The 144,179-nt window shown below is 42.6% G+C and overlaps 1 protein-coding gene and 1 long non-coding RNA gene across 3 annotated transcripts; one reads left to right on the top strand and one right to left on the bottom strand.

Moving 5' to 3' along the window:
* Nucleotides 1-25,022: 25,022 nt before the first annotated feature.
* On the bottom strand, nucleotides 25,023-29,436 carry LOC141157549 (uncharacterized). 2 transcript variants are annotated; one of them, XR_012247815.1, is made up of 3 exons: nucleotides 29,209-29,425; nucleotides 25,987-26,142; nucleotides 25,023-25,477 (listed from the first exon to the last, which is right to left on the bottom strand). It is a non-coding gene; the product is annotated as an uncharacterized lncRNA (long non-coding RNA). The 2 variants fall into 2 exon arrangements; XR_012247814.1 differs by lacking the exon at nucleotides 25,023-25,477 and having other exon boundaries at nucleotides 25,747-26,142; nucleotides 29,209-29,436.
* On the top strand, nucleotides 29,424-142,889 carry GUCY1B1 (guanylate cyclase 1 soluble subunit beta 1). Its single transcript, XM_073644957.1, has 14 exons — nucleotides 29,424-29,581; nucleotides 47,123-47,196; nucleotides 64,678-64,778; nucleotides 67,898-68,016; nucleotides 73,184-73,381; nucleotides 79,015-79,245; nucleotides 81,364-81,480; nucleotides 87,449-87,582; nucleotides 88,605-88,802; nucleotides 113,620-113,857; nucleotides 117,247-117,387; nucleotides 118,558-118,712; nucleotides 123,328-123,454; nucleotides 141,750-142,889. The coding sequence occupies exons 1-14, from the start codon at nucleotides 29,579-29,581 to the stop codon at nucleotides 141,753-141,755; spliced, it is 1,842 nt and encodes a 613-aa protein (XP_073501058.1). The 5' UTR covers nucleotides 29,424-29,578; the 3' UTR covers nucleotides 141,756-142,889.
* The last annotated feature ends 1,290 nt before the right edge of the window (nucleotides 142,890-144,179 follow it).

Genomic DNA, 144,179 nt, shown 5'->3' with positions numbered 1-144,179 from the left:
TAACCTCATACAAATCCACCCAGCCCCTGCTTCCCCAGTCCCACTAACAGGAGCTCTATGGAACGCGCGCTCCATCTGCAACAAACTTTCCTACATCCACGATCTTTTCATCACTAACAAACTTTCCTTCCTCGGCATCACTGAAACCTGGCTCACCCCCTCTGACAGGGCCTCTCCAGCTGCACTTTCGCACGGTGGATTCCACCTTTCCCACACACCCCACCCCATTGGCAAGCATGGTGGAGGAGTAAGTTTTCCCCTGCCAGATAACTGCTCCTTCACCCAAATCCCACTGCAACCCTCCGTTACTGTACCCTCTTTTGAGATGCACTGTGTGCGCATCTACTCCCCCTCCAACCTCCAACTGGCCATCATTTACCATCCCCCAGGACCAGCCACCACCTTCTTAGACCACTTCACCACCTGGCTACATTATTTCCTTTCCACTGACATCCCCACTATCATCATGGGTGAGTTCAACATGACCATCGACACTTCCCTCTCAGCTGCCTCTAAGCTTCTATCCCTCACTTCCTCCTTTGGCCTTACACAATGGTCTTCCGCAGCCACTCACAAAGATAGCCACACTCTGGATCTCATCTGCACCCGCCTCTGTTCCCTGTCTAACCTCTCTAACTCACCACTCTCTTTTTCTGACCACAACCTGCTTACATTCTCTACCCTCTCCTCTCTAGCTCCTCAATCCTCACTCCACAAACTTGCACACCCCCCGCAGAAATCTCAAACACCTTGACCTACACTCACTCTCTGAATCCCTTCTCCCTCTTATAGACATTAGTTACTTACATGATGCAAATGTTGCTGTCGCTTTATAAAACACAACAGCTGCAGCTCTCAATTCGGTAGCCCCCCTCTCTCCTTTGCCCCCAGCGCCTCCTCCCTCTCCTCTCATCTCAGCCGAAGACTTTGCCTCATTCTTCAAGCAGAAGATTGACATCATCAGAAAAAGCTTTTGCCTAAAGTCCCCTCAGCCCCTCCTCATATCTACTCAATCCTCCTCCTCCAAAACCAGCTTCTCCACCATTATAGAAGATCAACTTTCCTCTTTACTCTCCAAATCACACCTCACCACTTGTGAACTTGAACCAATCCCGTCCCACCTCATCCCCAGCCTTACCACTATCTTCATCCCAACCCTAACCCACCTCTTCAACCTGCCACTAACAACTGGTGTCTTCCCCTCATGCTTCAAACATGCCTCAATTAGACCCATCCTCAAAAAGACCTCCCTTGACCCATCTTCTCTGACAAGCTACTGCCCCATATCACTTCTCCCCTATGCCTCAAAACTACTGGAACAACATGTCCACTTTGAACTGTCCTCCCACCTCTCCTCCTGCTCTCTCTTTGACCGCCTCCAATCTGGCTTCCGACTGCACCATTCTACTGAAACTGCTCTGACTAAAGTCACCAACGGCCTACTAACAGCCAAATCCAAGCAACACTACTCTGTCCTCCTCCTAGACCTATCATCAGCCTTTGACACAGTGGACCATTCCCTCTTACTACAGGCTCTCTCATTTCTCGGCATCACAGACTTGGCCCTATCTTGGATCTCTTCATACCTAACAGACAAGATATTCAGTGTCTCCCACTCACACACCACCTCCTCATCTCGCCCCCTATCTGTTGGTGTCCCTCAAGGTTCAGTTCTAGGACCCCAGCTCTTCTCCATCTGCACCTTTGGCCTGGGACAGCTCATAGAGTCTCACGGCTTTCAGTATCACCTCTATGCTGATGACACACAGATCTACCTCTCTGGACCCGATATCTCCTCCCTACTAGCCAAAATCACACAATGTCTGTCCGCTATATCATCCTTCTTCTCTGCCAGATTTCTAAAACTTAACATGGAAAAAACAAAATTCATGTTCTTTCCACCTTCCCATTCATCCCCCCCACCTGACCTATCTATCAACGTCAATGGCTGTTCACTCTCCCCAGTCCCGCAAACTCGCTGCCTTAGGGTAAACCTGGACTCTGATCTCTCCTGCAAACCACATATTCAAGCCCTTTCCACTTCCTGCCGACTCCAACTCAAAAATATCTCCCGGATAAGCACATTCCTCAATCACGAATCTGCAAAAACACTAGTGCATGCCCTCAACATCTCCCAACTCAACTACTGCTCTGTGGCCTCCTTCCAACAATCTTGCACCCCTCCAATCTATACTAAACTCTGCTGCCCGACTAATCCACCTGTCCCCCCACTATTCCTCGGCCACTCCTCTCTGTCAATCCCTTAACTGGCTCCCCATTGCCCAGAGACTCCAGTTCAAAACCCTAACCACGGTATACAAAGCCATCCACAACCTGTCTCCTCCATATATCTGTGATCTAGTCTCCCGGTACATACAGTACAGACCAAAAGTTTGGACACACCTTCTCATTTAAAGATTTTTCTGTATTTTCATGACTATGAAAATTGTACATTCACACTGAAGGCATCAAAACTATGAATTAGCACATGTGGAATTATATACTTAACAATAAAGTGTGAAACAACTGAAAATATGTCTTATATTCTAGGTTCTTCAAAGTAGCCACCTTTTGCTTTGATGACTGCTTTGCACACTCTTGGCAATCTCTTGATGAGCTTCAAGAGGTAGTCACTGGAAATGGTTTTCAATTCACAGGTGTGCCCTGTCAGGTTTAATTAGTGCGATTTCTTGCCTTATAAATGTGGTTGGGACCATCAGTTGTGTTGTGCAGAAGTCTGGTGGATACACAGCTGATAGTCCTACTGAATAGACTGTTAGAATTTGTATTATGGCAAGAAAAAAGCAGCTAAGTAAAGAAAAACGAGTGGCCATCATTACTTTAAGAAATGAAGGTCAGTCAGTCCGAAAAATTGGGCAAACTTTGAAAGTGTCCCCAAGTGCAGTTGCAAAAACCATCAAGCGCTACAAAGAAACTGGCTCACATGAGGACCGCCCCAGGAAAGGAAGACCAAGAGTCACCTCTGCTTCTGAGGATAAGTTTATCCGAGTCACCAGCCTCAAAAATCGCAGGTTAACAGCAGCTCAGATTAGAGACCAGGTCAATGCCACACAGAGTTCTAGCAGCAGACACATCTCTTCAACAACTGTTAAGAGGAGACTTTGTGCAGCAGGCCTTCATGGTAAAATAACTGCTAGGAAACCACTGCTAAGGACAGGCAACAAGCAGAAGAGACTTGTTTGGGCTAAAGAACACAAGGAATGGACATTAGACCAGTGGAAATCTGTGCTTTGGTCTGATGAGCCCAAATTTGAGATCTTTGGTTCCAACCACCGTGTCTTTGTGCGACGCAGAAAAGGTGAACGGATGGACTCTACATGCCTGGTTTCCACCGTGAAGCATGGAGGAGGAGGTGTGATGGTGTGGGGGTGCTTTGCTGGTGACACTGTTGGGGATTTATTCAAAATTGAAGGCATACTGAACCAGCATGGCTACCACAGCATCTTGCAGCGGCATGCTATTCCACCCGGTTTGCGTTTAGTTGGACCATCATTTATTTTTCAACAGGACAATGACCCCAAACACACCTCCAGGCTGTGTAAGGGCTATTTGACCAAGAAGGAGAGTGATGGGGTGCTATGCCAGATGACCTGGCCTCCACAGTCACCAGACCTGAACCCAATCGAGATGGTTTGGGGTGAGCTGGACCGCAGAGTGAAGGCAATAGGGCCAACAAGTGCTAAGCGTCTCTGGGAACTCCTTCAAGATTGTTGGAAGACAATTTCTGGTGACTACCTCTTGAAGCTCATCAAGAGAATGCCAAGAGTGTGCAAAGCAGTCATCAAAGCAAAAGGTGGCTACTTTGAAGAACCTAGAATATAAGACATATTTTCAGTTGTTTCACACTTTTTTGTTAAGTATATAATTCCAAATGTGTCAATTCATAGTTTTGATGCCTTCAGTGTGAATGTACAATTTTCATAGTCATGAAAATACAGAAAAATCTTTAAATGAGAAGGTGTGTCCAAACTTTTGGTCTGTACTGTACCTGCATGCAACCTCCGATCCTCACAAGATCTCTTGTTCTACTCCCCTCTTATCTCCTCTTCCCACAATTGCATACAAGATTTCTCCCGTGCATCTCCCCTACTCTGGAAATCTTTACCCAAACATATCAGACTCTCGCCTACCGTGGAAACCTTCAAAAGGAACCTGAAGACCCACCTCTTCCGACAAGCCTACAACCTGCAGTAACCATCGCTCCACCGTACCGCCGCATGACCAGCTCTACCCTCACCTACTGTATCCTCACCTATCCCTTGTAGATTGTGAGCCCTCGCGGGCAGAGTCCTCGCTCCTCCTGTACCAGTCGCCGTCATGTTTTGTTAAAGATCATTGTAATTGTTTTGTATTGTTATGTATACCCCTTTTTCACATATAAAACGCCACGGAATAAATGGCGCTGTAATAATAAATAATAATAATAATCTTGGTCTCATTAGACCACAGGACTTGATTTCAGTAATCCATGTCCTTAGTCTGCTTGTCTTCAGCAAACTGTTTTCCGGCTTTTTTGTGCATCATCTTTACAAGAGGCTTCCTTCTGGGATGACGGCCATGCAGGCCAATTTGATGCAGTGTGTGGTGTATGGTCTGAGCATTGACTGGCTGACCCCAACCCCTTTATCCTCTGCAGCAATGCTGGCAGCACTTTTGAAGAGACAAGCTCTTGATATGACGCTGAGCACATGGACTCAACTTCTTTGATCGACCATGGCGAGGTCTGTTCTAAGTGGAACCTCTCTTGTTATACCGCTGTATGGTCTTGCCCACCGTGCTGCAGCTCAGTGTCAGGGTGTTGGCAATCTTCTTATAGCCTAGGCCATCTTTATGTAGAGCAACAATTATTTTTTTCAGATCCTCAGAGAGTTCTTTGCCATGAGGTGCCATGTTGAACTTCCAGTAAACAGTATGAGAGTGATAAAACCTAATTTTACACACCTGATCCCCATTCACACCTGAGATCTTGTAACACTAATGAGTCACATGACTCCGGCGAGGCAAATTGGCTAATTGGGCACAATTTGGCCATTTTCACTTAGGGGTATACTCACTTTTGTTGCCACTGGTTTAGACATTAATGACTGTGGGTTGAGTTATTTAGAGGGCACACCAAATTTATACTGTTATACAAGCTGTACACTGACTACTTTACATTGTACATTTGATACTTTGATATCATATCTTTAGTGTTGTCCTATGAAAAGATATAATAAAATATTTACAAAAATGTGATGGGTGTACTCACTTTTGTGATATACTGTACATGTGGTGGGAGAGGGCCTTAAAGACGTACCCTCTTCTTTCTTATTTGCTAGTAATTAAATGAACCAAGATTCTTCGGAGTCTAGACACTGATTCTTTGTCTTGTGGCCTTTTCACAACTTATCATTCTGCAGACAGGTTAGTTCTCTGCTTTGTTCTTTAGGCAAATATCCATAGCAGCACATGATATGCAAATGATGTAGATAACAAATGAATTGTGTCATCAGTAATAAAGGGAAAAATAAACAACAAAAAATGACTTGTTTAAATGTCAAATTCATTTTTGAAAACTGGCATTTTTTCATATTATGATCAGTATTGTTTTAAAAAACAATCTTGCAATTTTTGTACTGGCCATTGTGGCTATTCTATAGACTCGTACTTCCTGTTATCTGAGAAAATCTGCAGTATTGGTGTCACGAGGACCAGGGCTGTGAAGTCGGAGTCGGTATAAAATGGATTGACTCCGACTCCTAAAATATATATAATAAATTGGGTACAGTAGTTCAATGCAGTTTGTGGGGAATAATTTTTCATAAGAATTTGGGAAAGTTATGAAATGTCCTATAAATGGCTGTCCTATTCCTGATCTAAGGGTCTAGACTTTTAGCTGAGATTAATCTGTGCTACAGTAAATTTATCACTTAAACATGAGCCATGTATGAGGGAGTCGGTTTCATGAAAATTTTGGAGTCGGAGGTTTGGCTTACCCACTCCACAGCCTTGACCAGTACCCTATCTTTTATTGATGCCTGTAATGAAAGTATACAAAGGTCATTGTAAAAGAAGGGGAGAAGGTGGAGCTATGACATCATCTATTGTGAATAGTGGATCCTGTATTATCAGCTGCTTATAGAGGTTTATGCTTTCATTGTAATCCTGCCTGTGATGATAATGAGGCTGCTGAAAGTTTTCTTTTCCAAAAAAGGAAGAATAAGTCTAAAATAGCCCGCCATATAGTATTACTTTATCCATATAGTATTACTGTACTATTACTGAGGCCATATAGTATTACTGTACCCGTATGGTATTACTGTACCCATATAGTATTACTGTACCCATATGGCATTACTGTACCTATATGGCATTACTGTAGTATTACTGTACCCATATGGTATTACTGCAGTATTACTGTACCCATATGGTATTACTGGACCCAGCTGGTATTACTATAGTATTACTGTACCCGTATGGTATTACTGTAGTATTACTGTACCCATATGGTATTACTGTACCCATATGGTATTACTGTAGTATCATAGTACCCATATAGTATTACTATAGTATTACTGTACCCATATCATATTACTATAGTATTACTGAATCCATATCATATTACTGTACCCATATTCAACTCATACAATGAACAAGGCCAAACCAGGTACTGGTGATAGCTCCTTTTTTGTTACTAACTTACAAATACAAGTCTGCCTGTATGATATATAAGAATAGATCGATTGGGAGGGGATGGAGTGAACCTATTCACCACTGTTTGCCACAACATGTAATTCTAATGTCCACAGTTGGCTTTAGATTTCTCCAATTATAAGTGGAAAGTGAGGGAAACATTTGCCATGTGACGTTACAAGTGGTTGCAAAACAGGTGTTTCAGAGGCAATTGCAATTTATAAAATTCTGAGTTCATTTCTATGCTGGTTATATTATTCATAGATATTGTAAATGAAGCTGCAACATGTTTAAATATCCCCTTTTTAATAAAATATGTGATAAATTTCTCTGGCCATATCTATACAAAAATGTCTTCATTCATTGTGCATTGGGTATGGTAAGGCATCGTAACTTATTGTTTATACATTAGAGTACAGAAATAATTACATATGAAGCGGAGATGGATTCCTAAAGGGTAACTCGGATAAGAGCTGGACTGGCTTCAGAATAAACCATGTCATTTCTAACAGTTGTATGGCGACAGGATTGCTGACCGCACTGCATCTTCAGTATATGCTTCTCTACAAACCATCTTGGTCACCATCTCTACTGCCGTCAGCAATATATACCACTAGCGCATCCACCCCCTATGTGTTACTCATTGAGGTTTCATTTAGAGGCATTCTTGGTGTTCTATAATATAGATTATCTGTGTCATAAAATATAAATTGAAGCATGAAAGCCATCGGTATATATCACTAGGAGATGAAGCAGGATGTAAAATCCCCACTGCCCTGGCTTTATGGAGAGTCATGCCGCGGACTGATAAAGCTTTTGTCATGTTATGCATCCCAGCTGCCTGCTCAGCTGACAATTGGCTGATGTTCAAAAGTCAAGATAGGAAAAAATGTTTCACACTTTGGCTGGCAAAAAGGTTCGACGGGGACTTTGAAATATAAAGGCAGCCTGCAGAGAGAGATAATAAATTGCATTAACCAGACAGAAGCCATATACCCTGAGCCTATGAGGCTAGAAACTTAATATAAATTGCCAAGTAGTGAAGCTCTCTGAGCATTAGATAAGGAGTTATTAACTTACTAAAAATATGACCAACTGCATCTAATACAGCATTTTCGGATAGTTTTTTTTATTTCTAATAAAAAAAAACATAAAATGAGCTCTCACCGAATATTCCTTATAACTTTTCTGACTGATTTCTAAAGTTGCAGAACACAATAGTTTTCATCTGGTGAAAGGCAAAACTGCACAGACAATTAAAAATGTGGTATCATACTGCACATATCTGACAGGAAAAAAATCACAATGTGTCTGGGCACAATATTTGGTGAATTAGCTAGATATAGACTGACAGTATGTCAATCATCTAAGGGATACAATGAATTTCTAAGGAGGTGAATAAATCCCTATTATTACATTTTTTTACCTTTATTAATACTATTAAAAGAAAAAGGAAATAAATTTGGTAATTCCTATCCAACAAATACTTATACATGTATCTATATGATGACCAAATAATATCCAATTAATATGTCACATAGAAAACAGGACCAAGTGATACATTGCTGTAATCAGGATCTCTGCCCCTACATCTCCCTCAGATGGGGTCACAAAAACCTGGTGACAGGTTCCTTTTAAAAGGTATACGTATAAAGATAGTGGTCATCGAGGCAGGATGCAATGTGGTTACTAGGAAACCTGAATTTGCCCTTCATGGAGTAAAGCAAGAGAAGAAAATGAAGTGGAAGAAATCTAGATTCTGCAGGTATAATACTGATCAGGCAGGGCATATGTAGTTATGGCACTGCAGTCATTAACGCCTATGCAGCCAGCTTCATATGTTCTCCTGTGACGTACAGAGAACTGAATTGCTCTCATTTCACAGCAGAACCACAGACACTTGCAAAAATCTCTCTCTCCAATAGCAGACGGGTTGTTGTATTTGCATTGATTAACAGCTCATGGACTGATCAGCGGAAAAAAAACATTTTTTCAGAAAATTATTGATTCTGATTAGTGATGAGCGAGTATGTTCTGTTAACCCTTTCGGCGAGTATGCTCAGGCCGAGCACCGAGTAGTTACAGCTGCTCGGTGTTATGTTTGAATCACTCCCGTGTGCATGATTTGCGACTGTTTGACAACTTTAGTACATGTAAGGAATATATATTTCTTACACATTCCTCACATGTATTAAAGTTGTCAAACAGTCGCAAATCATCTACACGGGAGCGATTCAAACATATCACAGAGCAGCTATAACTACTCGGTGCTCAGCCCGAGCATACTCGCTGAAAGGGTTAACAGAACATACTCGCTCATCACTAATTCTGATATTTTTCTCATAATAATTGGTAAATTGGCTTCTGTAGCTTGTATAGGCAATTTGGCAATTTTGAGGGGGTGTTAGATCCTTTTTGACACTGATATTTTGTATAGGTCATGTAGTTTAAATGTCCTGCATGGCATTGTTTTTTAAAGCATATTTCCCAATCATCTCATATCGTCTCAGAGCATGTAAAAAAGAATTACCAATAACGGTATGTTCCCACGGTCAGGAGCCACTGCGGGTTTGACGCTGCGTGTTCTGCAGCGTCAAACCCGCAGCGGCCAGATGTTACAGCATAGTGGATGTCATTTCTAGAAATCCCATGTCCACTATGCGCTCATTTGTGCCTGCAGATCACCCACGGACACGGACATGCGGTGCCTCATTCCAGACCGCAGCATGTCAATTTCTCTTGTGAAGTCGCTAGTCTCCGCAAGAGAAATTAAATTACTACAATGTATTGAATGCGGTGAATTCGCACAGTTCAATGAACACATGTGGATTCACCTGTGTTCATATAATGCAGCGCTTTGGATACAGCATAGAGTATACTGCGTTCAAAGTGCAGTCTGTACGGATCGCGTGCACATACCCTAAGGAGTCTGTTTCTACTCACCAGACGCCTGACTTCCATGCTGGGCTTACTATCCTTTTGAGATGCCATCATTATCAGCCTCCAGAGAAACCTGGTTATGGGGAAACGCGTTGAGGCGGTTTAGAAGCAATGGAAACAGAGTCACATAGATAAATACCTTTCCATTTTTTATCATTAGTTATGACTGCCAACAATTTATCCCTGACTGCTTTACTACTGTATAATCATTAGGGTGACTTAGGGTTACCCAGGGGCAGTCTTTGAGAAGCAGGGGCGGCATTGTCACAATCATTTTAGGGTTTGAACCTCCGCGGTTAGGCAGGCATAAATATAGGTCTACCTAGGGACATATACCCCCTTGGGGAGGCAACTTTGGGGAATGACCTTTTGACATAGGGCACGCCCTCATCAGCACTGGTCCAATTTATCTTATTTAGGGGGATTGACCCCAATTTGTTTTTGCTTTTTTGGTTCATGTTTTTGAACATTTTAATGCATATCTAATAAATATATATGTTTTAAAGGGATTTTTTATGTCAAACATGATGGTTCCCTGAGCTTTAGGTGGTTTTTGCTATATCTGACTGACATCTCACAGGCTGGGTACATTATGGCAACCAGCACATGAGCAGTGGGAAGATGGCATCAAGGCCATTGCGTCTCACATTACTGCCTATGTGTTGGATGCCGATGGAGCTGGATTACTCTGATGCACGGCGACAGTAATTGCAGAAGGCACATGTTTAGAGACCTGCCAGCAACGGCTCTTCAGGCCAGCGGCAAAGCCTTCATGACTAGTGTTGAGCGAGCATGCTCGACACTGCTGGGTACTCGCCCGAGCATCTCACTACTCGGGATGTTCAGCGAGCACCGAGCATTTCCAGGTTACTCAGGCGGGAGCTCGGGTCTCCGCCCTGCATGTTTGGCGCTCTTTACAGAGCCAATGAACATGCAGGGATTGCCAGCTTGTCACTGTAATGCCGCAGCCATGTTGGTTGTGGGCATTACAGTGATTGGCTGGCTGCACAGCATCACCTCGAGTATTTAAAACCGGGTGCAGCCATCTTGGACACAGTCGCTCCGGATCAGAAGGTGTAGAGTGCTGCTGAGCTAGGGAGAGTTTTATACTGTGAAACAGGTAGTGTAGGGTCTCTAAAGCATGCAAAATCAAACAGACAGTCCTTCCAAGGACTAATATCCATCCCAGATATCAGGCAGGCAGGCTGTATAGGAGATGCAGTGGTTATACCAACAAACAGTGCATTACAGTCCTGTGTGCTGCTTTTTAAATTGCTAGACTTAGCCCCAGGTCTCAGGGGCCAGGAAAAATCCTTTCTTTTTCATCTAAATCCTCTTTTTTTTTTTTCCCCTCAGTCAGACTGTACAAATACCCGTCTTATTAACCTTTTGGTCTCCCCCCCCCCAAAAAAAAAAATTGAGTGTGTCTGTGAGTGTTTAGACACAAATATATCTGTTTAAAAGAGTCTGGTGTAGGCCAGATAACTAGAACTGTGGTTTTCCTCTTCCACGGTTCAAATCTCTGTATTATCCACTTTTTTCCATAAAAAAAACAGTTTGAGTGTCTCGCTGACTGTTCAGACACAAATATATCTGTTTAAAAGATTCTGGTGTTGGCCAGATAACTAGAACTGTGGTTTTCCTCTTCCACGGTTCAAATCTGGGTGTAATCCACCTTTTTGCATAAAAAAAAACAGTTTCAGTGTCTCGCTGACTGTTCAGACACAAATATATCTGTTTAAAAGAGTCTGGTGTAGGCCAGATAACTAGAACTGTGGTTTTGCAGTTCCACGGTTCAAATCTCTGTATTATCCACTTTTTTCCATAAATAAAACAGTTTGAGTGTCTCGCTGAGTGTTCAGACACAAATATATCTGTTTAAAAGATTCTGGTGTAGGCCAGATAACTAGAACTGTAGTTTTCCTCTTCCACGGTTCAAATCTGGGTGCAATCCACCTTTTTGCATAAAAAAAAACTGTTTCAGTGTCTCGCTGACTGTTCAGACACAAATATATCTGTTTAAAAGAGTCTGGTGTAGGCCAGATAACTAGAACTGTGGTTTTGCAGTTCCACGGTTCAAATCTCTGTATTATCCACTTTTTTGCCTTTTTTCCATTAAAAAAAACATTTTGAGTGTCTCGCTGACTGTTCAGACACAAATATATCTGTTTAAAAGAGTCTGGTGTAGGCCAGATAACTAGAACTGTCGTTTTGCAGTTCCACGGTTCAAATCTCTGTATTATCCACTTTTTTCCATAAATAAAACAGTTTGAGTGTCTCGCTGACTGTTCAGACACAAATATATCTGTTTAAAAGATTCTGGTGTAGGCCAGATAACTAGAACTGTGGTTTTCCTCTTCCACGGTTCAAATCTGGGTGTAATCCACCTTTTTGCATAAAAAAAAACTGTTTCAGTGTCTCGCTGACTGTTCAGACACAAATATATCTGTTTAAAAGAGTCTGGTGTAGGCCAGATAACTAGAACTGTGGTTTTGCAGTTCCATTGTTCAAATCTCTGTATTATCCACTTTTTTGCCTTTTTCCCACAAAAAAAACATTTTGAGTGTCTCGCTGACTGTTCAGACACAAATATATCTGTTTAAAAGATTCTGGTGTAGGCCAGATAACTAGAACGTGGTTTTCCTTTTCCATGGTTCAAATCTGGGTGTAATCCACCTTTTTGCATAAAAAAAACAGTTTCAGTGTCTCGCTGACTGTTCAGACACAAATATATCTGTTTAAAAGAGTCTGGTGTAGGCCAGATAACTAGAACTGTGGTTTTGCAGTTCCACGGTTCAAATCTCTGTATTATCCACTTTTTTGCCTTTTTTCCATAAAAAAAAACAGTTTGACTGTCTCGCTGACTGCTCAGACACAAACCTATATGTGTTTAAAAGATTCTGGTGTAGGCCAGATAACTAGAACTGTGGTTTTCCTCTTCCACGGTTCAAATCTGGGTGTAATCCACCTTTTTGCATTAAAAAAAAAGTTTCAGTGTCTCGCTGACTGTTCAGGCACAAATATATCTGTTTAAAAGAATCTGGTGTAGGCCAGAGAACTAGAACTGTGGTTTTCCTCTTCCACAGTTCAAATCTCCTTTTTATTACCGTTTTGCCATTGATAGTGCGAGTGTAAGCTATTTTACTTCATTTACAATGGGCAAGGCGCGCGGCAAGGGACGTGGAGCTGGAAGTTCTGGTGATGGTGAGTGCCGAGGACAGGGCCGTGGCCAAGGTGAAAATGTGCCACAACCAACAGCCACATCTTCTCGCTCCCAGTTCTTGACCGAATTACTAGGGAAGCACACAATGTTAGAACCCTCCTGTTTGTTTTTCTATCTTGTGGTCTGCGGTCATGTGACCATCTGCCTTTATATTCCAGCTCCGCCCTCCTGGCTTTGCTGGACTTCAGTGTTCTACTGTCTCTCTAGCCTGGTGCTTCTGTGCCTTTCGCTGTCAAGTTCACTTGGTCCTCTGGGACCTCTAGTACTTTTAGTCAGTTTGTCTTTTGTGCTCTGCAACAACTTCTGTTTAGGAGGTGTCCCATTTTTGTCCCAGTCCTTAGTTCATTTAGGGCCCCTCCCTTAATTCTATAGGTCTTCGTTCAGACTAGCCGAGGACTAAGGCGGGTCTGTTCACACGGAACAGGCAGCCCGCAACATCGTAAGGATTCAGCTTAGTCTTACTGTAGGGACAGCTTTCCCCTATCTTTCCTCAGTACATGTTGCAGATCATAACACACAACAGCACCACTATTGCGTACTGATCAGTGTGAACAGGTTATTAATTGGATAGCAGATAATACTTACAGTCACCTGGGCACCACCACCTCCGGTCTGTCTTCCACACGGTCAAGTGTTAGTAGCCGTGAGTCTCGACTGCATACTCCTCCTCACCCTGATGCTCCTTCCTCCCACCATGCCGAGTGTCGTCAGACAGCAACTGATCCCACAGTTGGACACTCTGAGTAGCTGTTCACTGGTCCATTTCCATATTTGGGCCCCTCGCCTGCTCCGCTTGAAGTGGTGGAAGAGGAGATCCCATGTAGCGATGGCCAAATATTTGAATAGCCACGGCCACAGGAAGGCGACGCTGGCAATTTGTCACAAGAGGTGGACGATGACGAGAAACAATTGCCACGAAGTGAGGAGGAGGACCGTGGTGTGGAAGTGGAAAAGGAGGAGGTGGTGGATGATCTAGTAACTAACCCAACGTGGCAGGACACGCAGAGCGAGGCCAGCAGCACACAGGGGGAGGGAGGCAGAGTACCCCAACAGGCAGGAAGAAGCAGTGTGGTGGCCGCAGACAGAAGGTGGGCAACCGCTCCCCGTAACACCAACACAAGGGACGTTGCCAGTACAACAGGTAGGTCTTCCAGAGTCTGGAATTTTTTTAAAGACTCTGCTGATAACCCCAAAAAGGCCATTTGTACTACCTGCCAGGCCAGCATCAGCAGAAGTGACAAAACTACCAGCCTGACCACCACCAGCATGATCAGGCATATGTCAGCAAAGCACCTGACTTTGTGGGGCGAACCCCAGGGTCCACGACCAGTGTCAGCGGGTGTCACCACTGCTTCTTCCGCTGTTGTGCGTGTAAGAGAACCCCCTGTTGAGCGTGCAAGGCAATCCCCTGTCCATACTGCATGCAAAGATGACCCCTCCTCTCAGTCTTCACTTGTTATGGCAGTTTCTCAAGAAAAGGCATCAACGTCCATGTCCACGTCCAACCGCAGCATTTAATTGTCCATATCCCGGACCTTTGAACGAAAACGCAAATTCGCAGCCAACGCCCCACAGGCCACAGTCCTAAATTCGCACATTTCCTTCCGCAACCTTATGGCGGTGGCCGTCCCTCTGTACTCGGTCCCCAGCCGACACTATTTTGCCCGGTGTGCCATCCCCGCACTACACAAGCACGTGTCCCAAAACATCTGCCGTGCCCTCAACAATGCAGTTACTGGGAGAGTCCACCTGACAACGGACACGTGGACAAGTGCTTGTGGCCAGGGACGGTACATCTCCCTGACAGCACACTGGGTAAACATAGTGGAAGCCGGGACCCAGTCAGACCTTGGGACGGAACACATCCTCCCCACACCGAGGATTGCGGGCCCTATGTCAGTCAGAGTTGCCCCCACAGTGTACAGCTCCTGCGCATCATCCTCCTCCTCCTGTTCAGCCTCCATCTCAGATATCACCACATCAGTTACAAGCTGGAAGCACTGCAGTACTGCCTCAGCCAAGCAGCAACAGGCTGTGCTGAAACTCATAAGCTTAGGTGATAAACCTCACACTGCTTGTGAGTTGTGGACAGATGTGAAAGAGCAGGCAGATCTGTGGCTGAGACCGCTGAACCTACATCCAGGCATGGTCGTGTGTGACAATGGCCGTAACCTGGTGGCGGCTCTGAGGCGAGGCGAGATCACACACGTACCATGCCTGGCTCATGTGCTTAACCTCGTGGTTCAGCGGTTTCTTAAATCGTACCCCGAGTTGCCAGATCAGCTCGTCAAAGTACGCCGCCTGTCAGCTCATTTTCGGAAGTCGGCTACAGCTTCCGCCGCCCTTGCTGTGTTGCAGCAGCGTTTGCAGCTTCCGGCACACCGACTGGTGTGTGATGTCCCCAATGAGGGAGAGGAGGAGGAGGAGGAAGAAGAACAGGAGCTGGTATCATGCGCTGTAGATGGTAGTACCTGTACAACTGGCGGTTCAGCGTGGGTGGCCTAAAGACAGGGGGGAGGAGGAGGAGAGAATGGTCAGTCGTCATCTTGGTGAGGACACGGAAGTCTTGCCCATTACCAGTCTGGCACGCATGGCTGACTTTATGTTACGCTGCCTTAACCGTGACCCTCGCATTGTCAAAATGTTGAGTGAGTCATTACTGGTTGGTGACACTTTTAGACCCCCGCTACAAGGAGAACTTTCACTCTCTTATTCCTGAGGTGGAGAGGTCTACAAAAATGGGGCAGTACCAGAAGGCCCTTGCTGCAGAACTGTTAAAAAAATTCCCATCTGAACACGCTAGCGGCAGAGGTAACAGTTCATTGCCCAACCAAGGCGTACAGGCGAGAGAGACGGAACTCCAATCCAGCAGAGGCAGTGGAACACTGTCAGCGTTCTGGGACAGTTTTCTGAGACCCGCCCAGTTTACAGGCCCTGAGGCGTGGGGTACTCTCACAAGGGGTGGAAAATTTCAAAAGATGGTGAGGGACTACCTTGCCGACCGTACCAGCGTCCTCCGTGATTCCTCTGTGCCTTTTAATTATTGGGTATCCAAGCTGGACACTTGGAATGAACTCGCTCTGTACGCCTTGGAGGTCCTGGCCTGCCCTGCCACTAGCGTGTTATCGGAGCGTGTTTTTAGTTCCGCTGGGGGAATTATAACTGATAAGCGCACTCGCCTGTCAACTGACAATGCTTACAAGCTGACCCTTATCAAAATGAACAAGGGCTGGATTGGGCCAGACATCTAATCACCACCAAATGACAGCAGAGTAACATAAAGTCAAATCCACTGTGTTCTTTCGGGAGGTGTATTCCCATGCACCGCTTCACACCCACACATGGGTATACGCTTCCTCATTTCGGCTGTTCTTTGCTCTTCTCCTTATCCTCAGCCTCCACCACCACTATACCACCAGGGTGACCGTGGTCCGTGTTGCCAGCATTGCAAGTTCCTCCGTCCTAATTTTTGGCAGCTTTTGATTGCAAGGCATAGGTAAAGACTATGTGAGACCCACTCCTCAATAATGGGAATAATGTTTTTAATATGCTGCACTGCATGGCTCTCGTAAGCGGCATTGCAAGTTCCTCCATCCTAATTTTTGGTAGCTTTTGCTTGGAAGGCATAGGCCAAGACTATGGGAGCCCCACTCCCCAATAATGGGAATAATGTTTTTAATATGCTGTACTGCATGGCTCTTGTAAGGGGCATTGCAAGTTAGTCCGTTCTAATTTTTGGCTGCTTTTGTTTGGAAGGCATAGGCAAAGACTATGGGGGACCCACTCCCCAATAATGGGAATAATGTTTTAATATGCTGTACTGCATGGCTCTTGTAAGGGGCATTGCAAGTTCTTCCTCCTAATTTTTGGCAGCTTTTGCTTGGAAGGCATAGGCAAAGTCTACGGAAACCCACTCCCCAATAATGGGAATAATGTTTTTAATATGCTGTACTGCATGGCTCTTGTAAGGGGCATTAAAATCGTCTTGTTAAGCTACTGTGACCTCCACGTCTCTTCCAAGGGGCATTAAAACAGTCTTGTTAAACCACTCTGAACTCCACGTCTCTTCCAAGGGGCATTAAAACCGTCTTTACAACCCAAGGTGGTTTGCACGTTAATGACCAGGCCAATTTTTACAATTCTGACCACTGTCACTTTATGAGGTAATTACTCTGGAACGCTTCAACGGATCCCCCTGATTGTTTTTTCGTGACATATTGTACTTCATGATAGTGGTAAAATTTCTTCGATATCACTTGCGTTTATTTGTGAAAAAAACGGAAATTTGGTGAAAATTTTGAAAATTTTGCAATTTTCAAAATTTTAATTTTTATGCCCCTAAATCAGAGAGATCTGTCACACAAAATAGTTAATAAATAACATTTCCCATATGTCTACTTTACATCAGCACAATTTTGGAACCAAAATTGTTTTTTATTAGTGCGCTATAAGAGTTAAAAGTTGACCAGCGATTTCTCATTTTTCCAACAAAATTTACAAAACCATTTTTTTAGGGACCACATCATATTTAAAGTCACTTTGAGGGGTCTTTATGACAGAAAATACCCAAAAGTGACACCAGTCTAAAAACTGCACCCCTCAAGGTGCTCAAAACCACATTCAAGAACTTTATTAATCCTTCAGGTGCTTCTCAGGAATTTTTGGAATGTGGAAAAAAAAAATGAACATTTAACTTTTTTCACAAAAATGTTACTTTAGACCCAATTTATTTTATTTTCGCAGGGGTAACAGGAAAAAATGGACCCCAAAATTTGTTGTGCAATTTCTCCTGAGTAAGCAGATACCCCATATGTGGGGGAAAACCACTGTTGGGCGCACGGCAGGGTTCGGAAGGGAAGGAGCGCCATTTGACTTTTTGAATGTAAAATTTGCTTGAATAATTAGCGGACGCCATGTTGCATTTGGGGAGCCCCTGATGTGCCTAAACAGTGGAAACCCCCCACAAGTGACACCATTTTGGAAACTAGACCCCTCAGGGAACTTATCTAAATGTGTGGTGAGCACCTTGAACCCCCAGGTGCTTCACAGAAGTTTATAACATTGAGCCATAAAAATAAAATTTTCACATTTTTCCCACAAAAATGTTTTTCAGCCCCCACTTTTGCATTTTCATAAGGGTAACAGGAGAAATTGCACCATGCAGCTTGTTGTGCAATTTCTCCTGAGCAAGTAGATACCCCATATGTGGGGGAAAACCACTGTTTGGGCGCACGGCAGGGTTCGGAAGTGAAGGAGCGCCATTTGACTTTTTGATTGTAAAATTTGCTTGAATAATTAGCGGATGTGCCCCTGATGTGCCTAAACAGTGGAAACCCCCCCACAAGTGACACCATTTTGGAAACTAGACCCCTCAGGGAACTTATCTAGATGTGTGGAGAGCACCTTGAACCCCCAAGTCCTTTACAGAAGTTTATAACATGGAGCCGTGAAAATAAAAAAATCAACCTTTTTCCACAAAAATGATGTTTTAGCCCCAATTTTTTATTTTCACAAGGGTAAGAGGAGAAAATGGACCCCAAAAACTTTTGTGCAATTTCTCCTGAGTATGCCAATACCCCATATGTGGGGAAAATATAGTGTTTGGGCGCACGGCAGAGTTCAGAAGGGAAGGAGCACTGTGTGACTTTTTGAATGCAAAATCGGCTGGAATCGAGAGTGGACGGCATGTCGCGTTTGGAGAGCCCTGATGTGCCTAAATAGTTGAAACCCCACACAAGTGACCCCATTTTGGAAACTACACCCCTCAAGGATTTTATCAAGGGGTATAGAGAGGTACGACACAGAATTTGATGACATTAGGTCATCATATTGAATAAGTTGTCATTAGTCTTGAGAGCAAGTGCTCGCTACTTGAGTTTGCATCGAGTACTCAGGTATACACCAAGTATCACGGGTGCTCAAGTGAAATGCTCGAGTCCCCGCCCGCATGTTTCACGGTTATTAGACACCCCAAAAAAAACATGCGGGGATCGCTCGTGCATGGCAGGCAATCCTCGCAAGGTTTTTTTGGCCGCGAAGCATATGGGGCGGAGACTCGAGCACCCGCGATACTCAATGCATACCCGAGCACCCGATGCAAACTCAAGTAGCGAGCACTTGCGTTCAATACTAGTTGCCATATCGTCTTTTTTTTTTTTTTACTTTTGAAAAAAAAACAACCCTAACCCCAACCCTACCCTAGCCCAACCCTGACCCCAACCCTAACATTAGCACAACCCTAACCCCAACCCCAGCGTTTATTTTTTACGCCGTTCCTAGTGTGGTATAAGTGATAAGACGACCTTATTCTTCCGGTCGGTGCGACTACAGAGATATCAGTATCATATCGGGTTTTTATGATTGACAGCTGTCACACACATATTTTGTAAAATCTAGTTTTTGCATTGCCATATTTTAAGAGCTATAATTTTTCCTTATTTTGGCTAACAGAGTCATGTGATGGCTTGTTTTTTGCGGGATGAGTTGACGTTTTTATTGGTGTCATTTTCAGGCACGTGACATTTTTTGATCGCTTTCTATTTCAGCTTTTGGGAAGCAGAATAAACAAAAACCAACAATTCAGGAATTGTTTTTTTTCTTAATTTTTTTATTCTACTCCGCGTGTGGTAAAATTGATAAGGTAGCTTTATTCTTCGGGTCAGTACGTTTACAGCGGTACCACATTTATATCGTTTTTCTATGTTTTGGCGCTTTTACACAAAAAAAGCTATTTTATAGAAAAAAATATTTTTTTGCATCGCTTTATTCTGAGAGCTATAACTTTTTGATTTTTCGGATGATGGAGCTGTATGGTGGCTTGTTTTTTGTGGGACAAGATGATGTTTTCAGCGGTACCATTTTTATTTATAATCGTCTTTTTGATCGTGTGTTATTCCATTTTTGTTTGGCGGTATGGTGATAAAGCATTGTTTTTTTTTTTCATAATAATATTTATTGATGGGTACATTATATTTTTATTTTTGGTGGATTATTTTTTTTTAAATATTTTTGCAATTTTTTTTTATTTTTTCACTTTCTGAGAGTTTTTTTTACTTTGTCCCACTCTGGGACTTTCACTTTTTTAATTCTGCATAGCATAGGCTCCATCCCTGTGTCATGCAGGCAGTCAGCGCTGCACATTGAGAAGATTGTTTGGTCATGCACTGCGCATGACGAAACAATCTTCCTGCTGTCTGGTGACCCGGATGTTGTCATGAAGACATCGGGTTGTCATGGCAACATCCGGGAAGCCGCGGCAGACAGCACTGGAGGCCGGAAGAGGAGGTGAGTATTGCGATCACCTCCCCCTTTGCCACCGCAATGCTGTAATCGACTTCGATCGCAGCATTGCGGGGGTTAATGTGCCGGGAGCGGTGCGGGACCGCTCCCTGCACATAGTACCGGGTGTCAGCTGTGACAATCAACTAACATCCGGCGGCGATCGCGCCCGCACAGCCTGTGTGCGCGCGCGATCGCGATGACGTACTAATACGGGTCACGCTCTTAAGTCCCAGGGCACAGACGCGTATTAGTACGTCATGGGCTTTAAAGGGGTTAAACCACTCTGAACTCCACGTCTCTTCCAAGGAGCATTAAAATCGTCTTGTTAAGCTACTGTGACCTCCACGTCTCTTCCAAGGGGCATTAAAAACGTCTTGTTTAACCACTCTGAACTCCACGTCTCTTCCAAGGGACATTAAAACCGTCTTGTTAAGCTACTGTGACCTCCACGTCTCTTCCAAGGAGCATTAAAACCGTCTTGTTAAACCACTCTGAACTCCACGTCTCTTCCAAGGGGCATTAAAACCGTCTTGTTAAGCTACTGTGACCTCCACGTCTCCTCCAAGGGGCATTAAAACCATCTTGTTAAGCTACTGTGACCTCTACGTCTCTTCCAAGGGGCATTGTTATTGTCTTTTTATTCCACTGTAACCTCCACCACTCTTCGAAGGGGCATTGATATTGTCTTTTTATTCCACTGCGACCTCCACCACTCTTCCAAGGGGCATTGATATTGTCTTTTTATTCCACTGGGACCTCCACGTCTCTTCCAAGGGGCATTAAAACCGTCTTGTTAAATCACTCTGAACTCCACGTCTCTTCCAAGGGGAATTAAAACCGTCTTGTTAAACCACTCTGAACTCCACGTCTCTTCCAAGGGGCATTAAAACCGTCTTGTTAAATCACTCTGAACGAACTCCACGTCTCTTCCAATGGGCATTAAAACCATCTTGTTAAGCTACTGTGACCTCCACGTCTCTTCCAAGGCGCATTAAAATCGTCTTGCTAAACTACTGTGACCTCCACGTCTCTTCCAAGGGGCATTAAAACCGTCTTGTTAAACCACTCTGAACTCCACGTCTCTTCCAAGGGGCATTAAAATCGTTTTGTTAAGCTACTGTTACCTCTACGTCTCTTCCAAGGGTCATTGATATTGTCTTTTTATTCCACTGCGACCTCCACCACTCTTCCAAGGGGCATTGATATTGTCTTTTTATTCCACTGGGACCTCCACCACTCTTCCAAGGGGCATTGATATTGTCTTTTTATTCCACTGGGACCTCTACGTCTCTTCCAAGGGGCATTATAACTATCTTGTTAAACCACTCTGAACTCAACATCTCTTCCAAGGGGCATTAAAATCGTCTTGTTAAGCTACTGTGACCTCCACGTCTCTTCCAAGGAGCATTAAAACCGTCTTGTTAAACCACTCTGAACTCCACGTCTCTTCCAAGGGGCATTAAAACAGTCTTGTTAAGCTACTGTGACCTCCACGTCTATTCCAAGGGGCATTAAAACCGTCTTGTTAAGCTACTGTGACCTCCACGTCTCTTCCAAGGGTCACTGATATTGTCTTTTTTTTCCACTGCAACCTCCACCACTCTTCCAAGGGGCATTGAAATTGTCTTTTTATTCCACTGGGACCTCCACCACTCTTCCAAGGGTCATTGATATTGTCTTTTTATTCCACTGCGACCTCCACCACTCTTCCAAGGGGCATTGATATTGTCTTTTTATTCCACTGGGACCTCCACGTCTTTTCCAAGGGGCATTAAACCCATCTTGTTAAACCACTCTGAACTCCACGTCTCTTCCATGGGGCATTAAAACCCTCTTGTTAAGCTACTGTGACCTCCACGTCTCTTCCAAGGGGCATTAAAACCGTCTTGTTAAACCACTCTGAACTCCACGTCTCTTCCAAGGGGCATTAAAATTGTCTTGTTAAGCTACTGTGACCTCCACGTCTCTTCCAAGGGGCATTAAAACTGTCTTGTTAAATCACTCTGTACTCCACGTCTCTTCCAAGGGGCATTAAAACCGTCTTGTTAAACCACTCTGAACTCCACGTCTCTTTCAAGGGGCATTAAAACCGTCTGGTTAAGCTACTGTGACCTCCACGTCTCTTCCAAGTGGCATTAAAACCGTCTTGTTAAGCTACTGTGACCTCCACGTCTCTTCCAAGGGTCATTGATATTGTCTTTTTATTCCACTGCGACCACCACCACTCTTCCAAGGGGCATTGATATTATCTTTTTATTCCACTGTAACCTCCACCACTCTTCCAAGGGGCATTGATATTGTCTTTTTATTCCACTGGGACCTCCACCACTCTTCCAAGGGGCATTGATATTGTCTTTTTATTCCACTGGGACCTCCACGTCTCTTCTAAGGGGCATTAAAACCGTCTTGTTAAACCACTCTGAACTCCACGTCTCTTCCAAGGGGCATTAAAACCGTCTTGTTAAGCTACTGTGACCTCCATGTCTCTTCCAAGGGGCATTACAACCGTCTTGTTAAACCACTCTGAACTCCACAGCTCTTCCAAGGGGCATTGAAATGTTGTTTTTAATTACCTCTGACCTCCATGACTCTTCCAACGGGCATTGCATTTCCTCTTAATTTTAGTCAGCTTTTGCTTTTCAATGCATAGGCGAACACTAAGGGAGACCCACTCCCCAATAATGGGTAGAAGGTTTTTAGTATGATGTAATCCACGGCTGTTTCATTGCAGTTCCTCATAATTTTCGGAAAGCCTTCCATTCACTGCTTAGGCCAACAGTGTACAGGAGACCCAGTTGCTATAAATGGAAGAAAAGGTTTAGTTAAGTCCCTCTGACCTCCATGTCACTTCCAAGTGGCATTGGAGTGCCTTGAAATTTTTGGTATGCATTGCACTCACTATAAGCCCTATAACTGTGTAGCCGAACCGCTCCTTTTGGTACAGAAACATATCCTACAAGACATGTGTGGTTGACTGGCCTGATACTGATGTGAATGGTCCCTGTTCCTCCTGCTCTTTCTCCTTTGCCACCACCTCATCCATCATTCATCACCTGAAGCTTTGTTTTAACAGGAGTCATAGAACTGGGATAGTAGCAGGAAAACATCCAGCAATCCTCGGAGGTACGATATGCGCCAAAACGCTGACCACCTCAGGCCTAGCCGCTACTACATACATGCGCTTGCATTCCAAGAAACAGAAAGCTAAGGAGATGGATGGCCTCATGATCATGAATAATTTACTTGTTGTGTGGGAGGCCGACCACTGCTGCTGTCTACCTTCTGAACTTTGTGTTGAAGCCTGATTGACCCAGGACCCGCAATCCTCTATGTCTGGAGGACGTGTTGCATCCCAGTGTCCAACTGTGTCCCGGCTTACACAATATTAACCCAGTGTGAAGGCGTCAGTGAGATGGACCATCCCAGGCCACGTTCATTTGTCCACGTGTTTGTGGTTAGGCTGTCCTTCCCACTAAATGCACTGGGGAGGGCACAGGTAATGTTTTGGTATGCGCGCTTGTGTATAAGGCGCACTGGGACAAATCGGGACGGCTGGGGACCGATTATGGACACCTGGCCGCCCCCTGGCGGCTGGGGACCAAGCGTGGACACCTGGCCGCCGGGCGGCTGGGGACTGAGTATGGATACCAGGCCGCTGACGCAGCCATGATGTGGTGGCCAGATTCCGCCTCCACATGCCTAAAAGGCCCAATTTCAAGTGCAAGCAAGCAGTATGGTATTGCAGCCTGGGGGTGGGCGGGTGGCAGGCTGCATACTTGCGCTTGCATTGCAAGGAATGGCGGAGGTACAATTGAACACTGTCCTGGGACAAGGACTTGCACGGGGATAGTTGCAAGTCTGCATCTTCTGATGCGGCAAGGATCACTTCTGATGGGCACATTTTTAGGCAGTGACCTGGGTGTCAGAGATGCTTCCAGGGGTCTTCCCCATTTTGTTCCCATGTCTTTTCAGCACTGTATGCATGTGTCACACAGCACATGGCCAGATAAGGTTGTAAAATGTTAAAATTACATTTCCCGGTGAATGCATTTGTCACGGTTGAAAGCAATACAAAAGTGCAAAAACGCATAAAAAATGCTACTTGTGAACATAGCCCAAGGTGTGCAGCAGTATTTTTGTTTCTGGTTATTTATTTTACCTTATACACAAGTCTTTACCCTGGAAAGGATGTTCCTTAACATATTTCACAGGAAAGCAGTTTCAGTTTCGTTTTTGAACGTTTTATTGTGAGCCAGTAAAAGTGGCTTAATACCTCTGACCACGCTGTTGACAGCAGTGACCTGGGGGTCAGAAATGCTTCCTGGGGCGATCCCCATGTTATTTGAGCACTGTCACTATCGTTTTGGGCACTTTTTAGGCTTTCTACTGACTGCCGGGGGTGCCGCCGCCACAAAAATGCTCGGGTCTCCCATAGACTAACATTGGGCTCGTTGCTCGGGTCGAGTACCCGAGTATCACGGTGAGCTCGGCCCGAGCTTCGAGCACCCGAGCATTTTAGTGCTCGCTCAACACTATTCATGACTCCTTACTGATAATCTGCATGCAGTGCGTGCGGAGTTAAAATTTATATTTTACATAATGCAGCAACTGATAATAGATAGAGGGACTTGTTTATAAAACTAATCCCTATTGTTCTAGTTAAAAGTGTGAGATCTCGCGTTTTGCCCGGAAGAACTGCTGTTTAGGGTTGTGGAATCTTGCTGAGAATGCCAAGATTCTACAGCCTGGAAGTTCAGACATGACTTTTGCTGGAAAGTCAGTTCCTTTAAGCTGTTCTTAGGCACTGTTAGGTACAGTACAGACCAAAAGTTTGGACACACCTTCTCATTTAAAGATTTTTCTGTATTTTCATGACTATGAAAATTGTACATTCACACTGAAGGCATCAAAACTATGAATTAACACATGTGGAATTATATAACTTAACAAAAACGTGTGAAACAACTGAAAATATGTCTTATATTCTAGGTTCTTCAAAGTAGCCACCTTTTGCTTTGATGACTGCTTTGCGCACTCTTGGCATTCTCTTGATGAGCTTCAAGAGGTAGTCACCGGAAATGGTCTTCCAACAATCTTGAAGGAGTTCCCAGAGATGCTTAGCACTTGTTGGCCCTTTTGCCTTCACTCTGCGGTCCTTCCGTCTCCTTCCTGAGCGGTATGATGGCTTGACATTCCCATCTTGTTTGTACTTGCATATAATTGTATGAACGAGGCACCTTCAGGTATCTTGAAATTGTACCCAAGGATGAGCCAGACTTGTGCAAGTCCACAATTCTCTTCCTGATATCTTGGCTGATTTCATTAGACTTTCCCATGATGCTACACAAAGAAGCAGTGTGTTTCAGGTGCGCATTAAAATACATCCACAGGTGTGTCTCTAATTAACTCAGATGTTGTCATAAAAAACTATCAGAAGCTTCCAAACACATGACACCATCATATGGGCAGTCCAGAATTGTTGGAAGGCATAGTAATCTTAGTGTATGTAAACTTTTGACTTTGCAGTAAGTCATAAAAATGCATTAAAACATTCTCTGTCTCTCATTATTCTGGCATTTGGCAAGTATTAAAAACTATGGTAATACTAATTGACCTAAAACGAGAAAGGTTTATTCTGATTTCATGTCAGGTATTGAGAAAAACATGCACATGTGTCTTTTTATATAGTGAATGTAAACTTCTGGCTTCAACTGTATATAGCACCATTGATTCCATGGTGCTGTACATGCGAAGGGGTTACATACAAATTACAGATATCACTTACAGTAAACAAACTAACAATGATAGACTGGTACAGAGGGAAGAGGACCTTTCCCTTACAGGCTTACATTCTACAGGATGATGGGGAAGGAGACAGTAGGTTGGGAGGTTGCAGTAGCTCTGTTGGTGCTGAGGTGGCAGATTGGTCATTGCAGGTTGTAAGTTTTCTTGAAGAGATGGATTTTCAGGTTCTGTCTGAAGGATCCAAATGTGGTGATCCAGCTCTAATTGAAAAAAACAGTAGACAGATGAGAAGAAAACTTAGTCAGTATGGTCATCCCTGACCTCCAAATGTACACTCCAAAAAATGAAATTGTTTACTAATTTCATTGTATGCACTAAGGGCCCTTTCACACTGCGTTCTTTCCCATGTTCGGTGGCTTCATTGAGGGTTATGTCTGAACCCCCGCAAAATGCGATTTGGGCGTATGCACCGTCTGGGCCATCTACTATATAATCGGCTTATCCCGTCTGTCTGTCCAGGAAATCCCGCGTCGCTGATTGGTCCGGCCGCGGCCAATCAGCGAAGCAGGATTTCAGAACAAGTCGGGAGATAGCAGGGCTGACTCCGCCCATGTGGTCATGTGACTCACCAACAGCCCATGACGTACTGAACATGTTTTGTCAGTCACAGTGTGTGATGTACTTCTGTCACGTTTAATGAATACGTTCTGTCAGTCACAGTGCGACATAGTTCAGTCACATTTACTAAACACGGTCAGTCAGAGTGTGATGTACTTCTGTCATGTTCAGTGAACACGTTCTGTCAGTCACAGTGTGACGTACTTCTGTCACGTTTCATTCACCGTGGTACGCGGAACAGGAGACCCCTGGCAACAGCCGCAAATAGTCGTGATGTAAGCGGAAGCAAGAGCCGGCTGCAGCCGTGGGAATTACGTACTGGCTGTGCGTGGTCAGCGATATTGTCACAAGCAGTATTGACAACATGACGTAATTACAAAATTCATTAGGGGCCCCGGGGGGATACATTGGGGGGTTAATTTAAAGTAGTGCACAACCCATTTAAACACTGCTTCGCTGATTAGTTGCGCCCGGTCGGCCGCATACATATTCTAGAATACCCAATGCGTTAGAATCGGGCCACCATCTAGTTGACTATAATGGTGGAGAGAGAGTAAATATGGGCTCTGTTATGCATCATTTTTCGCCATATACGCTTACTGGAGGTGGAAAGCTATACGTAGCAGACTAAGTCTTGGCTTAAGTCTCCAATAGGTGCATATGGCTGAAAATTATTCACGAAAGAGCACACAAACTCTGTCTGCCTCAATATAGCCAATGGCGCCATCAGCACATACATCCTCTTTGGTGGGTGACTCTGAACTAAGCTTCAACGCGGCCACTGAATGTAGGGGAAAATGCCGTGTGAAAGCACACTAGGGACTGCACACGTCTGTATAAAACACGTAAGTGAAACACCGGTACCTGTGTCATCAGTGTTTTCCATCAGTGTGTCGTCAGTGTGTCAGTTTTCACTATTTGTGTATTATCTGTGTGTCCGATTTTACCATCAGAGTGTCATCAGTGTTATTCCCAGATGGATAAAGAAATAAACAAATTACAAAGCTTCTCCTTTACTTTGCAATGTTAAACATGAACTGTACACGAATAGCACGCGGACTGTACATGGATGACACACAGAGTGTACATGGATGGCACACTGACTGCACACTGATAGTACACAGATGGCACACAGACTGTACACTGATGGCACACTGACTGTACATGGATGGCACACGGACTGTACACGGATGGCACATGAACTGTACACTGATGGCACACTGACTGTACATGGATGGCACACGGACTGTACACTGATGGCACACTGACTGTACATGGATGGCACACGGACTGTACACAGACTGTACACGGACTGTACACTGATGGCACACTGACTGTACATGGGTGGCACACAGACTGTACACAGACTGTACATGGATAGCACACGGACTGTACACAGACTGTACATGGATGGCACACGGACTGTATACTGATGGCACACTGACTGTACATGGATGGCACACGGACTGTACACAGACTGTACATGGATAGCACACGGACTGTACACAGACTGTACATGGATGGCACACGGACTGTACACTGATGGCACACTGACTGTACATGGATGGCACACGGACTGTACACAGACTGTACATGGATAGCACACGGACTGTACACAGACTGTACATGGATGGCACACGGACTGTACACTGATGGCACACTGACTGTACATGGATGGCACACAGACTGTACACAGACTGTACACGGACTGTACACTGATGGCACACTGACTGTACATGGATGGCACACGGACTGTACACAGACTGTACATGGATAGCATACGGACTGTACACAGACTGTACATGGATGGCACACGGACTGTACACTGATGGAACACTGACTGTACATGGATGGCACACGGACTGTACACAGACTGTACACGGATGGCACACGGACTGTACACAGACTGTACACGGATGGCACACTGACTGTACACGGATGGCACGCGGACTGTACACGGATGGCACACGGACTGTACACGGATGGCACATGAACTGTACACTGATGGCACACTGACTGTACATGGATGGCACACGGACTGTACACAGACTGTACATGGATAGCACACGGACTGTACACAGACTGTACACGGATGGCACACGGACTGTACACAGACTGTACACGGATGGCACACTGACTGTACACGGATGGCACGCGGACTGTACACGGATGGCACACGGACTGTACACGGATGGCACATGAACTGTACACTGATGGCACACTGACTGTACATGGATGGCACACGGACTGTACACAGACTGTACATGGATAGCACACGGACTGTACACAGACTGTACATGGATACCACACGGATTGTACACGGATGGCACACGGACTGTACACGGACTGTACACTGATGCCATCCACTGCTGTTTGTGTTTTTCCACGCACCCATAGATTTGTATTGGTCCTTGTCATCAAAACTGACATGTGAACAGCGCATATATATAATGGGTATGTGTGCCATCTGTTAATAACCCCCGATGCCGCAGGACATGTGAAGGAGCCTCACAGAGACTTTGCAGATCTGTTCTTTCTCCATGATGCACTGTATATACTGTGACTAGAGAAGTCTCTACAGACCCTAATATCCCAGTCATACAGCTGCTCCGCCATCTAGCAGCCATGTTCCTCCCACCATCACACATCAGCACACCATGGCTTACAGCACTTGTGTTACCTATTACCTTGTGTCACTTCATACTGACCGTGTTAGTTCTCGTGTATCACACTTGTGGGAATGGCTTTAACCATCTCTTTCCCACAGTGCAGCAGTGAGACATGGCTAGCGGAGTCTTGACTGTGACTTTGTCGTTGCTGCAGCAACAAGAGGAGCAGAGGATGGCTCCTTCCCCTGTGTCACCGCACAGCCTGGCTGACAGGCATCTTCTGCTCAGTGCTGGAGCTCAGCTGCTATTGGCTGCTGCCAGCTGTTTAGCGCCAGTGGGCGGGGCCTCGCGTGGACTCGGTGTTGCTGCTGCACCCAGCTTCATTAGAGCTGCAGAGGCTGTCTGTCACTAAGTAACTCTTTGTAGCCCATCTTCTTCTTCAAAGGGGGAAAGGAAAAGCACTGGCAGAATGGTAGGTGCTCTGTATTTATAGGGAGATGCTGACAGTCCTCACTAGTACCATATATATATATATATATATATATATATATATATATATATATATATTATATATATATATATGTGTGTGTATATACAGCCATTAGTTTAGTGCCTGTATGATTGCAGTGTTGTGCCATGCCTCACCACACACACAGGTCAGTGTCTTAGCTCATCTGGAATCAGTGCACAGCAGTGTGGGTGGATGGTTCTCCATGATCTTGTGCAGCACATCCTGTTTTTCCTGCATTGGAACACATTGCACAGCAATTATTGCCATTATTATCCTGTATTGTTGTGTCAGGACACCGCATTCCTGAATGAGCTCATTGTTTTTGTTGTGTTATTACATTTTTTTCCGCTGTAAAATATCAGTATTTTTGGCTATGTACAATATACGTAGATGCTCTGCTCAGAACTGCAGAACATCGTTCTCTGGAATTATTTTCCTGCCAAATGAATTGAACAATTAGACGTAACATGGCAGCTGCTGATGTACACGGAGAAGAACTGTGTGAGAAATGCCTGTGACGTGACCAAAATGTAAATACGAGGCCATTGTAGCGACCGTTCCCGTCAGCCTCTACATTCGCTGTCATGTTGGAGAAGGCCTTGGATTAAAATGCGTCATGTTCACTAGTAACAAGTCATAATACCGTATATGTTTTACTTAAATGACACAGATTTTTTTAGCTTTAGGAATTACAAGGTCACTTATTTGTGGAGTAAATTTTGTAAAATTATTATAATGTTTTAACATAAGCTGCCGAGTCTTTGTGTCTACAGCTACAACTATGATATTGGTCCTTTCATGCTTACATTAATGTAGTTCTTTTTTTTTAATTTATTTATTTTTCTGAGGATAGAATATATAATGATGTATCAAATATTATTAAATAGACTAATATTAATATAGGAATGACTGAAGTGAATGGCTGCACTGAGCAAGTGTGATATACAGTTGTTTCTCACAGATGGAATATAGAATACATGCTATTATTTCACCAGAAAAATGAAGAAAGAGTTTATGGACTAATTGAGTGCGTTAAGCGATACATCGCGCAAAAGTCAGCAGCGCGATGTGAAAAGTAGCATGGCAGCCTGTTGTTGTATTGGGACGTAAGATCTCACTGAAATCTAAATACAGCAAAAACCTCAGATCAAGAGTTCATTCACAGCTGCATATACAGATCAAATACAGATAAGCAGTATACAGAACAGACCAAAAGTTTGGACACACCTCATTTAAAGATTTTTCTGTATTTTCATGACTTTGAAAATTGTACATTCACACTGAAGGCATCAAAACTATGAATTAACACATGTGGAATTATATACTAAACAAAAAAGTGTGAAACAACTGAAAATATGTCTTATATTCTAGGTTCTTCAAAGTAGCCACCTTTTGCTTTGATGACTGCTTTGCACACTCTTGGCATTCTCTTGATGAGCTTCAAGAGGTAGTCACCGGAAATGGTTTTCACTTCACAGGTGTGCCCTGTCAAGTTTAATAAGTGGGATTTCTTGCCTTATAAATGGGGTTGGGACCATCAGTTATGTTGTGCAGAAGTCAGGTGGATACACAGCTGATAGTCCTACTGAATAGACTGTTAGAATTTGTATTATGGCAAGAAAAAAGCAGCTAAGTAAAGAAAAACGAGTGGCCATCATTACTTTAAGAAATGAAGGTCAGTCAGTCCGAAAAATTGGGCAAACTTTGAAAGTGTCCCCAAGTGCAGTTGCAAAAACCATCAAGCGCTACAAAGAAATTGACTCACATGAGGACCGCCCCAGGAAAGGAAGACCAAGAGTCACCTCTGCTTCTGAGGATAAGTTTATCCGAGTCACCAGCCTCAGAAATCGCAGGTTAACAGCAGCTCAGATTAGAGACCAGGTCAATGCCACAAAGAGTTCTTGCAGCAGATACATCTGTACAACAACTGTTATGAAGAGATTTGTGCAGCAGGCCTTCATGGTAAAATAGCTGCTAGGAAACCACTGCTAAGGACAGGAAACAAGCAGAAGAGACTTGTTTGGGCTAAAGAACACAAGGAATGGACATTAGACCAGTGGAAATCTGTGCTTTGGTCTGATGAGTCCAAATTTGAGATCTTTGTTTCCAACCACCGTGTCTTTGTGCGACGCAGAAAAGGTGAACGGATGGACTCTACATGCCTGGTTCCCACCGTGAAGCATGGAGGAGAAGGTGTGAAGGTGTGGGGGTGCTTTGCTGGTGACACTGTTGGGGATTTATTCAAAATTGAAGGCATATTGAACCAGCATGGCTACCACAGCATCTTGCAGCGGCATGCTATTCCATCCGGTTTGCGTTTTGTTGGACCATCAATTATTTTTCAGCAGGACAATGACCCCAAACACACCTCCAGGCTGTGTAAGGGCTATTTGACCAAGAAGGAGAGTGATGGGGTACTACGCCAGATGACCTGGCCTTCACAGTTACCAGACCTGAACCCAATCCAGATGGTTTGGGGTGAGCTGGACCGCAGAGTGAAGGCAAAAGGGCCAACAAGTGCTAAGCATCTCTGGGAACTCCTTCAAGATTGTTGGAAGACCATTTCCAGTGACTACCTCTTGAAGCTCATCAAGAGAATGCCCAGAATGTGCAAAGCCGTCATCAAAGCAAAAGGTGGCTACTTTGAAGAACCTAGAATATAAGACATATTTTCAGTTGTTTCACACTTTTTTGTTATGTATATAATTCCACATGTGTTAATTCGTAGTTTTGATGCCTTCAGTATGAATGTACAATTTTCAAAGTCATGAAAATACAGAAAAATCTTTAAATGAGAAGGTGTGTCCAAACTTTTGGTCTGTACTGTATGTTTGGAGAAATAATGAATGGGCTATAAAAATATAAAAGGACTTCGATTAGGGAAAGTGAAAGGCCACCCTAAACAGATGTGTTTTTAGGGAGCGCCTAAAACTGTGTAAGTTGTCATTTATCCTAATTTCTTGGGGTAGAGCATTCCAAAGAATAGGTGCAGATCGGGAGACGTCTTCGAGCCGGGAGTGGGAGGTACGGATTAGTGCGAATGTTAGTCGAATGTCGCTTGCAGAGTGTAGAGAACGGATAGGCCGATAAACAGAAATGAGGGAGGAGATGGAGGGGGTGCCGCTCTGTGGAGAGTCTTGTGGGTGAGAACAAGCAATTTAAATTGGATCCTATAATGTATGGGCAGTCATTTCAATGACTGGCACAGAGCGGAGGCGTCCGAGTAACGATTAGCCAGGTAGATGACCCTGGCTGCTGTATTAAAGATGGACAGGAGAGGGGAAAGTCGAGTGAGGGGGAGGCCAATTAATAGAGAGTTACAGTAGTCAAGGCGGGAGTGGATTAGGTCAACAGTGAGGGTTTTTGTTGTTTCCAAGGTGAGAAAGGGGCAGATTCTAGAGATGTTCTTCAGGTGCAAGCGACAAGAGCGGGCAAGAGATTGTATATGGAAGGTGAAGGAAAGATTGGTTTCAAATACAATGCCCAGACAACGCGCCTGCTGGCTCGGTGTTATTGTGGTTCCACACATGGAGAGGGAGATGTCGGATTTAGGGAGGTGAGTAGACGGCGGGAGCAGAAGAAGTTCAGTTTTGGAAAGGTTGAGTTTCAGATAGAGAGCGGACATGATGTTGGAAACTGTAGCCTGACAGTAACTGGTGTTCTGTAGTACAGTGGGGCTAAGGTCAGTGGATGAAGTGTATAGTTGTGTGTCATCAGCATAATGATGGTACTGAAAGCCAAATTTGCTGATGATCTGTCCAATTGGGGCCATGTAGAGAGAGAAGAGAAGAGGGCCAAGGACTGAACCCTGAGGAACCCCAATAGTGAGATGAAGGGGGGAAGAAGTGGAGCCAGAGAATGGATACACTGAAAGAGCGGTCAGATAGGTAGGAGGAGAACCAGGAGAGAGCAGTGTCCTTTATGCCGATTGAGTGGAGCATAGAAAGTAGGATATGGTGGTCAACAGTGTCGAAAGCTGCAGATAGGTCAAGAAGAATGAGCAGAGAATAGTCACCATTACGTTTTGCTGTCAGAAGGTCATTGGTTACTTTGATGAGTGCAGTTTCTGTAGAATGTAGGGGGCGGAAGCTAGACTGTGATGGGTCTAGAAGAGAGTGAATGGAGAGCTAATGGGTAAGGCGGGAGTAGACCAGGTGCTCCAAGAGTTTACAGATGAAGGGGAAATTGGAGACTTGTCTGTAGTTGTTTGTGCAGAAAGGGTCAAGAGAGGGCTTTTTTAAAAATGGATTAATGATGGAGTGTTTGAAGGAGGAGGGGAAGATACCAGAAGAGAAGGAGAGGTTGAAGATTTTAGTTAGGTGAGTAGTGACGACTGAAGAAAGAGACTGGAGTAGATGTGAGGGGATAGGGTCAGTGGTGCATATAGTGGGATGAGACGAAGAGAGGAGCCTGGAGACTTCTTCTTCTGTAACTGGGTCAAATGTGGAGAGTGATCCAGAGGAGATGTGGGGAGGGATGGGACACACGGCACTTGGTGACTGGGAGCTTATTTCCTGATGGATGTTCTTTATTTTTTCTGTGAAGTAGATAGGGGCCTGCGCTTTAGGACTGAGGAGGGAGTGAAAGGTGTCGAAGAGTTTTTTTGGGTTGTTGGATAGTGAGGAGATCAGGTTGGTGAAGTAGGACTGTTAGGTGAGATGAAGGGCAGAGTTATAGATTTTTAATGTAAACTTATAGTGGATAAAGTTTTAATATTTTATATTAAGCAGATATATTTTTGGTACTTTGTGTATGGTTTTCAGGAGGAAAAAGCTGAATTTCATGGTAGTAATGACATGTTTGTGATGTCATGAAAATGTTTTGCTTTTTTAAAAATTATAAACCTTACAAAACATCAAATAACAGAGATATTTGGTGTCCCTCTAATTGTAACAACACTTACACCACAGTGATCGGATTATTAATGTTGATCAGTAATGGCATAAAAATGTGGCTTGATTGATTTTTTTTCTTAATTAAACACATAAAAATATAATGAAAATGTAACACTGAGACCGTGTTCACACTTAGCATTACTACTATGTTTTTTCTACTGCCTTTTTTCTGCACGTTCTCTACAGGTATCCACACCACACAATAAAAGTTGTCTGTAATTATTGCCTGTTTGATGCATTTCTTTAATGTATTTTCCCCTTAGTTGATGTATTTTTGGAACAGATTTGAAGCAACGTTTATGTTACAGTAAAGCTTTGGTATTTTTGGTATTTTTTTCAAATGCACAATAAAAACTGTTCTTTACTACATAAAAAACGCTGCCTCAAATCTGCACTAAATAAGGAGGAAAAGGCATAAAAAATGCAACAAAAATGCAATAGCCAGAGAAGATTGTTATTGCATAGTTTGGTGAGGACACCTGCCGAAAACAAAAAACACAGTATTTACCCAATGTGTGAACAAGGCCTTACAGATACAAAAAACAAGAAGTCATATAGTGATTTTTACATAAAAATGAGAAAGTTATGGCTGCTATAACTATGTATGAATGAATGAACAAGAAAAAAAAGCATAAGTCCCAACTTGAGATGAGCATGATGTACGAACGATGTTTAGCCAGCCCTGGCTAATCAAAAGCTGCGACGGGGACAGCGGAAGATAAGAGATTAGCAGAACTCCCGTCCAGCCGCCGGAGTGACCTGGACACTGGACCGGAGTCCTGTGAATCGATCGCTCATTTCTAGTCCCAGCTGTCCTAGATACAGCAGGACAGTCCCCGATTTGGGACTAGCCCCTGCAGTCTCGGTTGTCTTCTGAATGTCCCTCACTGCCACCGCCGCCACTGACAGCTCCACCTGCCAGGGAAGAAAGAAATTGTAATTGGGTGTGACTTGTGTGTGGCTAGGGTCGTGGCCAAAATTTGCCACGCACACAGCATGATTTGCCTCTCTTTCTGTTCTGTAAAAGTTGGGAGGTATGCAATCACAATTAAGATTTAGACCTGGGCTACGTGGAGATATTTTGTGGTTAATTGATCTTAAATACTAAGCTAAAAGTTTATATTGAGTAAAATGCAATCTTCTTGACTCCAGCTGTCACTCAATATCAATCAGTAGCACTAAAAACACGTCTAACTAAGGCCTTTAAAGGGTTTTTCAGGACTTTAAATTGAATGGCATATTCTTAGTATCAGATTGGTGGGGTACAACTCCTGCTACTCTGCACGACCTGCTTACTGAAGCAGCTTGAGCACCGTGCCCCTCCATTGTTTACCAGGCGCAGAGCATTTTGGAGAAGCTGTATCTACAGTCATGGCCAAAAGTATTGAGAATGAGACAAATAGTAATTTTTCCAAAGTTTACTGCTTCATTTTTTGTAATGGCAATTTGCATATACTCCTGAATGTCAAAGAGTGATCAGCTTAACAGCAATTACTGTACTTGAAAAGTCAATATTTGCCCAGAAAATGAACTTTAACCCCCAAAACACATTTCAACATCATTGCAGTCCTGCCTTAAAAGGAGCAGCTAACATCGTTTTAGTGATTGATCCATTAACACAGGTGTGGGTGTTGATGAGGACAGGGCTGGCGATCAATCAGTCATGATTAAGTAAGAATGACATCACTGGACACTTTAAAAGGAGGCTGGTTCTTGGTATCATTGTTTCTCTTCAGTTAACCATGGTTATCTCTAAAGAAACATGTGCAGCCATCATTGCACTGCACAAAAATGGCCTAACAGGGAAGAGTATCGCAGCTACAAAGATTGCACCTCAGTCAACAATCTATCGCATCATCAAGAACTTCAAGGAGAGAGCTTCCATTGTTGTCAAAAAGGCTCCAGGGCGCCCAAGAAAGTCCAGCAAGCGCCAGGACCGTATCTTAAAACTGTTTCAGCTGCGGGATCGGACTACCAGCAGTGCTGAGCTTGCTCAGGAATGGCAGCAGGCTGGTGTGAGTGCTTCTGCACGCACTGTGAGGCGGAGACTCTTTGAGCAAGGGCTGGTTTCAAGGAGGGCAGCAAAGAAGCCACTTCTCTCCAGAATAAACATCAGGGACCGACTGATATTCTGCAAAAGGTACAGGGAGTGGACTGCTGAGGACTGGGGCAAAGTCATTTTCTCTGATGAATCCCCTTTTCGATTGTTTGGGACATCTGGAAAACAGCTTATTCGGAGAAGAAGAGGTGAGCGCTACCACCAGTCTTGTCTCATGCCAACTGTAAAGCATCCTGAAACCATTCATGTGTGGGGTTGCTTCTCAGCCAAGGGAATCGGCTCACTCACAGTCTTGCCTAAAAACACAGCCATGAATAAAGAATAGTACCAGAATGTCCTCCAAGAGCAACTTCTCCCAACCGTCCAAGAGCAGTTTGGCACCCAACAATGCCTTTTCCAGCATGATGGAGCACCTTGCCATAAAGCAAAGGTGATAACTAAATGGCTCATGGAACAAAACATAGAGATTTTGGGTCCATGGCCTGGAAACTCCCCAGATCTTAATCCCATTGAGAACTTGTGGTCAATCATCAAGAGACGGGTGGACAAACAAAAACCAACAAATTCTGGCAAAATGCAAGCATTGATTATGCAAGAATGGACTGCTATCAGTCAGGATTTGGTCCAAAAGTTGATTGAGAGCATGCCAGGGAGCATTACAGAGGTCTTGAAGAAGAAGGGGCAACACTGCAAATATTGACTTGCTGCATTAACTCATTCTAACTGTCCATATAACCTATTGGTACTCATAATATGATTGGAATTATATTTCTGTATGTGATATAAACATCAGACAAACACTAATAAAAACCAGAGGCCAGCAGATCATGTGAAAATATAATTTTGGTGTCATTCTCAAAACTTTTGGCCATGACTGTATTAGTACAGAACTCTAGAACTCAGTCTCATTCAACTGAACTGAGCTGCAGGACCAGACTGCCAAATGGATAGTGATGGGCCTGGTAAACAATACAATGGATACGAGCACTCATTCAGGCCCTGTGTCTGGTTCTGTAAAGTACAATATCCAATACAGTGTACAAGATGAGAAGAGATTGATGGATCAGACCCAGCACTGAACCTGAATATCTAGAGTGCTAATAAGAATTTTTTATAAAATATAATGGGTAAGCAACATAATTTCACAAACCATGAACATTGGATATCTGTGAGTTAAGCACTGGTACAAGAAGAATCAAAACAGTGATATTCAAAGTCTTGTACTTGGCTATCTCCCATAAGGTATGAATAGAGCAGAAGTGACCAGTGTTCTATTTACACAGGGAACTTGGGGACATCACTTCTCGTGATCACTGGGGATCCTATCTATGATCAGAACCTTATAGAATACATGACAGGTTTTACTTTTGGGACAACTTCCTTAGTTGAAGCCTACAGTATATGCATACTGAGTTTTATTAATCCAGGGTGCACTTGTTCGCAGAAGGTGGGGTACCTCCTGTTACTAAAAGGGGTACTTTTTGATAGCAGTTTGTACTTCTTGTTAACAGAGATTGTACTTCTTCTTAGTAAATCTTCTTTGTAGAAAGTGTAGATCTTGTTAATATAAAAGGTATTTCATGCCACCAGGGGGCGTACTTCTTGCTAATAGAGGTCGTAGAGGGTGTGTATTTCTTGTTAGCATAAAGATGTACTTTTTGTTGGCAAAGGGTGTATTTCTAGTTAACAAAGGGTGTACTTTTTAAGAGAGGGAGTACTTCTTGTTAGTACAAGGTGTACATCCTGTTAGTAGCTGTACTTCCTGTTAGCAGTGCATACTTCTTGTTAGTAGAACTTGTACCTCCCTCCCGTTAGTATTGGGTGTGCTTCTTGTTGGACATGTGTACGCCTTGTTAGTAGAAGGTGAATTTCTTGTTAGCAGGGGATGTACTTCTTGTTAGTAGAGGGTGTTCTTATTGTTAGCAGCGTGTGTACTTCTATTTATCAGAGGGTGCACTTCATAGTAGATGGTGAACAACTTTCAAGCAGAAGGTATATTTCTTATTAGCATAGGGTGTATGTCTTCCTAGTAAAAAGTTTATGTCTTGTTAGTAGAAGGTGTACCTCCTGTTAGTAGAAAGTGTTCTTCTTGTTACAGTATGTACTTCTTATTAGTAGAAGGTGTACATCTTGTTATTAAAGGATGTACTTCTTGGTATTAGAGGGTTACACTTCTTGTTAGTAGATTATTTACTTGTTAGTAGAATGTGTCCTTTTTTGTAGAGGGTGTTCTTCTTGTTAGTAGAAAATGCACTTGTTAGTGGAAGGTGTTCTCCTTGTTAGCAGAGGGTATACTCCTTGTTAGAGGATGTACTTCCTGTTAATAGGAGATGTACAGTACAGACCAAAAGTTTGGACACACTTTCTCATTTAAAGATTTTTCTGTATTTTCATGACTTTGAAAATTGTACATTCACACTGAAGGCATCAAAACTATGAATTAACACATGTGGAATTATATACTTAACAAAAAAGTGTGAAACAACTGAAAATATGTCTTATATTCTAGGTTCTTCAAAGTAGCCACCTTTTGCTTTGATGACTGCTTTGCACACTCTGCGGTCCAGCTCACCCCAAACCATCTCGATTGGGTTCAGGTCTGGTGACTGTGGAGGCCAGGTCATCTGGCGTAGCACCCCATCACTCTCCTTCTTGGTCAAATAGCCCTTACACAGTCATTGTCCTGTTGAAAAATAAATGATGGTCCAACTAAACGCAAACCGGATGGAATAGCATGACGCAACAGTGTCACCAGCAAAGCACCCCCACACCATCACTCCTCCTCCTCCATGCTTCACGGTGGGAACCAGGCATGTAGAGTCCATCCGTTCACCTTTTCTGCGTCGCACAAAGACACGGGGGTTGGAACCAAAGATCTCAAATTTGGACTCATCAGACCAAAGCACAGATTTCCACTGGTCTAATGTCCATTCCTTGTGTTCTTTAGCCTAAACAAGTCTCTTCTGCTTGTTGTCTGTCCTTAGCAGTGGTTTCCTAGCAGCTATTTTACCATGAAGGCCTGCTGCACAAAGTCTCCTCTTAACAGTTGTTGAAGAGATGTGTCTGCTGCTAGAACTCTGTGTGGCAATGACCTGGTCTCTAATCTGAGCTGCTGTTAACCTGCGATTTCTGAGGCTGGTGACTCGGATAAATTTATCCTCAGAAGCAGAGGTGACTCTTGGTCTTCCTTTCCTGGGGCAGTCCTCATGTGAGCCAGTTTCTTTGTAGCGCTTGATGGTTTTTGCAACTGCACTTGGGGACACATTCAAAGTTTGCCCAATTTTTCGGACTGACTGACCTTCATTTCTTGAAGTAATGATGGCCACTCGTTTTTCTTTACTCAGCTGCTTTTTTCTTGCCATAATACAAATTCTAACAGTCTATTCAGTAAGACTATCAGCTGTGTATCCACCTTACTTCTGCACAACATAACTGATGGTCCCAACCCCATTTATAAGGCAAGAAATCCCACTTATTAAACCTGACAGGGCACACCTGTGAAGTGAAAACCATTTCCGGTGACTACCTCTTGAAGCTCATCGAGAGAATGCAAAGAGTGTGCAAAGCAGTCATCAAAGCAAAAGGTGGCTACTTTGAAGAACCTAGAATATAAGACATATTTTCAGTTGTTTCACACTTTTTTGTTAAGTATATAATTCCACATGTGTTAATTCATAGTTTTGATGCCTTCAGTGTGAATGTACAATTTTCAAACTCATGAAAATACAGAAAAATCTTTAAATGAGAAGGTGTGTCCAAACTTTTGGTCTGTACTGTACTTTATGTAATCAGAAATTATACCATCTGTTAGTAGAGGGTGTACTTTTTGTTAGCAGGGGGTACACTTTTCTTACTACTAGTACTTCATGTTAGCAAAGGGTGTATTTCTTGTTAAAAGTTATGCTTCTTGTTAGTAGAGGGTGTACTTCTTTTTAGCAGAGCATGTACTGCTTGTTAGTAGAGGGTGTACTTCTTGTTAGTAAAAAGTGTACCTCCTGTTAGTAGAGGTGTAATTATTGGTAGTAGCAAGTATACTTCCTGTTAGTGGAGGTTGCACTTCTTGTTAGTAGTGTACTCCTTTTTAGCAGACGGTGTACTTCTTGGGGGTACACTTTTCTTACTACTAGTACTTCATGTTAGCAAAGGTTGTATTTCTTGTTAAAAGTTATGCTTCTTGTTAGTAGAGGGTGTACTTCTTTTTAGCAGAGCATGTACTGCTTGTTACGGATCCGGGTGGTGGAACCTCTGTGCTACGGTGCAAGGAGGGACCAGAGGGGCGTAACTAGGTATCAACTCGGACTGACCAAGGTCGCACGGCGGCTCAATCGACTCTGTGAACCAGGGAAGGACCGAGCAGAGGGACCAGGTGCTACTCTGGGCCAGTCCTTGTATGAGAGCAGGTGACTCCTACGGGTCAGAAGGCAGGGACTGACCGGTACAGCAGATGAGCACGGCAGGCAGGCTGATGGGTGATCCAGGTAGATGGACTGGCAGACACCACGGGTAACTGGCAGGAGCCTCCAGGTAGGCTGGCTGATAGGCACGGCGGGTAACTGGTACTTTCTCCGGGTAGGCAGACCGTCAGGCTGGAGAGTGTACTTGGCTGGCGGAGACAGGTAGTCAGGCTGGCGGACTGGACTGGTAGTCAGGCTGGCAGACTGGACTGGTAGTCAGGCTGGCGGACTGGACTGGTAGTCAGGCTGGCGGACTGGACTGGTAGTCAGGCTGGCGGACTGGACTGGTAGACTAGCAGCGGGACCTGAGGGCTGAAGCAGAGTTTAGACACAGATCTACAACCTTGCACGGGTACCTCCATTTTGGAGGAGGTGCCTTTTATATAAGAAGTCCTCCGGCCATTGGCCGGGGACTCCTTAGGACGGCGCGCGCGACCCCTTTAAGAGGGAGGGAGCGCGCTCGCGTGCCCTAAGCACAGTGCCTGGGAAGCTACGCGCGCCGGCAGCAGCGGCAGGAGAGCCGGAAGACACCGGGCCAGGAGCGCGGCGGTAAGGGGGACGGAGTCTCTGCCTGTCAGCGGGCAGAGACGCCGATGCTACACTGCTTGTTAATAGAGGGTGTACTTCTTGTTAGTAAAAAGTGTACCTCCTGTTAGTAGGGGTGTAACTATTGGTAGTAGCAAGTATACTTCCTGTTAGTGGAGGTTGCACTTCTTGTTAGTAGTGTACTCCTTTTTAGCAGACAGTGTACTTCTTGTTAACAGATGTTGTACTTCTTGTTCGGAGAGGGTATGCTTCTTGTTAGGAGAAGGTGCAGTGGATGTACTTTTTATTTGTTGTGGGTGTATTTCTTGCTACCAGAGGGTGTACTTCTTCATAGTAGAAAATATACAACCAATTAGTAAAAAGTGTACTATTTCTTAGTAGAAAGTATAACTCCCTTTAGCAGTGGATGCTCTTCTTGTCAGTAGAGGGCATACTTTTATTTAGCAGAGGGTGTTCTTGTTAGTAGAGGGTGTACTTATATTTAGCATGGAGTGTACTTATTGTTAGAAGAATGTGCACTATTTTTGTAGAGAGTGTATTTCTTGTTAGTAAAGAATGCACTTGTTAGTAGCAAGTGCACTTTTTGTTAGTAGACAATTTACTTCTTGTTAGGAGAAGGTGTGCTAGGAGTACTTCTTCTTAGTATAAAGTATTACTCCTTTTAGCCATAAATTTATTTCTTGTTAGCAGAGGGCATACTTCTTGTTGCTGTTCTCATTGTTAGCAGAGTGTGTGCTTCTATTTAGCAGGGGGTGTTCTTGTTACTAGAGGGTGTGTTTATTGTTAGTAGAATGCATACTTTTTGTAGAGGGTGTACTTGGTAGTAAAGATTGCACTTCATGTTAGTAGAGGGTGCACTTATGAGTAAAGGGTGCACTTCTTGTTAGTAGAGAGTGTACTTCTTGTTAGGAAGTGTGCTTCTTGATAGCAGAGGGGGTACTCTTTATTAGTTAGGGTGAACTTCTTATTGGTACAAAGTGTTTCTCCTATTTGTAGAGGATCTACTTGTTAGTAGAAAGTATAGCTCCCTCTTGTTAGTGGAAGATATACTTCTTGCTAGTAGAGGGTGTACTTTTTGTTAATAGAAACTGTACCTTTTTTTAGTTGGCGTGTACTTCTTTTCAGTAGAAAGTTCATTTTCATTAGTGTACGATGTACTTCTTGTTAGTACAAAGTGTTCCTCTTGTTAGTAGAGGATGTATTTATGGTTAGTAAAGAGTGTACTTTTTGTTAGTATAAGGTGTGTTACTTGTTAGTAGAATGTGTACTTCTTCTTACTAGAGGGTGCACTACTTGTTAGCAAAGGGTGTATTTCTTATTAGTAGAAAGTATATTACCTATTAGTAGAGTGTGTACGGCAGCACGGTGGCTCAGTGTTTAGCACTGCAGCCCTGTAGCGCTGGGGTCCTGGGTTCAAATCCCACGAAGGACAACATCTGCAAGGAGTTTGTATGTTCTCCCTGTGTTTGTGTGGGTTTCCTCTTGGTTCTCCTGTTTCCTTCCACACACCAAAGACACACTGATAGGGAATTTAGATTGGGAGTCCCAATGGGGACAGTGATGATAATGTATGTAAAGTGCTGTGGAATATGTTGGCGCTATATAAAGATTATTATTATTGTTAGTAGAAAGTGTACCTCTTGTTAGTAGAGGATATACTTCTTGTTATCAGAGGGTGTACTTCTTATTAGTAGTGGCAGTAATTTTTATTAGTAGAGAGTGCACTAGAGGGTGTACTTCATGTTAGCAGAGGGTGTACTTTTAAAAGGTGTACTTCTTGTTAGTAGAGAATGTACTTCTTGTTAGTAGAACGTGTATCTCTTGTTATCAGAGGGTGTACTTTCTTAGCAGAGGGTGTGTTACTTGTTAGTACAGGATGAACTTCTTGTTTGTAGAAAGTATATCTCCTGTTAGTGGAGGAAGCATTTCTTGTTAGTATAGGGTGTACTTCTTCTAAGCAGAAGGTGTACTTCCTATTAGCTGAGGATGTACTCCTTATTTGTTGAGGGTGCACTGTAAAAGATTTACAACATTCGATATATCCCAGAGGATTAATCCTTTAGTCCACATGAAAATGCCTCAACTCATTTCCCCTTTAGGATGTAGGTTCATCAGGAGGCCATATTATGTAGAAAGCACTCTATATGGATATCATTGAAGGCATCATGAGGACTGATACGTGTTAATTTGGCATATGTTTGCTGTTGTATAGGTTTTCCATTTTTTAAGGTATAAATTGATTCTATAGTTTTATATGTGGACCTTTTCAAACTATGGGCACATGTGAAATTTTCCTATATATTATTGTACAGATATTTTTGTAAATACTGGTAGGAAATAATATCCCTTAATGTTATGAGGTTGCTGATGAGATATCTCCATTTTTTGGAGCTGACCCTTGTTTTGCTTGGCCCATTTAGTGGTATAATACCCCCTCCCCACCGTTTATTAGAGAACATTAGGGATAGCCACTGTTGAGAGGGGGCGCTATTTTGCTCTTCATCTGTTAGGGTGCCAACCTCTGTAGCATAGGCAGGCAAACAGCCTAAAGATAAATCCAGTTACGCATAAGATATCCTTATCAGCATCATACTTTAGGGCACTAGTCCTGAATGTGGGATGATTGCTGCTCTCAATTTTCATTTAGGTTGGATATAATATATGGGAATTTTTTCTTTTATCGTTTTGTTGTTATTTGTCTTTGTTGATTTACTTTTTGCAAAGGGCATTTTTAAATATATCTAATAAATATTGTATATTTTTAGGGGATTATTTTGTTAGCATAGAAAATATACCACCATTTAGTAGAAAGTGTACTTTTTAGTAGAAAATATAAACTTCTGTTAATAGTGGATGTACTTCTTGTTAGGAGAGGGCATACTTCTTGTTAGTAGATGGTGTTCTTATTGTTAACATAGTGTGTATTTCAATTTAGGAGAGCGTGTTCTTGTTAGAAGGTGTACTTATTGTTGCAAAAACCTAAAGAAATGAACTGGGATATAAGTTGGTATGCATACAACATGTAAGTGCATGTTCACACTGGCAGCTAAACAGACAAGATAAATACAAAGTGAGAAAATACCCTGCAGTAAGTAAATAAATAGCAATAGTGCATGAAAATAACATAGGATACTTCGTTAACATAATTTTGATAAAAAAAAAACGTAAAAGCCATCTCACCACGTCACGGTGACCCTATTTGAGATGATCCTAACCTTTAGTATTCAAACGTTATCATATGTCAAATAGCATATGTGACATGCAGAAGTAGTGCTGTTGCTTTAAAAGCATTCAGCAACTATTAGAAATAACACAAGCACTTGAGGCGGGAAGTGTTGTGCTCCAGAAGCATCCAGTGACTAGAAGGGTTAACACAGTCACAGGAGAAGGGGAGTGTTTTAGCAGAGCCCCAGGGGAATTGTGAGGAAAGTTGTTTACTGTCTGGCTGAAGCCACAGAGAAATGTGGTGTGTGTGTTCTATATCTCACAGAAGCGCCCCTGCAAGTAAAGGAAAAAAAGGATTCAAGTCAGGAGTGAAGTTAAGCACAGGTCAGGTAGCGTTCCTGAACTAACAGTGCAGAGTATTGTCAGGCAGAAAGATAAGGACTGGAAGAAATGGTGTCACAGGGATCATCTCCCCCAGCAACCCCCCCCTCCTCCATCTCACTGTGCTGTAAAGAATGCTGTGTTCGCTAATGTGCCTTTGCATTAGAACTGTGCTGTCCTGTACTATTGGGAAGACTGTGAATTGCTGTGCTGCTAAGGAAACTGTACTGTTTGTCACTGGAGCCTGTTGCTCATAGGACTTAACTTGCACTGGTTGTGCGGCTTTTTATTAAATGCTACTGTTCTACCGTTTATCAGTACTCTTGTCAAGTGTGTCTGGTCAGCAAGTGAAGAAAAGTACGTGTCTGTGCCTGAGGGTCAATACCGCTGTGTGCCTGAGAGAAGCTGCAGCACATGGTCTATGGTCGCCCTGAGTAACGGTTTCCCCACGATTCCAAAGAATTCATGTAACCTGTCTCGCCCCTATCTGAACCTAGCGGCGTGCGGGTAACACATACATGTGAAAAAGGCTAAGGCCCTGTTATGCAAGTACCCTATGGTATTTTCATGCACTATTGCTATTTATTTATTTATTTACTGCAGGATATTTTCTCAAGTTGTTTTTTTCTTATATTATCTTATTGTAAGTAGACAGTGTACTTCTTGTTAGGAGAAAGTGTGCTTATTGTTATCAGAGGGTGTAGTTCTTGTAAATAATGGATTGAACTTTTGCTAGTACATAGTGTTCCTAATATTATTAGAGGATATACTTCTTGTTAGTAAAGATTGTATTTCTTGTTAGCAGAGTGTGTACTTTTGTTAATAGAGGGTGTACTTTTGTTAATAGAGGGTGTACTTTTAGTTAGCAGAGGCTGTAAATATATTCAGCAGCAGGTATACTTCTATTAAGCAGACGGTGTATTTCTTGTTATTAGAGGATACCTTCCTGTTGTTAGAGGGTACACTTCTTGTTAGTAGAGGGTGTTCTTATTGTTAGTAGCGTGTGTACTTGTATTTAGCAGAGGGTGTTCTTCTTACTAATAGAATGTGTATTTTCTGTTAGGTGAAGATTTACTTCTTGTTAGTAGAAGTTGTACATCTTTTTACCAAAGAATGTACTTGGTGTTAACAAAGGGTGTACTTCTAGTTGTTAGAGGGCACACTTCTTGTTAGTAGAGGGTGTTCTTATTGTTAGCAGCGGGTGTGTTTCTATTTAGCAGAGGGTGTTCTTCATACTAGTAGAGGGTGTACTTCCTGTTAGTTGAAGGTGTGCTTTTTGTTAGGTGAAGATGTACTTCTTGTTAGCAGATGGTGGACTTTTTGTTAATAAATGGTGTACTTCTTATTACTACAAAGTGTCCCTCCTGTTAGTAAAGGATGTACTTTGTTAGTAGAACGTGTATCTCCTGTTAGTGGACGAAGTACTTCTTGTTAGTAAATGGTGAGACCTCTTTTTTAGGAGAAGGTGTACTTCTTGTTAGCAGAGGTGTACTTTTTGTTAAAACGTGTACTTTTTGTAACTAGAGAATGTACTTTTTGTTAATAGAAAGAGTAACTCTTGTTATTAGAGCGTATACTTCTTTTTAGCGGCAGGCATACAGCTTGTTAGTCGAGGGTGTACTTCTTGTTAATAGAAAATGTACCTCATGTTAGTGGAGGATGTACTTGTTGTTAGCAGAGGGTGTACTTGTTGTTAGCAGAGGGTGTACTTCTTCTTAATAGAGGGTGTACTTCTTGTTAGGAGAGGGTTGTACTTGTTAGTAGAAGGTGCACTTGATGATAGTAGGAAGTGCACTTCTTGTTTGCAGATGGTAAACTTCTGTAGAGGGTATACTTATTGTTAGTAGAGGGTGTAGTTCTTGTTAGTAGAGAGTATACTTATTGTTAGCAGAGGGTGAACTTCTCATTAGTAGAACGTGTACCTCCTGTAATTAAGATTGTGTACTCACTCTTCATGTTTAATAATGTATCATTTTAAATTTCTTTCTTTTCTCATTTATAGTATGGCTTTGTCAACCATGCCTTAGAGCTACTGGTGATAAGGAACTATGGGGAAGAAGTATGGGAAGATATCAAGTAAGTCGTTAAGTCATTCACAGGATCTTCTTTATATCTACTATCCATATTTTGTAATGTTTTTCTTGCTTCAAAAATAATTAACATATCTGTTGATTGTTAATATAGCAGAGGTAGTGTTATCAATTGGCACAACATGTCATGCATGATAGGTTATCGGTAGTTTCCCACAGGAATACAGGCTAACTGAAGTTACTTTAAAACACTTAAACACCAAATTGTATTTTGAATATGGAACTAATCAACTTAAAAAGTTAGATCAATCACATTACTTATGTTGTAATGGCCCTAAAGTTAATCCTATTTTACCATCCATAGCTACATTTGTACGGTTAGGTCCAGAAATATTTAGACAATGGCCGAATCGCTGTGATTTAGGCTCTGAATGCCACTATTTTTTTATTTAAAATGAAACAACTGAGATGCAATTTAAGTGTAGACTTTCAGGTTTAATTGAAACCATTTTTCTACAAAGTTTACTCATTTCAGGGGCTCTAAAGTAATTGGACAAATTAATTTTATCATAAATAAAATGTTAATTTTTAATACTTTGTGAAGAATTTTTTGCAGGCAAAGAACGCTGGGTTTCCTCCTTTATGATGAGTTTGCTAGGGCTTTACTGCAGCGTACACCCGGCTAAAGAGGCGTAGTGACGCTGCTGAAATGAGCAGCACGCAAGATTTGCATGAGCTGGCGATGACGAAGGCTTTTGCAAATTATGTTATCATGCCCACAGGGTCGTGATAACATGGGAAAAGGGCAGACTAGTCTGGGGAAACTAATGCCCCATCGGATAGTCAAAGTCCTAATTAGCATAGGAAAAGCGGACCTTATAATTGCTTTTTTAAACATTATTTAAACTGAATAATATTATACAGGGCTGGTTAGGCAGGGAATTTAGTCATATGTATGTGGATGCTGCTGGGTTGGAGAGCATGGGGGACCTGATAGATTCCCTTTAAGTGTTGTCTTAAGCACATGAAATGCATACTCGATGGGGTTGAGATCTGGTTATTGACTTGGGCATTACAGAATATTCAACTTCTTTACCTAAAAAACTCCCGGGTCTATTTAACAGCATGATTTGGGTCATTGTCCATCTATTCTGTGAAGCGCCGTCCAATCAACCTTGATGCATTTGTTTGAATCTGAGCAGAAATGCAGCTGTCAAATACCTAGTAATCATGAGTTTATTAGAAGTGCTCTGGTTAGGTAATACAGATTGAGAAACCCTTTTAAGGCCCATTTAAAGAGGCGGGTAATCCACTTTTAATATGCACCTATTGACAATTTAGCAAATTGATTGTTTTTAAAATTCTTTGTTCTTTAAAGGGAACCTGTCTTATGGATGTCACTGGTCTTGGTCCGGTGCCTCCTCTCTTGTTGTGATGCCGTCCTCCTTCTTGCTTCGTGTGGATGACGGGTCCTACGTCATTCACACAATGTCCCCAGCATCGCGCTCCTGCGCAGCCGTACTTCTCTGCAGATTAATAGTGTTTTTTCACATGCCAGGTTCCCTTTAAGTGGACTTTGAGGGGCCTATATATTAGGCCTATATATTATCCAGAAATGTGATAACATTTTAAAAACCACACCCCTGACACACTTCAAAACTGCTGTCAGAAAATTTGTTAACCCTTCAGGAGCTACACAGGAATTCATGCAAAGTAGAATGAAAAAATAAAAATTATTTTGCCTCTAAAATGATGCTTTAGGCCCAAATATTTCATTTTTATCAGTGACAGCATGAGATAATTGCCCTCACAGTTTATTACCCAGGTAATTCTGAGCATGGTTGTACCAAAAATGTGGTCAGAAACCTCTGTTTGGACAAATGGCAGTGCTCGGAAGGGAAGGAATTTTGGAACACAAATTCGGCTCAAATAGACTGCGGATGCCATGTTGCATTTGCAGGGCCTATAAGGCACCCAAACTGCAGAAACCATCCACAATTGACCCCATTTTAGAAACTACATCCTTCAGAGATTCTATCCAAGAGCATAGTGAGTATTTTGAATGCACATGTACTACACAGAATTTGATAACATTAGGCAGGCATATTGAAAACAGTTTTTTCATGTCAATGTTTCTTTAGCCCCAAATGTTTCACTTTTGAAACAGGTAACACGTAAAAGTGGACCACACAGTTTTTTACGCACTTTCTTCTGAGCGCGGCGATACCCCACATCCAGTCAAAAAGCTCTGCTTAGACACACAGCAGGGCTCAGAAGGGTAGACGCACCATTCGATATTTAGAGTGTAAATTTGGCTGGAATAAATAGATTGGAGACACCATGATTTATTTGCAGAGCCCCTGAGGTATCAAAACAGCAGAACTCCCCCACAAGTGACCCCATTTTGGAAACAAGACCCATAAAGGAAATCAGCTAGGTGTGTTTTGAGCATGTTGAACCCATAGGTGCTTCATAGAACTTTTTAAATATGGATGTGAAAATGAAAATTATGTTTTTTCCTCTAAAATGGTGTTTTAGCCCCAAATTTGTAATTTTCACAATGGACTATAGGAGAAAACAGACCCCATCATTTGTTACTTAATTTCTCCCAAACGGGTGATACCCCATATGTGGTCAAAAACTTGTACATGGCAGGGCTCGGAAAGGAAAGTGCCCTATTTGATTTTTGGATGCCTTTCTGCTTGAACACATAGCAGGGCACGAAAGGGAAAAAGCGCCATTTGATATTTGGAGTGTAAATTTGAAATAGATTGCAGATACCATGTCTCATTTGCAGAACTCTTAACATGCAAAAACGGCAGAAACCCCCCATAAATGACCCCATTTTGGAAACTAGAACCCCCAAGGAATTCTGTTAGAGGTGTACTGAACATTTTTAACCTATAGGTGATTCACAAAACTTTATAACGTTTAGATGTGAAAACAAAAAGAATACATTTTATCCACTAAAATATTTTTTTACTGCTAAATTTAGAATTTATACAAGGAACACGTGCGACTGCGCTCCATATACTGAACTTTCACAAGCCACGGCAATCGGTTGCATTCTGATGAAGGTACGGAATTTCGGACTGAAATTTCAAATATATATTGTAATTGGATGAATTAAATAAAACTGTCATAATTTTACTGTTCAAACCCTGAGTGCCGAGTTTTTTATCTGTATATAATTATGGATTGGATGTCTACTTGGGCATCGCTACTCTGACGGAGTGACGTATAGTCACATAATTTTATAACATTGGGACGTGAAAATATAACACTTTAGTGGCAAAAATGTAGTTTTTTATTAGCTGCGAAATTGGCAGTTATACAATGGTTAATACATAGTAACATAGTTTTTAAGGTTGAAGGAAGACTAAGTTCATCTAGATCAACCCATAGCCTAACATGTTGATCCAGAGGAAGGCAAAAAAAACCATGTGGCAAACACTAAGCTCCACATTGGGGAAAAAATTCCTTCCCGACTCCATACGACAATCAGACTAGTTCCCTGGATCAACGCCCTATCAAGGAATCTAGTATATATAACCTGTAATATTATACTTTTCAAGAAAGGCCCTTCTTAAATTTTAGTAGTGAATCACTCATTACAACATCATGCAGCAGAGAGTTCCATAGTCTCACTGCTCTTACAGTAAAGAATCCGCCTCTGTGATTATGATTAAACCTTCTTTCCTCCAGACGTAGAAGATGCCCCCTTGTCCCCGTCTCAGGCCTCAGAGTAAAAAGATCAGTAGAAAGGTCTTTGTACTGTCCCCTCATATATTTGTACATAGTAATAAGATCACCCCTAAGCCTTCTTTTTTCCACAGTAAATAACCCCAAGTGTAATAACCTGTCTTGATATTGCAGACCCCCCCAGTCCTCTAATAACCTTGGTTGCTCTTCTCTGCACCCGCTCTAGTTCAGCTATGTCTTTCTTATACACCGGAGACCAGAACTGTACACAGTATTCTAAGTGTGGTCGCACTAATGACTTGTATAGAGGTAAAATTATATTCTCCTCATGAGCATCTATGCCTAAGTGAAACTGGACCCCACAATTTATTGTGCAATTTCTCCCGAACGCGATGATGCCCCATATGTCATCAGAAATTACTGTTTTGTCACACTTCAGGGCTGAGAAGGAAGGAGCGCTATTTATCGTTTGGAGAACAGATTTTGCTAGAATAGTTTTTGGCGACATTTGAGGAGCAGCAGAAAGACCCCAAAAGTGACCCTATTGTTGAAATTACACCTCTCAATAAATTCATTTATGGCTTGAGTGACTATTTAGTACTATCCACGGCATGTTTTAATCTGTAGAATTCCAAATATGTCAGTTTAGTACCCATATATTGTGCCCCCATACATTGTACAGCTTGTGCTTCTGGCGACATGCACCCCGTAAATTGTAAATTATTAAGTGCGCTCTCGCCACTACAATAATGTCAAACATGTGGCTGCTTACCACAGTGTGGGCACAGTCGGACTCAGAAGCAGGAGGATATTTGGATTTGGGAGTGCTGATTTCACTGGATTTGATTTGAGGGGGTGGGAGTTATATTGCTTTTCTAGAGCTTTTGTTCTTCCAGTAACTAGGAAATCCCTATATTTCCAGTGACTGATGATGGACCTGAGTGGGGGCTGGTTTCATGTGGGATAAGTTAGGGTTTTTATTGTTAACATTTTGGGGTACATAATATTTTTCGATCGCTTCCAGTATAAGGCTAGATCACATTCTTGTGTTCTACGCTGAACGTTTATGTCGGGGTTTCTGTGTACATTCAACAAAAATGCAATTTAGGCAAAACCTCCTTTGGAACCACTCACTATAATGAGGCAGGTGGAGACACTTTGGAGTCTGTTTGGCGTTTGTTCCGGTAGTATCTATCTTTTAAGGCATCCACAGATCTGTGGTCTTCCATACTTGTGCACTAAAAAGATGCCTAAAATGATGGGACACTGCCGGAACGGAGACCAGACGGAGTTCAAAATGACTCGATGTACGTAAGTGAGTGGTTCTGTTGGGGGTTTTGTTTGAATGGTTTTTGGGATTTACACAGAAACCCCAATGTAAGCGCTCAGCAGAGAGCACAGGATAACTGTGGGCCGAGCCTTATTCAGATTTTTGGGAGGTAGAATGAACAAATAGACAGCAGTACAAGAATAGTTCTTATTTTTATTTTTGTGTGGTTCACCATGCGGAAAAATTGTTAAAAGTGCTTTATTCTTATGGTCAGTACGTTTAATATGATACCAGATTTATGTCGAGTTTTTTTATGTTTTGCTGCTGTCACATACTAATAATGATTTTCTTTTATAAAAACTAGTTTATTCATTTCCAGCTGTAACTTTTTAATTTTTTGGCGAACAGCTATATGAGGACTTATTTGTTGTGCGACGAGTTGACAAATTTTTTTTGTACCATTTTGAGGTATACAGCATTTTTTGATCGCTTTTTATTCAGATTTTTACATGCAAAATGAACAGAAACCAGCAATTCATTTATTGTTTTTATTTTTTATTTTTTAACTGTTCACCATGCAGTAAAATTTATAAGACTGATTTATTCTTCAGGTCAGTACAATTACAGCAATACCAGATTGATTTAGTTATTTTATTCTTTGCTACTTTTACACACTAAAACCAATATTTTCCAAAAAATGAATTTGTTTATGCATCGCCATATTCTGAGATTTGTAACTTGTCTATTATTTTACTGAATAAGCCAAACAAGCCAAATTAGGGCTCATTGTTTGTGGGACAGTTTGGCATTTTCATTTAAACCTTTTTTCTTGCACATTTGACTTGTTCATCACTTTATTTTCTAGTATGATAAAAAAAGCTACATTTTTGGTATGTATTTTATTTTATTTTATTTTTTTATTGTGTTCGCCATACTAAATAAATAATATAATGGTTTTATAGTTTGGATCATTCTGGATGTGGCGATACCAATTATGTGTACTTTTTTTTGTTTATTTCTGTTTTAACATATACGCTGCACTTTAGTGGCAAAACGAGTTTTCACAATTTTTGAGCACTTTTTTGTGTTTTTTTTACTTTGTTACATATTTTATTTCACTTTCTTTTTACTTTTTCGTGCTGTGCCACTGTGGGACATGAATATATTTTACTTTGGTCATTGGTCTCATACATTGCAGTACTTGTGGTATACTGTAGTGCCTGAGACCTGTCAGTACTGCGCTGACACAGCCAGTTAGATTCTGCATACCCTGGGTTCATCAGATGACCTTGGGGTACCATGGTAACAAATGGAACCCAAGATTACAATCGCGAAGGTGATGGTGTCAAATGGGGGTCTTTTAGCCACCTTTTAAGCACTTAGTTGCTGCTGTCGTGATTGACAGCGGTATTTAAGGGGTTAATCAGCCTCTATCGAATCCAAAGCTTCCAGGGTCAATGCCGCAGGTTGTCAGCTATCATATACTGCTGTCACCTTGAGGATTTTCGCTCACAAGAGGGCACTATTCACTTATTCCTGGTTGCCGTTTTAAATCGGCTATCAGGAATAAGACCCCTTAACGATTGCCGTTTTAAATTAATAAATATCCCCATTCATAGGATAAGAAATAACACAATGCTGGGAGTTCAACCACTGAAACCACCGCAAACCTTTACACAGCGCTTTGGAAATTGAATCCGGGCTCTGCAGAGCGCTGTCTTGAATGGTGCGGACGTACGCATGCTCAACTTCCATTGCATTCATTGTTTATGGAACGGCCAGAAGTAGCTGAGTGCTGTGTTCTTCTTTCTCCAGCAGTCCTATAGACAATGAATGGAGCAGAGGTCGAGCAAGTGCAGCTCCATTCCATTCAAGATGGGGCTCTGCTTCTGGGTTCCAGAGCCTCGTTCTTGGGATTGCGAGGGTTCCAGTGCTCGGACCTCAGCGATCAATAAATTATACCCTATCCCAAGGCTAATTTATCATTTTGGGAATAAACCTTTTAAATTTTGATTATATTATATTGTAAAAGTTTTAGAATTATAAACTATAAAGGGGAACATACTTGATAAAAGTTTAATTGGAGCCATGGCAAACAAGCTAAGCACAGACATATAGATAATTTGGCCACGACTAGCAATAATCCAGGTTCATATTAATATCCTTTGCATGGATGAATGTTACTATATCACTTTTTGTTCCTATGAAAAAACAAGGGGAAAGGGAAAGGGAAAACGTATGTCAGCTCACCATGTAATAGCCAGACTCATCCAGTCCCAACGAAGTCTTGCAGCGGAGACGCCCAGGTCATGGGCTACCAAGGTTCAAGTAATGAGAAAGCAAGCAAAGATGTCTCCAGCAGGACCAGGGTTGTATATATCTTGTTAAAACTTCACTTTTAATTTCAAATTGTAAAAGCCAAGGATGAGTTACAGAATGAGCAATATAGCGGCTCTTAGGTACAGCACATTTTTGTTTTTTATGCTTTTACTAATAGCACATAATGGTAAATTCTGAGATATTACTATGTAGAGAAAATCTAGATATTGCAGTGCTTTGTCTTTTTAAATGATATATGATCAGACTTTGTCAGACCTAATTGATCCATAGAAAAACAAACACTACACAATTGTAACCAATTGCAGATGGACTTGCAGAAAAGTAATGTTATAACTGGATGATAACTTTTAGGTATTTTAGTTGATGCCTGGAAATAAAGGGTTCACTCGAATGCTCATTAATAATTAAAATTGCAAAGTGCTTATAAAATCAAGCAATAATGCAACTTAATTGTTATTAAAAATTCACTTTGTTTTCAAAAATGGATGAATTGTTTATTTTATTGTTTATAGCTCATGGCCTAGTTACCGGCCACCACTGCAGTCTAGCAGCAGTGGCCAAACTTACACAGTGCTGAAAAGCTATTTATTTATTTTCAGTTATTTATTTTATTCATTTATATGGCACCATTAATTCCACAGCGCTCGATAGACATCAGCATCACTGTCCCCATTGGGGCTCACAATCTCCATTCCCTTTCAACATGTCTTTGGACACCGGAATCACCGGAGTGCACTGTGAGCACAACAACTTCTGGCCAACTTCAGGGCAATAGTGATCCTCCAATGCTGCAGAGTTAAATCAGAAATGTACCATTAAATGTAATTGCTTAAAGAAAAAAATGTTTCAAAGTTGCCAAACAGTGTTTAGATGTATACTGGAGTGCTAGCTGGAATGCAGGAAGAGTTGGTGCGAATCAATTTACAGGACTTGGTCCATCTGTGGCCATTGGATATGAGCCTTGATAACCGCCTCCTACTTTACGCCATCTGTGGTTCTTCTATTGATTAGCTCGCCTGGCACGACATGAGGGTGATTAACGAGTGGAACAGGCTGCCACAAGAGGTGGTGAGTTCTCCTTCAATGGAAGTCTTCAAACAGAGGCTGGACAGACGTCTGTCTGAAATGATTTAGTGAATTCTGCATTGAGCAGGAGGTTGGACCAGATGACCCTGGATGTCCCCTCCAACTCTAACATTCTATGATTCAAGGATTTTATGACATCAGATGTTCATCACTCTACAATGATTCTGTTGTATAAGGCCGGCTAATCAAAATAAGCCATGAATGCCGTTTGGTAAGAGGCAGTTCTCAAGATTCCCATCCAGCAACCATAGATTATCGACATGGCCAATGGACAGGTCTGATGAATCGATTCACATCAAATCAAATGCTGGATAAATCTATGCATCTACTGTAGCTTTAGGTTGTGTGGGAATAAGGCTGTATTGTTATCCAAAGTTGCCAACTTGAGTTTTTATTTTTACAAAAAAAATCACGGACAGACAATATTTTTATGGACCCATTGGAAAACCATAATGAATCATGATGATTATAAGTGATACATGTCTACAACCCTGAATTCTGATATGAAGACTTTTTCTGCTCTCACTGTAAACTGATGATAATAGTAGTTAACATAATATGTATAACTTTCTTCAGCCTCAAAAAAATCATGGACGTCTTAATTTTTTGTTACGGACAGGGCAAAAAAGTGCCCTATTTTACGGACTGTCCTGGAATTTTTGGGCAGTTGGCAACCCTGTTTTTGTCCAAGGAGGGGAGAAGAATAAACCCAACCCTTTTCAAGATTCCAATTATTGATATATTCAGTGCTTCCTGATGACATCACCTTCAATGGTTGCTTGGTTTCAATTTAGGTGGTCTGGTTTATTACACCATGGTTTATGAGATAACTCTGTGTGTAATACAGACTCGTCCACGTAAAGAATGTTAATGCACACCACTTGAAGTTCTCACCTAGGGCAAAGCATTTAATTTAAACCTCATATGACATTCAATGTAAGTGTAAAAGTTCTTTCTCCCTCTTCTAAAGTGGAAAAGTTATCCTGTACGCTGATATGTAATATACACGTCCCATGCTGTTTCCTTAAAAGGAAAGCTTTCTCTCCCTTTCTTTCTAACATGGAAGTCGCATTGCATGACTTCCAACTAATCTTTCCAGCTTGACATTTGCATTTTTCTATCATTCAAAATTGTGTGTTCTGGACACAGAAAATTAAGTCGGCCACCGATTACAGTAGTAGCAATTACTGTCGTCTTCAAGATAACCCATTAGTATCAGACTAACCTGTCTGACTCTCAGGACCCCATTAATCTGTTGGGTAAAGGGGCAAAGTGCTTTACGAAACCAGTAGTGGCTGTGCCTTGTATTACAGCTTACTACAGCTCAACTTCATTCAATTGAAAAGAGCTGGGTTGTAATACCAGACACAACCACTATGAAGAGTATGGAGTTGTACTTAGCAATCAATGAATGTGTATGTGGTGCTTTCTGGGTGAAGGACTTGAGTAAATGATTTATTAGATTCATTATACACTATAAATACTAAGTAGCTCAAGGCAAGGCAAAAAAGACTTAAAGGCCTCCATACACATTAAAATGTCTACCAAGCCCTCCAGTATTGTTGGGTTGAGTCTATGGTGTTTTGGGGCATCGGACGACTGATGGTCGGGAAATGTCGATCAAGCATGTCCGATTTTGTATTGTCGATCGCGGGTGTCCAATTTTGTACTTTTATCGAATTGTTCTCATGGAAATAAGCCACCCACCGCTATGTCAGTCGGTGGCTTTCTCATTAAGATCACAGGACCACTCAGCCAAAATGAATGCTCCTGTATATGGGAGAGCCGGCTGAGATGGCTGTTACATTGTTCGTCCAATAGCTATCTAATGTGAATAGCCAGTTTAAGGTTGCATCTTCACTGGTTGACCACAGCCATTAAACATCTGCCGATCTGAAGCATGTCAGTTGATTAGCAATTGTTTAATAGCCTATTTAGACAGATCGACGTCACTGCCATACCCACAGAATGATCATTCATACAATTGTTCTGTGAACACAGAATGTCATAGTTCTCGGCAGCACATGTTCTGTTTACGCAGGATGATTTCCTGCTGAGAGTGATGACTTTTAAGCAAACTTAAAAATCATTTCCCCAATGAACCAGGGCTTTACTTAACTGTCGGATGATTGGAAGCCTGTTTAGACAGTCCGTTAGTCAAGAAATGATCTTTCCTAAGGTTCATTCTTGCTTATCGGCCAATTTAGTTTAGAACAATTAAACCTACGGCCTGCTGATAATGTAATCAGTGTAAGTGCTTTTAATGCCTGTATTGTGTTGTTATTTATGTGCCGAGTTAATTGTTAGGCTCACAGTAGTGAGACAATTTCTTTTTATATATATACATTTTTAATGGATTGAAATAATAAGGCATATTATAGCCTAACAAAAATTAACAATTGCCTTCAGTAAGCGTCTTTCAGGGTTTTGTTTTATTCGCTGTTTACAAATCCCTTTAGAAAAATCCCTTTTAAATCAATGGTGACATAATCAAACCTTGCTGTATGCTTTTGTTTAAGGGTGCTTTCACACCGCGTTCAGGCCCCCATTCAGTGGTCCCGTCGGGCCTTACTTCAGAACCCCCCACAAAGCAGAATTTTGGCGTATGCACCAACGGGCATGCACCATCATAGACTACAATGATGCCGACAGAGCGAATGTGCGCTCTGACGTGCATCATTTTTGGGCATGTACGCCTACTAGAGACTACTAGAGACAGACACCCAGACCCAATCTACTACATCTGAGTGTACGCCTTCAGTAGGCGCACACGCCCAAAAATGATGCACAACAGAGCATCCGTTTGCTCTTTCGGCACCATTGTAGTCTGTGGGCCCATTGGCGCATACACCCAAATTCTGTTTTGTGGGGGGTTCTGATGTAAGCCCCGACGGAGTCGCTGAATGGGGGTCTGAACACAGTGTGAAAGCACCCTATCTAGACAGGAGGGGGAGGGGCTCTGCCTCTAGCTCCTCCCATCTTCATAGAATCTTATCTGTAGCAGCTGCCATCCCCTATCTCAGTCATAGGAAAATCTTCACTGAATACAGATTTTACCTCAAAATTGAGAATTTTGATAAAGACTGATCATTTTTGGCACAGCTGCTCTCGATATAGTGTGTGCCATTGATAATTTGCTATTGTGAATATCTGGTGAGTGCCGCGTTGATTTTTAAAGTGTGTTTTAAAGCCACTAGTGTTTTAGTAGTAAGGTGATTGATTTCTGTACAATTTGAGTTAGAATCTAAATTTTCTTCTAAATAAAATCAGCTTCAAATAATATCCCATTAGAAATACCTTCAAGTTAATGCAGAGTAAGAAAAATTATAAAATATTCAGAATTATTCTCCTACCATATTATATCTTGTAAAAACGAATCGTGGAACTTATTTCATCTTGTTTTCAACAGTGTTCAAGATAAGCTTAAATTATCATTTTTATTCTTGGCAATGGCCATTTTCACCTGTTCCTAATCAGTAACATTTTGTTTTGTTTTTCGTACATGCGGTTTAGAGATTTCAAATAATTTATTATTTATCAATCTTATATATTTATTAACAATTTATATCAAATAAAGAGTTAAAATAATTGTTGTGTCTTTTTTTTCATGACGGGGCTTAATTTTTTCATGTTCTCATTTTTAAATATTTTGGTGCCGATATAAGGCAATATCAGTGGGAAAATAAAGGAAATTTGCTTCTGTTTTTAACATTTTTAATTTTTATGGCCATAGAGGACCACCAAAATATATTTTAAAAGGTGATCCCGTTTCTGTAACAATTGTTTATATACTGTGTATCAGATATTTTTTTTTTACAGGGGCAGCGCTAGTAACAGCGATTTGGATTGTTAGCAGCTTTCTTTATTTAGTTTTAGCTACTTCATTTTAGCCACTTACTTTTTATTTAGCTACTTTACTTTTATTTACTTATTTTTCATTTCTTTCACATATTATACCCCCCAAAAAAGTCATAAAAGACCTATGGGAGGCATTTCAACATTTAAATACTTTTTTTTTTTAACTGACTTTTCCTGTAACTGGGGTTAGTATATTAGACCCGGTTACAGTGAAAATGCAGCCAGAGGCTGCATAGTTGTGCTGACTGGGTTTCCTAGGATCCAGCATCTCCTGCTCCCTTCCTAGACCCATCAATAATTGCTGAGTCAGGAGGAAAGCGTGGCATTACCACTTCCTTTTTCTGTGCACACAGCACTTGTTCAGCACCGTGTATACAGCACTCAAGAAGACTGAGATGGTAATAAACAGTCTCTGCCTTCTCTAAGGGGAGATCGACTGTGTTTGACCGCTGGCTGCCCACTCCCACAACTGCACGACCACGTGCAGCTGCTGTACTTTGTAGTGACGTTTTAGTACGTCACTGCAAAGTAGAATGCAGACCGACCTGATGTTTAAAATTTATGTTTTGAGACATTGCCTAATGTGATTCCTGTGTTACCTGTCATTGTAATCCTGCCTGTGATAATAAGGAAATTCTTGTAAACTATTCCTAAAAGAACAGGAATTCAAAATCTAAAGAAGCCCCATTGAGCCCGCTGTCAATCAGTGCCAGGGGGTAGTTACAGCCTCCGTTCCCCATGCACTAAGTGGTGACTGAAGCATCAGTGGCTGTGTAACACAGGTACTTTGCAGTGACACAGAAACACAGAGCAACAAGTACAGGGTTAATAAACAAGGGGGATTTACTGTAGCAGGGTCAATCTCCACGCAGGGAGTAACAGGGAAATATGGGGACAACAAGGAAGGGAGTCGACACAGTTGTAATCGGCAGTTTTTTCACTTAGCTGACTCTTGCTCCTCACAAGGCAGTTGCCGGCTGGTGCCGGTGTTGCTTTCTTCTGGCTTCCCCGCCTAAACAATGCTCCATCTTCCGGCGACAGCGGTCGGTCTCCGGTTTGATCCGCTGAGCCCCTAGTCCATAACAGTGCACTTCACTTCCTTGGCTCCAGGGATCCTGCGTCTCTTCTCCCTCTAGTCGGGCTTGACTCCCACTGTCCACTGCTGCTTTCCCGCGCAAAAACTCCTTTTGCACCCTCTTCCTAGACACAAGCTCAGCTCCCCGGTCACCTGACTCCTCAGCTCTCTTTCTGGACACACCCCCAGCTTCCCGGTCACCTGACTCTTGTCTCGCAGTCTGTCTTCCCCCTGCAACAAGAGGCACGGCCCCGGCAGTTCCGGATCCCTTGTTTTGAAAGTACTTACACCCCGGTCTCCCCCCTTACAGCTGCATCAGTCCATGTATGCCTTAATCGAGTGTAGATTGACTAATTACATTGTTGATTGGCTCACATAATGGTTCGAAATCTGGCTGTGTAACCCTGCCTCAACAAGTTAATCCCTTGTTGAGCCGACTCACTGCCCATATAAAGAGACCTTTGGATGTGAAGTATCCTCAAGCAGTAGAGATGATACTGATGTGTATCTTTCCTCGGTTTGTTCGGACTAAGTTCCTCTTTCTCTGCACACTGTATGTTGACAATACCTTGCTGTAATCCCTCATTTTATGTGAGGTTATTATTGTTTTTAATAAGTAGGCCGAGAAATACAAAGAATAATAGAAACTATTTCAATGACCGCGTACTTAATTTGCTTAGGAAAATCAAAAAATGAAAATGTTTCCTGAGTCTGAATGACATTGTGTCTGGGCTGTGGATCCTTGGTAAACACAATGAATCACCTTTTTTTAGACAGTGTGTATTACTATTAGAAAACCCTTAGGCTGGGGCAATATGGAGACCTTAGCGGTGACCAAAGTTTACTGGGTGTCGCTAGTACGTCACAGTACAAGTGAATGGGGTCGCATTGTGACCCCCAGGGTTCTGCAGCTGCGAAAAGCAAGTCACAAGAAGTCCAACCATGTTGGATTTTTTCCACTTACATGTCGCAGCACCCTTGTGGTCACAACTTGATCATATTCACTTGTATTGTGCTGCCATGCAACAGCGACACCAAGCAAACTTTGACCTTGTGACAGGTGTCGCAGCCAAAGTCGCTGTGCAGCCCCAGCCTAAGTGTATACTGCCGTATATGTTAGAGATGTAACCTTTGTCCCTCGATTTTGTTTGTAATTATCTGGCATTCATATATATGTCCTTAAAATACAGAATGCCAAAGATACTGATGCTGATCATGTGTAGGATATACTGTATGCTTAGTGTTTTTTTGTCGAGTTCTAAGGTGCTTGTGGTTAGTAATTATTAATATCCTTTATTAATATTTGCTTCAAGTACAAAACTTGAAAACTAGGCTATCTGTCCAGGTGGGGTACACTTATATAGCGCTGGGCTACCTGCTTAATCGAATAGTATGGCCGTCACTAATAGGCTATAAGCCCGACACTGTGCACTACCTATTTATGACCAGCGCCCTATACAAGCCTTTTTGTGTCCAATTTTAACACTAGGCAATCACCCCTCCATGAATTGGTAGGTTGTGAGTGGTTGTCTCATCAGAATTTTGCACCAGTGTTGCCGCCATCTTTATTAAGTGTGTTTGCTGCATTAAGGTAGTTCATTAGTTTCCGTGACCTGGGCAGGTAAATACTGCTGCACTTTTCTGCTGTGTTAGTGTTAATTCTTGTATTTCTGGGGGAATTTTAATTCCTCTTTCTGTGGTTTTGCTTTTAATTTTACTGATGCTGTAGAGCCGGCTATCAATCAGTGCGGGGCCGTAATTATAGCCTCCGCTCTCAATGATGTGAGCCGTGACTGTTATTGCTCCGGTCACACTTGTATGACTGAAAGGTGGCGGTTCCCAGGAGAACTAAACGTTATTTTCTCCCAGGTGCCACACCTTCACTACTGTGGCCGAACACCTTCATAAAACACTATTAAAGAGGTTGTCCACTACTTTTTCATTGATGACCTATCCTTATAATAGATCTGCAATGTCTGATCGGTCGGGGTCCGACACCCAGCTCCTCCACCGATTAGTTGTCCTTGGTGTCGGCGGCAGTGGCCAGCCGGAACTGCTCGATTGCAGAGCTGCTCCATCTTCTGATAGTGGCCGTGGATGGGTACTGCACATCCCCCTCCTATTGATTTTAATGCCTTAAAGACAGCACATGGATTGCACATGTATGACAATGTGTGCTTCCTGATATTTCTCCGTTTTCTCTGACATTTTTTGGCTAACCGCTCGATCTGCAAAAGAACATAGACGTGTGAACAGCCACAAAGACTATAATGGGTAAAATTCCATCTGTGAAAAAAAACGGATAGAACAAGTACATGATTCAAGGTGATAAAAAAATAAGAAACTGTAATATTCTTTCCGAGGAATCTTCACAGCGTGGTCCCCTATCACATCTTGTTTACAGTGTGATGACACATACTGTACATCACCGCAGCGGCCGGCAAACGGCTGTCAAATTTACATGTCAGCTTGTCTAAAATGCCATTTAAAGCAGAAGAGCACATTGATATTATAAGCTCAGGCCTATTATGATGATAAAAGAACACATTTATGAGACAGTGACTAAATTCTAAAAATAATTAACTTAATAGTCTGTTTTAATTTATAGAAGTTGCACCATGCCAGAAAAATGTGCTTGATGTCTAGCCATATATAGTCCTAAAACCTGGACTATACAAGAGCAAGGCTCAAATATAGTTACAGACTGATCAAAAGCACCGATGACATAAGTATAGCTGGTGGAAACGTAAAGATGAACCTCAAGTAGAGCCCTATATGTGTATAATATCTTTGGAGCTTTGACTCCTCTGCACACGTAGATATAAAAAATAACATGTATGAAAGAAATAGTCACCACCAGAGGGAGCTCAGGGCTTGACTGAAAGCCAGCATTACAGGATACAGTAAGCTCCCATACTCCATCACGTGGTCAGCATGGTAACTTTTACAGATTAGGATCTTCAGAAATGTATTATTGAACAGTGCTTGTAAACACAACCAATTTACTGCTTATTCCATTTTTCAGCCATTCTTGAAATATTAACCATTTATTTTTGTTTACAATTTGTTGCCTTGGGGGCCGACCACCACTGCTAGACAGCAAAACATTCACAGTGCTTACATGCTATTTTATATTGATCTTATAAGCACTGCACTAAAGTTGGACAGAATTTCTGGGGCATGCTCATACCTCTCATTCCCGTCCAGCTTCAGAGTAGTGCTTATAAACTAAACAGCAGCGGTGGTCGGTCTCCTAGGTAACGAGCTGTAAAGAAAATATATCATGAATTATTTGTGGCATGACCTCTGTGACTCCCATACATCTTAAGAACTGGGTCCTGTGTCATCCATGTGAACGGAGCTGTGATGCGGAAGGGTGACCACCAATCCATGCACTGTAAATGGAAGCTCTGGTCACAGTTGTGCTCTACTGCTTCCACAGACCCACAGCAGTGAATGGAGCAGGGCTTTGGGACCCCTGTTCTTGAGATCAGACCCAATTGATCATACATTTAGCGCCTGCTCTGTGAACCGCTAACAAATGTTGTTTGTGGGATATCCCATTGAATTTTGTTTTATAAGCTTAGAAAAACATGGCTAACTTATAGTATCTTACACTCTCCATGAACAAGAGTGGAGTTGTTTCTAAAAGAAAGCATCCATAGGGCAGCATGGTGGCTCAGTGGTTGGCACTGCTGCCTTGCAGTGCTGGGGTCCTGGGTTCAAATCCCACGAAGGATAACATCTGCAAGGAGTTTGCATGTTCTCCCCCTGTTTTTGTGGGTTTCCTCCAGGTTCTCCGGTTTCCTCTCACACTCCAAAGACATACTGATAGGGAATCTAGATTGTGAGCCCCAATGGGGACAGTGATAATATCTGTAAAGCATTGAGGAATTAATGGCGCTATATAAGTGAGTAAAATAAATAAATAAAATGTATTGTAATCTAAAAAAAACCCTTTAATAACAAACTATACGACGGATGAGACACAATGCCACCAGTGTCTTGTGTATATACACGGTCAGTGGGACACGGCAGGAGAAGGTGTGGTAAGATCATTTTTAATTCACCTATCTTTTTACAGGTTCATGTCAATTTTGGGAATTATTGTCATCTTAGACAAGACTCTAATATTATGAATTTATTGTTAGACCATGCTACATGTCCAATCTCTATGTTTTCCATTGAATCTCTAGGAGAGAAGCTCAGCTGGATGAAGAGGGACAGTTCTTGGTGAGAATAATTTATGAAGACTCCAAAACCTATGACCTTGTATCAGCAGCGTGCAAAGTGCTCAGTAAGTAGATCGTGGACTCCTGTAAAGCTGTGATAACTGCTGCAGGAAGCTTGTGAGGAAGGCGACTCACGTTCTTGACTTTCTAATCTATTTTTACTCTTCTGTGTTTCTTAAATGAAGCTGAAGTTTATGTAGCGAATATATTTCACATGCAGTGTTATTACTGAGCCCCTTACACTAAGAAGGTTGCATTCTTTTATGGCAGGCTTTTAAATATTATCCACAGCCTAAGCTGCTGGACATTTTAAGACATAATTTCGCAAATCCGCTGCCTATATTTTACCTTTCCATATAGTGGCATAGAATTGAATCCATCCTGGTCTATCCAAGGAATTGTGTTTTGGTTATAGGGGTAGTTTTAAGAATGAATTGTGAATAACAAATGTTTGTTTTGTGTGTGTTACATGACTTACCATAAATGTTACCCCAAATACTTTAAAGAATTATTTGGAATTTGAAAACTTGCTATAACTCAAGTAATGCCCTAACATGATAACTAGTGATGGGCGAGCATGCTCGTGTTTTCCTAGTATCTTAAGCGTGCTTGGGTGTTATGTTTGAGTCATTCCCGTGTGCATGATTTGCGACTGTTTGACAGCTTTAATACATGTGAGGAATGCCTGTTTCTTAGGCATTCCTCACATGTGTTAAAGCTGTCAAACAGTCGCAAATCATGAGCACGGAGTGACTCAAACATAACACCCGAGCACGCTGAAGATACTCGGCGAACACCCGAGCATGCTCGCCGAAAGGGTTAACAGAACATACTCGCTCATCACTAATGATAACGTGATTAACTTATCCTTGTAGTGATGTAATGGTGCTGTAATCAGAAAAATAGAATAGATGTAATGTTTGTAACTATTTCAAGGATTAAGTGACCACTTAGTGTACCCTGTCACATTGGTAAGCTGGCTATAGAGCAGTGAGAACTGAGCAGGTTGTTATAAACTTTTGAGGGAGAAGATTCTGTATAAATTGTAGTGTATTCGTTGATATCCTTGCTCCTTATATTCTTAGTAGTTCAATGGGCGGTCCTAATTAGTGATTGAATACTATCTGTATATATGTAGGACAGACTGGAAATCACGGATTAGGACCACCCACTGAATCCTAAACCAAGAATGAAAATAGACCTCAATCGAAGATAAAATAATATATGAGTTCTGGTGAATCTTTTTTCTATATATTAATTAGTTTGGCCCCTCCTGCTCTACATCTTGCTCTATAAATGCTGCCAACAGGTTGCATAGTATTTTCAGGATAGTTCTCCTTGAAGGGATTTGGTCATCAGGTTTTTGCTACCAAATCTGTGAGCAGCATAATGATTCCCTGATTCCAGGGATGTGTCACTTACTGGGCTGCTTGCTGCAGTTTTGATCTATCACTGTTTTATCAGCAGGCGATTATCTCTAGAGGACTAGTAAATCTGTTGCAATGTAGTCCTCCATATTCATGAGTGCTGTATAACGCCACCCCACCACTGATTTGCAGATTTCTGCCTATACACAGTGCACATAGAAAGATGCCAATCAGTGGTGTTGGTGGGGTTGTACAGAGCTCATCATTCAGGAAACTGGTAGATCTGCAGCAGAGAAAACAGATTTTAATCAAACTTGCAGCAACCAGCAAAGTAGATAATACATCGCTCATTCAGTGTTTCTGCCCCTACATCATGCTACTCTCAGATGGGCTGGCAAAAACCTGCAAATTGCCTTTAAAGTGATTGTCCAAGAGTAACAAACAATACAACTAGCAGCAGCAAATAAAAGTAACCGGATAGGAAGTGTTTCTGCGCTCTCTGGAGTTACAACATGAGTAGTAGTAGATAAAATTGTAGGTTTATTGTCGATGAATTTCAGAGTCCATCGACTCCTTCCTCAGGACAACCATACGAAAATAGCCAATTTTTGGATTATTTTTAGGCTATTTTTGCATGGTTGTCTTGAGGAAGGAGTCGATGGACTCTGAAACGCGCCGACAATAAACTTACAATTTTATCTACTACTACTCATGTTGTAAAACCAGAGAGCGCAGAAACACTTCCAATCCAGTTACCTTTATTGATATTGTATGGAAGCTGCTGAATCTGGTCTTTAGGCTCCTGAAGTGTTGTGTCTCACACAACCTTACAAGGTGAGCTGTTTTACCTTTATTCATCAAACTTTTAACCTGGATAAGATATAGCGCTCTTGCATTTCTTTATAGCAGCAGCAAATGGCATTTAGTAAAAAAAAACAACACAATCCTTACCCGTTAAATCCTGCTCCCCTCCAACGCTGATACTCTGGCGGTCTCCTGCCCGCAGTGTCGTGACTTTACCATTAGCTGCTGCTGGTGTTTTTATCTTTCAGCCAAGCTCTTTTATAATTTGATTTTAGAAAATGTAATGTGCCTTCTGACTCCTGGAGTCACTGATTTACTGGGTGAACCATGCAAACCGCAAGACTTTATTCAATAAAATAAACCCAGTACAAACATTTCCTACTCCCAGCAAGAATGGAAAATATTTCATGGGCCTGCAGAGCTTTGTTTCCATGGAGCTGTTATTCCATATATTATAGCCCTGGACTGGCAACTATATATTAGTCACAGGGTATTGTATAAGATATAGCCATTGGTGAAACAATTAATCAGCCTCTGCATGAAAAACAACATTCTCCGGCATATACTGTCAGCTTCAGGTATAACTAGAGATATATGTTGCTCTCATCTGCATGCCGGGTACTCTAACTCTGCTCTGTTGCCGGCTAATTATTATTGAACTAAGCCGACAACAGAGCGGGCACTATCACTGTGCAGATCGCACTGTCACTGTGCAGATCGCACAGGTCGCAGGGAGGGACACAGCAGGGATGAGCACAGTTCCTGAAACGAACGTCACTGAAGAAGCTTCGTTTTATGGAGGGGTAAGTGGCTGCGGCAGTGACTGCAGCCTTTGCCCCCTGCTCTGATGACGCTTCATTTGATACACTGGGATACTCAAACTTACCGTCATCACACAGGAAATAGCAAAAAATAGAATAGCTGTTAGATAGTGTAGTTTTCTAGTAATCGTAAAGTGACCTGTATGAAATTTAAATCCAGCTTTATTTATTTATTTTTTTGTTGTTCTGCAGATCTCAATGCCGGAGATATTCTCCAAATGTTTGGAAATATGTTTTTTGTTTTCTGCCAAGAGTCTGGATATGACACAATTCTTCGGGTACTTGGATCCAATGTCAGAGAGTTCTTGCAGGTCAGTTCCGGTTTTGTTGCACACGAACAAGTTTAACGGAAAAATTATAAATTACAGCAGATAATAATTTTTGACACTGGCTGCATAGCAACCACAAATACTTAACATTGGCACATATATAAGCAGTGTTATTTCCAGACGTTAAAAAAATCAATAATGGTAATGAAATCCAAGATGACAGTCAGTGAATCGTGGAGCAGAGAAAAAGTCCCCTGTGAGCTTTTAAGGTTTGCATTGCAAAATTAAGAGGAAATCAATTATGCTGAAATGTGAGACGGATGGATAGTTGTATCTTCTAGTAAATTAAATGTTGTGGTAAGTTTATACTTTATAGATTTTCTTTCTCTTTAACCCCTTAACCCCCGAGGGTGGTTTGCACATTAATGACCAGGCCAATTTTTACAATTCTGACCAGTCACTTTATGAGGTAATTACTCTGGAACGCTTCAACGGATCCCCCTGAGTTTGTTTTTTCGTGACATATTGTACTTCATGATTGTGGAAAAATCTCTTCGATATCACTTGTGCTTATTTGTGAAAAAAACGGAAATTTGGCGAAAATTTTGAAAATTTTGCAATTTTCAAAATTTGAATTTTTATGCCCTTAAATCAGAGAGATATGTCACACAAAAGAGTTAATAAATAACATTTTCCACATGTCTACTTTACATCAGCACAATTTTGGAACCAACATTTTTTTTTGTTAGGGAGCTATAAGGGTTAAAAGTTGACCAGCGATTTCTCATTTTTCCAACAAAATTTACAAAACCATTTTTTTAGGGACCACATCACATTTGAAGTCACTTTGAGAGGTCTTTATGACAGAAAATACCCAAAAGTGACACCATTCTAAAAACTGCACCCCTCAAGGTGCTCAAAACCACATTCAAGAACTTTATTAACCCTTCAGGTGCTTCACAGGAATTTATGAATGTGGAAGAAAAAAATGAACATTTAACTTTTTTCACAAAAATGTTACTTTAGACTCAATTTTTTTTACTTTCACAGGGGTAACAAGAAAAAATGGACCCCAAAATTTGTTGTGCAATTTCCCCTGGGCACGCAGATACCCCATATGTGGGGAAAAAACACTGTTTGGGCGCACGGCAGGGCTCGGAAGGGAAGGAGCGCCATTTGACTTTTTGAATGTAAAATTTGCTTGAATAATTAGCGGACGCCATGTTGCGTTTGGAGAGCTCTCAAATGCAACATGGTATCCGCTAACAAATTGTCGGCTCAAATTGTTAGCGGACACCATGTTGCGTTTGGAGAGCTCCTGCGTGCCCAAACATTGGAGCTCCCCCACAAGTGACCCCATTTTGGAAACTAGACCCCCCCAAGGCACCTATCTAGATGCATAGTGAGCACTTGAAACTCCCAGGTGCTTCACAAATTGATTCCTAAAAATGAAAAAGTGTTTTTTTTTTCACTTTTTCATTTTTCCGAATCAATTTGTGAAGCACCTGGGGGTTCCAAGTGCTCACTATGCATCTAGATAGGTGCCTTGGGGGGTCTAGTTTCCAAAATGGGGTCACTTGTGGGGGAGCTCCAATGTTTAGGCACGCAGGAGCTCTCCAAACGCAACATGACATCCGCTAACAATTTGAGACGATTTTCCATTCAATTTGTTAGCGGACACTATGTCGCGTTTGGAGAGCCCCTGATGTGCCTAAACAGTGGAGCTCCCCCACAAGTGACCACAAAGTGACCCCATTTTGGAAACTATACCCCTCAAGAATTTTATTAAGGTTTATAGTGAACATTTTGAACCCAGAGGTATGACACAGAATTTGATAACATTAGGTCATCATATTGAATAAGTTGTCATTAGTCTTGAGTGCAAGTGCTCGCTACTTGAGTTTGCATCGGGTACTCAGGTATGCACCATGTACAGCGTGTGCTCGAGTGACATGCTCGAGTCCCTGCTCCGCATGTTTCACGGTTATTAGACACCCAAAAAAAAACATGCGGGGATCGCTCGTGCATGGCAGGCAATCCCCGCAAAGTTTTTTTGGCCGCGAAGCATATGGGGCGGAGACTCGAGCATGTCACTCAAATACCCACGATACTCAATGCATACCAGAGCACCCGATGCAAACTCAAGTAGCGAGCACTTGCTCAACACTAGTCGCCATATCGTTATCTTTTTTCTTACTTTTGAAAAAAATCCCAACCCCATCACAACCCTAACCCTAACCCCAGCCCTAACCCTAGCCCAACCCTAACCCTAGCCCAACCCTAACCTTAGCCCAACCCTAACCTGAGAGTTTATTTTTTACGCCGTTCCTCATGCGGTATAAGTGATTAGACGACTTTATTCTTCGGGTCGGTGTGATTACAGCAATACCAGAATCATATGGGGTTTTTATGACTGACAGCTGTCACACACTAAAAGACGCATTTTTTGTAAAATCTAGTTTCTGCATCGCCATATTTTGAGAGCTATCATTTTTCCAGATCTTGGCAGACAGTCATGTGACGGCTCGTTTTTTGCGGGATGAGTTGACATTGTTATTGGTGCCATTTTCAGGCACGTGACATTTTTTGATCGCTTTCTATTCCGATTTTTGGGAGGCAGAATAAACAAAAACCAACAATTCAGGAATTGTTTTTTTTTGTTTTTTTTTTATATTCTGTTCCTCGTGTGGTAAAATTGATAAGGCAGCTTTATTCTTCGGGTCAGTACGTTTACAGCGGTACCACATTTATATAGTTTTTCTATGTTTTGCACTTTTACATAATAAAAGCAATTTTATAGAAAAAATTATTTTTTAGCATAGCTTTATTCTGAGAGCTATAACTTTTTTATTTTTCGGCTGATGGAGCTGTCTGGTGGCTTGTTTTTTGCGGGACGAGATGACGTTTTCAGCGGTACCATGTTTATTTATATTTGTCTTTTTGATTGCGTGTTATTCCATTTTTTGCTTGGCGGTATGGTGATAAAGCATTGTTTTTTGCTTCGTTTTTTATTTTTATTTTTTACCGTGTTCACTGAAGGGGTTAACTAGTGGCACAGTTTTATAGGTCAGGTTGTTCCGGAAGCGGCGATACCAAATATGTGTACTTTTATTGTTTTTTTTTGTTTTTTTTTATAATAATATTTTTTGATGGGTACATTATATTTTTATTTTTGGTGGATTATATATATATATATATTTTTTATATTTTTGCAATTTTTTTTTTTTTTCACTTTCTGATAGTTTTTATACTTTATTACTTTGTCCCACTATGGGACTTTCACTTTTTTTTCTCTGATCGCCTGCATGGCACAGGAACGCAGCACCATCCCTGTGCCATGCAGGCTGTCAGCGCTGGACAGGGAGAAGATTGTTTGGAGATGCACTGCGCATGTCCAAATAATCTTCCTGCTGTCTGGTGACCCGGATGTTGTCATGACGACATCGGGTCGTCATGGCAACATCCTGGAAGCCGCGGCAGACATCGCTGGAGGCTGGAAGAGGAGGTGAGTATCGGTGATCACCTCCCCTTGCCTCCGCAATGCTGCGATCGACTGCGATCGACTTCGAACGCAGCATTGCGGGGCTTAATGTGCTGGGAGCGGTGCGAGACCGCTCCCTGCACATTGTCACAGATGACACCCAGGGCTATCAGCTGACACCCGTCGGCGATCGCGCCCTCACAGCCTGTGTGCGGGCGAAATCGCCAGGGCGTACTAATACGTATCAGGTCCATAAGGCCCAGGGCACAGATACGTACTAATACGCCCTTGGTCGTAAAGGGGTTAAAGGGAATATGTCAGCAGGTTTTTGCTATGTACTCTGAAGACAGCAGGAAATAGAGGCTGAAATACAGAATTCAGGGATGTGTCACTTGTCAAACTGTGTGCAGTTGATTACCAACTGTGAAGGATTTATCACCAAGAGATTAACATTGCCTCTGGCAACACCCCCTTCTGTGATAAGCAGCTTTCTGTCTATGGACTGTCTATGGCGGGGCTAGCTTTCTCAGCTCTGCTTCATTCTAAATCTAAAAGCTCTGATTGTGTCAGAACTGCTGCACCCAGTAAACTATGTGATACATCGTCGGATTCAGATTCTCTCTGCCCACATCAGGCTACTCTCAGATGAGGTAAGAAAAACCAGCTGACAGATTCCCTTTAAAGAAAGTTTTCAAAAATAGATTGATTGAAACCTAGCCAGGTATCCAGATGATCAGGACTTCACAGGCAATGCGTGAACATTTGGGAATTATTGTTAATGTATATAATAAATAAATGACGTGTCCTAATTTTTTTCAATGTAAGTGTTGCTGGTGCAGGTTATTGTAATTTTATTTTACATTTCATTGTAAATATTGCTATTTTTTCATATTAATATTATGACTAACGTACATATGTTTTTTTGTAAATGAAAAAAAGTTTTCCAATGTTTTGGGTAAAATGTGATCTAAAAAAAACACAAAAAATGGCTTATCAGACCATAGGCAAACAGATTATTTTGCCTTCATTTATGACAGAATTATTTATCATGTTGTATACTAATAAGAATTTATTTTTCTACAGATGGTGGTCATTATAACCTTGCCTTTTGCATGTTAAGATATCATGTGTGAAAATTTTAAAGGAAAAATAATGTAAAGTTGTATTATTCTTGACTGAAATTACATTTCATGAGAGAAAGCGGATTTAAAAAAAAAATATTATAAAGAAAAACATTAAAATGTAAGAATCATCAATGTTGCAATGAAGAAAGCTGCGATCTTTGGTATTAATTTAGATTTTTTTTAAACATTTAAAATTATTTTAGGAATGAAAATCGCAGCGGTCATCCACTCAAACTTAGGACCATTTCGGATGATTGTAATATGGGTGGATTTTCATTCAATATTAAATTAAATATAGTTGATTCCCTAGATTTATGCTTACCCAAATGTAGGTGACAAAAGGTTCTCTTTAAACTCATAGCAGACATTTTCTGTATTACGATGCATGGCAAGTTACAAAAAGTCCAAAGACATTTGTACATCTTGCTGCCTCACGATTTTTTTAGAGCTCCAATTTGGCTGTAAAAGAACATTCGGATCGTAGACAGGTCACAGGCCAGACGACTGTAGTATTACAACAATCATTATCACTGTGCCATTTTTTGCTGGTTAAGTCTGATTTCTTTTTACAAATCTTATTTTGATATTTTCTTCATCTTTACAGAACCTCGATGCTTTGCACGATCACTTGGGTACAATCTATCCAGGTATGCGTGCTCCATCATTTAGATGTACTGATGCAGAAAAGGGGAAAGGCCTTATTTTACACTATTATTCAGAGAGAGAAGGACTGCAAGATATTGTTATTGGGATCGTTAAGACAGTGGCGCAGCAAATCCATGGAACAGAAATAGTTATGAAGGTGAGTTTTTCAATAGTGTTCCAAACTACAGTATGTTATCTTAGAGCTAGTTATGTTTTTCTTCATTCAGGTATTGGGCTAGCCTCATTATAGTACCTTGTAGCCATTGTATTCTGAGTTTATAGGATAATCTGGTACCATCACTGCTGTGAACTCTATGAAACCATAGACAAACTGGGATCCAACAACAGTGTAGATCAATCCTGTGTTACGGACCCGGGAGGTGAAACCTCTGTGCTGCGGTGCAAGGAGGGACCCAGAGGGGCGTAACTAGGTATCAACTCGGAGCGACCTAGGTCGTACAGCGGCTCAATCGACTCTGTGACCAGGGAGGGTCCGAGCAGGGGGACCAGGTGCTACTCTGGGGACGACCTTGTAAGGGAGCAGGTGACTCCCACGGTACAGATGGCAGGGACTGACCGGTATAGCAGATGGGCACAGCAGGCAGGCTGACGAGTGATCCAGGTGGATGGACTGGCAGACACGGCAGGTGACAGGCAGGAGCCTCAAGGTAGGCTGTCAGGTGGTCACGGCAGTTGACAGGCAGGAGCCTCTAGGTAGGCTGTCAGGTGGTCACGGCAAGTGACGGGCAGGGACCTCCAGGTAGGCTGACAGGTGGTCACGGCAAGTGACAGGCAGGAGCCTCCAGGTAGGCTGACAGGTGGTCACGGCAAGTGACAGGTAGGAGCCTCCAGGTAGGCTGACAGGTGGTCACAGCAAGTGACAGCAGGAGCCTCCAGGTAGGCACGGCAGGTAGCAAGCAGGAGCCTCCAGGTAGGCACAGCAGGTAGCGGGCAGGTGCTTCCAGGTAAGCAGGCGGGCAAAGCCCATAGACAGACTGGCGGACTGAACGGAAGACAGACTGTCGGGCTGGAGAGTAGTCAGGCTGGCGGACTGGACTGGTAGTCAGGTTGGCGGGCAGGACAAGTAGTCAGGCTAGCAGCGGGACCTGAGGGCTGAAGCAGAGGTAAGTACACTGTGAAACACCTATGGCTCGGGCACCTCCATTTTGGAGGAGGTGCCTTTTATATGGGAGGACCTCCGGCAGTTGGCCGGGGACTCCTTAGGGCGGCGCGCGCGGCCCCTTTAAGAGGGAGGGAGCGCGCGCACCCTAAGCACTGTGCCCGGGAAGCTGCGCGCACCAACAGCAGCAGGAAGAGGAGCGCTGGAGAACGCCGGGCGGGGAGCGCGGCGGTGAGAGGGACGGCGTCTCTGCCTGGCAGGGGGCAGAGACGCCGATGCTACATCCTGTCATTTCTGCCCTGGCAAGAACTGCAACCTTTTCATTTGGACGAGTAGTGGGCTTTCAGTGATTAGAACTCGACCATTGCTGAAGTGAGTGCATATCCTTGCCATCATTTCATACAGTTTGGAAGCCTCTATATATAGGATCTGTAACAAATTTCTAAATACAACTTAAGATACTTTAGGATTAGGAAATAGATATTTTAGACCTGAAGAGGTTAGTGGACATACTATGAAAATATATGCCAGAGTGGCTGTATAATCCTTTTTTTCGTTTGATGTTTAAGCCCTATTGACGTACGTCATGGGCAGATAGGGGTTCCCGAATGATGAGGTATAGGATGGTCATTGCCATTGTGTTAGACACAGGAGCTGTGCACATGCGATCGCCGCCGGGAGCTTGGTTTACGTGATAGACGAGCCCCGACTCTCACAGCCAGGAACGGTGCCCGCAGCATTGCTAGCTGTTTAACACCCTAACTCACAACATTTAGGAGGCTGGGAGAAGTCTCCAGTAGCACAAGCTTTGCATAATGTACTGAAATTTTGAGCTAAAACAACATGTTAGTGGTAAAAATGTAATTCTTCTTTCTTCACCGCCCAATGGTATAAAATTCTGCGAGGCACATGTGGTATCAACATGCTCACTGCACACCTAGGTGATTTCATTGTGGGGTGTAGTTTGTAAAATAGGGTCACTTATAGGAGATTCACTTATAGGAGACTGTTCTCGCAACTCAGCAGCTCTGCCAATGTGACATGACTCCCTCCAACCATTCCAGCAATATCTGAAATCCAATATGGTGCTTCTTCCCTTCTAAGCTTTGCACTGTGCTTCAAAAGTAGTTTTTGACAACATATGGGGTATTCGTTTACTTAGGAGAAATTGTGTAACATATTGTACTGTTCAATTTTTTCTATTATCCCTTTTGAAAATTAAAAACTTGGGGCCAAAGCAGCATTTTAGTGGAAAAAATGGTAATTTGACTCAGCCCAATGTTATTCAATTCTGTGAATCGCCTGAGGGTTAAAAATCCTCACTAGATCTCAAGATGAATTCCCCAAGAGGTATAGTTTCCAAAATTGGGTGGAAGGTTATGGGAGTGCCGAACCATTTGATTAGCCTCATTAGAAACTTTTACATTGACCAAAAAGCAACAGTCCAAACGGAATTTGGTGAAACTGCATGGATCTAAGTAGAGCGAGGCATTAACTAAGGCTGCATCCTGTCATCATTTCTCTTCAATTTATATGCAGAAGCTATTTTCAGGAAGGCTGGACTTGCCGACAAGAAGGAATCAAAATCATCAAAAATCTTAAATACGCAGATGATATAACATTGATAGCAACAAGCGTAGATGTAATAAAGGGTTTTAATAAGGACTGTCAAATGGAAAGCTCGAACTTGGGACTACTACTCAACACAAGGAAGACAAAGATATTGACAACTGCCAGATACAACCAGGACACATTTGAGATGAAAGGCGACGAATTGGAAGTTGTAAAGGACTTTAACCTACATTTCACTGGCGATGAAGACATCGATCGTACATAGTTTGGTCTTTTCTGTGGTAACACGGATGCGAAACCTGGACGATAAGGAAACAAGACAGAGGAAGAATCGATACCTTTGAAATGTGGTGCTGGAGATGGATGTTATCAATACCATGGATGGCAAGAAAAACAAACAAATCAATTTTGGAACAAATCAAGCCAGACATGTCACTCAAAGCAAAGATCATGAATCTATGACTTGCCTACTTTGGACACATCATACAAAGAGAACAATCACTGGAGAAGGACATCATTGTCAGAAGAATAATAGGAACAAGGCAAAGAGGATGCCCAGTAACCCCATGGCTTGATACAATCAAGATAATGGCGGTGAAGGTGGACCTATCTAAGCTTGCACAACATTGATTTTCTTTTCCTACAGAGTGTTCATCCATCAAGTCGTCATGGATCAAGACTGAGCCGAAGGCCATTAAATAAATAGATAGGGTTAATCTGCTGGTAAATGGCGATACAATGATGTCCGGCAGCTTACATGAAAGTGTGACTACTGGGAGATAATGAACTTATTTCAAGGGAGCAGCTGGCTTTTGATTATGGGGGCGTTCAGAAAGTGGCTACTGTCATAATTAACAGCACCACTCATGTACTATGTAAGCTCACCCCAGAACATTGATTGACGGTTTGCTGTAACAAGATGCGCTGCAGACCCGGCTGTCACTCATAGTGCTGGTGCGTTCTTACGGCCGCGCTCATAATATTGTGAGTGGTGCTGTGAGTGATGACTGTAACCAGTTCATGAACGCTCCCATGACTTAAAGCCGGTGGTTCCTGGGAGGAAATAAGTTCATTTTTTTCCAGTAGCCGCACTTTTGGTAAGGTGGCTGGGCAGCATTGTAATGCTATTTACCTGCATATTAACCCTGTATATGCAGGTAAATAGCGTTTTCCGAGATGGCAGGTTCCCTTTAAATGAGAAAGTGTTAGAAAATAACCTACTGTTTAAATCAGGCTTTTATATTACATTTAGTTAAAAAAAATAGTTTTTATTATTCATTTTACTATCTATATTAGTAAAACTTGCAATTTTCCCAATGGGTACGAGGTCTAATAGTAAACTCTTACTCCTGTTCTCCAAATAGACATTTACAGCAATGGACAAACAAAGACCTTGTGTGCTTGCACAGAAGTATAAACTTAGAATACTCTAATCTGAGATCAATGTTTGCATCAGTGTTCCCCAATCCTGAAGACATGACCTGTTGGTGGATCTTGAGGACTGGAGTTGAGGAACACTGGTGTAGAAGGAGGAGGAGAGCTTTAACATAAATTGTTGTGAGTGGTGGATCCTGTGTTGTCAGCTGTGTATAGAGGTGTTACCGGTCATTGTAATCCGGTTGTATTGTAGAATTTGGCAACATATCTGCTTTAAGTGCAGTGTAGAACAGTTTGTGGATGTTACATTTAAGCAGCTAATGATTAGTAGATTATATGTAGGAGATTCTCCTGCATTAGTCGGTTCTTCATAAAATCTTAAATTTGTGCTGCAATTAAGTAAAATATTTAAAAAATACTTGAACATCTGCATTACCATTAGTCACACTTTTATTAGCTCATTACCATTGCTGTGTGTATTTCTCCTAAGCAGTCTCTTAGCTTGGCAGAAGGGGGAATATATTTATTCAGGATTATTCAGGATTTACATGGGTGAACATTGCATAGAATTAACTGCCTGAAATTTGATGATAATTGACTTTGTCCCTTGGTTAAAATATAAAATATAGTCTATTACTTCAGTATTGCCACTTCTTAAAAATAATTAGGAAAGCTGTTGCATGAAATGTTGTAAATTAATGTTGCGTAGCAGCTGCAATAATCAGTATAATGAACTTCAACGCATGTACTGTAATTGAAGACGCGAGCTTACCAACTGGCCGCTGTTTTCTACAGAGGTGGGCTTTAAAGATGGTGAACCAAAAGGACAATCAACGTTTCTGTACATGTCCAGCATATGGACATGTAGAGTTCCATTTGCTGCTGCACGCTTGTATCAACTGTGTTTTAAATAGTCTTCCATTAGTTTTCGTGGGTACCATGCAATACTGGCTTTCTCCCACATCAGTTACATGTAGCTACAAGGGCCAAATCAGTCTTTAATGGGGCTCATCACTTATCGTGTGCCATTTCTATTATTGGCCTCATGTTCCGTGGTCCAGATATGACTGCTGAGGGCCTCCTCTGTATCCTCTATAGCCAAGCACCTGTTGCATTTTTTCTTGAGCTCCTTAATGTTTTAAGCCATGTCTTTTAAATTGTATATTAGTCAAAATATATGAGAAACTTGACTTTATTCATCATAAATTCTAAGATCTACTATTAGAAATGAGAAAAAATGCATACACCACTGTCTGTACCTACAGTAAGGTAAATAGAACTGCTAACAATGCTGGGAGTGATGACTGATAATGTATGAAATGTAAAATCCAAACTAGGAATCTATTGCGTGGATACATTTTCAGACGATAGATTACATGTGCATAACTAAGGCTCATTTACCCCTTGTCTGCAGTGTACAGTAAACAGATCCATGGACCTCCCCTATGACCAAAATGGGGTCAAGTGTACTCTATCTAGCCAGTATATGTTGGGGTTCACTTTTTTTTGTTGTTGAATGTAATAACTGCACTTTTCCTTGCAGAGGCACTCGGTGGAAAATACTTATACTATGCAGTATTTTTTTTTAGAATGAAATGCGATGCCTGATGACACTGTCATACTTTATATGAAAGTTTTGGAAACCTTTTAAACATACAACTGAGTGCAAAAAGCCTAACCAAATACATAAAAATGAGTTTGCTTTTTGCTGTTTTGCTAAGGTCGTTCAACAAAGAAATGAGGAGTGTGACCACACACAATTCCTGATAGAAGAAAAGGACTCCAGAGAAGAAGACTTTTATGAAGACCTGGACAGATTTGAGGAAAATGGAACTCAAGAATCCCGTATCAGTCCTTACACGTTCTGCAAAGCCTTCCCTTTTCATATAATGTTTGATAGAGATCTTGTTGTTACTCAGTGTGGAAATGCAATCTACAGGGTTCTTCCTCAGGTAAATCTATCTATCTATCTATCTTTTAAACCACATAACGTCTAATTTCAGTTTGTAAATTTTAACTAAAGATAAGAATAAATCCCAAAAAAGCAGACAAGAATAATATTTCCAAACCTTTCCTTTGGGAATATTTTCTTCCTATCTTTGCTGGGATCAGTTACTGTTATTGGTTAAATACTAGCTTACTGGTTAAATACAATTCTTACCAATTTCCATCTTTTCTGCTGTCAGCACTGTTCTTGTCCCATATGATCGCCCCACTTCTTTGGTAGCTCACACATGGACCATTGTGTGTGGCAGAGCTACAGTACTTCCACAATGTAAGCTTTTATGTAGCCTCACAATGAGGTTCCATAGACTTACATTGAGAAATCAACTTCAAGTTCACTCCCAAACCGCTGTGTGACCTGGTTAGTCTGTTTTCAAATCACAGAGGCAAGAAAAGAATCAGAGTGGCGGTAGAAACCGGGGAATAAGAGGATCAATCAATATTTTTACACTTACACATCATTACAATTGCATATATAATTAAAAGGGATTACAAAATACATTTTTTTATGGGACATTTTCTTTAATTTACTTGTCACCAACAAAACTTAACTATCATTAAAGTGTAGCTTAACTTTTTTAAAAATTTTGATAAGTCATAACATTTTTTGACATATAGTCCCTTGAAAAAGTATTCACACCCCATGAACTTTTCCACAATTTTTCACGTTACACCCACAAACTTAAATGTATTTTTTGGAGATTTTATGTGATATACAAAAACAAAGTAGCAATAATTGGTGACGTGTAAACGAAATGATATATGGTTTTTGAATTAGTTTAAAAATATAAATTGTGACATGTATTTATTTTCAACCCTCTGTAATCTGATAATCCTAAATAAAATCCCGAGTGACCAATTAACTCCAGAAGTCATATAATTAGTAAATTGAGTCCATCTGTGTATAATTTAGTCTCAATATAACTGCAGCTGTTTTGTGAAGACCTCAGAGGTTTGTTTGAGAACATTAGGGATCAAACAGCAGAATAAAACCAAGGAACACACCAGGCAGGTCAGGGATAAAGTTGTGGGGAAGAGTAAAGCAGGGTTCAGTTATAAAAAAATATCTCAAGCTCTGAACATCTCACGGAGCATTTTTTAATCCATCATCAAAAAATGGAAGGGATATGGCACAATTGGAAACCTACCAAGACATGGTTGTCCTCCTAAATTGGCATTCCAAGCAAGGAGAACACTAGTTAGAGAAGTAGCCAAGACGCCCATGGTCACTCTGGAGGTGTAATGACTATTGTCCGGTACCATTCACATTATATTGTAAGATCAATCTTCATCATGTGATTAACAACACAAATACCTTCCCACTACATGTAAGTCATTTTTAAGTTATTAAAAAATGGCAACTAAAATCTATCACATTTACAAGGGCTCATAAAATAGAGGGATGTATTGTAGCCTGGAGGGGTATAGTTTGGCCTAGAACAGTTTATCCCTCGGGGTATACTCTGGCCTGGGCCAAACTATACCCGGGTTTAATCTGGACAGGGGTTAATTTAGCCTGTTACACCAGGATGGAAGATAAAAAAGAAAACAAATACAATAAAATGTAACCTGGTAAGACTGGAACAAAGAAAGTGCTCGAGTGCTAACAATAGACTCATAAATAAAGTCTCAGTTTCATACCCAAACGTCTGGATGGTGCCAACCTGTAGTTTGGAAGCAGCAATGGGTATGAAACTGTGACTTTATTTATGTATCTATTGTCAAATTTGAGCTTGGTTTGTTTGCTTCTGTCCTGCTAGGTTACATTTTATTAATTGCTCGGAGCCACTTATTAACTTTACTGCATTTGACATGTACAAATTCTGTTTGTAGCCATCTACAAAGCTAAGTTCTTATTTACTACATTCAGTAGCAGCTTTAGGTTATAGATATGCTGGATATAGGATGAGTAACTGTTTCACAGCTTAGTTAGAGGAACACTTTATGATACTTGAATAATAGTCTTATTTGGCACCATTTATTTCTCTGTACTTGTTTGCCATACCTTTTTACTATATAAAACATGTATATTCAATATTAATGTTTCTTTCCTCATAAATTTATAGCTTCAGCCTGGAAACTGTAACCTGCTGTCAGTTTTCTCCTTGGTACGACCCCATATTGACATAAGCTTCCATGGAATCCTGTCTCATATCAACACTGTGTTTGTCCTGAGGAGTAAGGTAAAGCATAATTAATAAAGCTATGAGTGCACATATACTCTATTTTTCACTGTGAGTCACTGGATAAACTACAGATTCAAATTATGGATTGCTATAAACCTGCCTAAAAGGTTGTGTGTTTAGGACAAGGATAAATTGTAGATGTTGGGAATTATTCCAATTATCTGGGGTATTACATTCCAGAAAACTAGTGCAGCATGAGAAAAATCCTAGAGATGAGAGTGGAAAGTTTGAAATATGGAGGATGTTTGTTTTATATCATTGGCAAAATATGGAGAGCAGGAATAGTGGGTAATGGGTTTCAAGGAGGAGATGTAGAGAGGTGCAGAGCTCTCTAGAGTTCTTTCGTTAAAGCAACACATTTAAATTGATTTCTAAAGTGAATTTGAAAGCCTTACAGTAACTCTTTCATTTAAAGGGTTATTCCCAAGATATTAAGTTATCCCCTATCTGGAACTAGGAAATTGGGCTCTGCACAGCATTGTCTTGAATAGAACGTTGATGGAAATCTCCTAACATTATGGTGCAAAAATGTTTAAAATATATAGTGAAACAGACGAAAAGTTCAAGGTTTTTAGTGGGGTTAATGCAGAAGAATAAGGATGGGAATATTACACAGTGTAGCATGGGAAATAAAAGATTGAGGATGTGTGAAGGAGACTTCCTGTCTGCTCTTAGACCCCACATCTGGAAGTGGATATGATCCATTCCTTACTACACTGAACACAAATATAAACGCAACGCTTTTATTTTTGTTCCCATTTTTCATGAGCTGAAGTCAAAGATCTAAGACTTTTTCTATGTCCACAAAAGGCCTTTTTCTCTCAAATATTGTTTACAAATTTTTATAGATCTGTGTTAGTGAGCGCTTGTCCTTTGCCCAGAATTCATCCACCACACAGGTGTGGCATATCCAGATGCTGATTAGGCAGATGATTATTGCACAGGTCTGCCTCAGGATGGCCACTGCTTCCCATTTTATACTCTGCCTTGTCTCCTAGGTATCACTTCACCATATCTTTTGCGGATTTCCTCCCACCAAACACTTTGCCTAGTGCCCAGGGCCATTGCGTTACATGCTGTATTCTGATCTTTATCACCCCAATAATAAGCTGAGGGGAATCACATAACCTATACACAACAGGGCTATTCAGTAGCATCCACATGACTAATTTTAATGAGTGTGTAGTAGATGCCCTAATTAAAAGTGTCCTGACTCCGTGACGGGACGTGTTATATTTGATGGATTACTGAATTATGCAGCTGCAACCGTTATAATTCTCATCCTATCACTTAAAGACTCATTTAGAAAATACATGTGAACCTCCAGCTAAGCTCCACTCCTGCTGAGACTTCTCATGTGCCTGTTGGCAACAGACCAGGCATGTCTATGATCAGAAAAATGCCTGTTGCTAAGGAGAACAAGGGAAATCTTTTGCAAAAGTGAATTTTCATGTAATGTATTGAATTGTTGGCCTTATTTCTAGAATATTTATGATGGGCTCGACATATGAGTTCACAGCCAGCTCTCATTTATACTATGTGTAAAGCTGAAATATCTCCTAATAAGGTTATGTTTACCCACCGTTCAGGCGTCTCAGCACGGGAAAAACAAAATGGAAAATACATTTTAAAATATACAGCAAGATTTTATTTGGACTACATAGGATCATAGCAACCCAAGACTGTCGTAGAAAGTTTACATGTCACATAGTGCCAGGCAGTCTTAATGAAGTGTCCCTTCCTTTTATTGTGATGGTCAGAAGTTTAATTGTCGACTCTCCTTAATATCAAGGAAAAAGAATGAAACATGGTTGAATTCATGTATATTGCTCAGCTCATGGCTGTTATCTTTATTACCTTCTACTGTCAATGTTCTACATAAAACAAAAGATCATCAGACAAGGTGTTGATAGTTCAGTTGTTAATTTCTGAGAAAGTTTTCCACTCCTGATATCAGTGAAAGTTAAGTTTCCCTTTCTTTCCCTCTTGTTTTATTCAAGCTAGGGCTCATTCAGATGTCCAATATTCGTATACAAGTACTATCCGTATGAGGCCATGGAGACATGTCTGATTTTGATCCGAGAGCCGGATCAAAATCGTCAATGCAAGTCAATGGATGCATAAAAAAAAATTGGCATCGTAGTGCGGTCTGATTTTCACTGTCAGAAAGGAAAAGGTGGAGACATTTTTTTTAGTTCTTCACTTACGAGAAAACGGATGGCACACTCTGATCAAAGTCTGATTAGAGTCTGATCAGGATAATCAGTCCGTTCTATCCGTACGTGGAAAAATCGGACGTGTTAATAAACCCTATAGTAAAGTAGTGGCAAATGCAATAAAATCTATAACCACTCAAAACACATAGTTATTATATAATTGTTAGAAAATCTCTGCCGCAGAGAACCACCCGACAACGCATCATACAACTGCAATATTAAAAGATTATACAGTATATTCTTCCCAAAATTGCACATCCAGCACGATACGCTGGTGAGCATCCTCCTCTCCATGTCAGTAAAGCTCACAATCTGAAAGACCTCTTAACAGATAGTTACTAGAGATAATAAGTTAATGCCAATTGAATTTCTGTTGAATTTCATGAAATTTGCAGATCCCAGTGAATTCAAACATTTTTGATTTGTGCGAATCACCCAAAAAATGATTGAGACCATCTTACACATTGCAGAAGATTGCATCAGCAACACAAGACTGACATGGCCTAAAGTGCAACCACAATGGCTTCCACGTAATGCCCTGTGGCTATAACATCGCATGATATAAAGATAAATCAGTCCTCAGCTACGCCCTTTTTCATAAAAAATGAATGAAAATTTGTAATGGACAACATCATCTAAAAAAATCTAGAGGACAGAAGACCAAGGATTAAAGGGGTTTTCCCACAAACAAAAGTTAATTTTAATCAATAGATCTTGGAATAATAATAAGTTCCACAATTGGATGTGTTTAAGTAAAATGTTCTGTAAAGGACATATTAATATTCATGCTATCCAAATGTTAATGACATATTGATATTCATGCTATAGCAACTCCATTTTGTCTGCTTGTTTCAAAATCATGTTATTATCACTCCTTGCATAACATACTTCTTTCCTTCTTTTCTCATGCTTTACATGGAACTTTCTCACACTTTTTCTCACAAGAACATTTTGTCAGACACCCTGCCTCTGTTATCTAACTAGTCTAGGCCAGGATTGACCTTGTAAATTTCCATCGTGCTTTGAACGAATGATGATAATGTGACCATATACAGTACAGACCAAAAGTTTGGACACACCTTCTCATTTAAAGATTTTTCTGTATTTTGATGACTATGAAAATTGTACATTTACACTGAAGGCATCAAAACTATGAATTAACACATGTGGAATTATATACTTAACAAAAAAGTGTGAAACAACTGAAAATATGTCTTATATTCTAGGTTCTTCAAAGTAGCCACCTTTTGCTTTGAAGACTGATTTGCACGCTCTTGGCATTCTCTTGATGAGCTTCAAGAGGTAGTCACCGGAAATGGTCTTCCAACAATCTTGAAGGAGTTCCCAGAGATGCTTAGCACTTGTTGGCCCTTTTGCCTTGACTCTGCAGTCCAGCTCACCCCAAACCATCTCGATTGGGTTCAGGTCTGGTGACTGTGGAGGCCAGCTCATCTGGCGTAGCACCCCATCACTCTCCCTCTTGGTCAAATAGCCCTTACACAGCCTGGAGGTGTGTTTGAGGTCATTGTTCTGTTGAAAAATAAATGATGGTCCAACTAAACGCAAACCGGATGGAATAGCATGCCTCTGCAAGATGCTGTGGTAGCCATGCTGGTTCAGTATTCCTTAAATTTTGAATAAATCCCCAGCAAAGCACCCCCATACCATCACACCTCCTCCTCCATGCTTCACGGTGGGAACCAGGCATGTAGAGTCCATCCGTTCACCTTTTCTGCGTCGCACAAAGACACGGTGGTTGGAACCAAAGATCTCAAATTTGGACTCATCAGACCAAAGCACAGATTTCCACTGGTCTAATGTCCATTCCTTGTGTTCTTTAGCCCAAACAAGTCTCTTCTGCTTGTTGCCTGTCCTTAGCAGTGGTTTCCTAGCAGCTATTTTACCATGAAGGCCTGCTGCACAAAGTCTCCTCTTAACAGTTGTTGTAGAGATGTGTCTGCTGCTAGAACTCTGTGTGGCATTGACCTGGTCTCTAATCTGAGCTGCTGTTAACCTGCGATTTCTGAGGCTGGTGACTCGGATAAACTTATCCTCAGCAGCCGAGGTGACTATTGGTCTTCCTTTCCTGGGGCGGTCCTCATGTTAGCCAGTTTCTTTGTAGCGCTTGATGGTTTTTGCAACTGCACTTGGGGACACTTTCAAAGTTTGCCCAATTTTTCGGACTGACTGACCTTCATTTCTTAAAGTAATGATGGCCACTCATTTTTCTTTACTTAGCTGCTTTTTTCTTGCCATAATACAAATTCTAACAGTCTATTCAGTAGGACTATCAGCTGTGTATCCACCTGACTTCTGCACAACACAACTTATGGTCCCAACCCCATTTATAAGGCAAGAAATCCCACTTATTAAACCTGACAGGGCACACCTGTGAAGTGAAAACCATTTCCGATGACTACCTCTTGAAGCTCATCAAGAGAATGCCAAGAGTGTACAAAGCAGTCATCAAAGCAAAACGTGGCTACTTTGAAGAACCTAGAATATAAGACATATTTTCAGTTGTTTCACACTTTTTTGTTAAGTATATAATTCCACATGTGTATTCTCTTTTGCTTCCTCTCCTGCCCAGGAGCTGTGGTATGATCAGACCATGTTCCTGCACGGTCAGACACAGCCATTACACAGCACACAGAAGGGGAACATTTATAAGATTATCTCAGCACAGGAACATTTTATTTAAACACATCCAATTGTGGAACTTATTTTTATTCCAAGATCTATTGATTAAAATGTCCTTTTGTTTGTGGGAAAACCCCTTTAAGTTCGAACTTCTGTGAATTTAAATAGAAATAGCATTAAAAGGCGGTTCATTTAGGTCTTCTCTACCTCCAAGTAGGGCGTACAACTCTTATAAGCTACAGTGGGCAGCCTCCATGAAGAGCAAAACCCTCTCAGGCTGAGTCAGGGTCTTATATTTGTTTGTAATAGGTGCTGTGTAATACTATATGACTGCACAGAGCTTCCCTTATGGAGTAAAGGTGTGCTCCAGTCAAGTAACCCTGCTGTTTGGGGCTGGGTGCTGTACGACAATGGACATAAATATCCCTTCAATCAAGACATAGATATAGTAGAATCCTCAATATAATTCAACTATGTATTGTTCTGAAACATAGTATTACACCATGTTAAATCTGCCACCGGGTTTTTGATACCACATCTGAAAGTAGCAGACTAAGACTCTGTTTCCTGATTGTGTCACTTACTGGGCTGTTTTCTGCAGTTTTGATTGTAAACTGTTTTCTCTTCTGCAGATCTACCAGTTCACTGAATGCTGAGCTCTGTATAACCCCACCCACACCACTGATTGGCAGCTTCTGTGAACACTCTGCATAGGCAGAAAGCTTCCAATCACTGGTGGGGGCAGGGTTACATAGAGTTCATGAATATGGAGGACTACATGGCAGCAGGTTTACTAGTCTTGTAGTGATAATCTCCTGCTGATACTTATTTTATCAAAACTACAGCAAGTAGCCCAGTAAGTGACATTGTTGGAATTGGGGTCTCTGTCTCTACATTATGCTGCTCTCATATTAAGCGGAAACAACCTGGTGACAGATTCCCTTTAAACAAGTAACCTTAGGAAGGTGATATGGTCGACACTTGCTAACTATCTTGTTTCCTCACCAACACTTGTGATAATGATTTCTGCCATTTTACTATGTACTACGGCCTATATAGTGGTGTATAATATGGTGTGTTTTTGATAATATTATGTTATTTAATAAAAGGAAGGTTTACTGGATGTGGAAAAATCAGAGACTGAAGATGAACTGACTCTAACTGAAATAAGTTGTCTGCGACTGAAAGGACAGATGATCTATTTGCCGGAAGCCGACAACATTCTTTTTCTCTGTTCTCCAAGGTAATAAATCATACAAAAAAATCCTTAAATTATTGTTATTCTACAGCTGTGTGAAAGGAAGCAGCGGGTTTTAGACAGGGAATCACTAATCTTACATCTTGTATAAACGCATTATGTAGTTCACATAGAAATTTGGCTGCATGGTCTTCTTGATGGCTATTGCTATTTTGGGTTTCAAATAGTCCATGTCAACAAATTTGTAACCGTTCCACTTGAGAAATACTCTACTAGCCCTTCCTGATGCTTATAAAGCTGACTGGCAGATAGGCTAACTTGAATAGCTAAGTCCTTCCCTTGCTCAGTATCTCTGTGTCTGCATCAGCCATGACAAACAATGAATGTATGAAGGGGGCTGGCTGTTTGGCTTATTCTACTAGGAAAGCCAGCCCCCTTCATACATATCACCAATACGAAAGAGGGAGAGGAACCTATATCCTGTGTTATAGTAAATGCAGAAGCAGAACCCCAGAGGCTCAATACTGATGCTTTTACTGTATATTCATATTAGAACAGAAATTTGTACTGGTTTCTATTTGAAACACTTTTAAAGTATCCTTCATTTAGCTACAAAACGCCCTTTAAACAGCCATAATTTACTTTATAAAGCGGTACCAAGAAATGTTACCTATCATGTATAACCTAAGAAATAAAGTGCCCTATATGCTTCATAGACTGTATACATTAAAAGGGTCTGTGCCGCTGCCTTGGTCTCTTATTGGCAGGCTGCAGCAGTGACATTTTGACTACAAATGACCCATACAACCAGTCAGCGAGCTCCACAGCTCCGCTAGTGTAGGTGGCACAAGCCTGAGCACAGTAATTGGTTGCAATGATTGGGTGTCCTTGAGTTGTTAAAAGCAGCATTAGACCTAAGGAGGGGAAGAAACGTGAGGGCGCTGTGAACGTGACAAACTACTTCCCAATTAAATAGATTATGTGATGGTATAGTGCATTGATGCAAGTGTAATTTTTAAATATACTTTGTCTTATAACCAATGAATCCATAATACATGTAATGACAGTGTAATGAACTTGGATGACTTGACAAGAAGAGGACTGTACCTCAGTGACATCCCCCTCCATGATGCAACTCGTGACCTAGTACTTCTTGGAGAACAGTTCAGAGAAGAGTATAAGTTGACTCAAGAACTGGAAATACTTACTGACCGCCTGCAGCACACCCTCAGGGCCCTGGAAGATGAGAAGAAAAAGACTGATACGTAAGAGAATCTTTTGTATCATATTGGAGTAATTATAACATCAGAAATGTAATGAATCTTATAAGTAGTGTTGAGCCACCCCCGTAGTGTTCGAATTCGGTTCGGTTCGTCGAACACCCGTGTGTTCGCCGAACTGTTCGTCGAACACCTTCGAACACCGTTAAAACCAATGGCAGGCAAACAAAAACACATAGAAACACATAGAAAACACCTTCAAAGGTGTCCAGAAGCTGACAAACTGCTCAGAAGACATAACTAACACATGGAAAAGTGACAAGTACATATAGTCATGCGAAAAGAAAAGAGGTGGAGGAGTAAAAGGAGGGGGAGACACAGATATAGGCATGTCATGCCCTTCTAAAATCCAAAAAGTGAGAAGCCGACACGGCCAGTCCGTTCCTGCCCGTGCCACCTCCGTGTCGCCGGGTTTGTGCCAGAGCCGCGGTGGACCCTGACGGCCAGCCCCCCTCTCCCAATACTGGTGCCTGTCCGCTGGTGGGTCGAGCGAGCCCCCCTGTGGTGGAGGCAGCTCTAAGCTTATTAATTTAAATTGTCTCTCTAATTTGAATGAATACACTTTAAATCCATTTACAAGGATCTATTGGAGGGCAAGTCTCATGCCAGCAGCCGCGTAATTCCAGCTCCAGTAGCGTCCACTAAAGCTGCTGCAGTTAAAAAGCTTTTATAAGGATCGAGCTCGGCTGTCCACCGCAAGGCATCCTACTGCCAGTCCGAGCCCCTATGCCTTGGGGTGCCTCCTGATGCTCTTCACTGAGTATCCCGTGGTCCCGAAGCATTTCCTTTGAAAAAATTAAGTGTCCAAACTACAGGTGGTGTAGCTTGCTTAACAGCCGGGATAATCCGCTGACTAGCAGACACTGCTACTAGGCACAAAGTATTTCCTGGGCTAGATGCAGTTAAAAATTTGTAATTAGATACTCTCGTTGGATGCTGAGAAAGCATTCCATAGAGTCTCCTGGCACGCCATATATTATTCTCTTAAAAAGCTTGGGGTAGGTGTCTAGGGGACCCTTTTATAGCCAAAATCACGGCCCTGTATCACAATACATCACCTAGGCTGAAGATAAATGGAACTGTAGCACCCTGGGGGCTCGGTTGCTACAGAGGTATTGCACCTCACCCAGAGGTGTGATATCTCACTCTCAGGTAAGGATGTAGTGTGGATCAGGACCCGACACCTGCATGCATTACACCACATTGCCGTGGGGCAGGGCGACCAATATGCCCCTGAGATGGGCACGACAGTCCCTGTCCCTGGCTGGAGTGGGGGGAGGGAACACCGAGGAAGGGGAACCCTGTAGTGCAGGAGCAGGGAGGAAGCAGTTCCTGGGTGCATTGAGAAGGGAGTATAAAAGGTGGGCACCATCTTAGTTCAGTGCAGAGAAGTCTGAGCAGAAGTGGCAGGGAGCAGGGGCTCTGCATGAGCTCTGCTCCGGAGGCGGGCCTAGTAACAGAGGCCAAGGCCTGGAAGAGGGAGAAGGAAGGAAGAGGAGCGGAGAAGGCTCCAGGAACGAGGAACGAAGGGATCCCAGGGGTGCGGACGGGCGAGTCGCCACCGCACGCCCGAATCCACCTGCGTGGAGGGGTCAGGCCAAAGGGGGAGACCGGTCCCCGAAACTAGTGGAGGCAGGAAACGACCCTCAGCTAGAAACAGGAGGCTGTGACATTTTATGTGGCGCAGCCCCTCGCTACACCCGCTAGGAAGGCACCACATAGGGTCAGGGAAACTGGCGCCAAGTTTACCAAGAGGAGGCCCGAGGCAGCCGGACAGAAGGGTTGGTAAGAAAGGCCAGACAAAGGACACACAAAGGGGGTCCTGTGAAGCGCTCCAAAGTTATCTGGGAGTTGTCTGAGCCCCTCACCTGGTGAGCACAGTACGACGTGGGCAGCCGTTACCTGCAGACGTGGTCTGGATAATAAGAACTGTGAGTAAAGGCCCTGGACTGCATCACTGACTCCGTGTCATTACTGCTGCTGCCCTGCACCATCACCCCCATCCTCCGCATACACTGTCCTGAGGCTATACTCCTCCCGTGGGGAGTTATGCTACGCTCTGCTGCACCCACAACACCAGCCTCAGCGGTCTGCCCTGGAGCGGCGGTTCACTCTGACCGCAATCCACGGGTGGCGTAGTCGGACATTTAAACATCAAAACCACATAAATAGTTCCGCCACTGGTTTGACCGCCCTGAGCCACGGAACCGGGTTGCCGCCACGGAGACTACAACCACCAGCATCCACCAAAAAGGGTCCGGCTCCGGGTGTCCCAAGGCCCAGGGGGCGCGTCAGAACATTTTCATCACCTTTCACAATCACCAATGGGACAAGGCAGGGATGTTCTCTGTCCCCTCTCTTATACATCCTAGTGACGGAGCACCTGCTCTCATCAATTCGCCATAACCCCAATATTAGGTGGATTGAGGTGGGAGGCACCGAGTACAAGTGCTCTCTATTTGCTGATGATGTCCTAGTATATATCACTCAATCACATATATCCATCCATGCTGTTATGGCTGAAATAGATCACTTTGTTACATGGTCAAATTTTAAAATCAATGCAGCGAAGTCTGAGGCCCTCGATGTCTCCCTCCCCAAATCCATATAGGATTCCATCCAGTCCAACTTTCCCTTTGCCTGGCCCTCACAGGGTATCAAATACTTAGGAATTCCTATTCATAGAGACCTCTCCCATCTATGTTATCTTAATTTTGGGCCCTTTATTGAACAACTCCATACAGACCACGGTTGGCAAGTTAGAACTGTAAGATTCACTACGTGAACCACTGGTGTTTTGTGGAAAAGCACATGTACACTGTGTTCCAAATTATTATGCAAAAAGTGTTTAGGAGTGATAAGGGAAGAATTTGTTTGTTTGTCAGTTAAACTCATTGATGGTGATGTGTGTCAGGGCTCTTTATATCACTGTAAGCAATTGCAGACACCAGTGCTAATTAGTTTGGCAGGTGTGTCCAATGAAAGGCAAGACTACTTAAGAAGGCTCTCTCACATTATTCAGCAGCCTACATTTTCTGCCAAAATGGGAAAGAAAAAGGATGTGTCGGCTGCTGAGAAGCAACAAATTGTGGAGTGTTTAGGTCAAGGCATGACTACAATCAACATTGTGCGATGATCAGGATGAAGTGTCTTGGCAATCAAGAAGTATGTAGCTGATTCACAGTACACACGTGTGCGTGCTGATAAGGGCAAATTGAGGACTCTTTCCTACAGGCAATTACGTCAGGTTGAAAGAGCAGCGGCAAAAAAGCCTTGTCATAGCAGCAGACAAGTTTTTGAAGCTGCTTGTGCCTCCAACGTCCCCCGAACAACAAGATGCAGGGTCCTTCAGAGGTTTGCAGCTGTGCATACGCCATCCTGTCGACCTCCTCTATCCACTTCACACAAGCAGAAACGGCTCCAGTGGGCCAAACATTACATGAAGACTGATTTCAAAACTGTTTTGTTCACGGATGAGTGCCGTGCAGCGCTCGATGGTCCAGATGGATGGAGTGGAGGATGGCTGGTTGATGGACACCCCATGCAAACACGGCTACAGCGCCAACAAGGAGGAGGTGGAGTAATGTTTTGGGCTGGAATCATGGGGAGAGAGATTGTCGGCCCCTTTAGGATCCCTGAAGGCGCTAAAGATGAACTCCATAATGTGTGTGGATTTTCTCAAACAGCACTTCCTGCCATGGTTCAAGAAGAAGAACCGTGTATTTCACAGCAAGATCATTTTTCTGCATGATAATGCACCATCTCATGCTGCACATAAAACATCTGCATCTCTGGCTGATATGGGCATAAAAGGGGACAAACTTATGGTGTGACCCCCATGCTCCCCTGACCTCTACCCCATTCAGAACCTTTGGAGCATCATTAAAAGGAGTGTCTATGATGGCGGGAGGCAGTTCACATCTAAGCAACAGCTCTGGGAGGGTATTCTGTCCTCATGCAAAACAATTGAAGCAGAAACCATCCAAAACCTGACAAATTCAATGGACGAGAGAGTTCAGAAGCTCCTTTCGAACAAGGGGTCCTATGTGAAAATGTAACATCACCTAGAATAAAGTTTTGAGTTGAAAACTGTTTGATTTCAGTTTCTAACAACCTGCTAATGCTTATAATTTCAAAAATGACCATTTTTTTGGTCTTTATTAAAATGAAAAGGTTGATCGAAAAGTTTGGGGGATCTAAGAGTGTGGCAACCCAGTAGTCATGATTACTTCGAATTCTGACAATATGAGGGTCATGCTGCAGGTAGTGCAGCAAGAAGGCACTTATGTGTCTTGCGCATCTCGGAGCCCCAAAATTATTTTCCGGGCTAGATGCAGCTAAAAATTATTTTTAATTTTAAATCTGGTGGAGCTTATTATAGATGGCCTAATAGGATCAGTGCTGCACACTGCTACAAAGCCCAAATTATTTTCCAGTCAAGATACAGATAAACATGATTAGTAATTTGAAAGCTTAAAACGGTTGGTAGGGTGATTTTAAACAATCATCAAGCTTTTACTCTCCCCAGGATGACACAGGGGTAGAAAAGTCGTTTCGGATCCATGATTTGTTCATCTTTATGAACGTGAGTCTGTCTACATTATCAGTGGAGAGCCGCGTGCGCTTATCTGTCAGCACACCACCAGCAGCGCTGAACACACGTTCAGACAGAACGCTGGCTGCGGGGCATGACAAGATCTCCAAGGCGTAAGTGGCTAGCTCCGGCCATTTATCCAGATTGGAAGCCCAAAAAGAGCAAGGGTCCAGTGACACAGTCGTGGCTTCAATGTTTACTTGGAGATACTCCTGTACCATCGTCTCTAGGCGTTGACTATGTGTCAGACTTCTTGTCTCCTGTGGCCTTGCAAAGGATGGGCTAAAAAAGTGGTGAAATGATTCCGCAAAATTGATGTTACCACCAGATACTGTGGTTCTGTTACGGTTTGAGTGCTGAACACTTGACGGTCCCACGGTTGGCAAGTTGGAACTGTGAGATTCACTACGTGCACCACTGGTATTTTGTGGAAAAGCACATGTAAGATTCTGCAACAGTCTCTGCTGATACTCCTGCATGCGTGCATCCCTTTCTATGGCAAGAATAATTTCTGCAAATTTACTTTTGTACCGGGGATCTAACAGTGTGGCAACCCAGTAGTCAGGATTATTTCTAATTCTCACAATTCGAGGGTCATGTTGCAGGTAGTGCAGCAAGAAGGCACTCATGTGTGTTGCGCATCCAGGAGCACCAAGTCCCTGTTGTGTTGGTGGCGAGGTAACAATCATGCTTCCTTCCTCTGTCCTCTCCCCCCAACCTCGCACAACAGAAATGTGATCAAGGTCTCCCTCATCTGATGAGTCTTCCATCAGTTCGTCCTCCACTTCTTCCTGGGCTCCTGCACCTTCCTCACTAGTTTGGCTGCTACCATGCGCCCTGGTAAAACCATCTCCCCCACCCTCACATGCCTGCCGCCTTGGTGCTGCCGACCGTCTGGACCTTGCAGATGTTAGCCCTTCCGCATACAACTCCTCCTCCTCTACTTCCTCCACCTCCTCTTGTGCCACCACCTGACTCCGAATTCTGTTTAACATGTGCTCCAGCATGTAAATCACCGGAATAGTCATGCTGATAATGGCATCGTCAGCACTAAACATCTTCGTCGCCATTTCAAAACTGTGCAGAAGGGTGCATAGGTCCCTGATCTGAGACCACTCCTGCAGCGTGATTTGCCCCACCTCTGAATCTCGTTGGCCCAGGCTATACGTCAGAACGTATTGCACCAGGGCTTGTCGGTGCTGCCACAGTCGCTGCAACATGTGCAGAGTTGAATTCCACCGGGTAGGCACATCGCATTTTAGCCGGTGAAGTGGCAGGCCCAACGACTTCTGTAGAGATGTAAGTCGCTGAGCTGCGGGATACGAACGGCGGAAGTGAGCACACAGCGACCGTGCCCTCTGCAGAAGGCCATCTAGTCTGGGATAGTGGGCTAAAAATTGCTGGACAACCAGGTTCAACACGTGAGCCATACAAGGCACGTGTGTGACATTGCCCCGGCGAAGGGCCGCACCCAGGTTTGCAGCATTGTCGCACACGGCCTTCCCTGGTTTCAGGTCCAGTGGAGACAACCATTCATGAAATTGGTTCTCCAGAGCTGACCACAACTCCTCAGCTGTGTGACTCACATTTCCCAGACATTTCAATGTAAAAACCGCCTGATGACGTTGAGCCCTACTGCCAGCATAGTAAGGAGGTGTGCAGGATCCCTTCTGCGCAGTTAGAAAGCTTGTGGCATGACCAGACAGGCTTTGGGTGCAGGTGGAAGACCGAGAGGAGGTTGAGGAGGCAGAAGCAGTGGAGGAACTTTGACATAAAGAGGATTGACGCACAACTCGTGGGGACGGCAAGACTTGGACAGCAGCCCCTTGTCCTGCTGTCACCATAGTTTCCCAGTGCCCAGTCAGCGACATGTAACGCCCCTGTCCATGCCTACTCGTCCCAGTGTCTGTGGTGAAATGCACCCTGTCACACACAGAGTTTCTCAAAGAAGCGGTGATGTTGTGTGCGACATGCTGGTGGAGCGCAGGCACACCTTTCTTTGAGAAGTAGTGCCGACTGGGCATCTGGTACTGGGGCACTGCGACGGACATAAGGTCTCGAAAATCCTCTGTGTCCACCAGGCGGAAAGGCAGCATTTCTGTAGCCAAGAGCTTGCAGATGGTGAAATTCAACCTCTTAGCTTTCTCATGGCTAGGAGGAAATGGTCTTTTACTTGTCCACATCTGAGGGACCGAGGGCTGGCTATTGTGCTTAGACGGGGTTGATAAGGGTGTCCCCGGCAAACTGCCGGTCTGTGAGGAAGATGCAGGCGGACATGTTAGGTTGCCTTGATCCAAAGGTGGTGCTATCGATGTCGGACAGCGCTCAACACCAGCTGCTGTTACCACCTCCAAAGAAAATGATGACCTGCCAATCACGCTGGCTGTTGCGGGTAAAGAGGTGGCAGGTCTGCGCCCCAAAACAGGTGTGACTGCTGTCCCCCCAGTCACAGAGGATTAAGAGGCCGCGGATGCACAAGATATGGCAGACGGTGGTTGGCCCGGCCGGCTAGGCCGCATTGTAGCACACTGAGCTTCCCACTGCAACTTATGCTTCATGTCCATGTGCCGGTTCATGCATGAAGTACTCAAACTATGTATTTTTTGGCCTCTACTTAGCTTTTGCTGACAAATGTTACAGATAACACGAGTTGGGTCATCTTTATCGATCTGAAAAAATGCCCAGGCTATGCAAGGCTTAGCACCCATGCGACCTGAAGAGCCACCACGACTTGTGGTGAGAGGCAGAGTTGTGTTTGAGGATGCAGTTGTTGATGTGCTTCCAGTACTACGTCTCTGTCCAGGAAGGCGCAACCTGACCTCGTCGTCACTAGCATCTTCCTCCACCTCCTCTGCTGACCTCATCTCTTGGCTGACTGTGGGTTGACAGTAAGTGGGATCTCCAACCTCATCATCATCACCCTGTGTGTTATCACACCCGTCGTCCTCAGAGCCAACCTGTTCCTGCCCTGACAAAAAACTAAAGTTGTCGCTCCAATCAGGTATTTGAGTCTTATCATCGTCTTCCTCATTGTCTCCACCAACAGGAGTTACAGTTTGGGAATGAGGGTCTACATTATGGTCAGAACCTTCTGCGTCTGGTCCTGGATACGACTCATAAAGATTCTGGGCATCAGTGCAGATCATTTCCTCGTCTGGATTCACAGAAGCGCTGGAGTCGACCTCTGATTCCCAGGCTATAGTATGAGTAAACAGCTATGCAGACTCAACCATCTGTTCTACCTCATACTCAGACGGGCAGCTGGAGATTTGGGAGCTGTGAGGAAGCAAGTGCGATTTGGGTGACACCTTTGAGGACTGGAGTATTTGTGATGTTGAAGTTGATGTGGAGGAGAGCCCACTTAAAGGAGCACTTGATATCCGTTGAAGCACCTGCTGTTTTTGTGCCTCATCTGGAATTTGTAGCGATTGGCGTGGCCGTAAGAAAGGGATCTTATCACATTGTCCGCTAAAAGAAGTAGACATTTTAGTTTGGCTGGAAGATGGTCTTTCTTCTGCAGATGTTACTGTTACTTTAACACCTACCCCACGGACACAACCTTTTTTCCCCTTCCCAACACGCCTATTCCCCTTTCCACCAGCAGCAGGCCTTTTTCCACTCATTTTGGTGGTTAACTAATTCACAACTCTGGAGTTGTTTGCACAAAAAAACAATGGATGGTAACCGAGCAGAGCTGAGTGGCCAAACTGTGGTATTAGGCCAAAACTATTGGCTAGGTTAGATGCAGAAAAAAATATATTCAGTTTGCAACCTGATGGAGGTCAGTATAGATGGACTAATAGAGAAAGTCCGACACACTGCTACAAGGCCAAATATTTTTTCAGGCGTAGATGCAGAAAAAAATTATATTCAGTTTGCAACCTGATGGAGGTCTGTATAGATGGATTAATAGAACAAGACCCACACACAGCTAGAAGCCCAATATTTTTTCAGAGGTAGATGCAGAAAAAAATATATTCAGTTTGTAACCTGATGGAGGTCAGTATAGATGGACTAATACAACAAGTCCCACACACAGCTAGGAGCCCAATATTTTTTCAGAGGTAGATGCAGAAAAAAATATATATTCAGTTTGCAACCTGATGGAGGTCAGTATAGATGGACTAATACAACAAGTCCCACACACAGCTAGAAGCCCAAATATTTTTTCAGAGGTACTGTACATGCAGATAAAAATTATTTTTAATTTGCAACCTGATGGAGGTCAGTATAGATGGACTAATACAACAAGTCCCACACACAGCTAGAAGCCCAAATATTTTTTCAGAGGTACTGTAGATGCAGATAAAAATTATTTTTAATTTGCAACCTGATGGAGGTCAGTATAGATGGACTAATAGAGAAAGTCCGACACACTGCTAGAAGGCCAAATATTTTTTCAGAGCTAGATGCAGAAAAAAATTATATTCAGTTTGCAACCTGATGGAGGTCAGTATAGATGGATTAATAGAACAAGACCCACACACAGCTAGAAGCCCAATATTTTTTCAGAGGTAGATGCAGAAAAAAATATATTCAGTTTGCAACCTGATGGAGGTCAGTATAGATGGACTAATACAACAAGTCCCACACACAGCTAGAAGCCCAAATATTTTTTCAGAGGTACTGTAGATGCAGATAAAAATTAGTTTTAATTTGCAACCTGATGGAGGTCAGTATAGATGGACTAATACAACAAGTCCCACACACAGCTAGAAGCCCAAATATTTTTTCAGAGGTACTTTAGATGCAGATACAAATTATTTTTAATTTGCAACCTGATGGAGGTCAGTATAGATGGACTAATACAACAAGTCCCACACACAGCTAGAAGCCCAAATATTTTTTCAGAGATAGATGCAGAAAAAAATATATTCAGTTTGCAACCTGATGGAGGTCAGTATAGATGGACTAATACAACAAGTCCCACACACAGCTAGAAGCCCAAATATTTTTTCAGAGGTACTGAAGATGCAGATACAAATTATTTTTAATTTGCAACCTGATGGAGGTCAGTATAGATGGACTAATAGAGAAAGTCCGACACACTGCTAGAAGGCCAAATATTTTTTCAGAGCTAGATGCAGAAAAAAATTATATTCAGTTTGCAACCTGATGGAGGTCAGTATAGATGGATTAATAGAACAAGACCCACACACAGCTAGAAGCCCAATATTTTTTCAGAGGTAGATGCAGAAAAAAATATATTCAGTTTGCAACCTGATGGAGGTCAGTATAGATGGACTAATACAACAAGTCCCACACACAGCTAGAAGCCCAAATATTTTTTCAGAGGTACTGTAGATGCAGATAAAAATTAGTTTTAATTTGCAACCTGATGGAGGTCAGTATAGATGGACTAATACAACAAGTCCCACACAAAGCTAGAAGCCCAAATATTTTTTCAGAGGTACTGTAGATGTGACGCGCCCCCTGGGCCAGTGCTGTAGGGGATACCCGGAGCCGGATCTCGATGGGGTAGTAGTCCTTGTGGCGGTGACCCGGTCCGTGCCCAGGGTGTCAAACTAAGTGGCAGTCTATGGCAGTAGATGTTAACTTGATTGTCGACTACGCCACCCGTTGAGTGCGGCTTTGAAGCCGCCGCTGCAGAGCAGTCCACTGAGGCCGGTGGTATATGTGCAGCAGTGATGGTATAACCCCCAACGGGAGGGGTATGTTCTCAGGGCAGCAGGTGTAGATGATGGGGGTTGTGATGATGCAAAAAGAAGATTCAGAGTCAGGAGATGCAGTTCAGGGTTTTTACTTACTGGTGTTCTTTTGGTCACTCTGGCCTTGAGTGACCACCCGAGCCGTGCTGCGTCCACCAGGTCCTGGACTCGGCCAACCCCCAGGCAATTCCGGAGCGTGGTCCTGAGCTCCTTTCTGACTCTCCCTTCCTCTGGCCGTTCCCACCAGGGATCCACTTTTGGCCGGCTCCCTCGGGTCTCTTGGTGGTCAAGCCTCCTCTGGGCTCCCTGACCCTATGCTCGGTGTGCCTTTCTAGTGGATTTGGTGAGGGTCATGGCAGATCCTGACCACGACCTCCGGTTCCTGGCTAAGGTTCGTTTTGGGCCTCCGCCAGCTTGGGATCCGGTACCCTTGTCCGCCAACCCTTCACCCTTCTGTCCTTATTCTGGGATCTTGGGGTTCCTTCTTGTTTCCTCTCTGGGTCCTTCTCACTCCTCTCCCTCTCTCTGCAGGCTCTGCTCTGGAGCTGGGCCCAGCCGGAGCCACAGCTCCCTGTCAGCCCTCCTGGCTGAGCTCCTCTGCTCTGCTCCTCAGGCTAAACTCTCTCCCTGTTCTAAGATGGTGCCCACCTTATATACTCCCTCTATGTGTGAGCTCAGGTGACCAGCACCCAATGAGCTCCTATCTTTACCCAGACTACTCCCCCTATCTGCCCCTACACTACTGGGATGTTCCACCCCCCTCCCACTCCAGCCAGGGACAGACGCTGTCGTACCTGCACATATACTGATGGGAGTACCGTTGATCTGTCCCCCGGAAATGGGATGTATGTAGTGCATGCAGCCTACTGAGCTCAGTTCCACACTCCATCCTTACCCGGGAGTGGAATACCACACCTCTGGCTTGAGGTGTAATACCCCTGTAGCAGCCGAGTCCTCAGGGTGCTACAGATGCAGATACAAATTATTTTTAATTTGCAACCTGATGGAGGTCAGTATAGATGGACTAATAGAGAAAGTCCGACACACTGCTAGAAGGCCAAATATTTTTTCAGAGCTAGATGCAGAAAAAAATTATATTCAGTTTGCAACCTGATGGAGGTCAGTATAGATGGATTAATAGAACAAGACCCACACACAGCTAGAAGCCCAAATATTTTTTCAGAGGTAGATGCAGAAAAAAATATATTCAGTTTGCAACCTGATGGAGGTCAGTATAGATGGACTAATACAACAAGTCCCACACACAGCTAGAAGCCCAAATATTTTTTCAGAGGTACTGTAGATGCAGATACAAATTATTTTTAATTTGCAACCTGATGGAGGTCAGTATAGATGGACTAATACAACAAGTCCCACACACAGCTAGAAGCCCAAATATTTTTTCAGAGGTAGATGCAGAAAAAAATATATTCAGTTTGCAACCTGATGAAGGTCAGTATAGATGGACTAATACAACAAGTCCCACACACAGCTAGAAGCCCAAATATTTTTTCAGAGGTACTGTAGATGCAGATAAAAATTATTTTTAATTTGCAACCTGATGGAGGTCAGTATAGATGGACTAATACAACAAGTCCCACACACAGCTAGAAGCCCAAATATTTTTTCAGAGGTACTGTAGATGCAGATACAAATTATTTTTAATTTGCAACCTGATGGAGGTCAGTATAGATGGACTAATAGAGAAAGTCCGACACACTGCTAGAAGGCCAAATATTTTTTCAGAGCTAGATGCAGAAAAAAATTATATTCAGTTTGCAACCTGATGGAGGTCAGTATAGATGGATTAATAGAACAAGACCCACACACAGCTAGAAGCCCAAATATTTTTTCAGAGGTAGATGCAGAAAAAAATATATTCAGTTTGCAACCTGATGGAGGTCAGTATAGATGGACTAATACAACAAGTCCCACACACAGCTAGAAGCCCAAATATTTTTTCAGAGGTACTGTAGATGCAGATAAAAATTAGTTTTAATTTGCAACCTGATGGAGGTCAGTATAGATGGACTAATAGAATGATGCTATGCCCAAAAGATTTTACTTCACTAGGTGCAGTAAAAAAATTGGTATTCTATACACAGGTGGTATATCTTGCAGCACAGATAGGCTACTCCACTGACTAACACACTCTGCAATAGGCCAAAAAGGATTAGCTTTGCTAGATTCAGCCAAATGCTGTGAAAAAAACTTGCACAGCACTGGCACAGACCTGCCTGGCAAAAACTGATAGGAACTGATGTAACCTAGTCCTGAAAAGGACTCCAATTACAATTAGTCTTTACTCCCACAACCTATCTATTTAAGAGCACAGACCTCCCTGATAAAAGTCGTAGGAAATGCTGTAACCTAGTCCTTAAAAGGACTGCAATCACAACTATTCCCTACTCCCAAGCTATCTGTATATTTGTGCGAAAATTGGCTTGAAATTAACAAGGTATAGCGCACACAGCAACAGCGGTGCCGTCTAACACGCAGCTGCAGCAGTGAGAAAATGGTGGCGACGGGGAAAATGGCTTGGTCTTATAGGGCAAGGACATGTGACATACACTGCCAATGACACATGCCCTTGCTTGTGTGAAAAAAAGCACTTCGCTCCGTGTGTGCGCTGCTGATAGGCTGACAGATTGCACCTCCCCACTGCAAATGCGGGAAAGAGGAAAAAAAATGGAGATCTTCATTGTTCCTGCAGAGATCCATCCCCTGCCCCTCCCCCCACCCCGCTGTACACTCAAACTGCGTATTAACATTAATTTTCATCATTACTGAGAAAAAATCCAGTTATGATTTTGGTGCACGAACAGTTATCGAACATAACCTCGAACAGCCGAATTTTTATCAAATTGTTCGTGTTCGCCGAACGGCTCGAACACCGCCCAAAACAGCTCGAATTTGAGATTGGCGAACAGTTCGAGTAGAACAACGCTCATCTCTACTTATAAGTAGTGTTGAGCCACCCCCGTAGTGTTCGAGTTCGGTTCGGTTCGTCGAACACCCGTGTGTTCGCCGAACTGTTCGTCGAACACCTTCGAACACCGTTAAAACCAATGGCAGGCAAACAAAAACACATAGAAACACATAGAAAACACCTTCAAAGGTGTCCAGAAGCTGACAAACTGCTCAGAAGACATAACTAACACATGGAAAAGTGACAAGTACATATAGTCATGCGAAAAGAAAAGAGGTGGAGGAGTAAAAGGAGGGGGAGACACAGATATAGGCATGTCATGCCCTTCTAAAATCCAAAAAGTGAGAAGCCGACACGGCCAGTCCGTTCCTGCCCGTGCCACCTCCGTGTCGCCGGGTTTGTGCCAGAGCCACGGTGGACCCTGACGGCCAGCCCCCCTCTCCCAATACTGGTGCCTGTCCGCTGGTGGGTCGAGCGAGCCCCCCTGTGGTGGAGGCAGCTCTAAGCTTTTTAATTTAAATTGTCTCTCTAATTTGAATGAATACACTTTAAATCCATTTACAAGGATCTATTGGAGGGCAAGTCTCATGCCAGCAGCCGCGTAATTCCAGCTCCAGTAGCGTCCACTAAAGCTGCTGCAGTTAAAAAGCTTTTATAAGGATCGAGCTCGGCTGTCCACCGCAAGGCATCCTACTGCCAGTCCCAGCCCCTATGCCTTGGGGTGCCTCCTGATGCTCTTCACTGAGTATCCCGTGGTCCCGAAGCATTTCCTTTGAAAAAATGAAGTGTCCAAACTACAGGTGGTGTAGCTTGCTTAACAGCCGGGATAATCCGCTGACTAGCAGACCCTGCTACTAGGCACAAAGTATTTCCTTGGCTAGATGCAGTTAAAAATTTGTAATTAGATACTCTCGTTGGATGCTGAGAAAGCATTCCATAGAGTCTCCTGGCACGCCATATATGATTCTCTTAAAAAGCTTGGGGTAGGGGTCTAGGGGACCCTTTTATAGCCAAAATCACGGCCCTGTATCGCAATACGTCACCTAGGCTGAAGATAAATGGAACTGTAGCACCCTGAGGGCTCGGTTGCTACAGAGGTATTGCACCTCACCCAGAGGTGTGATATCTCACTCTCAGGTAAGGATGTAGTGTGGATCAGGACCCGACACCTGCATTCATTACACCACATTGCCGTGGGGCAGGGCGACCAATATGCCCCTGAGATGGGCACGACAGTCCCTGTCCCTGGCTGGAGTGGGGGGAGGGAACACTGAGGAAGGGGAACCCTGTAGTGCAGGAGCAGGGAGGAAGCAGTTCCTGGGTGCATTGAGAAGGGAGTATAAAAGGTGGGCACCATCTTAGTTCAGTGCAGAGAAGTCTGAGCAGAAGTGGCAGGGAGCAGGGGCTCTGCATGAGCTCTGCTCCGGAGGCGGGCCTAGTAACAGAGGCCCAGGCCTGGAAGAGGGAGAAGGAAGGAAGAGGAGCGGAGAAGGCTCCAGGAACGAGGAACGAAGGGATCTCAGGGGTGCGGACGGGCGAGTCGCCACCGCACGCCAGAATCCACCTGCGTGGAGGGGTCAGGCCAAAGGGGGAGACCGGTCCCCGAAACTAGTGGAGGCAGGAAACGACCCTCAGCTAGAAACAGGAGGCTGTGACATTTTATGTGGCGCAGCCCCTCGCTACACCCGCTAGGAAGGCACCACATAGGGTCAGGGAAACTGGCGCCAAGTTTACCAAGAGGAGGCCCGAGGCAGCCGGACAGAAGGGTTGGTAAGAAAGGCCAGACAAAGGACACACAAAGGGGGTCCTGTGAAGCGCTCCAAAGTTATCTGGGAGTTGTCTGAGCCCCTCACCTGGTGAGCACAGTACGACGTGGGCAGCCGTTACCTGCAGACGTGGTCTGGATAATAAGAACTGTGAGTAAAGGCCCTGGACTGCATCACTGACTCCGTGTCATTACTGCTGCTGCCCTGCACCATCACCCCCATCCTCCGCATACACTGCCCTGAGGCTATACTCCTCCCGTGGGGAGTTATGCTACGCTCTGCTGCACCCACAACACCAGCCTCAGCGGTCTGCCCTGGAGCGGCGGTTCACTCTGACCGCAATCCACGGGTGGCGTAGTCGGACATTTAAACATCAAAACCACATAAATAGTTCCGCCACTGGTTTGACCGCCCTGAGCCACGGAACCGGGTTGCCGCCACGGAGACTACAACCACCAGCATCCACCAAAAAGGGTCCGGCTCCGGGTGTCCCAAGGCCCAGGGGGCGCGTCAGAACATTTTCATCACCTTTCACAATCACCAATGGGACAAGGCAGGGATGTTCTCTGTCCTCTCTCTTATACATCCTAGTGACGGAGCACCTGCTCTCATCAATTCGCCATAACCCCAATATTAGGTGGATTGAGGTGGGAGGCACCGAGTACAAGTGCTCTCTATTTGCTGATGATGTCCTAGTATATATCACTCAATCACATATATCCATCCATGCTGTTATGGCTGAAATAGATCACTTTGTTACATGGTCAAATTTTAAAATCAATGCAGCGAAGTCTGAGGCCCTCGATGTCTCCCTCCCCAAATCCATATAGGATTCCATCCAGTCCAACTTTCCCTTTGCCTGGCCCTCACAGGGTATCAAATACTTAGGAATTCCTATTCATAGAGACCTCTCCCATCTATGTTATCTTAATTTTGGGCCCTTTATTGAACAACTCCATACAGACCACGGTTGGCAAGTTAGAACTGTAAGATTCACTACGTGAACCACTGGTGTTTTGTGGAAAAGCACATGTACACTGTGTTCCAAATTATTATGTAAAAAGTGTTCAGGAGTGATAAGGGAAGAATTTGTTTGTTTGTCAGTTAAACTCATTGATGGTGATGTGTGTCAGGGCTCTTTATATCACTGTAAGCAATTGCAGACACCAGTGCTAATTAGTTTGGCAGGTGTGTCCAATGAAAGGCAAGACTACTTAAGAAGGCTCTCTCACATTATTCAGCAGCCTACATTTTCTGCCAAAATGGGAAAGAAAAAGGATGTGTCGGCTGCTGAGAAGCAACAAATTGTGGAGTGTTTAGGTCAAGGCATGACTACAATCAACATTGTGCGATGATCAGGATGAAGTGTCTTGGCAATCAAGAAGTATGTAGCTGATTCACAGTACACACGTGTGCGTGCTGATAAGGGCAAATTGAGGACTCTTTCCTACAGGCAATTACGTCAGGTTGAAAGAGCAGCGGCAAAAAAGCCTTGTCATAGCAGCAGACAAGTTTTTGAAGCTGCTTGTGCCTCCAACGTCCCCCGAACAACAAGATGCAGGGTCCTTCAGAGGTTTGCAGCTGTGCATACGCCATCCTGTCGACCTCCTCTATCCACTTCACACAAGCAGAAACGGCTCCAGTGGGCCAAACATTACATGAAGACTGATTTCAAAACTGTTTTGTTCACGGATGAGTGCCGTGCAGCGCTCGATGGTCCAGATGGATGGAGTGGAGGATGGCTGGTTGATGGACACCCCACGCAAACACAGCTACAGCGCCAACAAGGAGGAGGTGGAGTAATGTTTTGGGCTGGAATCATGGGGAGAGAGATTGTCGGCCCCTTTAGGATCCCTGAAGGCGCTAAAGATGAACTCCATAATGTATGTGGATTTTCTCAAACAGCACTTCCTGCCATGGTTCAAGAAGAAGAACCGTGTATTTCACAGCAAGATCATTTTTCTGCATGATAATGCACCATCTCATGCTGCACATAAAACATCTGCATCTCTGGCTGATATGGGCATAAAAGGGGACAAACTTATGGTGTGACCCCCATGCTCCCCTGACCTCTACCCCATTCAGAACCTTTGGAGCATCATTAAAAGGAGTGTCTATGATGGCGGGAGGCAGTTCACAGCTAAGCAACAGCTCTGGGAGGGTATTCTGTCCTCATGCAAAACAATTGAAGCAGAAACCATCCAAAACCTGACAAATTCAATGGACGAGAGAGTTCAGAAGCTCCTTTCGAACAAGGGGTCCTATGTGAAAATGTAACATCACCTAGAATAAAGTTTTGAGTTGAAAACTGTTTGATTTCAGTTTCTAACAACCTGCTAATGCTTATAATTTCAAAAATGACAATTTTTTTGGTCTTTATTAAAATGAAAAGGCTGATCGAAAAGTTTGGGGGATCTAAGAGTGTGGCAACCCAGTAGTCATGATTACTTCGAATTCTGACAATATGAGGGTCATGCTGCAGGTAGTGCAGCAAGAAGGCACTTATGTGTCTTGCGCATCTCGGAGCCCCAAAATTATTTTCCGGGCTAGATGCAGCTAAAAATTATTTTTAATTTTAAATCTGGTGGAGCTTATTATAGATGGCCTAATAGGATCAGTGCTGCACACTGCTACAAAGCCCAAATTATTTTCCAGTCAAGATACAGATAAACATGATTAGTAATTTGAAAGCTTAAAACGGTTGGTAGGGTGATTTTAACCAATCATCAAGCTTTTAATCTCCCCAGGATGACACAGGGGTAGAAAAGTCGTTTCGGATCCATGATTTGTTCATCTTTATGAACGTGAGTCTGTCTACATTATCAGTGGAGAGCCGCGTGCACTTATCTGTCAGCACACCACCAGCAGCGCTGAACACACGTTCAGACAGAACGCTGGCTGCGGGGCATGACAAGATCTCCAAGGCGTAAGTGGCTAGCTCCGGCCATTTATCCAGATTGGAAGCCCAAAAAGAGCAAGGGTCCAGTGACACAGTCGTGGCTTCAATGTTTACTTGGAGATACTCCTGTACCATCGTCTCTAGGCGTTGACTATGTGTCAGACTTCTTGTCTCCTGTGGCCTTGCAAAGGATGGGCTAAAAAAGTGGTGAAATGATTCCGCAAAATTGATGTTACCACCAGATACTGTGGTTCTGTTGCGGTTTGAGTGCTGAACACTTGACGGTCCCACGGTTGGCAAGTTGGAACTGTGAGATTCACTACGTGCACCACTGGTATTTTGTGGAAAAGCACATGTAAGATTCTGCAACAGTCTCTGCTGATACTCCTGCATGCGTGCATCCCTTTCTATGGCAGGAATAATTTCTGCAAATTTACTTTTGTACCGGGGATCTAACAGTGTGGCAACCCAGTAGTCAGGATTATTTCTAATTCTCACAATTCGAGGGTCATGTTGCAGGTAGTGCAGCAAGAAGGCACTCATGTGTGTTGCGCATCCAGGAGCACCAAGTCCCTGTTGTGTTGGTGGCGAGGTAACAATCATGCTTCCTTCCTCTGTCCTCTCCCCCCAACCTCGCACAACAGAAATGTGATCAAGGTCTCCCTCATCTGATGAGTCTTCCATCAGTTCGTCCTTCACTTCTTCCTGGGCTCCTGCACCTTCTTCACTAGTTTGGCTGCTACCATGCGCCCTGGTAAAACCATCTCCCCCACCCTCACATGCCTGCCGCCTTGGTGCTGCCGACCGTCTGGACCTTGCAGATGTTAGCCCTTCCGCATACAACTCCTCCTCCTCTACTTCCTCCACCTCCTCTTGTGCCACCACCTGACTCCGAATTCTGTTTAACATGTGCTCCAGCATGTAAATCACCGGAATAGTCATGCTGATAATGGCATCGTCAGCACTAAACATCTTCGTCGCCATTTCAAAACTGTGCAGAAGGGTGCATAGGTCCCTGATCTGAGACCACTCCTCCAGCGTGATTTGCCCCACCTCTGAATCTCGTTGGCCCAGGCTATACGTCAGAACGTATTGCACCAGGGCTTGTCGGTGCTGCCACAGTCGCTGCAACATGTGCAGAGTTGAATTCCACCAGGTAGGCACATCGCATTTTAGCCGGTGAAGTGGCAGGCCCAACGACTTCTGTAGAGATGTAAGTCGCTGAGCTGCGGGATGCGAACGGCGGAAGTGAGCACACAGCGACCGTGCCCTCTGCAGAAGGCCATCTAGTCTGGGATAGTGGGCTAAAAATTGCTGGACAACCAGGTTCAACACGTGAGCCATACAAGGCACGTGTGTGACATTGCCCCGGCGAAGGGCCGCACCCAGGTTTGCAGCATTGTCGCACCCGGCCTTCCCTGGTTTCAGGTCCAGTGGAGACAACCATTCATGAAATTGGTTCTCCAGAGCTGACCACAACTCCTCAGCTGTGTGACTCACATTTCCCAGACATTTCAATGTAAAAACCGCCTGATGACGTTGAGCCCTACTGCCAGCATAGTAAGGAGGTGTGCAGGATCCCTTCTGCGCAGTTAGAAAGCTTGTGGCATGACCAGACAGGCTTTGGGTGCAGGTGGAAGACCGAGAGGAGGTTGAGGAGGCAGAAGCAGTGGAGGAACTTTGACATAAAGAGGATTGACGCACAACTCGTGGGGACGGCAAGACTTGGACAGCAGCCCCTTGTCCTGCTGTCACCATAGTTACCCAGTGCCCAGTCAGCGACATGTAACGCCCCTGTCCATGCCTACTCGTCCAAGTGTCTGTGGTGAAATGCACCCTGTCACACACAGAGTTTCTCAAAGAAGCGGTGATGTTGTGTGCGACATGCTGGTGGAGCGCAGGCACACCTTTCTTTGAGAAGTAGTGCCAACTGGGCATCTGGTACTGGGGCACTGCGACGGACATAAGGTCTTGAAAATCCTCTGTGTCCACCAGGCGGAAAGGCAACATTTCTGTAGCCAAGAGCTTGCAGATGGTGAAATTCAACCTCTTAGCTTTCTCATGGCTAGGAGGAAATGGTCTTTTACTTGTCCACATCTGAGGGACCGAGGGCTGGCTATTGTGCTTAGACGGGGTTGATAAGGGTGTCCCCGGCAAACTGCCGGTCTGTGAGGAAGATGCAGGCGGACATGTTAGGTTGCCTTGATCCAAAGGTGGTGCTATCGATGTCGGACAGCGCTCAACACCAGCTGCTGTTACCACCTCCAAAGAAAATGATGACCTGCCAATCACGCTGGCTGTTGCGGGTAAAGAGGTGGCAGGTCTGCGCCCCAAAACAGGTGTGACTGCTGTCCCCCCAGTCACAGAGGATGAAGAGGCCGCGGATGCACAAGATATGGCAGACGGTGGTTGGCCCGGCCGGCTAGGCCGCATTGTAGCACACTGAGCTTCCCACTGCAACTTATGCTTCATGTCCATGTGCCGGTTCATGCATGAAGTACTCAAACTATGTATTTTTTGGCCTCTACTTAGCTTTTGCTGACAAATGTTACAGATAACACGAGTTGGGTCATCTTTATCGATCTGAAAAAATGCCCAGGCTATGCAAGGCTTAGCACCCATGCGACCTGAAGAGCCACCACGACTTGTGGTGAGAGGCAGAGTTGTGTTTGAGGATGCAGTTGTTGACGTGCTTCCAGTACTACGTCTCTGTCCAGTAAGGCGCAACCTGACCTCGTCGTCACTAGCATCTTCCTCTACCTCCTCTGCTGACCTCATCTCTTGGCTGACTGTGGGTTGACAGTAAGTGGGATCTCCAACCTCATCATCATCACCCTGTGTGTTATCACACCCGTCGTCCTCAGAGCCAACCTGTTCCTGCCCTGACAAAAAACTAAAGTTGTCGCTCCAATCAGGTATTTGAGTCTTATCATCGTCTTCCTCATTGTCTCCACCAACAGGAGTTACAGTTTGGGAATGAGGGTCTACATTATGGTCAGAACCTTCTGCGTCTGGTCCTGGATCCGACTCATAAAGATTCTGGGCATCAGTGCAGATCATTTCTTCGTCTGGATTCACAGAAGCGCTGGAGTCGACCTCTGATTCCCAGGCTATAGTATGAGTAAACAGCTCTGCAGACTCAACCATCTGTTCTACCTCATACTCAGACGGGCAGCTGGAGATTTGGGAGCTGTGAGGAAGCAAGTGCGATTTGGGTGACACCTTTGAGGACTGGAGTATTTGTGATGTTGAAGTTGATGTGGAGGAGAGCCCACTTAAAGGAGCACTTGATATCCGTTGAAGCACCTGCTGTTTTTGTGCCTCATCTGGAATTTGTAGCGATTGGCGTGGCCGTAAGAAAGGGATCTTATCACATTGTCCACTAAAAGAAGTAGACATTTTAGTTTGGCTGGAAGATGGTCTTTCTTCTGCAGATGTTACTGTTGCTTTAACACCTACCCCACGGACACAACCTTTTTTCCCCTTCCCAACACGCCTATTCCCCTTTCCACCAGCAGCAGGCCTTTTTCCACTCATTTTGGTGGTTAACTAATTCACAACTCTGGAGTTGTTTGCACAAAAAAACAATGGATGGTAACCGAGCAGAGCTGAGTGGCCAAACTGTGGTATTGGCCAAAACTATTGGCTGGGTTAGATGCAGAAAAAAATATATTCAGTTTGCAACCTGATGGAGGTCAGTATAGATGGACTAATAGAGAAAGTCCGACACACTGCTACAAGGCCAAATATTTTTTCAGAGGTAGATGCAGAAAAAAATTATATTCAGTTTGCAACCTGATGGAGGTCTGTATAGATGGATTAATAGAACAAGACCCACACACAGCTAGAAGCCCAATATTTTTTCAGAGGTAGATGCAGAAAAAAATATATTCAGTTTGCAACCTGATGGAGGTCAGTATAGATGGACTAATACAACAAGTCCCACACACAGCTAGAAGCCCAATATTTTTTCAGAGGTAGATGCAGAAAAAAATATATTCAGTTTGCAACCTGATGGAGGTCAGTATAGATGGACTAATACAACAAGTCCCACACACAGCTAGAAGCCCAATATTTTTTCAGAGGTAGATGCAGAAAAAAATATATTCAGTTTGCAACCTGATGGAGGTCAGTATAGATGGACTAATACAACAAGTCCCACACACAGCTAGAAGCCCAAATATTTTTTCAGAGGTACTGTAGATGCAGATAAAAATTATTTTTAATTTGCAACCTGATGGAGGTCAGTATAGATGGACTAATACAACAAGTCCCACACACAGCTAGAAGCCCAAATATTTTTTCAGAGGTACTGTAGATGCAGATACAAATTATTTTTAATTTACAACCTGATGGAGGTCAGTATAGATGGACTAATAGAGAAAGTCCGACACACTGCTAGAAGCCCAAATATTTTTTCAGAGGTAGATGCAGAAAAAAATATATTCAGTTTGCAACCTGATGGAGGTTAGTATAGATGGACTAATACAACAAGTCCCACACACAGCTAGAAGCCCAAATATTTTTTCAGAGGTACTGTAGATGCAGATAAAAATTAGTTTTAATTTGCAACCTGATGGAGGTCTGTATAGATGGACTAATAGAATGATGCTATGCCCAAAAGATTTTACTTCACTAGGTGCAGTAAAAAAATTGGTATTCTATACACAGGTGGTATATCTTGCAGCACAGATAGGCTACTCCACTGACTAACACACTCTGCAATAGGCCAAAAAGGATTAGCTTTGCTAGATTCAGCCAAATGCTGTGAAAAAAACTTGCACAGCACTGGCACAGACCTGCCTGGCAAAAACTGATAGGAACTGATGTAACCTAGTCCTGAAAAGGACTCCAATTACAATTAGTCTTTACTCCCACAACCTATCTATTTAAGAGCACAGACCTCCCTGATAAAAGTCGTAGGAAATGCTGTAACCTAGTCCTTAAAAGGACTGCAATCACAACTATTCCCTACTCCCAAGCTATCTGTAGATTTGTGCGAAAATTGGCTTGAAATTAACAAGGTATAGCGCACACAGCAACAGCGGTGCCGTCTAACACGCAGCTGCAGCAGTGAGAAAATGGTGGCGACGGGGAAAATGGCTTGGTCTTATAGGGCAAGGACATGTGACATACACTGCCAATGACACATGCCCTTGCTTGTGTGAAAAAAAGCACTTCGCTCCGTGTGTGCGCTGCTGATAGGCTGACAGATTGCACCTCCCCACTGCAAATGCGGGAAAGAGAAAAAAAAATGGAGATCTTCATTGTTCCTGCAGAGATCCATCCCCTGCCCCTCCCCCCACCCCGCTGTACACTCAAACTGCGTATTAACATTAATTTTCATCATTACTGAGAAAAAATCCAGTTATGATTTTGGTGCACGAACAGTTATCGAACATAACCTCGAACAGCCGAATTTTTATCAAATTGTTCGTGTTCGCCGAACGGATCGAACACCGCCCAAAACAGCTCGAATTTGAGATTGGCGAACAGTTCGAGTAGAACAACGCTCATCTCTACTTATAAGTCAACCTTTCACCACTGTCTAATCATCAACTGCCAGATCTTTAAAGCATAACCATCGTTTCATGTTTTTTACTCCATCAATTAATAGTACACTTGAAAAAACTTCTTTCTCCTTCTAAACAAATCATTCATTCTCAAAATGCAGGTAATATCTGTATTCAGTAAATACAGATTTATTACCCTTACTGAATTATGAGATGACAGTTGGTGCTCATAAACTTCTATGGAGATCTGTAACTGTTATTTCAGGAGAACTTGCAGAACAATGTCTGTGAAAAACCAAAGACAAGCAAAATACCCAAATACCTAGAAGTAAATAGATAAATCGCACAGTGCATAAAAATAATGATAAATAATAAAGGGTATTTAGTTAACATAAATTTTGATCAAAATAATGTAAAAGTCACCCCGCAACGTCACGGCAACCCTTATGGGACAGTCCTAACTCTAATATTAAAACCTTACCATTTGTCAAGTGACATGCATATGGGCAAGAGCGTAGAGACTGAACCCTTAGTAGAAGCATGGACCTGAGAGGCAGAATGAACCTTTCAGCTCAGACAAAGGGCGGCCACACCCTTATATGCACTGAAGCACACTAAACTACAGAGAAAAAACCTGGGAGTCTGAATTGAAGCGTAAATTGATGTGCATGCAAAATGTAAATGCATGTTCACATAAGGCCACTAGACAGGGAAAAAACAAAGACAAGCAAAATACCCAAATACCTTGAAGTAAATGGGGGCAGAAGCCGCCGACAACTATTCCACAGCGTCGGGGCCGCAGGCTGGTACGCATCTTGGGCACATACCCTTAAAGATTTTACCCAAGAATTGAACATGAAAAATCAGTCCAGGGGGAGAAAGAAGCACTTTTTTGTGATAAGATATATGTGTACTATTGATTTATGAAATAAAAATAAAAATGAGGGTTACTCTTTAAAGAGTAGCCATTGTTTTGATTTTTATTTCATAAATCAATAGTTCACAAAAGATATATTTTTATCAGAGAAAGTTGCTACCTTTCTCTTCCAAAATTGATGAGTTATTATCAAAATTGTATTCAGTGAAGACAGACTTTCCCATTACTGAGATAGGAGATGGCGGTTACTACAGATACAATTCTATGTGGATGTGGAGTAGGGAGGAGCTAGAGACATAGCTCCCGTCTACATAGAATTTTATCAGTAGCCGCTGCCATCTCCTATCTCAATAATAGGAGAATCAGTATCAATTTTGGCAGAGAAAGAAGCAGATTTTTCTGATCAGATATATTACAAAGTTTCTTATTTCCATGTGTAATATTGATTTATCAGATAAAAATTAAAACAACGATTACGCTTTAAGAATATGATTTATAGCAATACTTCTCAGTTACACTTTAACTATCTGTGCGCCATCCTTTTTCCCTTTGCAGCTTGCTGTACTCAGTGCTCCCACCTTCTGTTGCTAATGAGCTCAGACATAAGCGGCCGGTCCCAGCCATGCGATATGACAATGTCACAATCCTGTTTAGTGGCATTGTAGGATTTAATGCATTCTGCAGCAAACATGCTTCCGGTGAAGGAGCCATGAAGATTGTCAATTTGCTGAATGACGTATACACAAGATTCGATATTTTAACTGACTCTCGAAAGAATCCTTTTGTCTATAAGGTAAATATATTTAAAATTTTCATTGAAGAATACAAATCTGCGTAATCTGTTCATTAGCCAGAAAATACTTATATAATCAATGATTTACCCTAAAATAATTATGATGGGTCTTACGAAAGGGAATCTGTCGCAGGTTTTTGCTACCTTATCTGAGAGCAGCATAATGTAGGAAAAGAGGTGCTGATTTCAACGATGTATCACTTAGTTTACTGGGTGCAGTAGTTGTGACACAATTAGAATTCTTAGATGTAACATGTAGCAGAGCTCAGGAAGCTATACTCACCCACACCAGGCTCCCTATGTACATTGTCTATTGACAGTGAGCTGCTTATCAGAGGAGAGGCGGAGTCTGACTAGGTCTTACACTGTAGCTGCTGTAGTCCGTGCAATGATAAGGTCTTGGTAATAAATCCTTCATTATAAGTAAACAACAGCACACAGCCTAAGGCTATGTGCCCACGATGCAGAAATGCTCAGGATTTTTTCCTGAGCGTTTCTGCATCTCCCTGGCAGAAAAAAAACGCATGCGGATTGTACATGCGTTTTCCTGCCAGGGACATGCGGATGTGAAGCGTTCTTCACTTGCATATCCGCATGCGGGTTAACAAGCGCTTTCCAAGCGGTTTTAGCATCACTTGGAAAGTGAATGTCAACTTGGTCACACTATATAAATCCATGCAAATGGCATGGATTTATATAGTGTGACCCGAGAGAATGTAAAAAATAAAATAAATAAATCTATACTTACCTTCCGATGGCCCCCGCAGTCTTGCTTCACAGTCCCGGCTGCCGACAGCGGTAGACTGAAGGACCTGCCGACAGCGTCGCGTGACCCGTCACATGACTATGACGTCAGCGCAGGTCCTTCAGTCCATCGCGAACTGCCGGCATGCGAGGAGGAACGCACCGCGGGCCGCCAGAAGGTAAGTATATATTTATTTTTTATTTTATTCTTTTTTTTTACAGTTTTCTATGGTACCCGGGTCCGGAGGATAGTCTCCTCTTCTCTAGACTTGGGTACCATCCGCACATTAGAACGCATGGAATGCGCATCTACATATACAATGATACGTAATCCATGCGATCTAATGCAAGTAAGTGGCGGCGAAAACGCAGCACTTCCGCAAAATAATTTGTAGTGCTGCGGATTTTTCCGCAATGATAATCCGCAGCGGAAATTTCCGCAGCATGTGCACAGGACATGCGGATTATCATTGGGGAACATGGCAGACCTTCTACCATGCATTTTTTAAGCGTTTCTGCAGCTTTTTTGCCGCTGTGGAAACGCTTAAAAAATGCATCATGGGCACACAGCCTTATTAGTGACACATACCTGAAATCTTTGTCTCAACCCCTACCTCATGCTGTTTTCAGATTATATAGCAAAAATCTGCTGACAGATTCCCTTAAAGGCAGATGAGTGTTATATAACTGATACTGAGTTTATTAAAAATACATCTACAGATGTGTTGACTCAACATACTAAATATTCCAAAATGAGTGGCCTGGGATTACTAACCTAAAAAAAACAAAGTTTTTATGTTGTAAATAAAGCAATTTTTTTCATATCTTGTCTATTTATGCCTGTCAACTTGGGAAACTGAGCCAAAAATAACAATTGCAGTCCTATTATAGCAATGTTCAATCTTAAATGTAAAGGACCAACATTTATGCATTAACAACTCAAGAACAAATCTGTTCCATCAGAAGGTTTTCTCTTACACAATTAACATATCATACATTAGCCCCACATCTAAGTGATATCCATGGTAATGGAAGTTCCATTACGTCTCATGTATTATAATCTGTGGCACAAATTGTTGGCACATTCCTTTGCATCAAATCATCCCGTGTGCTGTGCCCAGACGAGCTCTACTTTAGGAATTGTAATATCAAATGTAGTCTCAGAGGCCTGTAAGTACAACAAGATATTTATCCATATTCACTATAAAATGTGTAGATTTGACAAATGTCACTAAGAGCTTCCAAAAAATATAAAATACCACATTTTATCAAGAAGGTTCTTTTAAGATCAGTAACATTATTTACTTATGATAGTGCCAAACTAGAAGAGACAAAACAAAAAAAAACAAATATAATATACACCAATAATTGGCCAAACAAACATCCGTATGAACTTTATTTTTTTCACATATATCACCCACAAACCACATAAAGGAGTAGTAAGAACATGACAAAATAACCAACATATTTAAGTAATTAATCTACAAACCACCTTACAAAATGAGAAAAAAAAAAAAAAATATGCGCTCTCTGTTGCCGGTTCAGATCAGCAGTAACGAGAGCTCCTTGTCAGAATACCCAGTGTGCAGAGACCAGCACGGCCTCTGCAAGTGACATCACTGGGCTCTGCACGCCAGGTATTCTGACTATGCACTCTGTTGCTGGCTCATTACTGCTGGTCTGAGCTGACAGCAGGGCGCGCTGTCAATGTGCACATAACACTGGGACTAGCCCAGCCTTTGAAACGAGCATAACTAAAGATGCTTAGTTTCAGGAAGGGTCAGTGGCTGCAATAGTGACCACAGTCCCGACTCCTGATGACGCTTCGTTTGAGTATTCCAGCATGCACTGAGATTCTCAAACAAAGTGTTATCAAAAAGTGAAAAAAAGAAAAGCAGCTAGATAGTGTAGTTAGGGAGGAATGCAAGTATATTAGAAAATAGTTTAGATTATGGCACTAACTAGAGAGGTATTTAGGATGAAAATTACTTTGGACTTCGGACCATCCCTTTAATGAGGCAGGCATGCACCTGAACAGACACCCTGGTGTGTCTATTATGATATGTTATTATGTATTAATAAAGAATTCATTTTTTCATTATTTTTTTCTGTCATTTTTTAAGCTAACTTGTAAATTAAAGTTGTTGTCCACTACTCAGATCAGTTTCTAAGTGATGGATTCCCAACCTTCTGAAATTGAAAACCTATTGGAAGATTAAATCATCAATGTTATATACCAAGAAAATGTCTTTAATCCACTACGGAGTTAAGATGGAGGTGGTAAATCATTAATCCCTGTTACAAGGGATTGGGACAACAGTTCCACCGCTTGTCACAGTGTGGGAGTGTGGAATATTTCACTCTGGTGCTTTATTAGGAAGTCCCATACAAGTGTAATGTAACACAATATGGCTGTTGCTTGCTGAGCATCTCCGTTACTGCCTTTTACTGGTTTACACTTTTTCTATTGATTTATACCAATAAAGAGGAATCAATTTGCATTTTGCGAGGACCAACCATTTGTTCTGTATCTACCTGGTATAAAGTGCCCCAATACTGTTTCCCATGTCTAAATCAATCTACTTAAACATTCATGTAAATAATAGTGTGTTCCTTGGAATAATGAAAAAATTTATTCTATTTAGGTTGAAACCATTGGGGATAAGTATATGACAGTGAGTGGCCTTCCAGAACCATGTGTCCACCATGCAAGGTCTATATGTCACCTGGCCTTAGATATGATGGAGATTGCTGGACAAATTCAAGTAGATGGGGAATCTGTGCAGGTACATAGTCATTCAGAATATGTTTTGTTGCCCAAAGTTATTATGAGGATTTCTTTCCAGACTACACATCCTCCGACCTAATATACTAGTTTATCATATCCTTTAGCTAAGCCATCTTAACTAAAGGTCTTTAAGGGGTTGTCCAGTCTTCAGCTACAAGTTTGCAGTCACATCACGTGCACTGTGAGGTTTCTATGGTGCCTGCGCTGGGAGAAGGTGGACATGTGACTGCAGGTATGTGATATGCATACTCCCTGTCACATTCCGATTAAATGGGCGTGGCCTCGCTCAATGCAAGTATATTGAGTGAGGCTGGAAACAGTCTAATCGGAATGTGACCGAGAGTTTCCATATCGCATACTTGCAGTCACATGACCGCCCACTCCCAGCGCTAGCACCAGAGAATTATCACAGCGCGGAAGTGCGCTCGAAGTAAGAATTCACAAGTCTTCAGTCACATATGGTGACTGCAGACTTGTTGCTTAAGACTGGACAACCCTTTAAAACAACACAGTCTTCAAATATGGCAGATCTATCATGATGATTTATAGTGTTTGTTAAATCTGTATAATTTTGACTCTGTCTAGTCTAACTTTATACCACTTTTATTTTTGACTTGTGTTGTGCCAGAAATGTGTATTACTATTCTTGCTCAATTTTTTGGCACATTGTGTTGTGTGTAAGGTCACAACCTTTTCCAATAAGTCACACCCATTTTCATTGAAGATAAGCCCCCTTGTTGGCAAGGGCACAGAAAGTGTCTAAAACACATAATACATAAGATGCAAGTCATAAAAGACCATTTTTGGTGCAAATGGTGTCAGATTTCTGGTGTCATTACCTTGATAAATATGCACCAGAGTCTTTATTCACAGACGACCTGTAAATTTAACAAAGAGTTACATAATTTTGTCATATTTGTACTTTTGTCTCCACATCTGCCGCTGGGTAATTAGTATTCAGATTGCTAGTCTTCTACAGTCGAACTCTGACAACATATCAAGTTCAGGCGTATGTTCCCTTTACCTATCTGACACTAAGATCAGAGTCCGGCTAGCCTTTAAAAAGTAGAGGACCAATAGAATCAGTGGACTCGATCACTATCCATTGACTACAATAAGCTATAAAAAAGGTTTATTGAATGTACTGCATGTACTTCCTTCTTCCTAGATCACAATTGGCATTCACACAGGAGAAGTGGTGACAGGCGTTATTGGCCAGAGAATGCCGCGCTACTGCCTGTTTGGAAATACTGTCAATTTGACTAGTAGAACAGAGACAACTGGAGAAAAGGGAAAAATAAATGTATCGGAATACACATACAGGTAAGACCATTAAAATAGGTAAATAGAACATTTTGAAAAAAAAATGATGATAAATTATAGTAATATTTTAATTCCAGTGAAGACAAAAAAATCAGTTTTAAGTAAACAATGTATTTTCCAGCCTCCATGTACTTGACACTAGAAGTATCATAGGAACCCACTGATTACAGCTTGACCGGGTGCTCATTAAATATTTGTGAAAGCTATTCAATATTCTCTTTATAGCAAATATTATAGAAGTGGAGGATCAATTGCATACTCAGTCAGGTTGGGTGTGTATTGGGTGACAGGATGGTTAGCTGTTGGTCTAATATGGTCATTCAGGCAACAGCTTTCTACTGCGTGAGGCCAACTAATGGGCCTCATACACAATAGATTGGTTTGCCGGCTGCTATCTTTTCTGACTTCTACACACAAGCTCTCACTACTCCGAACACTTCTCTATGAGACAGCTGCATCCAGACTCCTGAGAGTGGCTTATTTTGCCAGAACCAAAAGAATGTGTCAGAGGAGAGTCAGGAGGCCATTATACACATTAGACTGGCGGCTGTGCCCACTGATATCAGCGGGTTCAGTCTACATTAGTTTAATGTGTGATGAGACTTTATATGGGTTGTCCAATGAACAAAGTTAATTTTAATCAATAGATCCTGGAATAATAATAACTTCCACAATTGGATGTGTTTAAATAAAATGTCCCTGTGCTGAGATAATCTTATAAATGTGCCCCTGCTGTGTACTTTGTAATGGCCGTGTCTGACCGTGCAGGAACATGGTCTGATCATACCACAGCTCCTGGGCAGGGGAGGAAGCAAAACAGTATACAGACATTACAGCAGGGGATCACAGTTGATTCTTTCTGTGAGGTAAAACATTTCACTGCCTGTTTTCAAACAATGTTTTACCTCTCAGAAAGAACCAGCTTCGATCCCATGCTGTAATGTCTTTATACTCTTTTGCTTCCTCCCCTGCCCAGGAGCTGTGGTATGATCAGACAATGTTCCTGGACGGTCAGACACGGCATTTACACAGTACACAGCAGGGGCACATTTCTAAGATTATCTCTGCACAGGAACATTTTTTATAACACATCCAATTGTGGAACTAATTAGTCCAAGATCTATTGATTAATATGTACATTGTTCTTGGTACAGCCCCTTTAAGTCTCTCTTATTAGGAATTCCAAGATCAGAAGGTGGTTATGGTGCATGCTCAGTCAGGTTGGGTGTGTATTGGGTGACAGGATGGTTAGCTGTTGGTCTAATATGGTCATTCAGGCAACAGCTCTCTACTGCGTGAGGCCAACTAATGGGCCTCATACACAATAGATTGGTTTGCCGGCTGCTATCTTTTCTGACTTCTACACACAAGCTCTCACTACTCCGAACACTCTTGTGTTCTCTATGAGACAGCTGCATCCAGACTCCTGAGAGTGGCTTATTTTGCCAGAACTGAAAGAATGTGTCAGAGGAGAGTCAGGAGGCCATTATACACATTAGACTGGCGGCTGTGCCCACTGATATCAGCGGGTTCAGTCTACATTAGTTTAATGTGTGATGAGACCATCACCACATCTCCTGCTGCCATTCTTTATTGATAATCTCTATTAACTTTAAGAAAATTGCAGCCAATTTTACATTATTGTGCATGTCTCAGCTATTTTGGTTAATGTCAGGGAGACAAAAGTACTTAGGCCTTATGCACACACTGAGGAATAACTTTTTTTGTATGGAGACTTACTAGGGATGTCACAAAGGTCCATAAATTCTCTACTGAACCTCTGTTTTTAAATGGAGGCATATGAAGCATTGCTTGTAGGGGAGTGAACAATATTTCTGCACCAACAGAACCTGTACTGTCCTAGACTAAGAGACCATGCAAGTCTGCAGTCAGCCCTAAAATGAAGCTATGTACATAGGGTACTCATAATTTTATGATAATACACAACTTCAGAGCAAGATAATTGGTCAATGTCTCCGAACTCAAGAAATCTATGCAGAGAACAGGAAACAACCTGTGAATATTTGAGATTATCTAAATTTTCATCAGCTTCTTACTTTTCCTTCTAATTTCCAATCTACAGATTCAGTTTGTGTCTGATTCGTCCTCATATTATTAGACATACTGTAAACGCTCATATGTAGGTTGCTCTGATGTGAGCTTTCTCTATTTTTCTAGAATGGATAGATCATAAAGTTTTTAATACAAGCTGACCAAGATGTCCAATAGTGAATGTAATACCTTCGGGACTAAATGAGACAGCTAGAGACATCTAGCACCTATCTAGATTAAAAGGATGGAATGCTCAATGAAAGCTTCACGAGGTGTTATAACTTAAGTCCAGAAATCTCCAAATGAAAAGATTTACCGTACTCCCCCTCTGATACAGCTGGAAAATATATCAGGACACAAGTAACTAGATACTAAGCCCATCATGACTGATTTGTGGTGTTCTTATGGCGGAGATGTAGCATTGCCAGACTGAGAATGGAGAATTGCACAATTATTCTCTAAAATAGACGTGTGTGGTAAAATGGCTGGCAGGATCATTCATCTAAGTGGATTTTCTTGTGTGGATCAAAAGCTGGAGATTTTGATTTTCCAAGCATGAAATGACATGTTTATGGGAAATAATGAAGAACAATGAAAAACAGGAATGTTCAGTTGTCGCCAAGATTTCCGGACAATAAAATGTAGCATATTAATTTTTTTATAGTATATAATATAAAAATATACATGTATTTACAATTATAAATATATACATACAGTAAAGACCAAAAGTTTGGACACACCTTCTCATTTAAAGATTTTTCTGTATTTTCATGACTATGAAAATTGTACATTCACACTGAAGGCATCAAAACTATGAATTAACACATGGGAATTATATACTTAACAAAAAAGTGTGAAACAACTGAAAATATGTCTTATATTCTAGGTTCTTCAAAGTAGCCACCTTTTGCTTTGATGACTGCTTTGCACACTCTTGGCATTCTCTTGATGAGCTTCAAGAGGTAGTCACTGGAAATGGTCTTCCAACAATCTTGAAGGAGTTCCCAGAGATGCTTAGCACTTGTTGGCCCTTTTGCCTTGACTCTGCAGTCCAGCTCACCCCAAACCATCTCGATTGGGTTCAGGTCTGGTGACTGTGGAGGTCAGGTCATCTGGCGTAGCACCCCATCACTCTCCTTCTTGGTGAAATAGCCCTTACAAAGCCTGGAGGTGTGTTTGGGGTCATTGTCCTGTTGAAAAATAAATGATGGTCCAACTAAACGCAAACCAGATGGAATAGCATGCCGCTGTAAGATGCTGTGGTAGCCATGCTGGTTCATTATGCCTACAATTTTGAATAAATCCCCAACAGTGTCACCAGCAAAGCACCCCCACACCATCACACCTCCTCCTCCATGCTTCACGGTGGGAACCCGGCATGTAGAGTCCATGCTTTCACCTTTTCTGCGTCACACAAAGACACGGTGGTTGGAACCAAAGATCTCAAATTTGGACTCATCAGACCAAAGCACAGATTTCCACTGGTCTAATGTCCATTCCTTGTGTTCTTTAGCCCAAACAAGTCTCTTCTGCTTGTTGCCTGTCCTTAGCAGTGGTTTCCTAGCAGCTATTTTACCATGAAGGCCTGCTGCACAAAGTCTCCTCTTAACAGTTGTTGAAGAGATGTATCTGCTGCTAGAACTCTATGTGGCATTGACCTGGTCTCTAATCTGAGCTGCTGTTAACCTGCGATTTCTGAGGCTGGTGACTCGGATAAACTTATCCTCAGAAGCAGAGGTGACTCTTGGTCTTCCTTTCCTGGGGCGGTCCTCATGTGAGCCAGTTTCTTTGTAGCGCTTGATGGATTTTGCAACTGCACTTGGGGACACTTTCAAAGTTTGCCCAATTTTTCGGACTGACTGATCTTCATTTCTTAAAGTAATGATGGGCACTCGTTTTTCTTTACTTAGCTGCTTTTTTCTTGCCATAATACAAATTCTAACAGTCTATTCAGTAGGACTATCAGCTGTGTATCCACCTGACTTCTGCACAACACAACTGATGGTCCTAACCCCGTTTATAAGGCAAGAAATCCCACTTATTAAACCTGACAGGGCACACCTGTGAAGTGAAAACCATTTCTGGTGACTACCTCTTGAAGCTCATCAAGAGAATGCCAAGAGTGTGCAAAGCAGTCATCAAAGCAAAAGGTGGCTATTTTGAAGAACCTAGAATATAAAATGTATTTTGAGTTGTTTCACACTTTTTTGTATATAATTTCACATGTGTTAATTCATAGGTTTGATGCCTTCAGTGTGAATGTACAATTTTCATAGTCATGAAAATACAGAAAAATCTTTAAATGAGAAGGTGTGTCCAAACTTTTGGTCTGTACTGTATATATATATATATATATATATATATATCTATATCTTTATATGGTAAGATCATATTATGCTAGTTCACCATATTGCAAGTGTATAAGGTGTGACCTGCAGACTACCTTGCGATACTACATGCAACGTTAATCAAAAGTAACACGTCATCACGATTATCATGGAAAAGTCTAGTCCTTCTGTACCAGAACTTTTTGTTTAATTATATGATTTCCCTGATTTTTCAGATGTCTTATGAGTCCAGAAAATGCAGACCCCCAGTTTAATTTACAGTATAGAGGACCAGTGAGCATGAAAGGAAAAACAGACCCAATGCAAGTATGGTTTTTATCCAGAAAGACTGCAGAAATGGAGGTATGACTAATTTGGATGGAAGATTGGCCTTATCTAAACAGTTCACATTTTTTGCTTTGAATTAAATATGGAGTAATAAATCATTGTTAGCAGAATGATTCATACGTCTAAATATTACTATCGAGTTCTGCCCAACTATTCTTAAACACTGTACAATCAAGATTTATTTTGTTAGAGAAAAATGATACAATGTATTTCAGATCAGGACATTGGGCTTTTGAGATTTTAACCTTAAAAATGAAGTGTTATTGTCAGGTAGTGACAAGGGGCTGTGTGCACCTATGCGATCCATCAAACTAGGGGCACCCTAGACTATTCCTGTTCCCTGGATGACCCCAGATGGTGATGACGCCGGGGTCTCGTACCTTGCTATGCTCATATCTTAACTCTTATTTCTTCCCTCCCCCACCCAGGGAGGTGTGATGCCAAAGTGTATTGGAAAACACTAACCAAACAGACAGTGATAAACAGACAAGGGTAAAAGAAATCTACAATCATACAAATACACTCACAAAACAACAGAGTGGGAAACAGGGGAGGAATAGGAGGTACAAATCAAATGGGAGAGGATAAGGATAAACACGCAAACCAACTCCACACAGAAATATCCTGAAAAACTCTCCAACCATCTACTCCAAACACTGAACTTCTCCTTCAACTCCAAACCAGGAAATGAAAAAACTATCACTGGCACTGTGCCAGTGACTAGCATGTATACCAGAGGGGAGTGGCCAACTCAGAACAGCTGAAACAAACAGGATGGAGAGCTCCTGGAGATCAACTGAACTGATTAACCTTTGCAGTGACAGAGCAAGGAAAACCTGCACTGTTTAATAGTTTAATAGGATGGTGAAGCAGTTCTAATCAGTGCAGGAGTTCGTGTAACCAGACGCAGCGATCTTCTGGCACTTCTCTGTTGTGGTATCCTCTTGACAGTACCCCCTCTCCGAAGATGGACGTCCAGAACCTCAGAACCAAGTTTATCTGGATGTGAAGCGTGAAAAACCTGCTTCATGAACATTAGACTCTGGTACCCACATTCTCTCCTCAGGACTGTAACACTTCCAGTGTACCTAATATTGAAGAGATCGGAGTAATAATCGAGAATCCACAATCTTCGCTATCTGAAATTCCACATTTCCATCAACAATGGCTGAGGAAGGCAGTGGTGGAGATGGTTCAGAGGAAGCAATATATTTTTTGAGAAGTGATCGGTGAAACACATTATGATGAATCTTAAAAGTGTGTGGCAAAGCAAGGCGAAATGCTACTGGATTGATGACTGCAACTATCTTATAGGGGCCGATGAATCTGGGTCCCAGTTCCCAAGACGGAACCTTCAACTTAATGTTTTTCGAGGACAACCACACCAAATCACTAACACACAGGTCCGGATCCACCAAGCATTTCCGATCAGCCATACTTTTATATGTGAACCCCATCCTCCTCATATTATTAAGAACACCTTGCCACACTCATATAATAGACGAAGAAAACCATTCCTCCTCAGGTACTTCTGAAGAACGATTCCCATTGAAGGAGCAGAATTGAGGATGAAAACCATATGCACCGAAAAATGAGGACTTGCCAGTAGATTCATGACAATGGTTATTCACAGCGAACTGAGCTAGAGGTAAATAAGAAATCCAATCTTCCTGATTCTCAGGCACAAAACACCTAAATGTCTCAAGACTCTGGTTCACTCATTCAGTTTGCCCATTAGACTGCGGATGAAAATGAAAGATGAATCCCTAAGCGAGCAGAAAATGCTTTCCAAAATTTGGAAATAAATTGAACCACCCAGTCGGAAACTGTATCAGATGGAATCCTATGTAATTTCGCGATTTCTTTAATAAAAATTTGCTCCAAAGCCTTGGCATTCTGTAAAGCAGGTAGCGCAATGAAATGAGCCATTTTTATGAATCTAGCCACCACCACCAATATTAGAGTGTTACCTGCTGACACGGGTAGATCAGTGATGAAATCTACAGACAAATAAGTCCATGGTGTACAGGGAATCGCCAAAGGTTTAAGAGCCCCAGGTGGATGAGTATGTGGAATCTTAGAAAGCACACGAGTACTGCAGGCAGCTACATATTCCCGAATATCCTAGTGCACCCTGAACCACCAAAACTGATGAGTAAGAAGACCTGTGCTGGCTTTACTACCAGAATGTCCAGCTAGCATCGAATCATGATGTTCACTCAAATTTTAAGACGACAAACACAGGAACAAACAGTTTACCTGAAAGACAGGCGGCAGGGGTGTCCCCCTGAGCCTCCCCGACCTCCTTCTCCAGATCAGAACATATAATAGCATTAACTACCCCTTTCTGTAATATAGGAACCGGCTCACAATTACTTCCTCTTCCCCCTTTAAAACAACGAGATAAAGCATCCGCCTTAATGTTCTTATCCCCCGGCCTATAAGTCACAAAAAGAGTTGAATCTAGGTTTCAGATGTTTGGCAGATTCCAAATACAAAAGATTTTTATGATCAGTGAATACCATGACCGGATGAACTGCTCCCTCAAAAAAAAGACACCACTTCTCAAAGGCCCACTTTATTGCTAAGAGTTCTCTATTACCAATGTAATAGTTTCTCTCGGCAGACAAGAGTTTGTTGGAGAAGTATGCACATGGACGCTATTGACTTGGAGATGCACCCTGTGACAATACCGCCCCAACACCCACTTCTGATGCATCAACCTCTACAATGAACGGCTGAGTGTCGTCAGGCTGTCTAAGAATCGGTGCAGAAGCAAAGCATCTCTTTAACCCCTTTATTGCCCAAGGCATACTAATACGTACCTGCGCCCTGGCCTTTAAGAGACAGGTACATATTAGTATGCCCTGTTGATTTCGCCCGCACACAGGCTGTGCGGGCGCGATCGCCGGAGGGTGTCAGCTGATTGTCACAGCTGACACCCGGTGTTATGTGCTGGGAGTGGTCCCGCACCACTCCCGGCACATAAACCCCCGCAATGATGTGATCGAAGTCGATCGCAGCATTCCGGGGTCAAGGGGAGGTGATCGCGATACTCACCTCTCCTGCTGGCGTCCAACGCTGTCTGCCGCGGCTTCCCGGATGTTGCCATGACGACCCGATGTCGTCATGACAACATCCGGGTCACCAGACAGCAGGAAGATACTTTGGTCATGCGCAGTGCATGACCTAAGTATCTTCTGCATCTGCAGCGCTGACAGCCTGTATAGCACAGGGATGGTGCTCCATCCCTATGCTATACAGGCGATCAGAATGTAAAAAGTCCCATAGTGGGACAAAGTATAAAAGTGCAAAAAGTGTTAAAAAAAAAAAAAAAATTGTAAAAATATAAAAAAAAAAATAAATAAATGCTCCCCCAAAAATAAAAGTATAATGTACCCATTAGTGATGAGCGAGCACTAAAATGCTCGGGTACTCATTGCTCGGGTCGAGCAAATTGGAATACTCGGGTGCTCGACCCAAGCAACGAGCATAATGTAAGTCTATGGGAAACTTGAGCATTTTTTAGGCGGCTCTCCCCGGCGGTCTTCAGAGGGCCTAAAAATTGCCCAAATCGATGGGAACAGTTCTCAAATGACATGGGAACAGCATGAGGAAGATCCCTGGAAGCATTTCTGACTCCCAGGTCACTGCTGTCAACAACGTTGTCAGATTATTACGCCACTTTTACTGACTCACAATAAAACATACAAAAACTAAACCAAAATGGATTTTCCTGGGAAATATGTTAAGGAACATCCTTTCCAGGGTAGTGACTTGTATATAAGGCAAAATAAAAAACCAAAAACAAAAATACTCCTCCACACCTTGGGCTATGTTCACACGTAGCATTTTTGATGCGTTTTTGCACTTTTGCAATGCTTTCAACCAAGACAAATGCATTCACTGGGAAATGTCATTTTAACATTTTACAACCTTATCTGGCCATGTGGTGTGTGACACATTATCAGACACATGCATACAGTGCTGAAAAGACATGGGAACAGCATGGGGACGACCCCTGGAAGCATCTCTGACTCCCAGGTCACTGCCTAAAAGTGTGCCCATCATAAGTAATCCTTGGCACATGCGAAGATGCCTCCCGCCATGCACCAGCATTGCAGACTTGCAACAATCACCGTCCACATCTTTGTCCCAGTGCAGCGTTCAGTTGTCCCTACCACATTCCTTGGAATGCAAGCGCAAGTATGCAGCCAGACACCCACCCACCCACAGGCTGCAATACTATACTGCCAAAATTTTTGACAGCTGCTTGCACTTGAAATGTGGCCTTTTAGGCTCGTGGAGGTGGAAGCTGTTCACAATTTTATGGCGGCGGCGACAGAGTATCCATACTCGGTCCCCAGCCGCCACTATTTGTCCCGGTGTCTTCTCCGCCTTCCACAGGCACGGGTCCCACAACATTACCTGTGCCCTCCCCAATGCACTTACTGGAAAGGACCGCTTAACCACAAACACGTGGACAGGTGAATGTGGCCAGGGATGGTACGGAGCCAGTCCACAGCTTATTTTGCTGAGTTGTATTTCACCACAGCCATATTCTTTAGCTTGGTGAAAGGACTTGGGAAACCATATCTACCCAGCTTTCATTTCTCCCAGGAAGTCCTCTAAAGCTGCTTTCACTTGAAATGTGGCCTTTTAGGCTCATGGCGGTGGAAGCTTTTCATAACCTCATGCTGGCGGCGGCCGGGTGTCCATACTTGGTCCCTAGCCACCACTATTTCTCCCGGTATCTTCTCCGCCTTCCACAAGCACGGGTCCCACAACATTACCCGTGCCCTCCCCAGTGCACTTACTGGGAAGGACCGCCTAACCACAAACACGTGGTCAAGTGAATGTGGCCAGGGACGGTACGGAGCCAGTCCACAGCTTTTTTTGCTGAGTTGTATTTCACCACAGCCATATTCTTTAGCTTGGTGAAAGGACTTGGAAAACCACATCTACCCAGCTGTCATTTCTCCCAGGAAGTCCTCTAAAGCTGCTTTCACTTGAAATGTGGCCTTTTAGGCTCGTGGAGGCGGAAGCTTTTCATAACCTCATGCCGGCGGTGGCCTGGTGTCCATACTCGGTCCCCAGCAGCCACTATTTCTCCCGGTATCGTCTCCGCCTTCCACAAGCACGGGTCCCACAACATTACCCGTACCCTCACCAGTGCACTTACTGGGAAGGACCGCCTAACCACAAACACGTGGACAGGTGAATGTGGCCAGGGACGGTACGGAGCCAGTCCACAGCTTTTTTTTGCCGAGAGTTGTATTTCACCACGGCCATATTCTTTAGCTCGGTGAAAGGACTGGCATAGAGGGAAACCATATCTACTCCGGCTGTCATTTCTCCGTCACCAGGTTCCGCCCATTGTCACACACGACCATGCCTGGCTGTATGTTCAGCGGCGAGAGCCACAGATCAGGCTGCTGTGTTACAGCTTTCAACAATTCTGCAGCGCTGGGCGGTTTGTCACCTAAGCATTAAGCATGTTATCTTCAGCACAGCCTGTTGCCGCCTGGCCAAGGCAGTGCTGCAGTACTTTCAGCTTGTGACTGATGTGGTCATTTCGGAGATGGAGGAGGAGGTGCAGGAGCTGAACAATGTGATTACATTGAGGTTACCTTGGCGACTCTGTTTTTTATACTAAAGAAAGATCCTACTGTTTGTTTTTTACGTTATTTTTTTAGACAAATGCATTCACCGGGAAATGTCATTTTAACATTTTACAACCTTATCTGGCAATGTGGTGTGTGACACATCATCAGACACATCCTGTTTAATTTATGATGGAGGGACTCTGAAAGTCACAAAGCCTATTTTTATAGGGCCATCTGGTGGCCCTTTCTATTCTTAAAAGGCCAGCAGTCAGCCCTCGCTATTGTTAGAGAGCCATCAGCCGGTTATGCTTTGTTGTTCCCATTATTAACGAGTGGGTCTCCTATACTGTTATTGCGTATGCAGTAACTGCAAGGGCAGCCAAAAATTCGGACGCAACCCAATACCCCTTTGAAGAGACATAGAGGAGGGTCTCAGTAAAAAAAATGTTCCCATTATAAAGGAGCGGGTCTCCTATAATAGTAATGCCCATGCTGTGACTGCAAGGGCTGCCAAAATTTAAAGACACATAGAGCAGGGCCACAGTAACAAGTACGACATGTTCCCATTAGAAAGGAGAGGGTCTGGTATACAGTTATAAGGTATGCAGTGAGTCCAACAGCTGACCAATTTTAGGAAAAACCCCACTAAGAATTTAAAGACACATAGAGCAGGGCCACAGTAACGACAAATTCCCATTAGAAAGTAGAGAGTCTGCTATACAGTTATAGGGTATGCAGTGAGTCCAATGGCTGACCAAATTTAGGAAAAATCCAACTAACAAATCCCACTAACATAGAATAGGGCCACAGTAACAACAAATTCCCATTAGAAAGGAGAGGGTCTCCCATAGTGTTGGCCTATGCAGTGAATGCAAGGGCTGCCAAAAATTGGGAGGCACTCCAATGCCCCTTGGAAGAGACTTAGAGGGCCTCATAAAAAAATGTTCCCATTAGAAAGAAGCGGGTCTCCTATACTTGTAATGCCCATGTACTAAGTATATGGGCTGACAAACATTTACCCCTGGGGGGTATACATGAACATACTGTATAATTTTTTTTTTTATGGCCATCATAAACACCCTTTAAAAAAATTATGTGGCTGTTGCATCATGGACCACGGTCACCCTGGTGATATGGTGGTGGAGGATGAGAATGAGGAGAAGGAGGACAAGAGCCAGTAGCCAAAATCAGGAAGTGTATACCCATGTGTGGGTGTGAAGAGGTGCATGAGAATATACCTCGCTAAAAAAGACACTGGATTTGAGTTTATGTTACGCTGCTATCATTCGGTGGTGTTGAGAAGTCTGACCCAATCCAGCACTTGTTCATTTTTATAAGAGTCAGCCTGTCAGCATTTTCAGTTGACAGGCGGATGTGCTTACAAGTTATAAGTCCACTAGCGTCACTAAAAACCCTCTCTGATAAAACGCTGGCGGCAGGGCAGCCCAGGACCTCCAAGGCATAGAGAGCCAGTTCATTGCACGTATCCAGCTTGGATACCCAATAATTGTAAGGCACAGAGGAATCATGGAGGACATTGGTACGGTCGGCAAGGTATTCTCTCAGCATCTTCCCAAACTTTGCACTCCTTGTGAGAGTACCCCGCACCTCAGGGCCTGTGCGATGGGAGGGTCTGAGAAAACTGTCCCAGAACTTTGGCAGTGTTCCCCTGCCTCTGCTGGATTGCATTTGTGTCTCTCTTGCCTGTACTTTTTGGTTGTCCAACGAAGTGTGACCTCTGCCACCAGCGTTTTCAGATGGGAATTTTTTAATAGTTCCGCAACAAGGGTCTTCTGGTACTGCCCCATTTTTGTAGACCTGTCCGCCTCAGGAATAAGAGATATAAAGTTCTCCTTGTAGCGTGGGTCTAGAAGTGTCACCAACCAGTAATGACTGTCACCCAAAATTTTGAGAACGCGAGAGTCATGGGAAAGGCAGCATAACATAAACTCAGCCATGTGTGCCAGACTGCTAACAGGCAAGATTTCCGTGTCCTCACCAAGAGGATGACTGACCATGCTCTCCTCCTCCTCCTCCTCTCTGTCCTCTGGCCACCCACGCTGAACAGACGGTATGACAGTTGTGCAAGTAGTACCGTCTATAGTGCATGAAACTAGCTCCTGTTCTTCCTCCTCTTCCTTATTGTCACCCAATCCACGTTGGGATGAGATGAGGCTGGGCTGTGTGTAATCACCCTGTATGGTTTCTTGCTCCATCTTATCGTGCTCCGCCTGCAATGCATCCTCCTTGATTGTGAGCAGAGAGCGTTTCAGAAGACAGAGAAGCTGGATGGTGACGCTAATTATGGCGTCATCGCGCTCACCAGCTTGGTGGAGTCCTCAAAGTTTTGGAAGATGGTACATATGTCTGACATCCATGTCTACTCCTGAATTCTTATGTGTGGAATCTGAACTGAATACCGACGGCCTTGTTGATGCTGGTAATCAACAACTGCCCTCTTCTGCTCACAAATCCTTCCTAACATCTGCAGTGTAGAGTTCCAACATCACATACCAGTCTGTGAGCTGGAAGCTGCAAACGCTGCTGAAACACGGCAAGGGTGGCGGAAGCAGTAGGTGACTTTCTAACATGGGCACACAGGCTGCGTACTTTAACAAGCAGATCAGGCAGCATCGGGTAGCTTTTGAGAAACCGCTGAACCACGAGGGTTAAGCACATGGGCCAGTCATGGTACGTGTGTGAGCTCGCCTCGCATCAGAGCTGCCACCAGGTTCCGGCCATTGTCACACACGACCATGCCTGGCTGTAGGTTCAGCGGTGTGAGCCACAGATCTGCCAGCTTTTTCAGAGCTGTCCATAACTCTTCAGCATTGTGTGGTTTGTCACCTAAGCATATTAGCCTTAGCACAGCCTGTTGCCGCTTGGCCGAGGCAGTGCTGCAGTGCTTCCAGCTTGTTACTGATGTGGTCATTTCGGAGATGGAGGCTGAAGAGGAGGAGGAGGCTGAGGAGGATGAGGTTCAGGAGCTGTAGGCTGTGGGGGCAACCCGGATTGACCCAGGGCCCGCAATCTTTGGTTTCGGTAGGACGTGTTCCATCCCAAGGTCCGACAGGGTCCCCGCTTCCACTATGTTAACCCAGTGTGCCGTCAGCGAGATGTACCATCCTTGCCCTCAGGCACTGGTCCACGTGTCCGTGGTTAGGTGGACTTTCCGGGTAACTTCGTTGTTCAGGGCACGGCTAATGTTTTGGGACATGTGCTTGTGTAGTGGGGGGACTGCACACCGGGAGAAATAGTGGCGGCTGGGGACTGAGTACCGAGGGACGGCCGCCGCCATCATGTTGCGGAATGCTTCCATCTCCACGAGCCTAAAAGGCAACATTTCGAGCACAAGCAGTCGTGAAATGTGGGAATTTAGAAGTGTGGACTGTGGGGATGCTGCTACTTGAAAGTGTGCAACGACAGGTGCAGGGCAGGAGGCATCTTCGCATGCACCATGGACAGGGGATTGGCTTGCATGCACAACAGCGGAAAAAGTAATAGTGCCACCCGCAGACACTGTTCCTGGACCCACAAAGTTGGGTGCTTTGCTGCCATGTGCCTGATCATGCTGGTGGTGGTCAGGCTGGTCGTTTTGCCACCCCTGCTGATTTTGGCCTGGCAGGTGGAGGAAATGGCCTTTTTGGGGTTATTGGCAGAGTCTTTAAAAAACAACCAGACTCGGGAAGACCTAACGGTTGTACTGGCAACTTTCTTTGTGTTGGTTTTACGGGGAACGGTTGCCTGCCTTCTTTCTGCGGCCACCACACTGCTTCTTCTTGCCTGTTGGGGTGCTCTGTCTCCCTCCCCCTGTGTGCTGGTGTCCTCGCTCTGCATGTCCTCCTGCCAGGTTGGGTCAGTTACTATATCATCCACCACCTCGTCTTCTACTTCCGCAGTCTGGTCCTCCTCCTGACTTTCTGGCAATTGTGTCTCATCATCGTCCACCTCTTGTGACACTTTCCCACCATTGCCTTCGTGTGACCGTGGCTGCTCAAATATTTGGGCAACGCTACATGTGATCTCCTCTTGCCCCGCTTCAAGTGGACCGGGCGAGAGGCCCGAATCTATAAATGGAAAAGTGAACAGCTCTTCGCAGTGTCCAAGTGTTGGATCAGTTGTCTCGGGGCACTCAGCATGGTGGGAGGAAGAAGTTTCAGGGTGAGGAATATGCGGTCCAGACTCACAGCTACTGAGACTTGACCGTGTGGATGACAAGGTGGTGGTGGTGGCTATGTGACTGGAAGCATTATCTGCTATCCAACTAATAACCTTTTCACACTGCTCTGTGTTCAATAGTGGTGTTCTGCGGTCCCCTATTAATTGGGACAGGAAGGTCGAGTGAGAAGATGTTGGTGTTTGTTGTGGCACAATTTCAGCTTGCCCATGGCCTCGGCCTCTGCATGCACCATCATCACCATCACGTCCAGTTCCCCATCCCTTGCCACGTGCCTTGCCCATTTTAAATGGAGGACAATATCTTCCACACTCACTACAAATGACTGAATTTGGAGCTAACTTATATGTGATCCGTGTGACGGACAAACCACAGTTTTAAATACCTGGCCTGTAGGTAACTATTTTGAACAGCAAACAGGTGTCAATTGCTTCACTGACACACTAAAAAAATTTTTTAATGGAGGTCAGAAATGGCAGTATTTTCTGAAAACGTATATGTTATCCGTGTGACGGAGAAAACACAGTTTTAAATACCAGGCCTGTAGGTAACTATTTTGAAGAGCAAACCGGTGTCAAAAACTTTGCTGACACACTGAAATTTTTTTTAATGAAGTCCAGAAATGGCAGAATTTTCTGAAAACGTATATGTGATCCGTGTGACTGAGAAAACATTAAATACCTGGCATGTAGGTAACTATTTTGAACAGCAAATCGGTTTCAAAAACTTTGCTGACACACTGAAAGAAATTTTTAATGGAGGTCAGAAATGGCAGTATTTTCTGAAAACGTATATGTGATCCGTGTGACGAAGAAAACGCAGTTTTAAATACCTGGCCTGTAGGAAACTATTTTGAACAGCAATCTGGTGTCAATTGCTTCACTGACACACTGAAGCTAATTTTTAATGGAGTTCAGAAATGGCAGTATTTTCTGAAAACGTATATGTGATCCGTGTGACAGAGTAAACACAGTTTTAAATACCTGGCCTGTAGGTAACTATTTTGAACAGCAAACCGGTGTCAATTGCTTCACTGACACACTGAAAATTTTTTAATGGAGGTCAGAAATGGCAGTATTTTCTGAAAACGTATATGTGATCCGTGTGACGGAGAAGACACGGTTTTAAATACCAGGCCTGTAGGTAACTATTTTGAAAAGCAAACCGGTGTCAAAAACTTTGCTGACACTCTCAAAAAAATAATTTAATGGAGGCCCAAAATGGCAGTATTTACTGAAAACGTATATGTGATCCGTGTGACGGAGAAAACACGGTTTTAAATACCTGGCCTGTAGGTAACTATTTTGAACAGCAAACTGGTGTCAATTGCTTCACTGACACACTGAAAAATTTTTTAATGGAGGCCAGAAATGGCCGTATTTTCAGCACAGTTATATGTGATCCGTGTGATGGACAAACCACAGTTTTAAATAGCTGGATTTTTAGCGCTGTAATATGGAAAGGACCTGGCTGTATTCTGCAGTTCCAACAAGCAAATGGCACAGTAAAACTGTTCTTTGGATTGCTTTTTAAGCAAATAATGAGGATTAAGATCCAAAAAAAAATTATTCCTGGCCCCTGAGACCTGTGCCTATTTCTAAAAATATCTAACAGCAGCAGCAGCAGACAGAACTGGAATGGAGCCTCTTGTGCTATATGCACTGCAGTCTGCTATATACACTGCCTGCCTGATATCTCTGCAGATGGATTAGTTCTCAGAAGGACTGTTTGTTGAGATGGATATGTGTCTCTAATATAGTTTGGTACACCTACACTAACTAGAAACAAGCAAATCTCTCCCTAGCTCAGCAGCACCTCTCCCTACACTGTCTGTTTCTGGAGTGATTGTGACGAACATGGAGGCGCCAGGCCTGATATAGACCTGATGACGCTGTGCGGCCAGCCAATCAGTGTAATGCCACAACCAACATGGCTACGGCATTACAGTGAGTGGCAGGCAATCCCTGCATGTTCATTGGTGCTCTAAAGAGCGCCAAACATGCAGGGAGGAGACCTGAGCTATCGAGCATCTCAAGCAGTGAGATACTCGGGCGAGCACCGAGCAGTAGCGAACATGCTCGCTCATCACTAGTACCCATCAATAAATATTCTGAAAAAAAACAAAAAAAACAATAAAAGTACACATATTTGGTATTGCCGCGTCCGGAACGACCTGACCTATAAAACTGTCCCACTAGTAATCCTCTTTAGTGAACACGGTAAAAAAATAAAATAAAAAACGAAGCAAAAAACAATGCTTTATCATCATGCTGCCAAGCAAAAAATGAAATAACACACGATCAAAAATACGAATATAAATAAAAACGGTACCGCTGAAAACGTCTTCTTGTCTCGCAAAAATAAGCTGCCACACAGCTCCATCAGCCAAAATATAAAAAAGTTATAGCTCTCAGAATAAAGCGATGCAAAAAAATTTTTTTTTCTATAATAAAGGTTTTATTGTGTAAAAGCGCCAAAACATAGAAAAACTATATAAATGTGGTACCTCTGTAAACGTACTGACCCGAATAATAAAGCTACCTTATCAATTTTACCACACGCGGAACGGCATAACATTTTTAAAAAAAAAAACAATTATTGAATTGTTGCTTTTTGTTTATTCTGCCTCCCAACAATTGGAATAGAAAGCGATCAAAAAATGTCACGTGCCTGAAAATCAAAAAAGGGGGTGGGGAGGAAAAGCGCAGTGCTTATGTGAACCTGTATGGAAATAGAATATACGTGCAGATACAGTGGTCTGCTCACCTGAGTGGGTTGTGGAGACTGCACAACCCAGGTTAAACAGCTACTGGCGCTGATAGCGCTGCCACGATGCCTTCAGTGTCTCCTCTGCATTAGCAGATGGAGCTTCCAATCATGTGATTCCGGGTGGGGTCACATGGGTGATGACATCATCGCAGGTCCTACAGGTCCTGCAGCTGAAATTGTATCCAGTTCTCTGCAGCCTCAAGCCACAACTCGCAAGGGAAAAGTGAACAGTGTGCAAATTTAAGTGGTCAGTGGGGAGCTAGAAACTGGATAAGGCGCTGGAAAAGGATAAAACAAACCTCTTTATTGAAGTATTAATGCCCACAATGCGTTTCTGCAGCGGTCTGCTGCCTTCATCAGGTGGAGTTATGGGAAAATGGCAGAAACAGGCACTTTTATACATAAAACAAAGGCACTCAATGGGAGGTGCCAAGGGAGAATTTGGTACTTAACCCCTTAATCACCATTAAAAAAGACAATTACAATTTAATAACAAAGGGGACTTAAAAAAGCATTACAGGTCAATAACTACACATTATAAACTTACTATGAAGATGCAAGATGCAGACATTAACGGCAATGCTTTAAAAATACAAACATATATACATATTTTTAAAGCATTGCCGTTAATGTCTGCATCTTGCATCTTCATAGTAAGTTTATAATGTGTAGTTATTGACCTGTAATGCTTTTTTAAGTCCCCTTTGTTATTAAACGGCGTAAAAAATAAACTCTAGGGTTAGGGTTAGGGTAGAGCTAGGGTTGGGGTTGGGGTTAGGGTTGGGCTAGGGTTAGGGTTGGGGTTGGGGATAGGGTTGGGCTAGAGTTAGGTTTGGGGATAGGGTTGGGTTAGGGTTGGGCTAGGTTTAGGGTTTGGCTATTGTTGGGCTAGGGTTGGGCTAGGGTTAGGGTTGGGGTTGTATTAGGGTTGGGATTTTTTTCAAAAGTAAAAAAAAAAAGATGACGATATGGCGACTAGTGTTGAGTGCAAGTGCTCGCTACTTGAATTTGCATCGGATGCTCGGGTATGCACAGCATCGGGTGCTCGAGTGATATTCTCGAGTCTCCGCCCCATATGCTTCGCAGCCAAAAATCCTTGCGGGGATTGCCTGCCATGCACGAACAATCCCCGCAAGGTTTTTTTTGGGTGTCTAATAACCATGAAACATGCGGACGGGGACTCGAGCATGTCACTCGAGCACGCACGATGCATGGTGATGCAAACTCAAGTAGCGACACTTGCGCTCAAGACTAATGACAACTTATTCAATATGATGACCTAATGTTATCAAATTCTGTGTCGTACCTCTGGGTTCAAAATGTTCACTATACCCCTTGATAAAATCCTTGAGGGGTGTAGTTTCCAAAAACAAACACTTGTGGGGGGTTTCCACTATTTAGGCACATCAGGGGCTCTCCAAATGCGACATGGCGTCCGCTCTCAATTCCAGCCAATTTTGTGTTCAAAAAGTCACACAGTGCTCCTTCTCTTCTGAATTCTGTCGTGCGCCCAAACACTGTATTTTCCCCATATATGGGGTATTGACATACTCAGGAGAAATTGCACAAGAGTTTTTGAGGTCTATTTTCTCCTCTTACCCTTGTGAAAATAAAAAAATTGGGGCTAAAATATCATTTATGTGGAAAAAGTTAGATTTTTTTTATTTTCACGGCTCCATGTTATAAACTTCTGTAAAGCACTTTGGGGTCCAGGGTGCTCACCACACATCTAGATACGTTTCCTGAGGGGTCTAGTTTCCAAAATGGTGTCACTTGTGGGGGTTTTCCACTGTTTAGGCACATCAGGGGCACATCCGCTAATTATTCAAGCAAATTTTACATTCAAAAAGTCAAATGGCGCTCCTTCCCTTCCGAGCCCTGCCGTGCGCCCAAGCAATGGTTTTCCCCCACATATGGGGTATCGGCTTCCTCAGGTGAAATTGCACAACAAACTGCATGTGCAATTTCTCCTGTTACCCTTATGAAAATGCAAAATTGGGGCTGAAAAACATTTTTGTGGGAAAAATGTGAAAATTTTATTTTCACGGCTCCATGTTATAATCTTCTGTAAAGCATTTGGGGGTTCACGGTGCTCACCACACATCTAGATATGTTTCCTGAGGGGTCTAGTTTTCAAAATGGTGTCACTTGTGGGGGGTTTCCACTGTTTAGGCACATCAGGGGCTCCCCAAACGCAACATGGCGTCCGCTAATTATTCAAGCTAATTTTACAATCAAAAAGTCAAATGGCGCTCCTTCCCTTCCGAGCCCTGCCGTGCACCCAAACAGTGTTTTTTCCCCACATATGGGGTATCTGCGTGCTCAGGGGAAATTGCACAACAAATTTTGGGGTCCATTTTTTCCTGTTACCCCTGCGAAAATAAAAAAAATTGGGTCTAAAGTAACATTTTTGTTAAAAAAGTTAATTTTTTTCTTCCACATGCCAAAATTTCCTGTGAAGCACCTGAAGGGTTAATAATGTTCTTGAATGTGGTTTTGAGCACCTTGAGTGGTGCACTTTTTAGAATGGTGTTATTTTTGGGTATTTTCTGTCATAAAGACCCCTCAAAGTGACTTCAAATGTGATGTGGTCCCTAAAAAAATGGTTTTGCAAATTTTGAAAAATGAGAAATCACTGGTCAACTTTTAACCCTTATTGCTCCCTAATTAAAAAAAACATTTTGGTTACAAAATTGTGCTGATGTAAAGAAGACATGTGGGAAATGTTATTTATTAACTATTTTGTGTGACATATCTCTCTGATTTAAGGGCATAAAAATAAAAATTTTGAAAATTGCAAAATTTTAAAAATTTTCGCCAAATTTCTGTTTTTTTCACAAATAAACGCAAGTGGTATCGAACAAATTTTACCACAATCACGAAGTACAATATGTCTCGAAAAAAAAGTCTCAGAATCAGGGGGATCCGTTGAAGCGTTCTAGGGTAATTACCTCATAAAGTGACAGTGGTCGGAATGGTAAAAATTGGCCTGGTCATTAATGTGCAAACCACCTTGGGTTGTAAAGGGGTTAAAGCAGCAAATGCCTCACTGGCCAGACTGGACCATTTAGAAAAGTCTGTACCTTTTCTTCTCATATCCGTCAGTGGTTTGGGCACTATCGAAAAGTTCCTTATTAAATTACGGTAATAATTGGCGAACCCTAAAAACCTCTCTAAAGCTTTTAAGTCTTCAGGATAATCCCAATCCAGTACGGCCCAGACTTTCACTAGATCCATGCGAAAACCAGTGGACAATAAGAAATATCCCAGGAAAGGGATCTCCTGAACTGAAAACATACATTTGTCTGGTTTGACATATAATTTATTGTCCCTGAGTAATTGTAAGACCTGCCTGACATGCACCTGATGTGACTCGAGGTCCAGTGAATAAATCAATATGTCATCCAGATAGACTACCACAAATTTACCTGCCAGATGATGAAAAATGTCATTTACAAAGTTCTGAAAAACGGTGAGAGCATTAGTTAATCCAAATGGCATAACAAAGTTTTCATTAGGTCCCTCTGGTGTATTAAAAGCACTCTTTCAGTCATTCCCCTCCTTTATACGGATGAGATTATATGCCCCCTTGGGGTCCAGTTTGTATAACCATTTAGTCCTGATGATCTGATTAAAGAGGTCTAGAATTAAAGGGAAAGGATATGCATCCCAAACCATGATCTGACTTAGTTCATGGAAATCTAAGCCGATGCATAACCCCTTTTTTTTTCTTAAAGAAAAACCCTACTGCAACAGGAGATATGACCCTTAGCCAGACTTTCTGTGATGTAGTCATTTATGACCTGCCTCTCCGGACCTGAAACATTATACAACCTGCTCTTAGGCAATTTGGCCCCAGAAATGAAGTAAAAGAGGTTGTCCACTACTATAGATAATTCCCTCAATGTATTTAAATGGTGTAAATAAGTTGTTTTGTAAATACCTTGTGTTGTGCTTCTTGCCTGTGAGCAGCTCTATTGCTGACTGCTCACAGGCATCACGTGACCCCCGGCTGCAGCCGGCTCTGGCATCCGCTGATGTCACATCAAGTTCCGGCTGCGGCCGGGTGTGACATAGTGACGCATACCCCTCTGATTGATGGGCTGTGGATGGGGTGCCCCGCACGTCACAGCCCAGCATCTACCGCGCCCCACTCCCAATGAATGAGGAGAGGTAAAGTGCGTGGTGGATACTGGGCTGTGACGTGCGGGGAAAGAGAGATTAAGATCCCCACCAATTGCTTCTTGGTACCCCAGGAGTGAGGACGTAACCTAAAATAAAGTTTTCAGGCCTCCCTGAAAACCACAAACTTATCCCGACCCCCAGAGAGAATCTGGCAAAGTGATCTTGGGTTCCACTTGGGGTTGCCCAGGAGCCGCAGGCCCTAAACCTGGAGTCAATGCAATGGGTGCTGCAAAGGAACTGAGCGCAAGTCTGCCACCTCCAGGCATTGTTGTAGTTGCTCTGCCAGAGCAGCCACAGAATCCAGGTTGGATCATGGTATCGCTGTGACAGTTATTCTGTTTGCTAGGATTGGAGCAGCAATACAATGCCTCGGATCCCTAGATGTTTAATTCCTGAGAAAGGGGTGGTCACGGGTCAGCATTTCATTCCAAGATAAAAATGTTCTTAAGTGAAAGTTTCTTTGTGGATACTCAATTTGTGAGCAGCGCTAGATACAAATCCAAGTTTTCCTTCTCCAATCAGTTATCTGGTTTCCACATGGTACACACTGCCCAGTGATAGATTTATTTTCCTTCTGAGAAAATGGGGAAAAATGAGAATCAGAATACATACCAGTTTCGTTGTGGAATACATGTTGGAATCAGCATGATATTGTTAATCCCTCAACAAATCTATGTATATGGAGCCAGTACAGCAGAGTCCCTACAGTTAGTATTATGAAACCATTTGCCACCTTATGATTCTTTAATGTAACACTATGATCTTCTATACAATCAATGATTATCATATATTGCTTTTGTAAAAGTTTACACACCCTTGTTAAAATGCCAGGTTTTTGTCATATAAAAAAATCTTACCAAGAAAAATAATTTCAGAATTTTCCCACCTTTAATGTCACCTATAAATTAGATAAGGGCATCTCCTGTTTACAGCCCTCTTCAGATCAACCCAAAAATTTTCAATTGGATTCTGACTGGGCCATTCCAAAACCTTGATCTTCTGGAGAAGCCATTCTTTCATTGATATGAAGGTATGCTTAGGTTTGTTGTGCTGAAAGTTCCAATTCCTCTTAATCTTCAGCTTTATAGCAGGAGGCTCGAGGTTTGGATGTAAAATTGACTGATATTTGGAACTGTTAATAATTTCTTCCTCTTTGACTAAAGCCCCAGTTCCAGCCCCAAAGCATAATATTGACTACACCATACTTCTCTGTAGGTATGGTGTTCTTTTGGTGATGTGCAGTGTTGGCTTTGTGCCAAATATGCCTTTTGGAATTATGGCCAAAAAGCACTTCCCCCTTCAAAAAGACCATAAAAATTAGCACCAAATATAAGGCCCATATCTCAAAAATCGGAATACTCAAGGGAGGAGTGAGAATAAAACAAAAACTCTACTTTTGACCTGTTAACAGATTCTCTTTAAAAGAACATTACACAATTCTCATTGACATATTAATAAAGGTTTTTGCAGGTAAGATAGAGGCTGGATATGTGACAATGTTTAGAGTGATAACAGTAGATTCTGTGTGTATTTTATAATTTATAATTTGGTTATATTTCTCTTTTTTATCCAGGAATAAGTTCAACATTAAAATTAAAGAACCAAATCCAATGAAGGTAACAAAGATGTTGTGCGTCAGTGTTCTAGTTCAGTGCCCGGATTTAAAACATATTAATTTGCTGCTTACCCCTTCATTTGTGACATGCAAATATGTAAGCTATAGCTGTAAATGTTCTTTGGAAATATATATCACTTTAGTGTATTTTGTACGTTGCCCTGGTGGCAACCTCTATTATGTAATCTATATGCCAAATTTGTAAGAAAAAAAGAAGCTAAAATATTGTGGCACGATATTATAATAAAGTAATAGTCTATATTTTGAACTGATGTTTAGTACCACTCTATTTAATGAACACATATACTGTATTTCTTATTCTCATGTGATATATGTACTGTTGATAATGAATAAATGTATAGTTTTGACAGTAGGCAGGGAAAACTTTTAGGTATACCTGTAAACCAATTGGTTGTATTAATCATTTTTGTATGTCTGTAAAACTTACTTCCAAACCTAAGGTGACCCCAAATTGAGACCCAGTGAGTAGAGGACATCCATAACTAGGATAAAAGGCAAAGACACTGTTGCTTCTAACCTGCTTAGTGTTCTCAGTATTTCGGTAGTGACCGTAACGTGCACTCACCACAAGTACGTAGGTATTTTTATATGTTCACTCTAGTACTTTACATACATTTTTATGAGTGACAGTGCTCTATGTCAGCAATGTATATGATAGTAATGTATAGGATTTGTATTTTAGGCAATAGTAATTAACAGGGTATCTTTGTCCATTGACATAACACCCAGATAATGAAGTCTTTACTTTTGACACACAGAAGCAAATGCTTGTAAATATAGAGAGGTCATATTTTTAACTATGTGCCATATAAAAGTGTATTTCAGGGTCTATATAGATGAATGACATACAGAATGTATTGTGCTGGTCTTTCATGATTTACTTAATCTTATATGAGAAGCTTCCTAATATTTATCTGTACATCTACATGTCACATATGTACAGTATAAATTGTCTGGTACTGTAAAGACATCCATAATAAATTATTTTTTCATCACACTGTATACTGCAGATTTATTTGTGTTCATGTACTGTTAAGATCTTTAAAATGTCAATAATAAAAATGACCAGATATTATATTTAGCTGCAAATTGTCTGATTTTGTTGTGGATGTTTATTATTATACTTTCTTGGATATTTTCAGAATTTCCATGAAAGTAAATACAGAGAGCTGAGTATGCGTGGCCAACTTTCTTTTTCCACAGTGGCACAAGCTCGTGATTGGGGGGGGTCATCATTCTCTAAATACAGCATTAGGGCTCAGGGTTGAAACCCATACCTGGGAGACATTTATGACATACAGTGAGGAGCCGAAAAACAGAACATTCCCTGATCAGTTTTGCTATCCCAATAGTATAACATATAGTACAAGCAAACGGGAATTAAAGAAAAACTGTGGGATCAGTTTATAAGAAAGTAACAAATTTTATTTAAATAGATATACAACATAGAAAATATCGGTTAAAATAGTTTGGAGTGACAAAAAAATACTGCAATGGTACTATAGAAAAAATGCTGAAAATGATCCAGCACAAATAGAAAATAGAGACACATGGGATCCTGCTTTGGAGATGGCCTTAAATCCTTTGGAAGTCTTGTGTTTGCTAATAATAGGAGTTCTGATGTTCTCAGATGGCTCCTTTGTCTTCACCATTGTGACAAAGGAACAGAGCCTACCATGTGACTTTTTAAAACAGTGAAGTCATCATTCACTGGGTAATTCATGTCACATGGGGACCGACAATTAATCACAGGTGAATCTCTTTTGTGATTTACCACAGGTGAGTCAAAATGTGTTTCCATATTAAATTATTGTAAAGGGTGTCAAAGCAAGCTTTAGGTTTTTCTATTTTTCCCTCCCATTGTTTTTTGCTTTAAATTATTGTTTATCATTTGCACGTTTGCATTTAACACGAGTTCTTTACACAAAAAGACTGTTTCACTTGATTCATATTTTTCAGGAGATATTCCATATTATGTTCTTAAACTTCATGGGTGCCGATAACGATGAGCAGGACTGTATACTTTGGATATGCTATTATTGTCTGGCATGAAAATATCTCATTAATAACACACACACACAATCAAATCAATATTTGCTGTGATAACCCAATGCATTAAAAATAGATCAAAGTATCAATTCTTCTAGGTACACTTCCTCACAGTTTTGAAGGAACTCAGCTGGGAGTTTGTTTCAAACATCTTGGAGAACTAACCACAGATCTTCTGTGGATGTAGGCTTGTACAAATCTGTCTGTTCATGTAATCTCAAATAAATGTGTCAACAATATCCAACAATAAGGGCGTAAAGTATCTAAACAGAAAATCTCCCAGAAAAAACTTTAAAAACTACCACCAGTATCAAGATA

The sequence above is a fragment of the Phyllobates terribilis genome, unplaced genomic scaffold (assembly GCF_046119375.1).
Source record: "Phyllobates terribilis strain yellow unplaced genomic scaffold, ASM4611937v1 Scaffold_1__5_contigs__length_1240528914, whole genome shotgun sequence".
Classification (NCBI taxonomy): domain Eukaryota; kingdom Metazoa; phylum Chordata; class Amphibia; order Anura; family Dendrobatidae; genus Phyllobates; species Phyllobates terribilis.
Note: the sequence above shows the minus strand (reverse complement) of the source record. Positions and strands in the feature narration are given on the sequence as shown.

Excerpts from the sequence above, each read along its gene's own strand:
- GUCY1B1 (XM_073644957.1), top strand. Across the intron at positions 113,858-117,246 it reads AGAATCCTTTTGTCTATAAG|GTTGAAACCATTGGGGATAA; the intron begins GTAAATATATTT and ends TATTCTATTTAG. Across the intron at positions 117,388-118,557 it reads TAGATGGGGAATCTGTGCAG|ATCACAATTGGCATTCACAC; the intron begins GTACATAGTCAT and ends CCTTCTTCCTAG.